The 133,739-nt window shown below is 45.0% G+C and overlaps 4 protein-coding genes and 3 non-coding genes across 15 annotated transcripts; 1 reads left to right on the forward strand and 6 right to left on the reverse strand.

The window, feature by feature from the left end:
* Positions 1-4,744: 4,744 nt before the first annotated feature.
* Positions 4,745-67,792, reverse strand: LOC121568980 (E3 ubiquitin-protein ligase SMURF2). Of its 2 annotated transcripts, XM_041879528.2 has the most exons (21): positions 67,690-67,792; positions 67,362-67,429; positions 35,394-35,432; positions 34,056-34,164; positions 29,385-29,518; positions 27,837-27,902; positions 27,084-27,168; positions 26,386-26,469; positions 25,386-25,600; positions 24,222-24,306; positions 22,897-23,055; positions 22,679-22,732; positions 15,933-16,134; positions 14,273-14,376; positions 13,398-13,512; positions 12,582-12,760; positions 12,138-12,275; positions 11,763-11,883; positions 11,389-11,590; positions 7,523-7,598; positions 4,745-7,330 (listed from the first exon to the last, which is right to left on the reverse strand). In XM_041879528.2, the coding sequence occupies exons 2-21, from the start codon at positions 67,411-67,413 to the stop codon at positions 7,231-7,233; spliced, it is 2,319 nt and encodes a 772-aa protein (XP_041735462.2). In that variant the 5' UTR covers positions 67,414-67,429; positions 67,690-67,792; the 3' UTR covers positions 4,745-7,230. The 2 variants fall into 2 exon arrangements, with proteins under 2 accessions (XP_041735462.2, XP_045077073.1); XM_045221138.1 differs by having other exon boundaries at positions 67,362-67,778.
* A 372-nt stretch (positions 67,793-68,164) lies between these two features.
* On the reverse strand, positions 68,165-71,397 carry LOC121570395 (importin subunit alpha-1-like). The gene is made up of 11 exons (XM_041881854.1): positions 71,327-71,397; positions 70,987-71,110; positions 70,730-70,870; positions 70,501-70,589; positions 70,120-70,385; positions 69,922-70,016; positions 69,451-69,714; positions 69,069-69,302; positions 68,764-68,946; positions 68,486-68,635; positions 68,165-68,381 (listed from the first exon to the last, which is right to left on the reverse strand). Exons 2-11 carry the CDS (start codon positions 71,050-71,052, stop codon positions 68,292-68,294), a joined length of 1,578 nt encoding a protein of 525 aa, XP_041737788.1. The 5' UTR covers positions 71,053-71,110; positions 71,327-71,397; the 3' UTR covers positions 68,165-68,291.
* Positions 71,398-73,134: 1,737 nt separating this feature from the next.
* LOC121568979 (nucleosome-remodeling factor subunit BPTF-like) lies at positions 73,135-97,814 on the reverse strand. 8 transcript variants are annotated; one of them, XM_045221140.1, is made up of 31 exons: positions 97,088-97,814; positions 94,759-95,581; positions 93,574-93,794; positions 91,397-91,591; positions 91,084-91,212; positions 89,258-89,458; positions 88,866-89,014; positions 88,198-88,556; positions 87,914-88,045; positions 87,420-87,549; positions 87,147-87,282; positions 86,676-87,002; positions 84,571-86,461; positions 84,280-84,404; positions 84,034-84,162; positions 83,627-83,777; positions 83,312-83,435; positions 82,754-82,973; positions 82,025-82,195; positions 81,231-81,373; positions 80,928-81,057; positions 78,816-79,057; positions 78,444-78,696; positions 77,510-78,299; positions 77,078-77,303; positions 76,590-76,870; positions 76,292-76,480; positions 76,001-76,193; positions 75,687-75,771; positions 75,345-75,531; positions 73,135-73,956 (listed from the first exon to the last, which is right to left on the reverse strand). In XM_045221140.1, exons 1-31 carry the CDS (start codon positions 97,575-97,577, stop codon positions 73,920-73,922), a joined length of 8,859 nt encoding a protein of 2,952 aa, XP_045077075.1. In that variant the 5' UTR covers positions 97,578-97,814; the 3' UTR covers positions 73,135-73,919. The 8 variants fall into 8 exon arrangements, with proteins under 8 accessions (XP_045077075.1, XP_045077078.1, XP_045077076.1 ...); XM_045221143.1 differs by having other exon boundaries at positions 83,396-83,435; positions 91,084-91,215; XM_045221141.1 differs by having other exon boundaries at positions 80,943-81,057; positions 91,084-91,215.
* Positions 97,815-98,732: 918 nt separating this feature from the next.
* Positions 98,733-98,814, reverse strand: trnas-aga. The gene has a single exon. It is a non-coding gene; the product is annotated as a tRNA-Ser (tRNA).
* Positions 98,815-98,969: 155 nt separating this feature from the next.
* Positions 98,970-99,051, forward strand: trnas-aga. The gene has a single exon. It is a non-coding gene; the product is annotated as a tRNA-Ser (tRNA).
* A 2,543-nt stretch (positions 99,052-101,594) lies between these two features.
* On the reverse strand, positions 101,595-110,969 carry LOC123491201 (growth factor receptor-bound protein 2-like). Its single transcript, XM_045221146.1, has 4 exons — positions 110,848-110,969; positions 104,136-104,258; positions 103,446-103,614; positions 101,595-103,011 (listed from the first exon to the last, which is right to left on the reverse strand). The coding sequence occupies exons 1-4, from the start codon at positions 110,859-110,861 to the stop codon at positions 102,826-102,828; spliced, it is 492 nt and encodes a 163-aa protein (XP_045077081.1). The 5' UTR covers positions 110,862-110,969; the 3' UTR covers positions 101,595-102,825.
* On the reverse strand, positions 103,286-103,360 carry trnaa-agc. The gene has a single exon. It is a non-coding gene; the product is annotated as a tRNA-Ala (tRNA).
* Positions 110,970-133,739: the final 22,770 nt, after the last annotated feature.

Raw genomic sequence — 133,739 nt, forward strand, 5'->3', positions numbered from 1 at the left:
TTCCCGACCATACCAGCAGATGGAGCCATAGCTGTCTGGGTTTGCAGCCATCTCAGGGGGATGTAACGTCCCTCCAGGACACAGCCTCTCGTGACATCACACATCCCCCTCCTCGGGACCGACGTCCTCGTCGGGGTAAAGGCAGCGAAGAAGGCATCACGCCGGGAGAGGGCGTCCGCATTGCCGTGGAGCTTGCCAGACTGCTCTCTCTTCAACTCCTCCAACTCTAGGACCAGGGACTCAGCCTCCTGTTGTCTCTCCTTGAGTTTCTTACTGAACGCATCAGCCTTGGTTTTAGCAGAGTTTAGCTTCTGTTGCGCAGCTTTCAGTTCCTTCTCTCTCTCTGCCTCCGCATTCTTCATCTTGTTCTCCAACACCTTGTACTTCTCCTCTGCCTTCTTCTGGACCTCCTTACTACTGCGCAGGGTCTCCTCACACTCCTCGATGGTCCTGCGCAGCCTCTCCAGCTCCTCCTGTTGCTTAGGGAAGGAGCTCTGTTGGAGTTTAGCCTGGAGGATATCTAACTCTTCTGTCTTCATGTCTAACTGTTGCTTTAACAAACGATACCTCTCAGCGGACCCCTTCAGACCAGACAGTTCTTTGTCCAGATTCTGTAGCTCCGTCTCTGTGTCGGTCTGGGCACCTGCCATCCCTATCCGAGCCCGGGCGGGAGTGAGTAACTCGGAGGATTGAACCGGAGCCTTCCCAGGATGAGTCTTGCCTCTCCGGTTCCGAGGTACTCGGGTTATCCTCTCCTGAGACTCTCTCCAGAGTGGGTAAAAGGCTGGGCAGTCTCGTCCAATTAGGACAGGGACGGGGAGGGAATCAACCACCCCCGCCGTCGTGTGTATGGTTCCCCGTGTGCTGGTCATTGTAAGTTCAGTAATGGGGTATTCTCTGGTGTCCCCATGGACACAGGAAACTGGGAGGACTTTCCCCGGGGTCAGACACGTTGGGCCCACCAAATCCTTACGCACCAGGGTGGCCCGGCTACCAGAATCCAGTAAGGCCTCCACATCATGGTGATTCACAGTTACCGGGCAGGTGGGGGGGTCGATCTGGGCCGCCATCTACGACTCCCAAGAGCGAGGCCAAACGGTGTGTGGGTGCTGAGCTGGAGGACTCCGCAGTGGGCATAGGTTCATCGGCTGGTTTCCCACACTGCCAGGAGATATGTCCCATCTCCCCACACCGGTAACACTGTCGAGTTTCCCCCTCCTGGTGTACTCTTCTTGGACCCGTCTGGTTTCTGGCTCCCCCTGGAGCCGGGATAAGTCCTGACGTGGCTGGGTTCGAGACCTTGGGGTCCTTTGGACGGGTTCTTCCCATTTGTGGTGGGGCCGCACTCCTGGGGGTCTTTTCGGGAAGCATTCAGCATCTCCGCTGTGGCCTGGTACTTTTCCACAGCTTCCACGGTCAGATCAGCCGTGGTCAAGGCCTGTTGACTGATGAACCGTTTTGCATCATAAGGCAGGGCGCGTAGGTAACGATCCACCACAACAGCCTCCACCACCGCCGCTGCTGTATTCCTCTGCGGATCCAGCCATTTCCTTGCGATTCGGACAAGTTCATGCATCTGCGCCCGAGGAGGTTGGTCTGGTTGGAAGGTCCAGCTGTGAAAGCGCTGGGCCATACCAAACTTTGTGAGTCCATATCTGCTGAGGATCTCAGACTTCAGGGCATCATAGTCAGTAACCTGGTCAGGGCCCAGGTCCCCGGACAGCATTCAGCGATTCCCCGGTTAGGAAGGGGGCTAACAGACCAACCCACTGTTGCTTGGGCCAGGCTTCCCTAGTGGCCGTGGCCTCAAATGCATGCAGGTATGCCTCAATGTCATCGGTAGCTCCCATCTTAGATATAAAGTCACTTGCCTTTATTGGGCGGGTATTTTGGACCACCCTCTGTCTCTGCAACTGCAATTCCTCTGCCTTCAGAAGGTTGGCTTTCTTTTGCTCCTCCAAGAGAGCCACGTTTACTTGCATCTGGGCTTGCTGGCCAGCAACAAGGGCTTTCAATATGTCCTCCATTTCAGTCGGCGGGGAGCCTACGGCCAACTTGGAAAACTGGGTGATCAAACCTTCGGTATCCTCCTCTGACATGCACTATTAACGCTTGAGCGTGCCCGTATTCTCCACCACCTGTGATGTCACGAGAGGCTACACAGCTTTCAGCGGGATTGCTCAAGTAGTGCAAGGAGACCAGGTTCAACCAAAACAAGGATTTTATTAAAGGTCTTGGGAAACTAACGAAAGTATAACACAATTCTGTACTCTGGTGGCTCTTTCAGGGTTAACAGTACAGGGATGTCTCTTCCACATCCAAAATCATAACTCTCCCTCGCTCAAATAACTTTTCCCCAGTCTTACTGTATTCCACGTTGCAGCTAGTGGCCAACCCAGCAAAACGTCCTTCCAAATGTCCCACACGTATTTCCACAGGTGCATATATCCCAAAGGTGAGTATTTCCCAAAGGTAAGTATCTCCAAATCCTTATATTCCTCATGGAAGTGGACGTGCAGCACTCTTGTCCTCCAGAGAGCCCCGCTTGGAGACTGTGTCTCTTCCCTTCAACAAACCTTCAGCTCATCAGCTCCTGATTGGTTTCAGCTGCGTGGGAAGATTGGCCATAGAGGGTTGGAGTTCCCGACCATACCAGCAGATGGAGCCATAGCTGTCTGGGTTTGCAGCCATCTCAGGGGGATGTAACGTCCCTCCAGGACACAGCCTCTCGTGACATCACAATATATATATATATATATATACAGCTCTGGAAAAAAGTAAGAGACCACTGCAAAATTATCAGTTTCTCTGGCTTTACTATTTATAGGTATGTGTTTGGGTAAACATATTTTATTTATTTTATTCTATAAACTACTGACAACATTTCTCCCAAATTCCAAATAAAAATATTGTCATTTAGAGCATTTATTTGCAGAAAATGACAACTGGTCAAAATAACAAAAAATATGTAGTGTGTCAGACCTCGAATAATGCAAAGAAAATAAGTTCATGTTCATTTTTAAACAACACAATACTAATGTTTTAACTTAGGAAGAGTTCAGAAATCAGTATTTGGTGGAATAACCCAGATTTTCAATCACAGCTTTCATGCGTCTTGGCATGCTCTCCACCAGTCTTTCACATTGATGTTGGGTGACTTTATGCCACTCCTGGTGCAACAATTCAAGCAGCTCGGCTTTGTTTGATGGCTTGTGACCATCCATCTTCCTCTTGATCACATTCCAGAAGTTTTCAATGGGGTTCAGGTCTGGAGATTGGGCTGGCCATGACAAGGTCTTGATCTGGTGGTCCTCCATCCACACCTTGATTGACCTGGCTGTGTGGCATGGCGCATTGTCCTGCTGGAAATATCAATCCTCAGAGTTGGGGAACAATGTCAGAGCAAAAGGAAGCAAGTTTTCTTCCAGCACAACCTTATATGTGGCTTGATTCATGCGTCCTTCACAAAGACAAATCTGCCCAATTCCAGCCTTGCTGAAGCACCCCCAGATCATCACCGATCCTCCACCAAATTTCACAGTGGGTGCGAGACACTGGCTTGTAGGCCTCTCCAGGTCTCCGTCGAACCATTAGACGACCAGGTGTTGGGCAAAGCTGAAAATTGGACTCATCAGAGAAGATGACCTTACTCCAGTCCTCTACGGTCCAATCCTTATGGTCTTTTGCAAACCTCAGCCTGGCTCTTCTTTGCTTCTCATTGATGAAGGGCTTTTTTCTAGCTTTGCACGACTTCAGCCCTGCCCCTAGGAGCCTGTTTCGAACTCGCCGTGCACTTCACCCCAGCTGCCGTTTGCCATTATTTTTGTAGGTCACTTGATGTCATCCTACAGTTGTTGAGTGACATTTGAATGAGTTGGCGGTCATCCCGGTCAGTAGTCGTTTTCGCCCTCTGCCGGTCTGTAGCTTTGTTGTCCCCAATGTCTGCTGCTTGACTTTGTTCTTACGAACCGCCGTCTTTGATTTTAAGAATGGAAGCAACCTGACGCTCACTGTATCCCTCTGCCAGTAAAGCCAGAATTGAACCCTTCTTTTCCTCACTCAAAACTTTCCTTTTCAACTCTTTTGGCATGGTCAATAGTTATTTTTTGATTAATATTACTTTTGAGGTACTATTAGCACTGTTTTTGCCATCCAGCTGGTCCTATTGCAAGAGGATAGTGATGACCACAGCAGTGGTTTTTATACTTTTCTTCGTTAAATAAGATTTGGTTAAAGGTGATCACCTAATCAGTACCTAATTCAGTAGAATGAGGTGTGCCTGTGTTGGAATTCAACAGACACGGGAATGGAATGGCTGTCATACATGTAGAGATGCTGATTTAACAAACATTTGCAGTGGTCTCTTAATTTTTTCCACAGCTGTGTGTGTGTTATATATATATATATATATATATATTTATTTTCATTCTCCGGACTAACATTTTTCGCTCTGATATTACTTAATTCCTTTCTTATTTTGGGGATTTGTGTGTATTGTTAGGTATACTGCACTGTTGGAGCTAGAAACATAAGCATTTTGCTGCACCTGCGTTAACATCTGCTAAATATGTGTACGCGACCAATACAATTTGATTTGAGGAGTTATATCAGATGCAACCCAAAATACCCAGGCTAAAATACAATTAAAAAAAACTGCATGTGTTTTGTCTTCACAATAACGAAATTCACCCCAAATCATTTGAAAGCCCCCCAAAACCGACAAAAGACAAGGCACAGCCACAGATCTCATTTCATTAGACAAAGGCAAGTTTAATTAGAACCAATTACACACAAAAATAAAACACTCTTACAAAAATTATAGTGTTAAGTACATCTAATTGCATCAGTCAGCTATAAGATATATAGTCCTGCTAGTGGATCATGCAAAAAAATGAAGCAACAAAAAACTGCATCTCAAATTTGACTTATTATTAAAAAGTTCCATTCTTCAGGGAGGCAGCTATGGAGTAATGCAGAGAGATTTTGTGTAAGAAACAGACTGTAGAGGGATCTTTTTGTGCATTTTAAAGTAAATGAATATGTTTACATATAAAATCAAATCAGTCCATAACCTATCTGGTAAATAGATAGAAGTCACCTATTACATAAGGCGACAAATAGTTCTGTATGTGTGCATTTAAAAAAACTTAAGTTAAAAGATAAATTACAGGTTGTGTGATCCACATATATGAACAATATCCTATCACTGTACAAAGCCCCATCTGAGGACACTTCACTTTGCATACACCTCTATAAAAGAAAAAGATGAGCAATTCATTTTCAATGTATGCTAACTTTAAGAACAGTCCATGGTCATGGATTGCTAGACAGGCAGCCTTAAAAAAAAAAAAGAAAACATTCAACAATTTGTTTGAATGAGTAGAAAAGAAATATGTTCTCCCCCAAATCCATACTTGGAGAGCTAGGTTCAGGTGAGTAGAATTAGGGGGTTCATCTCATTCATTCAGATTTAAATTATAGCCAATATGGAGATATAGAAAACCAACAATCACATGTCAATGTCTACTGTTGGGTTACATTTCATATGACAACTGTGGACTTTGGACTTTATAGCCGCTGAACATAATGTACTGTAGAAGACATTCAACCATTACAGAGGAAAAGTTTTGTATCTGACCACGTCAGCTCCCAAATAATACAACAAATAATATGACATCTCCTGAGAATGTGGCTTGAGGTCTGAGTTATGTTTGTTCAATTCATTGCAACTTTTTGTATGTAGTTTGCTATGCGCCCATCTCAGCCCCAGGTATGAGACTGGTTGCTAATATATTTAAAGAAATTAGCAAACTGCTGCTGTATTTAGCACCAGAAGACCATAACCGGAAGGTAGTAGTAGTTATTTGCCAAAATGACAAGAGTAGCACTTACAAAAGATCTCAAACATGTGTAATCTTTACTTAACAAAATGCATCAGGGTAGCAGGGACTCTTAGCCATTCTTTTGTGGGGACAGAGCAGATCACCATGAAGAAACAATCATGAGAAAGGCCTATGGAACTCATCTTACATGCCCCACCACATGAACCTACTGGATGATGTCACTAGAATTTAAATGGTCAGGTTAATATCTAAATAGTTGAAAAGATTCAGTCAAAAGTACTATGGCACTCAGAGGACAGTGTGTATTAAAGACAACCCGCCCTTAAGACCACCTCTCTACTTACTGTGTAGGAAAGAGGCTATGTAAAGATTTCACCCACAGCAATCTAAGTGAACTTCATTCAAGCTTAACTCTGTTTTCACAAATTGTCTATAATGTAAACAGTAACACTGAGTATTTAAAACATGTATTATTTATTTTTATATATAATGGCAAAAGCTTTCTGAAATATAACAGAAATAAATTATATATATATATTATATATAATTTGAGTGTTTCATTTTCATATTATATAAAAATAACACCATTCAAGCTATTTATTTAATTTTCAAACAAGCTTAGATGTCAGACACTGGTTTCTGGGAATGGAGCGCTGGTTGCTAGGTAGCATCTGAAAACTAGAGGCCCCTGCTTTCTTTGGAGAGGGTCGTTGACAGTGGGGCCCTGCATGTCTGTCTCCATAAGGTCAAGTTCTGAACATGTGCTCCAGCCTCAGAGTGAAGATAGATGCCCCACGAAAGGCCTCAGTGGTAGAAGAGGACTCAGTCACCAGGGGGTGCTAAGGAGCCTTCATGCTCCCTTCATTCCCTGCCTCCAAACATACCAAGCACCATTCAGTGTTGTTGGTAACTGTGGGTAACACTGTGCTCCATCAAACCAGTGATACCAGTCTTATTTATGTGGCCATTGTTTTGTTTAGGTGTGGACTTCATGTTCTGCTTGGTAAGATGGTGCTTTGCTACATGGAATACTGTCTATTTTTAGAATGCTAAAACTGAACATATAATTTTTTTTGTTTTTAAAGAGCCAGCCATTTTTGCAGGTTCCACAAGTTAGTAAATAGTCTGAGTTATTAGCAGCTGAAAAGGTTCTTTTTTAAAAGAGGGGTGGGGGATGAGGGGAAACCCCTAAACAGACGAGACCACTCGCTCTGTCTCCTCTGCCTCCCCCCCTCGGCCTGGCCACATGCCCCTATTGTGGGTGAGAGAGTCCTTGGGCCACTGGACCGCAGACGCCCCCCTCCCCTGGGTGAACTGGATGGTGGTGTCTGACCATGGTCGAGTTCCTCCACTCCTTGTTCCTGCCGACCCCTGCATCAGCAGCGTCTCACTCCACAGCAAAGCCACACGTCTCCTCGATTGCAGTGAGCAGCTTGTCATACAGCTTGTCATAGTGCTCGTAGTGAGGAATATCGATCCGGTTGAAGCTGAACAAAGAGAGGGCAAGAGAGACTTGAGCATGAGCCTTTGGTATTAGGAGTTCTCTATGTTCATGGTTAACAGATACATGGGTGGAAACCTAAACCATGATGTTGATATATCAAAGTGCCCTTCCCAGCTTTGACAAAGGCATACATTGTGCCTGGAGGGCAAGCTGCAGGGTCAGAGCAGACACTCACCAGGTGTGGGCTTTGGGCAGGTTGTTGGAGCTGGCATCGATCTGGTGGATGGTGAAGAGTCGTGGGCCTGCAGCACCTGTAACATATCAACATAGTTACTGTGAAGCACAACGGCAGAGCACACTTCACTCACACACAAAAGACAGTACTGTACTGGACAGCTTGCTCAGCACTCAGCGGCGCCAAGTGTGGGCACAAAGAGCACAGGGTTTGTGTATGTTGTTGTTGGCCTGCGTGGACCCTGGTATTTAGACCAGCAGCAGTGATGGTCCTGTTATGTAAGGTGGAAGAGTGGCGTGAAGCGGCATGTCAGACAGGAAGAGCAGTGGATCACAGTGTGTTCCGCACGCCTGGGTGCTCTCTGGGCATCCTGTCTGCCAGACTGGACCCACTAAACCACTGGACTCTGCTCAGCCTGCTCTGCACAGAGGGTTCAGCTCAGGCAACAACAACACACTCTGAGGCCCTGCTCTCACTCAATGCCTGCTGAGCTGACTCGGGGTACAGTAGAGTAGAATACAAACAACGCTCACCCATCTCCCTCTGGCATAAACATTTGTTACGCTGTCATAACAAACGTCATAAGCCGTCATAATCAATATTACATGCCTATAGGGGGTGGACAAGGGCTATCTAGCAAGCAACTCCACCAGTGAAGTGCAGTGAAACACTGAGAACCTAGCTATGTACAGTTGAAGTCGGAAGATTACATACACTTACAGTGGGGAGAACAAGTATTTGATACACTGCCGATTTTGCAGGTTTTCCTACTTACAAAGCATGTAGAGGTCTGTAATTTTTATCATAGGTACACTTCAACTGTGAGAGACGGAATCTACAACAAAAATCCAGAAAATCACATTGTATGATTTTTAAGTAATTCATTTGCATTTTATTGCATGACATAAGTATTTGATCACCTACCAACCAGTATGAATTCCAGTTCTCACAGACCTGTTAGTTTTTCTTTAAGAAGCCCTCCTGTTCTCCACTCATTACCTGTAATAACTGCACCTGTTTGAACTCGTTACCTGTATAAAAGACACCTGTCCACACACTCAATCAAATAGACTCCAACCTCTCCACAATGGCCAAGACCAGAGAGCTGTGTAAGGACATTAGGGATAAAATTGTAGACCTGCACAAGGCTGGGATGGGCTACAGGACAATAGGCAAGCAGCTTGGTGAGAAGGCAACAACTGTTGGCGCAATTATTAGAAAATGGAAGAAGTTCAAGATGACGGTCAATCACCCTCGGTCTGGGGCTCCATGCAAGATCTCACCTCGTGGGGCATCAATGATCATGAGGAAGGTGAGGGATCAGCCCAGAACTACACGGCAGGACCTGGTCAATGACCTGAAGAGAGCTGGGACCACAGTCTCAAAGAAAACCATTAGTAACACACTACGCCGTCATGGATTAAAATCCTGCAGCGCACGCAAGGTCCCCCTGCTCAAGCCAGCGCATGTCCAGGCCCGTCTGAAGTTTGCCAATGACCATCTGGATGATCCAGAGGAGGAATGGGAGAAGGTCATGTGGTCTGATGAGACAAAATAGAGCTTTTTGGTCTAAACTCCACTCGCCGTGTTTGGAGGAAGAAGAAGGATGAGTACAACCCCAAAAACACCATCCCAACCGTGAAGCATGGCAGTGGAAACATCATTCTTTGGGGATGCTTTTCTGCAAAGGGGACAGGACGACTGCACCATATTGAGGGGAGGATGGATGGGGCCATGTATCGCGAGATCTTGGCCAACAACCTCCTTCCCTCAGTAAGACCATTGAAGATGGGTCGTGGCTGGGTCTCCCAGCATGACAATGACCCGAAACTCACAGCCAGGGCAACTAAGGAGTGGCTCCGTAAGAAGCATCTCAAGGTCCTGGAGTGGCCTAGCCAGTCTCCAGACCTGAACCCAAAAGAAAATCTTTGGAGGGAGCTGAAAGTCCGTATTGCCCAGCGACAGCCCCGAAACCTGAAGGATCTGGAGAAGGTCTGTATGGAGGAGTGGGCCAAAATCCCTGCTGCAGTGTGTGCAAACCTGGTCAAGACCTACAGGAAACGTATGATCTCTGTAATTGCAAACAAAGGTTTCTGTACCAAATATTAAGTTCTGCTTTTCTGATGTATCAAATACTTATGTCATGCAATAAAATGCAAATTAATTACTTAAAAATCATACAATGTGATTTTCTGGATTTTTGTTTTAGATTCCGTCTCTCACTGTTGAAGTGTACATATGATAAAAATGACAGACCTCTACATGCTTTGTAAGTAGGAAAACCTGCAAAATCGGCAGTGTATCAAATACTTGTTCTCCCCACTGTAGGTCGGAGTCATTAAAACTTGTTTTTCAACCACTCCACAAATTTCTTGTTTACAAACTATAGTTTGGCAAGTCGGTTAGGACATCTACTTTGTGCATGACACAAGTAATCTTTCCAACAATTGTTTACAGACAGATTATTTCACTGTATCACAATTCCAGTGGGTCAGAAGTTTACATACACTAAGTTGACTCTACCTTTAAACAGCTTGGAAAATTCCAGAAAATGATGTCATGGCTTTAGAAGCTTCTAATAGGCTAATTGACATCATTTGAGTCAATTGGAGGTATACCTGTGGATGTATTTCAAGGCCTACCTTCAAACTCAGTGCCTCTTTACTTGACATCATGGGAAAAAAAAAAAAAAAAAAAAAAAAAAATGGTAGACCTCCACAAGTCTGGTTCATCCTTGGGAGCAATTTCCAAACGCCTGAAGGTACCACGTTCATCTGTACAAACAATAGTACGCAAGTATAAACACCAGGGAACACGCAGCCGTCATACCGCTCAGGCAGGAGACGCGTTCTGTCTCCTAGAGATGAACGTACTTTGGTGCGAAAAGTGCAAATCAATCCCAGAACAACAGCAAAGGACCTTGTGAAGATGCTGGAGGAAACAGGTACAAAAGTATCTATATCCACAGTAAAACGAGGCCTATATCGACATAACCTGAAAGGCCGCTCAGCAAGGAAGAAGCCACTGCTCCAAAACCGCCATAGAAAAGCCAGACTACGGTTTGCAACTGCACATGGGGACAAAGATAGCACTTTTTGGAGAACTGTCCTCTGGTCTGATGAAACAAAAATAGAACTGTTTGGCCATAATGACCATCGTTATGTTTGTAGGAAAAAGGGGGTTGCTTGCAAGCCGAAGAACACCATCCCAACCGTGAAGCACGGGGTGGCAGCATCATGCTGTGGGGGTGCTTTGCTGCAGGAGGGACTGGTGCACTTCACAAAATAGATGGCATCATGAGGAAGGAAAATGATGTGGATATATTGAAGCAACATCTCAAGACATCAAATTGGTCTTCCAAATGGACAATGACCTCAAGCATACTTCCAAAGTTGTGGCAAAATGGCTTAAGGACAACAAAGTCAAGGTATTGGAGTGGCCATCACAAAGCCCTGACCTCAATCCTATAGATCATTTGTGGTCTGAACTGAAAAAGCGTGTGCGAGCAAGGAGGCCTACAAACCTGACTCAGTTACACCAGCACTGTCAGGAGGAATGGGCCAAATTCCCCCAACTTATTGTGGGAAGGTTGTGGAAGGCTACCCGAAACGTTTGACCCAAGTTAAACAATTTAAAGGCAATGCTACCAAATACTAATTGAGTGTATGTAAACTTCTGACCCACTTCACATTCTTAAAATAAAGTGGTGATCCTAACTGACCTAAGACAGGGAATTTTTACTAGGATTAAATGTCAGGAATTGTGAAAAACTGAGTTTAAATGTATTTGGCTAAGGTGTATGTAAACTTCCGACTTCAACTGTAGCTACTGTACATGTCCCAGGAGGGTGAGTGATGTGAGGGTACCTTGGAGGGCTTTGAAGCCTTGCAGAGGGACCCTGGAGGAGCCGGTGACAAACTGCAGCAACCTGGCCCGGCGCTCCTCATCGTACGACTCCACGGCCTTCCAGAACCACTTGACGATGTTGGTGTCGGGGGTGCAGTGCTTCAGCCGCGTGTTGGACTTCCAGTCGTTGATGTCGATCTTACCCAGGCCACACACTATGAGCTGAGGTGGAGAGAGGGAGAGAATGTGAAATGAAAGTCAAAGGGAAACTGTAGGGAGAAAATGGATGTGGAAAATGATGATGTCCACTTGTGGATGGAGAATGTAGCCATTTTCTAAAGAATGGACAGTGAAGCTAAGTACTGCTAGTCTGGGGGATGTGTCTCATTCATACCTCCAGCTCTTTCTCGTCGAAGGCCTTGAGGAGGTGCTGGGAGATGACCTCGTTGAAGCCCTTCTGCAGGGCCAGGAACTGAGCCTCGATGCCTCGCAGGAAACGCCAGTTCACATACAGTCTGGAGGGAGAAAGAGAGTCAGAGATCTATGATTCATACTGGAACATCAAGGCTTTGCCTTCACATCAGCATGGTTCTGAGCCTCTTCACATGTACTGTACTCACTGATCCTAGGTCAGTTAACTGTAGCTGGTCACATGCAGCTAAACTCATCTGATATCCAAACAGTATCTCCTCCCTACTGGGCTTGACTGTCGACTGCTAGCACAACCCTTTTCCTGTGTGGTGAGGAGGGGCAGTGGGGGAGTACTCACCTGACATACTCCTTCTTGGTGTCCTGGGTGACCTGGATGATTTTGCCGTTGGGTTTGAGTTCGTGCTGGATGATCTCCCCGTAGGCATTGTGCTCCACACAGAAGGTGTGGTCCAACACCCCTGTGATGTCATTGTCCCTGAGAGAGACAGAGAGACAGACAGGGGGGTTAGAGAGAGATGGTGCTGGGGGAGGGGGAATGTTAATGTATGTATGGATCAAAGTACAGCTGAAGAGCTCATCATGTGTAGCTACATGATCATGAGTGGTTATTTTAGGGACTTTAAACGTACACCAGTAGATGTTATAGTTCACATACACCAAATTATTACCCTATGAAAAGATAATGAGCTATTACAATCTATCGCAATTAAAAACCATGTTAATCTCTGTGAGCGCATCTTGGTCTGTGTGAGGATGTTTTTCCGATTTCCTTCCTACTCACAGGATCCAGACGAGGCTGTTGTGGAGGTCTGGGTCGACTGACTCCATGTCGTCCAGGGTGATGGGTTTCCCCAGCAGCTGTTTGTAGAAGGGCAGGGTGAAGCCCCCGTCTATGTAGTGGCCGTGGAACACCGCCATGCCCATAATACGACCCACAAAGTGGAAGTAGGACAGGTGCTCCTGGGGAGGTAGACAGAAACACCTTTAGTCCTCTTAAACACTTCATAGTACATCAATTTAACATTGCATCTCCCAGTCTTCTGAGAATTACCAAGATTTAGCAACTCAAGGCAGAATCCTAACTTAAGATGCATGCATGCAACTCAAACATTTTCTTAAGTCATGCATTGATGTCGATGGGAGATTTGCGCAATAAATCAGATTTCCTCACGCATGTCTCAAGTTAGGATTGGGCCTTTGGTAAATAATAAATACCTGTTGTTCTTACAGCTGGGAATTTATTGCAGTACGTAATCCTTACAAAGGTTAAGACTCAAAAGGTGAGCAGCAGCATGCAAACTATTTGCCATTGTAAAATATTTCCCTTATGATGGATTTAACAACAAAATGCTATAGAGGCAGTAAAGAGTCTCAAAACCGCAGATAAAGAGTTGCCTAACTCATCACCAGTATCCAGGAGCTCTAGGATCTAGCATGAGAACAGTTGATAGGTGCAGGACCAAACAAATAGGCAGAGGAGAGCGAGAGAGAGAGAGATTGTGCAAGACTAGAGCAGATGAGCTGTCCGTGTGACCTCGTCTTTCACATCACAGCGGGGCGGGGCGGGCTGGCGGCGGCGTCTGGGTCTCTGACTCACCGGGTTGACGGCCGAGTCGGGGTTAATCTGCAGGGTGTAGATGTCATCGCGGGAATACTGGAACAGGCCGTAGTACGGATTCAGCATCTCATGGGACAGCAGATACAGCCACTCCCTGTACACACAGGAGACACAGAAAGGGACAGATAAAGAGAGAGACAGACGATGAGAACATCCATTGTGAAATCTCTTGGTCCATTCAATATTTTTTCAAGGCAGGGAACATCAATTTCAGAAAGTGAATGCTCCATGACAATTTAAAAAGCAGATGTATAATGCTCAGATTGGGTACTTTAAATCAATATTACCACTTGGGGGACAACCTTGTTTCAGCAGATGTTGGCATTCAAATCAAAATCAAATAAAACGTTATTTGTCACATGCTTCCTAAACAACAGGTGTAGACTTACTTGTGTGTGTGTGTGTGTGTGTGTGTAAAAATGCGTACTTACAGGCCCTTCCAACAATGCACAGAGAAAAATATAGAACAAATAATAACACGAGGAATAAATACACAATGAGTAACGATAACTTAGCTGTATACGCGGGCTACCAGTACTGAGTGGATGTGCAGGGGTACGAGGCAATTGAGGGAGATATGTTCATTTAGGTATAAAGTGACTAGAAAACAGGATAGATAATAAACAGTAACGTATGTGATGAGTCAAAAGAGTTGGTGCAAAGAGGGTCAATGCAGATAGTCCAGGTAGCTATTTGGTTAACTAGTTAGTAGTCTTATGGCTTGGGGTAGAAGCTGTTCAGGGTCCTGTTGGTTCCAGGTGCATTTACTTCTCTAACACACAATAAACATCTTCTTAGTTCCATGATGATGCATATTTGTTATTTTTTCCTCATGCTTTGTTGTGGATTCCTACCTGGCCACTCCTCCGTAGTCCAGCCCCTCCTCCCCTTTAAACTTCACCATCAGTCTCTTCCACAGGTCCTTCGGCCTCATCTTCATCACCTGGCGGTAAGACTCCTGTAATACATACAGAGACACCTTTGTAACGAACGGGACTGGGATGGAGGACTGCACCCCCAAACCTACTGAATACTTCCAGAGACCATCTGGTATATACTGTACCGAGCCAAAGAATAAACATTTGTGTGCTCTGTCATTTAGGACCAGCCTGGCTGGCCCCTGCCTGCCTAGCGATGATGTACACCCTCTCCTCCCCTGCCAAAGTAACCTGAGTGTCCAGTCCAACCTTAATCAAAGCGCATTATCAGGAGGTGGGGGCGATAAGAGGACATTCCCCAACGTGACACATTCCACCAAGAGATCCCGTGAGTCTCTCAATACTGCACCCCCCCTCCCCCTACCCCTCCCCCCACCCCCCCACCAGTGTCCAAGTCTCAGTGGCTCATGGGAAGCGGGGTAGGAATACAGAGTATGAGTCTGGAGAAGCCCGGCCTGTCTGCCTGTCCTAAACATGCAAACCAATGACCAAAGACCTGTGCAATTCCAAATTGCTTCAAGCTGAAGACAAAAAAAACAAAGAGAAGAAGGAACTGTCCTGAAACAATGATGAGAAACACTCCTCATGTTCCTCGCCAGAGGGGGCTTCTGTAGAACATTAGACAGCAGTGTTTTAGTAACAAACTTTCCCCTTGGCACTCAAGAGTCTGGGATCATTACACGCCACTCTGGGTTGGTGCGTTCACCCCACATGCACAGAGCTGCAGACACAGGCCCAAGCTAGTTAAGTGTCAGGGACAGTCTCATTAAACGTGGATTGGGAGGATAATAATAATAAACAGACAGAACAGAAGAGTGGAACAACAACACTGCTTTCTCCCCATAGCTGGTCCACTGTGCCCTCCAGTTACACTGAGGATGTGTCAGCGGTGACGCCAAAGAAATAAGGCCCTCTTATCTTTAATAGAATGTACACACTAAGACAGCTTGACAGTCCACCAGCTGACACTTGCCCACACAGCTGTATTTCTAACAGCTCGGCGTGTCCAGAAAAGCGATTAAGTTATGTCTAGCCTTAAAATCCACCCCCCTCTCCCTTTCGTGTTGAGATCAGCCAACAAAAATGTCTTCCAGATTAACAGACAAGGATGTTCCAGCACATATTTAACGAGGGTCATGTAGTCTGTTGCAGGTGTTGTTGCTCTGAGGAGGCTCCACACCTCCCAAACTAGAAAACCTCCCCCACTGGGAAGTGAGTGCACTTCACAAAAGCCTTATTTCAAACAAGAGGTCTGCTTTGGATATGAACATACTCTCTTCACACATCATAGATAATAGCGTGGTGGATAACGCCGTGACAGAAACATGACGAGCAACGACCTTGAGAGGAGAGGGAAGAAGAGGATGGGAAAATCATTGCCTGAGTTTAGAAAGTGAGGTAAAATATCAGGTATAATAAACTTTTGCAGGTGTAAATGACAGCGAGGAAAATGTCCAGAGTTGATGCTTTCCTTCAGGATCGGGATAGTCAACCTCTTCAGTAATACTAATTAAAGACTCAACAATGCTGGTTGTGTTTAAGAACTGAGGGTATAACACTAATTTGACGGTCTCACCTCAAAGATCTCCTCGCGGGACACCTCCATACGGCAGTGGCCTGCCTGGGGCTGCTGCTGGGACAGCTCCTGGCGGAGGATCTTCAGCTTCTGCACCAGGTCCCTCTTGTACTTGGGCACCGTGAGGCACTCTGCCTCCTCTGGCAGATTACCTGGAGACACCAGTGCCTGCTGCGCCTGGTCCTTCAGCTGGTTCTGACGGCTGGGGATAGAGATAGAGAGAGAGAGAAATCATTGTTGAGACTTGGGGTCGTAACAACACGTACAGGTACACAAAAGTAAACCACCACAAAAAAAAAAGAGAAAACCTAGAAAATACAGCCAGGCAGGAATTCTGTCTCCCTCCTTTTGCTGACTGGAGAACGAGAGGTAAACACACTGAGGTCATCTGGGAAGCACATCAAGTCAAACAAGCTGCCATGTGCCCACAGACATAGGTGGAGGTGGTATTTCTGAACACTCACACAGGAGGGGGCAGAGCCAGAGGGTGGTGTGATGTGTCCGTGGAGCCACATTGTCTGTCTGTTAACAGGACGGAGGTGTGGTGCAGCCAGTGGCCTTTCCTCCACACCCCGCCAAGCTCTCCATACAAACGGCCCTGTCGGACGCTCCTCGTGGGCAGCTCCACTGGGCTGTGGGCTCCTGCCGTGCTGGGCTCTGCCAGCTCACAGGTGTGTGCCATGCCAACCCCCTCCGGCGCTGGCCCCACGGTGGTCTCACAGAGAGAGATGGCATGGCACAGACAGAGAGAAAATAGACAGTTCTACAGGGGAGAAGCAAAATGTGGCCACAGCAAGAGACTTCAGCAAATAGATTCAGTGTCTGCCTCATTCTGCACTGAGCAGTGAGGGTTCAATGAGGGTGTCCATAGACCTCATGTCGTCAGCTTAAATTGTTCAGAAAGGTTCTTTATTTGTTTATTAACAGGAGTGACATTTCAGTGCAAGTTCCTTCATAAGAGGATACGTGTTGCTGACTATAGGAAACCAATAAATGAACAACCAAGGTCTCTAGGGTTCCTAAAAGCTAAGAAGACCACCTCAGTGGGTGGCTGTAACTGTGATAAAACATCAGTGCAGTAGAGCGGTTAACCTCCAAATCAAAAGACAGGCTATGAATATGATCTGCGGTGGTAGTGAACGAGATCCTTTACTCCTGCCCAAACCTCTGGCCTGAGAGTGAACTTCTGAACCACAGCAGGGTTGGTGGAAGGCTCTTCTGCTCAGACACACAGAGAGAATCAAAAGGCCCGTTATGGAGCCAGCGCTGGAGGATTATTTGCATTCTGGCCTTTTGCACTTTAGTGGGGCATAGCGGGCACGCTCACCCCCTGAGCAGGGTTATAAACACCAGACTGTACAGCCAGCCACAAAGGGTTGTGTGTGTGTGCGAGAGAGAGAGTGTGTGTGTGTGTGTGTGTGAGAGAGATGGGCAGAGTGTGTAAAGATGTTCGCATGCTTCCCAGCTGAAACAGTTTGGAAGAGTTTGTGCATATATTATGACGGCATTTTGTGACGTTTTGTGACATGGTTGTTTGGGCACACAAAATGTTTTCTTGAGGCAAGCCGAAGTCAGTCGCCGAAATCTACGCCCCTTCGTCGGTGATTGGTCAACAGTAGGGATTCTTCAGTAAAGTCTTGTCATTTAACCAGAGACGACTCATTTTCATGCACATTTTTTCATTTAGAAATACTGCACCAAACATCTTAGTTAGATGTAAAATTGCGTGACTAAGATCTCCTCAGCAAAAACATCTAAATTAATAACAGATTTCTTGAGTTATCTTAGATTAATTCTGACTATTTTGAGGAAGTGTATACTGGCTACGGCGTCTCAAAATGGACAAACAGTACTATTGCCACTTTTTTCTCATTTTTCAAGCGAAGGTCTTTAAAAGGAGTATGTGAGCACACTCGTTCGGTTCGCCTAGCCGCCAGCTGAACTGACGCATGCTGACGCCTTAAGTGTGTGGATAAGTGTGAGAGGGGGGCAGAGAGTCTGTGACAGGAGAATCATGGAGCAACAACCCATCCTGGACTAAATGGATTTACCTAGGCCCAAAAAGTACAGGATCATATAATATTGGATAGGGCAAAACCACTGAAATCCAGTCATTTCTAACAACTCAGCAAATCTATTTCTGTCTGGGACAGCTACTAAACACCTGCCGTTCACTGTACTATACAAACCAGACAACCTTTTATTAGGTATAATGTGATCAAATATGGCAAATACCCAATCACAGCTCTCAAAAAGATTTGTTTGGAGGATCATACACTGAGCAGAAGTAATTGATAGTCATATAGCAGTCATCCTGATCTTTATATACACACACACCATAATTCATGGTGACAGCTTATTCTAAGGAGTGACTGCTCTAGGCTCCCACTGTCTTTGGCCTCGTCTAGCTGAGCTGGATTGGCCACTTCCTGCTATCCCAGAAAGCCACAGGGCCCCATAGGGCACTCCAGTCCTCCTCCTCAATCCATTTATTTCCTGCAGACTAGACAGAGGGAGGGAGGGAAAGAGGGGAGAGGGTGGAGGCAGGAAGGGATGCCTCCGGACAGCACCCAAACAGAGAGGACAACTCAGACAGGGAGAGGAGAGGCACTGAGCCACAGAGCAGCACTCCCTCCACTTTCACGCATAAATCAAACATTCCTGCCCGTCACACACACACACACACACACTGACTAGTGTGCATTATTTATCTATTTTTCAAACTCCTTTTAAGAGAGTAAGATGGCGTGGTGTGTTACCTTCTGAAGACACTGTAATGATATGCTCAGACAGTAATACAGTTGTAGCTCAGTTGGTAGAGCATGGCGCTTGCAACGCCAGGGTTGTGGGTTCGTTTCCCACGGGGGGCCAGTATGAAAATGTATGCACTCATTAACTGTAAGTCGCTCTGGATAAGAGTGTCTGCTAAATGACTAAAATGTAAATGTAAAAACTCAGTGTAAAGCTAGAGAACGCTAGACCCCTGGGAACTGATCCTCAGTGTTCAGAGGGCAGACCTGAAGCCAGGTCTTAAGGCCAGACAGGGATTTTGTTACCTATTGTCCAGTGACCAGGCTTAGAGTCAGGAGATTGCAACATCACAGGGTGAGTTTAACCAAAAACGTATTGTGGCTCGCTGAGGCAATGTCTTTAGCAAATAAAAGGGGTAATAAACTATAAGCTTGAAGGACACGTACAGTGGGGAAAAAAAGTATTTAGTCAGCCACCAATTGTGCAAGTTCTCCAACTTAAAAAGATGAGAGAGGCCTGTAATTTTCATCATAGGTGCACGTCAACTATGACAGACAAATTGAGGAAAAAAAATCCAGAAAATCACATTGTAAGATTTTTAATGAATTTATTTGCAAATTATGGTGGAAAATAAGTACTTGGTCACCTACAAACAAGCAAGATTTCTGTCTCTCACAGACCTGTAACTTCTTCTTTAAGAGGCTCCTCTGTCCTCCACTCGTTACCTGTATTAATGGCACCTGTTTGAACTTGTTATCAGTATAAAAGACACCTGTCCACAACCTCAAACAGTCACACTCCAAACTCCACTATGGCCAAGACCAAAGAGCTGTCAAAGGACACCAGAAACAAAATTGCAGACCTGCACCAGGCTGGGAAGACTGAATCTGCAATAGGTAAGCAGCTTGGTTTGAAGAAATCAACTGTGGGAGCAATTATTAGGAAATGGAAGACATACAAGACCACTGATAATCTCCCTCGATCTGGGGCTCCACGCAAGATCTCACCCCGTGGGGTCAAAATGATCACAAGAACGGTGAGCAAAAATCCCAGAACCACACGGGGGGACCTAGTGAATGACCTGCAGAGAGCTGGGACCAAAGTAACAAAGCCTACCATCAGTAACACACTACGCCGCCAGGGAGTCAAATCCTGCAGTGCCAGATGTGTCCCCCTGCTTAAGCCAGTACATGTCCAGGCCCGTCTGAAGTTTGCTAGAGTGCATTTGGATGATCCAGAAGAGGATTGGGAGAATGTCAGATGAAACCAAAATATAACTTTTTGGTAAAAACTCAACTCGTCGTGTTTGGAGGACAAAGAATGCTGAGTTGCATCCAAAGAACACCATACCTACTGTGAAGCATGGGGGTGGAAACATCATGCTTTGGGGCTGTTTTTCTGCAAAGGGACCAGGACGACTGATCCGTGTAAATGAAAGAATGAATGGGGCCATGTATCGTGAGATTTTGAGTGAAAACCTCCTTCCATCAGCAAGGGCATTGAAGATGAAACGTGGTTGGGTCTTTCAGCATGACAATGATCCCAAACACACCGCCCGGGCAACGAAGGAGTGGCTTCGTGAAGAAGCATTTCAAGGTCCTGGAGTGGCCTAGCCAGTCTCCAGATCTCAACCCCATAGAAAATCTTTGGAGGGGAGTTGAAAGTCTGTGTTGCCCAGCGACAGCCCCAAAACATCACTGCTCTAGAGGTGATCTGCATGGAGGAATGGGCCAAAATACCAGCAACAGTGTATGAAAACCTTGTGAAGACTTAGAGAAAACGTTTGACCTGTGTCATTGCCAACAAAGGGTATATAACAAAGTATTGAGAAACTTTTTGTTATTGACCAAATTTATTTTCCACCATAATTTGCTAATAAATTCATTAAAAATCCTACAATGTGATTTTCTGGATTTCTTTTCTCATTTTGTCTGTCATAGATGACGTGTACCTATGATGAAAATTACAGGCCTCTCTCATCTTTTTAAGTGGGAGAACTTGCACAATTGGTGGCTGACTAAATACTTTTTTTCCCCACTGTATATATCAAAAATTTTTGTGGGATGACAGCATGAGGGGTGAGAATTTCTGAAATAGTTTGCCTTGATAAAAGGCAGATGTCTTGATGGAAAACCATGCCGGCCTTCTGATATCTTTTCCAGAGTTTTGTCGCTGGTTGGAATGTCACTCCCACCCCTCGTCTCAGCCAGAGTCCAGCTTCTCTGCTCCACACCGGTCAGTGAGGGGACAAAATCAGAGAAGGTATTCTCAGATAGGATGATTTACCTCCCGAGTGGCGCAGTGGTCTAAGGCACTGCATCGCAGTGCTAGCTGTGCCACTAGAGATCCTGGTTCGAATCCAGGCTCTGTCGTAGCCGGCCGCAACCGGGAGACCCATGGGGTGGCGCACAATTGGCCCAGGGTAGGGGAGGGAATGGCCGGCAGGGATGTAGCTCAGTTCGTAGAGCATGGCGTTTGCAATGGGGGGCCAGTATAAAAAAATATAATAATAATGTATGCACTCACTAACTGTAAGTCGCTCTGGATAAGAGCGTCTGCTAAATGACTAAAATGTAAAAGTATAATGATCCAGTCAGACTGGGTCAGGCCCATGAGCCCTCTACTAACCAGCAGACTTAGCACGCTCCAAACCTCTGAGCCACCACCCAATGCGTGTTACATTAGCGCACACCTAGAGATCCCGTCGGCTGCGTTTACACAGACAGCCTAATTCTGATATTTCTTTCATTCATTGGTCTTTTGATCAATCAGATCAGCTCTGAAAAAGATCTGATGTGATTGGTCAAAATACCAATTAGAGGAAAAAATATCAGAATTGGGCTGCCTGTGTAAATGCAGCCTTAGGTTCTCCAAGTCAAAGTCAAGGGTTTCTCCCTTTAAAGCAGAACCCAGGGAAGGTATGTGGCTGGACCCAGGGCCCATCGTACATCATTCTAATGGCCACAGATCCGCTCTTGGCTCTGCTTAAACGCCTCTCATTTCGATACAATTATTCCTCTCAAACAAAGACATCAATAACCTAGAAAACTCTAATTCTCAAGTTTAAAGTGAAATAATAAATCGGACCAGTGTTTTTTTTAAAAGAGGAGAAACACTGTGTACTGCTTTTCACACATCTGGACATTATTGTGCTTAAGACTAGATTCTTGCATTACAAACATACATGGCTTGCCAGCCTGGGTTTTTATAAGGTTTTCAGAGGACCGCAGAAAAAGAAAAAGCACCAAAGTCCCAAACACGTTCTTTGATCTGTCAGAACAGGGGAAAATAACACCAGATCTTTCCATCGATGCATTCCGCCTCTCCCTGCACGGAACAGGAATGAGGTCAGACGGAGGAGGCCCACCGAAGCCTCCCGTACTCTGCTCCACCTTTACACTGCACTGCGGGTAATGCTGCAGCTATCGTTACATGGCCTGTATTTGAACAGCTGCGAGGAGAAATTCTGAAGCGCGCGCACGCACACACTGCCACGACACACACCAAAACACACTATCACACACACAATTCATTGACTCGGGCATCAAATTTATGCTCCATTTCCTGGACGTAAGACGCTCCTCAGCCACAGACACATCAGTCTTGGTTTCCACATTGCTATCTGATGTCGAGCCAAAACCAGCTTTGTGACGGATTGTGTGCTAAAACCCCTGCATGATCAAAACCGCTGCAGGGCGGTGGAATTCAGCCTTGTGCGTGCAGTGTGTGTGTGTCTGGATGGGTGAGGTTGTGTGTGGTAGTGTGTGAGAGAGAGTGTATGCACAGGAGAAAGGCTTCTCTGATAGCTGAACCCCAAAAGGTGTTTAACACACCTTGGCACTGGACTCTGTAAAACATCCTGAGGTGGGGGAGTCAATATGTCTGTGTGTGTATCTGTCTGTGTGCAGTCTGTTCTGTCTCCCCAGAACCAAGTGTTGGAGAAATAGAGGTCGGCCATAGAATAGAGAATAGACAGGGGAAATAGAGGGCCTCACCTGATCTGACTATTCTGAATTTCGATGCCACTACGGGAACCATTGGGGCTTGGGCTGCAGAACACAAAACAAAACAACAGTTAAACAACAGTTACACAGCCACACTGCCAGCCAGTCATACATTACAGTTCTCCCTCAACTACTTCTCATTTAATCTGGGCTGTTATGTAGCTCTGGACCATGTTTAATTTGTGGCACTGGTATAACCCGACACTCACTTGAGGACTAGATGCAGGTTGGCGGAGAGTCGCGGGTCTGTGAACTGCGTGGTGCGGTTGTTGTGGTCCACAAAGTAGACCCGGCCGGTGGCTGTGTTCCTGATCTCCCAGCCCGGGGGCAGTGGGCCCAGCTCCTCACAGTTTACATTACTCAGGTCTCTGGGAACCACAAATACACAACACAGTCAGAGGTGAAGGGCAGAAAAGAAAGACAAAAGAAAGATGAAAAATAATCAAAGAAAGAATGAGACGTAAGACCAATCAAAGTCAAGGTATGAAGCAAACCTCAAGGCTGACGGTAACTGGGAAACAAAGAGGCGTGAGAAAAGGATTCCAAAACGACATCACTTTTATTCCATTTTTCTTCTTCCCGTCTAAATTATTTATTGCTGCCATGCAATCCTTTCAGCTGGACTCCTTTTGCTGTCCGTGGAGAGAAACTTTAAGAAATTACAGCAGACCCACTTCACTGGTAGTGACTTATTGGACTGAGGCCCAGCCAAATGACCAAGCCTCTCAGCACTGGGAGCTTGGCAGCCCAGCATCTGCTGCACACACAACCAGGGTGTGGCGTGACCAATAGGATAGCAGGAAGTGCAAGAAAAACACCATCTATCACACATATTTCAAGGGGGAAAGAGAACAGCAATGTCTAGGTATTTTTCGATCACTGAATTTCTTTCTATTGACTCTATTCCCAGTACACTGACGTGTTGATGTGTGTTCTTCTTTGGGCCTGTGGTAATCGATAAAGACACACATGTCTGAGTGAGTGGAGTCTTTGAGCCATATGTACAGTAGGGCTGAAGGCTGTGTGCTGAGAGCTGAGGGTCTCGAGGCAGAGGTCATACCAGAGGTGTCTGCTGTGAATCCTTTCAGATCCCTGTGATTGACATTTACATGCCATTTAGCAGACGCTTTTATCCAAAGTGGCTTAAAGTCATGAGTGCATTCATTTCATATACGTGTGATCCCGGGAATCGAACCTGAGGATAGCTAGCCAATGTTTGTCCATCCCATGACAGAAACATAGGTGGAGGTAGGTGATGGTTTATATAAAAACACCCTCACCCAAACCTGCATTACAGCATCCCAGATTATCCTGTTTTTGTCATCAGCCTTAAATAATTTGTGTTGGAAATACTTAATGAGTGAACTGGGTATAGTGTACAGAGAGTATGTGTGTATTCAGACAGTGGTGGTGGGTATACCTGGGCACTGTGTGTTCAGACAGTGGTGGTGGGTATACCTGGGTACTGTGTGTTCAGACAGTGGTGGTGGGCATACCTGGGTACTGTGTGTTCAGACAGGGGTGGTGGGTATACCTGGGTACTCGAGGGTCGTGCCATGTGCTGACTCCTGTCTGGGTGTGGAGGAAGTACACCTGGCCCTGCTGCGTGGTCCTCTGCTCTGTAAGGGGGGAACAACAGCATGGGTAATCATACAGGTATTGGAGGTACAGAGCAATGGTTACAGACAAGTGCACACATGTGAGAGATGAGTGAAAGAGTGGTATGAGTGAGAGAGAAATGAGTGAGAGTTGTGAGTGGATGATAAGGAAAACAAGTTAGTTATACATTTCTTCCACGGTGAGGATTTTCATTGGTGCGCCAACGTGCGTGCGTATCTTGATCCGAGCGTGTGTGCATGCGTAAGAGAGATCATACAGACAGAGATAAAAGCAGGAAGTGAGTCAGTTTGGATCCCAGTTGCGCGGCTGATAGGGGGGAGAAGAGGGTTTGTTGTCTGTGTGTCTGTGAGCTCATTCATCACAGCTTCACAGAGATATTTCCATGAGCTGGGAAGCTCTTCTCTGGCATTCCTTTGGACCCACCGCCCTGCCTTTCTAACATGCGTGTACATAACCTCCACCCCTCCCTCTCCCCGCTGAGCCCAATGCATTCGACACGGAGTGACACTTCTTGGCCGACCTTGGCCCGCCACTCGGGCTGCTGACAGCGGTTCAGAGGAGCTGGCCCCAAAAAGAGACAGCACCCTGCTAATCTTGAAGGGCTGGGTTGGGCTGCTGTGATTTACTCCTAAATCCTCAGCAAGACTACACAGTGTCTGAGGATCAAGCGGCCGCCCTTGGGCTGCGTGTGAGGAAGGAGAGAGGAGGGGGAGGAGTGAGCGGCTGCCGCCAGCCTTTGACTGCTCAATTCAATTAGGCCTTTAAAAATGGGGCCTGTCAGGCTCCTTATGCTGCGCTGCAAAGTCATGGTGGCTGCGCTGTTGGGTCTGAATGGGGACACAGATTATCAGGATGATTCAGCCGAGCGTGGGGCCGAAGGGATGCAGTTAACACTGAGGCATTGCAATAATGACACCGGTCTTAAAGCAGAAGGAGACACGTCTGTCATAGAGGTGGTTCATAATATAGGATGCTCCAGTCTATTCTGGCTGTGGGAACCAAAGTGGTCGTTCTATAGTGTGTGTTTGTGTATGTCTGGTGTGTCCATATCGTGTGTTAGAATCCTCTTTCCACTAACCGTATCCCTCAGGCAGGTCTGGGGGCGTGTGGAGGTGTGTCCTGCTCATGTAGTTCCTGTGTCTCTGGGAGCGGACGCGTCTCTCCTGGGCCCGCTGGTCGCTGGACGGGACACACGGGACGGTGGGTGTGGCCCCGTTGGTGCTCAGGATGGGCGTGTTCTCATCCACAATGCAGCTGAGAGGCCGGCCCGGGCTGGAGTACTCCGACGCAGGCCTGGGAGAGACAGGGAACAGGAGGAGAGGAAGGACATCAAACAGGGAGGGTGGGTTATATTATCTCCTTCATGGTAGGTTTGTTGAAATCAGACCAGTGTCTATTGATATTTAAAATGTAACTGTGCTTGTAATAGGAGCGCTTCGATGCTAAGGCTAGACATTGGCTTGCGCCTGTTTTGTTAAGCAACATGAGGTCAGTCTAGAGTAGAGAGAGAGAGAGAGAGAGAGAGAGAGAGAGAGAGAGAGAGAGATAAAACTGTGGAGCAACAACACCGTCTGGAGCATAAGAGTCTTAGGGCCCTGTTCAATAGTCTGCAGTGTATCCTAACACAAATTCAATGCTGTCTAGGCCATGGGTTTGAGGCTGGGTAGTGGGTAAAACTGTGTACTCACTCAGCCTGGACTCAGGGAGAGATATAACATAGTAAATGTAAAATCGGTCTCCCTCCATTTAGTATGATATGTTATGTTTCATATTGGTATGTATTAATTTGTGTATGTCCATCATCCATTTTGAATGATATGTTACGAATTCCACTTCTGTTGTGGCTAACGTTAACTAGGCTAGGGGTTAGGAGTTAAGGTAAGCTAATATGCTAAGTAGTTGCTAATTAACATAAATGCTCAAGTTTAGGTTGCTAGATGTTCGCATCAAAAGCCCACCCATCCTCCCCGACCAACCTCCCTCTAGTTTTTGGGCTTAAGTAACCTTGTGTCTTATGTAACCATACCAATATCATACTAATTTGAGTGTCACAGATTTACATTTACTATGTTACTCACCTGGTAGGCCTCTCCCACTGTGTGGTACGAGTGATGTGGTTCAAGTACTGGATTCGGCCAGACGCAGTCCTCCGCTCCTCCCAGCTGGATGCAGCAGATACAAACAAACACATGTACAAAGCAGTGAGTGGACATTGAGTGCAACCAATTTCAGGTAGTACCTCCTGTTTCAAAACATTGCCCCCCTACTAAACATGATCCAGAGCTTCTTGCTAATTAATAGGACCCAGTCTCCCATCTGCTCACCCAATTCCTCTGGCGCACACCAACCCCAGACTAAACTCCCCAACCCCAGCCAACATCATTGGCTCAGTGCTGAGGTCAGTCGTGCTAAGCTGGTGAAGTGTCTGAACAGCAGAGCCTCTGGTATCTGAACAGCAGAGCCTCTGGTATCTGAACAGCAGAGCCTCTGGTATCTGAACAGCAGAGCCTCTGGTATCTGAACAGCAGAGCCTCTGGTATCTGAACAGCAGAGCCTCTGGTATCTGAACAGCAGAGCCTCTGGCTACTTGGACTGGAGTCTGGGACACCACACCACATGCTGTCTGGAACACTTTTGTTTGTGGGGCAGTGTGGTTATGATAGGCTCTGACTGGCCCTGCTGTGAGGGTATGATGTGGTGGTGTATAGTGTGTGTACTGTCCAGTATGGACAAATGTTAAATGGGGTTGTGGTGTGGTGGTGGGTACGGTATTCACCCGTCTGGCAGGTCATTGTCAAACAGACGGCTGCAGTCCACCACTGGGCCTCCTGTACCTATCCGGTCTCTGGACTGCAGGCTCACTGTGGACACACAGATACACATAGGAGAATGAGAATAGATACACATCTATTCATGTCCTCTCATACCAGAGACTAAAATTTAAGAGGATCAGACGGTCAAATCCTCTTGTGGGTGACAAGATGATCGTGTCTGGAAGTAGAAGTACCAGCCGTCTGCACTCTGACAGCGATCTGGCCAGTCTCGAATCCCAGTTCTGGAGAGGACCCAAGAAGTGAGTGGAGGGCACGTATTGGTGGGTCAGAGGTGAGGTGGCGTGGCAGCGGTGCTGTGACTGTCTGTCACCAGGCCCTGTGGTGCAGATGGCAGTGCGTGCCGTCTGAAGTCTGAGGGAGGCGCTCGTAAAGCCTGGTGTTGGAGGCACGGCACGCTCAGGGTCAGCGCTCAACGCTTTACACACCAACGAATCACTGGGAAAATAAGTCACCCTGCAGGCTCAGGTTACTGGTAGGAGCCTACATGGTGTTGGGAGGGGTTTTGTTCTCTTTCCCGGTTTTCATTCTATGCACAGTGGTGTAGTGAGGTCTTATCAGCATTATAAAAATAAGTGATGTTAGCCTGAGGTTCTAATAATGGAGTGCTAACACTTCAGGTGCATAACAGTGTTATGTGAATGTACGCGAGTGTGTGGTGAATGTCTGTGTGGCCTGCTGGTCACTGCTGTACTCACCCACTATCTGACCCCTCACTGTGTCACTGTCATTGGGGCCCAGCTTGTTCATGTCCAATCTCTGATCTGTGGAGGAGAGAGGGGAAGGAGAGAGGCAGGAGAGGGAAGAGGAGAGAAAGGAAAGGGGGATCGATCACTGTCTGAGAGACATGTAAACTAGCATTGTTGGGAGGGTTTTTCTCCCCGCAGACAAGTCCCTTTGCTCTGTATCGTTTACATCACCACAGTGAATTCCTCTCTCTCCCTCCCCTCCCCCTCCCTTGAAGGCTGGGTATTGGATATGCACTGGAACAGATGGTCTGTGGAGTGGCCATGGGCCGTAAAAAAAATCACTGAGCATCGGTACCGAGCAGCCTGCAGTTCACTACAGAGGTCAAACATTTGACAAATCTCTGCACAAAGCCGGCACTATTCCACCCAGACAGAACATGGACATGAACCCCTGCCAATGTCTGGAAACTCTTTGTCTACGTTCTCAACCCAGGCTGAAAAAAAAAAAAAAAAAAAAAAGGACCAAAAAAATGCCAGGAATACCACGTTGCCTGCAGACATGAGAAATGCCACTATCTGTTCACTGTTGTCTGAGTGTCGTGCAGATCGGCTCAGGATGTGCGTCTAGACTAAACAGGGACCAAAACGTGGCCGGTCAAACTGTTACAAGGTTGGGGCAATGAGCATGCGCACACAAACCCAAAGCCCCCTAAAACGCCTGTGGACAGGACACAGTGCAACAGCTGCAAAAGGCACAAGCGAAAGAATGACAAACATACACTTGAATAAGACCACAACCGAGGGACATAACAAATCTATGCTTACATTTAAATAGCTGTACAATTATGCATGTCTGAGTGAAATGACCGGTTGTCTAGATTTGCAGACAGAGATAAACGGAGGTTAGTCACTGTGGCGCATGCATGCTGCCAGTCTATGGGACAGACGAGGGTGGAGAGAGAGAGAAGGGTGGAGGGGGGAATGAGAGGAAATGCAGAGGCAAACTACTCACAGCTGTGGCACAGGGTTCAGGTTTTCCAGGAAAACAAGTGTCAGGGGCTTCTAGGAAAAGCTGTGGGATTTTGTAATTTTTTCCGTCTACAAGACCGTTGCAGGCCTATCAGCATAGTATACATACAGTTGGAGGGGGAGGCCCTTTGGTAAAGTCATCACTGGGTCCCTGCCTGGCTGGCACGGCTGCGTTGGCTTGGAGCGCCAAGCCTCAATCTCATTTAGCCATTAGCTTCTGACATGACACGTTCACAGTGATTGTGGGCTGATGCGGATTGTCTTTTCCTGTTCTGGTGCTGCAGACTGTGACCCCTCTCACACCCTGGCCTGTGCCCTGTCAGGAGTAGGGAGAGAGTGTGGGCACTGAGCTCAATGTGTCACTGTGACAGGAGCAGGGGATTATTAGCCTGTGACGCCGCTAGCCTGTGACGCCGCTAGCTTGTGACGCCGTTTGTGGGACAGACAATGGGTCACTACACAGACATTACCTCACAGCATTAAATACACACGCACATACACACACTAATCCAATCAGGTAGTCCTTACAGCCGGTGTCTTTGAGGCGGTTGATGGCGTTGGACAGAAGGCGTACACAGCCCAGGAAGCCAGCCCCCTGCTTCTTATGGATCTTCTTGTGGTTCCACACGCTGATGGTGATGGAGTCAGACTTGCCAATATAGCTGAGGAGAGAAGAGAGAGACCAGTCACTTCCAATGTACTGTAGATCTTACTAAAGCCCGTGTTAATGCACTGCTCCAACAGGCCAGTCTTTGCCTGGATGTCCCTGCTGGGGAGGCACACATCCGCTCGGGGGCTGCCTGTCACCGCAGGCTGCATCCCCACAAGGACACAGTCAGGAGGTGTCTGAGAGGGATTTTCCGCCCGGCGTCTGTGAATGTGCGACTCCCGACCCTGAGTGTCTGGGTACGAGACAGACAGATCCTGTGAGTCATAAATCATCCAAAGGCAGCCCTTCGACCCAAAATCACCCGGAGAGAGGGAGAATGAAAGAAACAGGGAGGAGAGGCTGAAAGAGAGATAGAAAGAGGGATAGTGTAAGTGAGGAAAAGAAGGAGAGAGTGAACAGTTGAACCATGACATTACTCCCTGACTGCCTCTACGATCACTCTTAGGTACTGTGTGTCAGGCGAGGCCTGGGTATTAAACTCACACTACGTGAACCTGTCGTGGCACATCTGTTCGGCCCAGTTCCCTTCCTCAGTGTAAAACTAATCATCCATACAGTTAGCAGACTGCATCCCACTATAATTATCATGCTGCTTACCGAAACTAAAGGCATGTGAAACAATGGGGCTGTGAGTAAGACGTCTGGACATTTTGAGTGGAAGCCAAATGCCTGTCTGGGGTGCTATCTGAGAGCATTAGAATGCAGGACAGATTTGTAGGGGGGAATTATTACAGCCAACACAGATCTGGATATGATTATTGTATCAAATAATAAGGGCGGTAGACTAGACATTGGATTAAGCTTTTCAAAACAAGATACAGTATGTTTACATACACTATACACATGCCAAACTCTCAGATAATATGATTACTTGTAATAAGATAAGAGTTTCTCCTCTTAGGCCATCTCTATGTTATGTCTCTGGTTGGTTGAGGTACAGTATATGGCATATTGCATGGCAGTTGGTGCTAGGCAGGCCAGGCTGCATCCAACCACGTTGTGCCAGAAATAAATGAGTTAGCTCTTGGCCTGAGAGGTGGCGGTGTGTGTTAAATCACACTTCTTCAGCAGGCAGGACAGCACCAGCTGGGCCCTGGGGACACTACTGCCACCTGTTCCCCCCAGTCCCCATAGCAGAAGAGATGCGACAGGGAGGGACAAGGGCCTGGGCCAGGCTATGGGAACAGAACATTGTGCACTTGTCTTTTCATCCCAATACTTGTATCTATGAAGGTATAGGAGATGCATTAACATCTCATCATTATATACCAGTGACGTGCACAATACGGAAGTGGTCCGATGAAGCTAAGCTACAGGACTGTTTTGCTAGCACAGACTGGAATATGCTACGCGATTCATCCAATAAAATTGAGGAGGTTAACACATCATTAATAAGGGCAACATCCGCACTGAGCTAAAGGCTAGAGTGCTGGTTTCAAGGGGCGGGACAGTATTCCGGACGCTTATAAGAAATCCCGCTACAACCTCCGATGGGCCATCAAACAGTCAAAACATGAATACAGGACTAAGACCCACTCCTATTCGCACACCGCCCCAACAGATCCACAGATGACGCAATATCTTATTGCACTCCATACTGCCATCTCACACCTGGATAAGAGGAACACCTACGTGAGAATACAGTTCATTGACTACAGCTCAGCATTCAACACCATAGTGCCCTCTAAGCTTTTCACTAAGCTCAGGACCCTGGGACACCTCCCTCTGCAACTGGATCCTGGACTTCCTGACAGGCCTCCCCAGGTGGTGAGGGTAGGCAACAACACATCCGCCACGCTGACCTTCAACACGGGGGCCCTTCAGGGGTGCGTGCTTAGTCCCCTCCTATACTCCCTGTTCGCCCATGACTGCATGGCCGTGCATGACTCCAACACCATCATTAAATTTGCTGACGACATGACGGGGGTTGGCCTGATCACCGATGACGATGAGACAGCCTATAGGGAGGAGGTCCGAGACCTGGCAGTGTGGTGCCAGAACAACAACCTCTCCCTCAACGTCAGCAAGACAAAGGAGCTGATCGTGGACTACAGGAAACGGAGGGCCCAAACACACCCCCATTCACAGGGCTGTAGTGGAGCGGTGGAATTATCATGGTCCACACACACCAACACATTCGTGAAGGCACGACAACGCCTCTTCCCCCTCAGGAGGCTGAAAAGATTTGTCATGGGCCCTCAGATCCTCAGAAAGTTTGACAGCTGCACTATTGAGCTGCACCACCGCTTGGTATTGCAACTGCTTGGCGCTATAGAAGGTAGTGCGAACGGCCCAGTACATCACTGGGGCCGAGCTCCCTGCCATCCAGGACCTGGTATAGAGGTCCTGGACGCCAGGGAACTCGGCCCCAGTGATGTACTGGGCCGTTCGCACTACCCTCTGTAGCACATTGGGGTCGGATGCCAAACAGTTGCCAGTCGTGGGAAGGCCCTAAAAATTGTCAAAGTCTCCAGTCACCTAAGTCATAGACTTCCTGCTACCACACGGCAAGCGGTACCAAGTCTGGAAGCAACATGACCCTGAACAGCTTCTACCCCCAAGCCATAAGACTGCTAACTAGTTAGTTAAATAGTTAACCAATAGCTACCTGGACAATCTGCATTGACCCTTTTTGCACTCTTTTGACTCATCAAATACGCTGCTGCTACGGTTTATTATCTATCCTGTTGCCTAGTCACTTTATACCCATCTATATGTACATATCTACCTCAAATTGCCTTGTACCCTTGCACATGGACTCGGTACTGGTACCCCGTCTATATAGCCAAGTTATCGTTACTCATTGTGGATTTATTCCTCATGTTATTCTTTTTCTTTTTCCCCCTCTGCATTATTGGAAAGGGCCCGTAAGCATTTCACTGTTAGTCTACATGTGACAAATAACATTTGATTTGACATATTCATTAACATTTTATACTTCTTAGTATAAATGTAGTTTGTAGCGTGCTGACAAATAAACTGATAGATTTGTCCCCTGGTTTGTCCCTAAAAGGGCCACAGAGCCGTATTACAGTCCAGTCTGTCTGCTCCACATACTTCTACTGGGATGGATTAGGAGTGGAGGAGAGGCAGTTTGCCAGCGAGACACAGTCTGCTATCCTTGGCATGCAGGCCACTTCCTGTAACAATGCTGGCTGGGGTCAGTGGTCACGGGCCAGTCTGTTGGTCTGACCACACCACTGAGGAGGCCCTGACGTGTCAATGTTGCCATGAGCACATACACTTCCTTACGCTGTGCACATACAACCAATGGAAAAAAGCGTCAGTGCCAACTAAGCAAAGGCTTTTATGCAGTTGGCTCTGCTGAGCGTGAGCACCAGGTGTTTCAGACACCATTTGAATAGGTGTGAGTGTGCTCAGCTGCCCTCAGTCAATTAGACTAGCATGGTGTAGTAGGCCTTATCCCTGACACACAGAGGGAGGGCACCTAAAGGTTTAACATAGTCATTAAGAGGAAGGAACACAGGCAGGTTAAAGGTTTGTAAAAAATCTGGAGAGAGGTGTGTGCGTGCGTTTGGCTCCGCCTGGGGAGCACACAGGTCGATATTCTCCCATCCATCACTGTGTCCAGCCCTCTCTCTCCTCCACAGTGGGAATGACTGACTGACTGAGGGCTGTGTTTCCCTCCTGTCACACGGGACATGAACAGCTAATTAAACAGCCATGTTGGGAGAGGGTCTGGTATCCTGAGCAACCAAACAAAAGGAGACATGTGCTTCCTCTTTATGTTAGCTACGTGTGATGGCTGGATAAACACTGGGCAAATACTGGAAACTTTCACTCTCCCTGCCTTTCACTCCCCCCCTCTCTTTTTCCAGGTTGCTTTCACAAGACAAGCAGTCTTTGGGAAAAGCGACATGGGTGCAACAAGACATGCACATATTTCTGTCCAAAAGGTAAAAGGCTTCTGAGATTAGTTTCCCTCCCCATGGTTCTATTTAAATGTTTTTATTTTTCACGTTAGCTACCCCAGTGGAGTTGTCATCGCTGGCCTACAGATAAGTGAGAGGGCAGACATAAACACAGCTTACTGTAGGGGCATTCAGATCCTGCAGAATCAATATCTGACACATCCCTGATGTCCACTTGGCACATTGGAGTTGGGTGAGGTTGAAGGAATGCATAGATCACAGGAGGTTGGTGGCACCTTGATTGGGGAGGACGGGCTCGTGGTAATGGCTGGAGCCGAATGGGTGGAATGGTATCAAATACATGGTTTGCAGGTGTGTGATGCCATTCCATTCGCGCCGTTTCAGCCATTATTATGAGCTGTCCTCCCCTCAGCAGCCTCCACTGGTGTAGATATAGCATAGAGGGCACTGGTGAAGGTTATAGAGAGGGTCCGCAGTTCAGCAGAATGCTGGTTCATTACTAAATCAGCAGGTTAAGGTAAGGTTTCTGTTAGATACACAGTTTCACATCTAGTCACAGCTGCTTCTATATGGATGCTGTGTCAAGCACAAGCTCTGCGCTATCCATTATGCGGGTTAAGTGATGAGGGGACTCACAGGTCGTAGTGCTGGTTCCACTTGGGGTCGAGGGTGTTCTTCACGGTGTCTGTGGAGTGACATTGTCCTGAGCCGTCCACCACCACTTTGGCAAATGGATCAGGGAGGCCTGCAGGGGAACAAACACACACACACACACACACACACACACACACACTGCCTCAGCACACTGGCCTGGCCAAGGACAGGCTGTACTAGGAGAAAATTTTACAGGCATCACTCTATCATTATTCGATGATTTCATTATGCAGATGGAAGTGAGACTACACTGTTTCTGAATGCGGGAAAAGAGGGCATCTGAAGAAAACTACTTTTGATGAATAACATTCTCTAACAGTCTAGGAATGGCTGATGTGTGAATCTGATAGTGTGACTGAACCTGACCCGAGTGACAGATATCTAGAGATACGGGTGGAAATGACACTGACACTAATAGACAGACCTGAGGGACATGTTGGATGACATTCACCTGCACACTGCCTGGATGTGGTGGACGCACAAGCTCACGGACACACACACGTATGCCATGCAGGCCCACACAAACAAAACAAAAATGCACTTAGAAATATATATATATCTCTCTCCATATACATAAATACAGTATCCCACAGAGACAAGCCTACCTTGCTGCCACACACACTCCCAGAGTTCTCTCCACCCAGGCCCTGACTGAGTGAGTGTTTACTCAGTCCCTGAGTGCTGGAATGGGAGGAATGGGCACCAGAGAAACCACCTGAGTGAGGGACCTTAACACACTCACTCTCCATGACAGCCTGACCCAAACACACCCAAACACTGGGGCCACTATGGACACCTAGCACACACTGAAATGCTGTGCTGTTTCACTCTGAAATGGACTAGCTTTAAATGACGGTATAAACGTTTTATTGAGATCCCATACTTATTGATATTTCAGACCTGTGTGACTCAATGCATGAAATGTGAATGCAGAAATAAAGGCAATAAAATAGGCCTAGTTTTATTACAAATACTTGGCTAATATTGATAAGCTACATCATGGTGATGTGGTGAGCTCATCTTGCTCTCCACAAACATATCAGTAGTAACATTACAGGCTGCTAACCCTTTCCTCTTTGCTGGTGTAGTGTAGTGGCTGGTTGAATGTGTTAGCATGGCGTTCTGCTGGTAGAGAACTCTAGCAGCTGGCAGCAGGCCCTCTTTTATCAGCACAAACTGACCCACTTTTCACATTTCTCATGGGGGATACATATCTCACACTGCAGACGTCAAAGCCCCCAAGCCCCCCGACTATGAATCTATAAAGCCATTTAAAATGGAGTCGAGGATCAGAAACACAGCTTTCATTGGGTTACTTACGAAAGAAATCTTTCTTCACCAGGTTTTTGGCGCAGAGGACTGAAACAGAAGAGGAGAATGCGGTGTTATTTTTAATCGTTGCAGATAGACACATATTACACACTGACAGGCTGTTGTGATTGTGGGGTTACATCACTGCCAAGGGAGAGGTTTGTGCAGGGCTGAAGTTATACACTGCTACTCTGGGAACTGAATCGAAAAGCGCTCCATCTTGGATATAGATAGCCTTGGCTACATTACATAAGCAACAGCAGCAGGAGCATTTATTTTATAATGTGTAATGTAAGACAAGTAATTTCACTTTCAGGTGATAGAGAAAACACATGAACATATATCTTTAGCCAGACTGAATTGTGCCAGACCCTACATCTCTAAATTTGAGTGTGTGTACTGATCATAAGCTGACAACCAGGTGATGACTCAATGACATGAGGAGCTCTCCTGTTCCCCTCCAGAAAATAGACCCACATCAACATGCTTTATAGCTACAGTAGTTGAGCAACTCAACCAAGAAAGTAACTTGACGATAGTGCATATGGGCACTTGTTGGCGACATGCTGAATCATAGGGCATTCGCACATTAATTCAATATGAACTATTAAAAGGGAGGGGCATACTCTTCCCCACAGCAGCCAGCCTGCAGCAGCAGAGCAGTAGATTGGGCAGTTCCCCTGTGAGAGCCATGGAGGGGCTGCTGAGGCAATGAGGCAGAGCCACTTAAACACCCTCCACTGGGTCTGGATGAAGAGGCTCAACGGCCACCTGGGTGTCTGGAGCCACCACCACACACTCAGTCACTTACTCAGCCCCGGCCCCAGCCCCTCTGGTCCACTTCAGTACAGACACAGGTAATAATGGCCTGGATTTCTATTGTATTTCAATTACCTTTAAGTATTTGGTCTATGTATTTTTTGGCCATCCTGGTCACATCCCACTGATCAGAATCCACCCACTATGCTCACTACCAGCGCCATTCAATACCACCCACATAGGCGCCAACTGTGGTGCGACAGCCATCCATAGTTGCCATGTGAGTCGATTTCACATCTTTGAGAGATTAAATCTGTCTCGTGTCTGGCGGGCCCCTTGTGTGTCCTCTCGCTACAGAGACCCGCTCACATGCAGGTGAGTGTCCAGACTTTACTTTGCTAACACAAATAAACAAAGGCAGGCCCATAGGGGCAGACAGCATTGAATCTACAGCCACCGCTATTCATCTGACACCCCCACCCCCCCCACCCACAGCTAAACACAGGGAGAACCACAGTGCTTACACTGCATGTGAAACATAACCTGACTCCTAAATCAATTTAGGTCGGAGCTGAAACAACGTATGACAGGGAACAGAACACCATTTAAGAGTGCCATGGACTGAATTAAAACACACACATCACAGACAGCAGTGTGAAACAAACATCTACACATGGTGTTTACTGATATACTCAGCACACACAAAGGGTTTCTGGGTTTAAATGAGAATTACTCCATTAAGATAGAGAGAGGAGGGAGAAAAATAGGTCTTAACCGAATCTAAACCCTCTTGGGGGATGGGGAGGGAGAACATGCTCGACAGACGAGGAAGAATTTCTTTCAGCAAACATCCCTGGGAATTTGTTCCGTTCCAGTGAAACCCACCTCATTACTCAAACATCTGGTATGCATCTCTCTCAGTCTCAGTCTGTCTCACACACACACTGTATGCCAGTCATCGCACACACCACAGGCCCCTGAAAGGGTCCACAACACCTCGCTCTGCACACCAGCTCTAGCTCCAGTGATCTAATTAATTATTTACAGGCAGAGAGGTGAGAGAGAGAGAGAGGTGAGAGAGAGAGAGTCGGGCGTGAGGAGCTGAAGAGTTGTAAGAATCAGGTGACAGCTCTCTGTGTTATCACTATTCAGGTCTCCCTTGCTTCTTCTACAACCAACTATGGGCAGAACAACATATGCTGGGTCCTGAAAACTAGCTTCATAGTGTTTCTCCAAAATAGATGATTAAATCAAAAGAACTGGACTCAGAAAGCTGGTAATTTTCTGTATTTTCACAGCTGCAGCGGAGCAAAGCTACAGGAGATGGACATGAAAAGTGAAAACGTTACAGGGAGTCCCAGTGAGAAAGGGCAATGGTGAGTCTCATATAGCCAAATGTAAACTGGGAGAGAGGAAGAGGGAAGAGAGAGGAGGCCGGTGACACAATAGGCCTGTCTGACTGTGGTAGAGAAATGACACATCACACACCAGAACTTGCAGTAATGTCCCTCTGATCGGGACATGAAAACCAACGGGCCTTCTGTAAGCATACATTAAACCTAGCCATCAATACAGCAGGAAAACAACACTACACTTATACACGTAAAATATAGAACAGGCTGAATTACAGCCGAGCACAGCGGACCCAAGACAAAACCAATGAAATTACAGAGACAACCAGACAATGGCAGCAGAGAAGCCAATGATGAGATTGACCGCAGAGCATGAATGGAGCACAGGGCAGCAATCATCATCCAATGGAAGCCAACCATCAGAACATGAGAGGAGTTCTCATTACTATGGCCCTATAAAATCTGCCATGCGGAGAATGGGGATGGAATCACAGTATCCAGACATTAAAACGGAATTCAACCATATAAAATTGTTTTATTGAACTTAGTAGGGAATCAACTAAATGTATAGAAAATTAATTTGTGCAAGTTTATCATAAGACATGAACAGAATGCATCAGTGATTTGTATTTCCTGCAACTTTCTGAAGAGTTAACGAGAATTCCCCATCTGTGTATGCGCAGTGAGTGCGTCTACCACTTTGTGTAGCCGCTAGCGATGATGCTAATGAAAAGTCTTCTGGTAGATGGAAAGGCTTTCCCAAAAACCTTCTCATTTAAATGTTCACTACAAAGTAACCTACGCTTAAATGGCAGAATGATATGATTATTTGCATCAATCCAGTGGGTATTTGTTTAGCAAACTCTACCATCACGTGCACTACAAAAACCACTAAATAACAGCCTCTTGCTAGGTGCACACTGGAATTAAAAAGGTAACTACAACCCAAAATCTACATTTCTAAAAAATGTCAGACCTCAAGTGGTCTCCTGATGTGGTTTAAGCATTGATGTGGCTTAGAACATCCAATTTAGTTGTTTTTCTATAAAAGAAAAGTGTGATTTTGAGAGCGAAAACATGGAGGAAAACAGAAACCTTGAAAAACTGAGAATACGGAATCAGGCAAAAAAATTAAAAACAGATTTTCTTGGACCCTACATTACATACAGACAAGAGTACACTCAGACACCATGGGCCAACTGCCTCTCCTTCAGTCAATATATAGCCTAACCACCAATATATGTGTTGGGATAGGTAGGTCAATGTTATGCAGGTATTGGGCAGATAGTCTGACTGATCACGTAGTAAACTAGCGAGTGAAGACCGGCTGTAAACTCTAATGCTGTACACATAATTCCATGTGTCCGGCCCTGACTGTCTGATGGGTTTCCCTGGAGAAGGGCAGCTAAATTAAGTTACCATGGCTGAACATGGCAGGCTCCAGATCATGCGAGTGCTGGTTGACCCCAGGAAAGGGAACGCCGTGGTCGGATCGGGCTCTATACCAGCGGCTCAGCAGGCTTCCACCTTGGACGGATGGACAGACAGACTGCAGTAGGAGCCTGAAGATGGACCTGCTAGACGGTACAGGGCGTCCCGGTCCTCTCTTCAGGGGTGTCACCTCTCATGGGACGGAGGGCTGAATCCCTCGGCTCAGCTTTATACTTTTACAGGGAGAGGATTCAGTGAGTTATTGAATCTTACATGAACACAAGGGGTTATGGGACCCTTGGTTTGTACCTCACTGTCACTCCTTGTGGCCTCATTTTGGTTAGTTAGTGATTTCTCAAGGGCTCTTTCCCATGGTAGCAGAGCACTTGCCTCTCGTGTATAAATCTGAATGTCAAACAGCGACGCTCTTAAATGTTTCCCTGATGATGGTTGTTTAATACTTCTCATGGTGTTACATACACTTCATGACCAAAAATATGTGGACACCTGTTCATCGAACATCTCATTCCAAAATCATGGGCATTAATATGGAGTTGTTCCCCCCTTTACTGCTATAACAGCCTCCACTCTTCTGGGAAGGCTTTCCACTAGTTGTTGGAACATTGCTGCGGGGACTTGCTTCCATTCAGCCACAAGAGCATTAGTGAGGTCGGACACTAATGTTGGGCGATTAGGTCTGGCTCGCAGTCGGCGTTCCAATTAATCCAAAAGGTGTTCGATGGGGTTGAGGTCAGGGCTCTGTGCAGGCCAGTCAAGTTCTTCCACACCGATCTCGACAAACAATTTCTGTATGGACCTCGCTTTGGTGCACAGGGGCATTGTCATGCTGAAACAGGAAAGGGCCTTCCCAAACTGTTGCCACAAAGTTGGAAGCACAGAATCGTCTAGAATGTCATTGTATGCTGTAGCGTTAAGATTTCCCTTCACTGGAACTAATGGGCCTAGCACGCACCATGAAAAACAGCCCCAGACCATTATTCCTCCTCCACCAAATTTTTACAGATGGCAGGTAGCGTTCTCCTGGCATTCGCCAAACCCAGATTAGTTCGTCGGATTCCCAGATGGTGAAGTGTGATTCATCACTCCAGAGAACGCGTTTCCACTGCTCCAGAGTCCAATGGCGGTGAGCTTTACGCCACTCCAGCCGACGCTTGGCATTGCGCATGGTGATCTTAGGCTTGTGTGCGGCTGCTCGGCCATGGAAACCCATTTCATGAAGCTTCCGACGAACAGTTATCGTTGCTTCCAGAGGCAGTTTGGAACTCGGTAGTGAGTGTTGCAACTGAGGACAGACAATTTTTACGCGCTCCGCGCTTCATCACTTGGCAGTCCCGTTCTGTGAGCCTGTGTGGCCTACCACTTCGCGGCTGAGCCGTTGCTGCTCCTAGACATTTCCAATTCACAATAACAGCACTTACAGTTTAACGGGGCAGCTCTAGCAGGGCAGAAATTTGATGAACTGAAAGTTAGTGAGCTCTTCAGTAAGGGCCATTCTACTTCCCATGTTTGTCTATGGAGATTGCATGGCTGTGTGCTTGATTTTATACACCTGTCAGCAATGGGTGTGGCTGAAACAGCAGAATCCAATAATTTGAAGGGTGGCCACATACTTTTGGTGATATAGTGTATTTACAAGCAGTTTCTAAATAGAAAAGAACAGATGGAGGATCTGAATGTAGAGCAAGGAAGAGAACTGTGGGAGGACAGTCAGAGAACCATCCTGGAGAAAGAGAATGGTTGCACATCCCATCTCACCAACAACACAGAATATTGCATTAAACGGTCCATAAGCCACTGAAGAAACATAGCATACACCATATAGCTGACAGAAATATATTAGCCATATGATCCAACCCATGGCCTCCATTTAATCTACTTTGTCACGATAGCTTTGTTTAATTACATTACGTTAAGTGATTGTCCCCATTTTCCTGCCAGCACACAGAATTCTTTAAATGTATGGGTTTATAGGAAGTGTGTCCTGATGACAGGAGCCTTCCCTAAGAAAAAGGAAACCGGCGAGCTTGCACCTACAGGGCGGCATCGTAAATCTGTTTTTATTGGTCACGCCGGGCGCACTCTCATACTGACAAATACATAGCTCTCCATCTTGGCACATGGACATGGAGACACACACACATATACAGTACCTTCGGAAAGTATTCAGACCCCTTGACCTTTTCCACATTTTGTTACATTACAGCCTTATTCTAAAATTGATTAAATAAATAAAAATCCTCAGCAATCCTTCTACAACTTGATTGGAGTCCACCTGTGGTAAATTCAATTGATTGGACATGATTTGGAAAGGAACACACCTGTCTATATAAAGGTCCCACAGTTGACAGTGCACGTCAGAGCAAAAACCAAGCCATGAGGTCAAAGGAATTGTCCGTAGAGCTTCGAGACAGGATTGTGTCGAGGCACAGATGTGGGGAAGGGTACCAAAACATTTCTGCAGCATTGAAGGTCCCCAAGAACAGAGTGGCCTCCATCACTTTTAAATGGAAGAAGTTTGGAACCACCAAGACTCTTCCTAGAGCTGGCCACCCGGCCAAACTGAGCAATCGGGGGAGAAGGGCCTTGGTCAGGGAGGTGACCAAGAACCCGATGGTCGCTCTGACAGAGCTCCAGAGTTTCTCTGTGGAGATGGGAGAACCTTCCAGAAGGACAACCATCTCTGCAGCACTACACCAAATCAGGCCTTTATGGTAGAGTGGCCAGACGGAAGCCACTCCTCAGTAAAAAAGGCACATGACAGCCCGCTTGGAGTTTGCCAAAAGGCACCTAAACTCTCAGACCATGAGAAACAAGATTCTCTGGTCTGATGAAACCAAGATTCAACTCATTGGCCTGAATGCCAAGCGTCACGTCTGGAGGAAACCTGGCACCATCCCTACGGTGAAGCACGGTGGTGGCAGCATCATGCTGTGGGGATGTTTTTCAGCCGCTTTCAGAGTTGCAAAGAAAAAGCCATATCTCAGACGGGCCAATAAAAATAAAATATTAAGATGGGCAGTCTGAGATATGGCTTTTTCTTTGAAACTCTGCCTAGAAGGTCAGCACCCCAGAGTCGCCGCTTCACTGTTGAAGTTGAGACTGGTGTTTTGCGGGTACTATTTAATGAAGCTGCCAGTTGAGGACCTGTGAGGTCCTTCATTTCTCAGAACAAGAACAGACTGACGAGTTTTAGAAGAAAGAAAGTTATTTGTTTCTGGCTATTTTGAACCTGTAATCGAACCCACAATTGCTGATGCTCCAGATACTCAACTAGTCTCAAGAAGGCCAGTTTTATTGCTTTTTTAAATCAGCACAACAGTTTTCAGCTGTGCTAACATAATTGCAAAAGGGTTTTCTAATGATCAATTAGCCTTTTAAAATGATAAACTTGGATTAGCAAACACAACATGCCATTGGAACACAGGACTGATGGTTGCTGATAATGGGGCTCTGTACGCCTACATAGATATTCCATAATAAAAAATAAAATAAAAATCAGCCATTTACAACATTAACAATGTCTACAATGTATTTCTGATCAATTTGATGTTATTTTAATGGACAAAGAAATTGGTTTTCTTCAGAAAACAAGGACATTTCTAAGTGACCCCAAACTTTTGAATCGTAGTATGTATGTATGTATGTATGTATGTATGTATGTATGTATGTATGTATGTACAGTAAAGATTTATACACATTTGCCTTTAGAGTTTAATTAGAGTTGTGTTTGGGATCATTGTCATGCTGAAAGACCCAGCCACGCTTTCATCTTCAATGCCCTTGCTGATGGAAGGAGGGTTTCACTCAAAATCTCACGATACATGGCCCCATTCATTCTTTCCTTTACACGGATCAGTCGTCCTGGTCCCTTTGCAGAAAAACAGCCCCAAAGCATGATGTTTCCAACCCCATGCTTCACAGTAGGTATGGTGTTCTTTTGGATGCAACTCAGCATTCTTTGTCCTCCAAACATGCGAGTTGAGTTTTTACCAAAAAGTTATATTTTGGTTTCATCTGACAGATATGACATTCTCCCAATCCTCTTCTGGATCATCCAAATGCACTTCAGACGGGCCTGGACATGTACTGGCTTACGAAGGGGGGACACGTCTCGCATTGCAGGATTTGAGTCCCTGGCGGCGTAGTGTGTTACTGATGGTTGGCTTTGTTACTTTGGTCCCAGCTCTCTGCAGGTCATTCACTAGGTCCCCCCGTGTAGTTCTGGGGATTTTTGCTCACCGTTCTTGTGATCATTTGACCCCAAGGGTGAGATCTTGCGTGGAGCCCCAGATCGAGGGAGATTATCAGTGGTCTTGTATGTCTTCCATTTCCTAATAATTGCTCCCACAGTTGATTTCTTCAAACCAAGCTGCTTACCTATTGCAGATTCAGTCTTCCCAGCCTGGTGCAGGTCTACAATTTAGTTTCTGGTGTCCTTTGACAGCTCTTTGGTCTTGGCCATTGTGAAATTTGGAGTGTGACTGTTTGATGTTGTGGACAGGTGTCTTTTATACTGATAACAAGTTCAAACAGGTGCCATTAAATACAGGTAACGAGTGGAGGACAGAGGAGCCTCTTAAAGAAGAAGTTACAGGTCTGTGAGAGCCAGAAATCTTGCTTGTTTGTAGGTGACCAAATACTTATTTTCCACCATAATTTGCAAATAAATTCATTAAAAATCCTACAATGGGATTTTCTGGATTTTTTTTTCTCAATTTGTCTGTCATAGTTGACGTGTACCTATGATGAAAATTACAGGCCTCTCTCATCTTTTTAAGTGGGAGAACTTGCACAATTGGTGGCTGACTAAATACTTTTTTTCCCCACTGTATGTATGTATGTATGTATGTATGTATGTATGTATGTATATAGCTCTGGCAAAAATTAAGAGACGACTGCACATTTTTCTTAAATCAGCATCTCTACATGTATGACAGCCATTCCATTCTAGTGTCTGTTGAATTCCAACACAGGCACACCTCATTCTACTGAATTAGGTACTGATTAGGTGATCACATGAACCAAATCTTATTTAACGAGGAAAAGTATAAAATCCACTGTTGTGGTCATCACTATCCTCTTGCAATAGGACCAGCTGGATGGCAAAAACAGTGCTAATAGTACCTCAAAAGTAATATTAATCAAAAAATAACTATTGACCATGCCAAAAGAGTTGAAAAGGAAAGGTTTTGAGTGAGGAAAAGAAGGGTTCAATTCTGGCTTTACTGGCAGAGGGATACAGTGAGCGTCAGGTTGCTTCCATCCTTAAAATTTCAAAGACGGCGGTTCATAAGAACAAGGTCAAGCAGCAGACAATGGGGACAACAAAGCTACAGACCAGCAGAGGGCGAAAACGACTCTCTACTGACCGGGATGACCGCCAACTAATTAGAATGTCACTCAACAACCGTAGGATGACATCAAGTGACCTACAAAAAGAATGGCAAACGGCAGCTGGGGTGAAGTGCATGGCGAGGACTGTTCGAAACTGGCTCCTCCTCTTTTCATGTGACAACACTGAAGAAATGACACTTTGCTACAATGTAAAGTAGTGAGTGTACAGCTTGTATAACAGTGTAAATTTGCTGTCCCCTCAATAACACAACCATTAATGTCTAAACCGCTGGCAACAAAAGTGAGTACACCCCTAAGTGAAAATGTCCAAATTGGGCCAAATTAGCCATTTTCCCTCCCCGGTGTCATGTGACTCGTTAGTGTTACAAGGTCTCAGGTGTGAATGGGGAGGTGGTGTGTTAAATTTGGTGTCATCGCTCTCACACTCCCTCATACTGGTCACTGGAAGTTCAACATGGCACCTCATGGCAAAGAACTCTCTGAGGATCTGAAAAAAAGAATTGTTGCTTTACATAAAGATGGGCTATAAGAAGATTGCCAAGACCCTGAAACTGAGCTGCAGCACGGTGCCAAGACCATACAACGGTTTAACAGGACAGGTTCCACTCAGAACAGGCCTCGCCATGGTCGACCAAAGAAGTTGAGTGCACGTGCTCAGCGTCATATCCAGAGGTTGTCTTTGGGAAATAGACGTATGAGTGCTGCCAGCATTGCTGCAGAGGTTGAAGGGGTGGGGGGGTCAGCTTGTCAGTGCTTAGACCATACGCCGCAGACTGCATCAAATTGGTGTGCATGGCTGTCGTCCCAGAAGGAAGCCTCTTCTAAAGATGATGCACAAGAAAGCCCGCAAACAGTTTGCTGAAGACAAGCAGACTAAGGACATGGATTACTGGAACCATGTCCTGTGGTCTGATGAGACCAAGATAAACTTATTTGGTTCAGATGGTGTCAAGCATGTGTGGCGGCAACCAGGTGAGGAATACAAAGACAAGTGTATCTTGCCTACAGTCAAGAATGGTGGTGGGAGCGTCATGGTCTGGGGCTCCATGAGTGCTGCCGGCACTGGGGAGCTACAGTTCATTGAGGGAACCATGAATGCCAACATGTACTATGACATACTGAAGCAGAGCATGATCCCCTTTTTTTCGGCGACTGGGCCACAGGGCAGTATTCCAACATGATAACGACCCCAAACACACCTCCAAGACGACCACTGCCTTGCTAAAGAAGCTGAGGGTAAAGGTGATGGACTGGCCAAGCATGTGGGGCATCCTCAAACGGAAGGTGGAGGAGTGCAAGGTCTCTAACATCCACCAGCTCCGTGATGTTGTCATGGAGGAGTGGAAGAGGACTCCAGTGGCAACCTGTGAAGCTCTGGTGAACTCCATGCCCAAGAGGGTTAAGGCAGTGCTGGAAAATGATGTTGGCCACACAAAATATTGACACTTTGGGCCCAATTTGGACATTTTCACTTAGGGGTGTACTCACTTTTGTTGCCAGCGGTTTAGACATTAATGGCTGTGTGTTGTGTTATTTTGAGGGGACAGCAAATGTACACTGTTATACAAGCTGTACACTCACTACTTTACATTGTAGCAAAGTGTCATTTCTTCAGGTGTTGTCACATGAAAAGATATACTGTAATATTTACAAAAATGTGAGGGGTGTACTCACTTTTGTGAGATACTGTGTGTGTGTGTGTGTGTGGTGTGTGTGGGTGTGTGTGTGTATATATATATATATATATATATATATATACACATACATACACTACATACATACATACATACATACATACACACCCCCACCCTCAGTACCAGTCAAAAGTTTGGACACACCTACTCATTCAAGGGGTTTTCTTCATTTTTACTATTTTTTACAGTGTAGAACAATAGTGAAGACATCAAAACTATGAAATAACACATATGGAATCATTTAGTAACCAAAGAACAAATCAAAATATATTCTATATTTGAGATTCTTCAAAAAGTAGCCACACTTTGCCTTGATGACAGCTTTGCACACTCTTGGCATTCTCTCTACCAGCTTCACCTGGAATGCTTTTCCAACAGTTCCCACATATGCTGAGCACTTGTTGGCTGCTTTTCCTTCACTCTGCGGTCCAACTCATCCCAAACCATCTCAATTGGGTTGAGGTCGGGGGATTGTGGAGGCCAGGTCATCTGATGCAGCACTCCATCACTCTCCTTCTTGGAAAAATAGCCCTTACACAGCCTGGAGGTGTGTTGGGTCATTGTACTGTTGAAAAACAAATAATAGTCCCACTAAGCCCAAACCAGATGGGATGGCGTATCGCTGCAGAATGCTGTGGTAGCCATGCTGGTTAAGTGTGCCTTGAATTCTAAATAAAATCACAGACAGTGTCACCAGCAAAGCACCCCCACACCATCACACCACCTACGCCATTCTTTACAGTGGGAAATACACATGGAGATAATCCGTTCACTCACACCGCGTCTCATAAAGCCACGGCGGTTGGAACCAAAAAGGACAAATTTCCACCAGTCTAATGTCCATTGCTCGTGTTTCTTAGCCCAAGCCAGTCTCTTCTTCTTATTGGTGTCCTTTAGTAGTGGTTTCTTTGCAGCAATTCGACCATGAAGGCCTGATTCACACAGTCTCCTCTGAACAGTTGATGTTGAGATGTGTCTGTGACTTGAACTCTGTGAAGCATTTATTTGGGCTGCAATTTCTGAGGCTGGTAACTCTAATGAACTTATCCTCTGCAGCAGAGGTAACTCTGGGTCTTCCTTTCCTGTGGCGGTCCTCATGAGAGCCAGTTTCATCATAACGCTTGATGGTTTTTGCGACTGCACTTGAAGAAACTTTCAAAGTTCTTGAAATTTTCCAGATTGACTGACCTTCAGGTCTTAAAGTAAGGATGGACTGTCGTTTCTCTTTGCTTATTTGAGCTGTTCTTGCCATAATATGGACTTGCTCTTTTACCAAATAGGGCCATCTTCTGTATACCCCCCCTACCTTGTCACAACACAACTGATTGGCTCAAACGCATTAAGAAGGAAAGAAATTCCACAAATGAACTTTTAAGAAGGCACACCTGTTAACTGAAACGCATTCCAGGTGACTACCTCATGAAGCTGGTTGAGAGAATGCCAAGAGTGTGCAAAGCTGTCAACAAGGCAAAGGGTGGCTATTGAGTATCCCGAGTGGCGCAGTGGTCTAAGGCACTGCATCGCAGTGCTAGCTGTGCCACTAGAGATCCTGGTTCGAATCCAGGCTCTGTCGTAGCCGGCCGCGACCGGGAGACCCATGGGGCGGCGCACAATTGGCCCAGTGTCGTCCAGGGTAGGGGAGGGAATGGCCAGCAGGGATGTAGCTCAGTTGGTAGAGCATGGCGTTTGCAACGCCAGGGTTGTGGGTTCGATTCCCATGGGGGGCCAGTATGAAAAAATGATGTATGCACTCACTAATTGTAAGTCGCTCTGGATAAGAGCGTCTGCTAAATGACTAAAATGTAATATTTGAAGAATCTCAAAGATATTTTGATTTGTTTAACATTTTTTGGTTACTACATGATGTGTTATTTCATAGTTTTTATGTCTTCACAAGTAATTGTACAACGTAAAAAAAAAAATTAAGAGAGAGAGAGAGAAAATATCATGGGCACTTGCACACACAGTCACAAAAAGCCATACATTTTCCCAGGATTGGGAGTGTAAAAAACATTATTTCCGTTAGTTTAGTTACAATCACATAATTTATTTCCCATGTCCACTTTTAACAAAATGCTGTTCTCAGGGAGTTGCAATTTGTTTGCACAACCAAGTGATGTACTTGCCAAAGTGAATAAGGGCGAGGGGAGAGCTGGAGAGCCTAATGGTACAATACAATTTGAGTGACAATTCTAACCAATTCCACCTTATTATCCATGTTGAAGGGTTTTGTCTAGATGGGATAAAGCTTTTGTCCGATTTTCCGTAGCAGGTTAGGAGAATTAACGTAGCAGGTTAGGAGAAATAGATTAAGGTTAGGAAAACGTTTCTACTTTTGACATTCATTTGGCAAAAGCAGTTTCCCTTCTAGCCATGACCATGTGGAAGGGAAAATAATCATTTCTTTAACCGTCAGAAACCCACCCATGAAACCACTGTGGTGCAAACTAATTTTCCAAACATTTCTCACCCTGTCTGCCCCCACTAAAGGACTTACACACTCCGGAAAAACATCACGTAACCATTTGCATCTCGGCTCATCTTAAGTCGTCAGTCGCCATAGCGACGGCGGTATCAAGTCAAGGCTTGGAGAAGGGTCTCTCTGTGTGTGTCTGTGTTTCTCATTCTGGTCGCGCTGCCGGCTGCTCAAAGACCCAAGGACTGCAGTGTGACTGACAGGGAGGAAGGACAGCACAATTGAGCTGTTCACAACGGGAGAGGAGTAGGCTAATGAGTGTTGACATTTAAAACTATGTAATGGAGAAGAATACAGCACACAAACAAACAGACACTATAATAGAGGCGGCCTCAGAGGCATTCCTAATTGTTGTATATCAGTGGAATGAGATGAGTGTGAATTTGACAGGGTGGACAGAGTACACTTGTAGTGTACAGTTATTCAATGGTGTCAGCCTTGTACCAGGCACTGCGTTGCAACATCAGTCAGCTAAGGTATCTGTGGGGGTGACAAAGTGAGTAATGACGAGTGTAGATGCTGTATATCACAGCTTGAATGCTAATGATAACCACGCCGCGTGCCCTTCCCTCTATCACCAGGCTGTCCACACAGCCTTCATAGGGAACCGGGATCACATGCAACTCTGATAAATGACAAAAGCCTTTTAGGCTAACACGTTCTACATTTACTACACGTTCTTATCTAAATGGCCCACAACCAAACAGCTGGAGAGGAATTTGAAGCTGCAGCTGGACACACATTCAGAAACCCACCCACACACACTTCCCTCTTATGACCCATAAAGCCTCATCTCTTAATATCCTGTTAAAGATATGGTACCACTTAATGTCCTCCTACAAGCCCTGAGTCATTGGCACCGACAGGAACAAACACGTGGAACACATCTAATGACTAAACTGGAACATAACCCGGCATTCCAGCATGTGTATCCTCTCTATGTCTGACAGTCAGTCAGTAGGTGGGTTATTAGTCACATCATAGGTTTCCATATCACAGCCCAAACTAGGTAGCTTCCCCGAAGGGGGGAGGATCAGCAAACACCACAACCTCCTGGCCTTCTCGGTCAAAAATCAATGAACAGATAGGCTAGAGGCAGGCAGAGACCTTGGATAAAGTTAAAGTTCCACCTGTGGAGAGAGGGAAGTGGGTGAATCTCTCCCAGGGCTGGACACAAAGAGACCCACTGTCCGGGGACTCAATGCACCCCGCCACTCAGGCCACCTGGGGAGGGAGAAGTCACATGACACACTGAATGAGAAAACAATCACTGGCCAAAACAAAATGGAGGCACTTCAGCTGGATCCCGCACATCTCCCTCTCTCTCAAACACACACTCAAACTCTACCACTCAAATTATAACCGAATGGGATGGAACATGGGAAATGGATGCTGTGGGGAAAAAAGGGGGTTGACAGTGCTGCCCTGGTGTACAGCTCTGTGGTTAACCATCACACTGGAGTGCCTGTGGAGGAAGAGGAGGAAGTGGGGGTGTGGGAAAAGAGAACTGCCCTGTAAAAACCCACCATTACCAGCCTGTCCAAAGTCAAAACCAGGTCTGGAATTTAAAAGAAAAAGAGGGACGTGTCAAAATCAACCTCTTTTAGTGTGAAATCATAATTGTGACCCAAAACAATAGTGCTGCTGCCGCTAACCCGTGCACCACCCTTCCCCTCCCCCTAGTCCAGTGCCCTGACCCAATCCCACCAGACAGTCTGACATCTCCCTGGAACGCTCTCCCCCCCTCTCCCCTGCCTGCCTGTCTCTAGCCCTGTTTTGACTCCAGGACTGAGCGCTCTCATTCGCAGCATTGTTCTTCTGTAAACAAAAGGCTTCCTTTTCCCCTCAACCACTCCTCCCTTCACTACGCCTTCAAATAAAAAAGAGAAGAAAGATGGAAGGAAGGAAGGAGAGAGTTTGGAACGACAAGTGTTGGAGGTGGACCAGATCCTAATCTGTAATCTCTAATCTCCAATCCGCTTCCTCCTGCAGCCTGATCAATCTCCTGGTTTCCAGCCAGCCCATTAGGCGCTGGTGGGTTCTCAACTCCGGGCCTGTCTCTCATTCCAAGAGAATGTGAGAGCCTTATCTGGGCTTGGGCTTCAGCACGGACGCCATTGCCTCGCCACAGAGGAACAGTGACAGGACAACATGACTCACACACACACATAAAAAGGGTTAAATGGGAATCGAGACAGTTACAATAAAGTCTTCATGGACATTCTCTAGGCTAGTTGTAGACTTTAAATGAGGGTAGGCTGTTTATATGGCCTGTGTGTCATGGGTTGTCTGCCTGGGCTGGCTGTGCTAACATGAGTGTGCCACACGCTTCAGACAGCCCTGCTTAGTGGGACAGTCCAGTAGGGTTGCCGCTGGGCAGGACTCTCGTCTCTATGTGTGCACTCAGCCCTGCTCCGGACAAAAGTGGGTTGCTTTTTAAAGACCTTGCCACACCACTTAACTGTAGACCTGAATGTAGCCTAGTTGTGCAGGGTGGGGGTTAGTGGGGGAGTGCAGAGTACAAGTGTGGAAATGTGGTTGGGGCAATTGAAATAGAAAATATAAATATCCATCTTAGGCAATTTTTACATTTGAGAAAATCCACGTATGTAAATATGCTAATCTGATAAGACTTCTGCTGGGCAAATAAATGCTGATATTAAGAGTCTAGGTAGGAGCTAAGTGATCAGGGAAGAGGCTACCAGGAAAATCTCCCAATGCCTGTAAACAGAGCTCGAACTTCCAAGGCTTTAAAATTAGATGTGGGGGAAAAAACACCACCAAGACCTCATCATCTAACACGTCACTTCAGACAATAAGGAAAACAGAGAGCAGGCTTTTAAGAAAATATACTTATTTTCACTAGGCTCAAAATCATAGGAGCTTTCAAAGACATGCTTCATCTCTCACACTAGAAGTGGAGAAGAAGTCTTGTCAACACAGGGCTCTACAGTGCAATCATTTTACTCGCATATGCGCCTAAATATTTTGCTGTGCGACCTGGATGTTTTTTTTTACCAGTGTGCCTAGAAAAATTAAGGATTCTAGCTTTAATACCTCAAATACGTCTTCGCCCTACAGGACTCCCAATCACAGCCGGTTGTGATACAGCCTGGAATCGAACCAGGGGGTCTGTAGTGACGCCTCAAGCACTGAGATGCAGTGCCTTAGACCGCTGGGCCACTCGGGAGCCCTAATGAGGGAAGCGCTATAGAGACAAGAGTCGGAAAAGCAACCTTTCACTGCTAAACCTGTCTGACCATGCAAACAAATGCACAGAGGAAAGGGCTGACGACATTCTTAGTGTGAGAACATTTCATCCATCTTACATCACCCTTTCCTCCATGAGGCCTTGTGTAATTGCATAAGGAGTCCACACCAACTATTTTGAGAACCAAAAAGAGGGAACTCATCCACATACGTTTTTTGGCTGTATTTTTGGTACCCCTGCGTAAGTAGGCCTACATGTGTTTTTTCCACTGTGTGATACAATGTGCCTGAGAGGAAGACATCCAGTCGAGTAAAGTCTTCCACAGCACTGATGCTTAGTGAGTCAAAACAGTGAGCACTCAGCTTCTGCCAGGTTGCACCACTGTTGGCTGGGACTGGCAGTTTAGAGTGGCTGCATGGCTCTGTAAAGCTCTTTGGCTCCTCTGCACTTTCTGATGTAGACTAATGGAGGAGAGGCTGGGGTAGAGCTACAGAGGAGAGAGGGATATTACTAACCTGTTTAACAGACATGGAGGTCCGCCACAGCCTGGAGCAGAGAAATACTGCTGCTCCCCAAACTCTGTTTGAGAGGAGGGTTAGTTACATCATGAGCAAGCCACGTTTTAGGCCATGCCAACCATCACACTGCCTCGAGTAGACTGATTCTTCTTTTCATTGGAACAGCAATGCAATACTCCCATGTGGCCCAGTGGTCTAAGGCACTGCATCTCAGTGCTTGAGGCGTCACTACAGACCCCCTGGTTCGATTCCAGGCTGTATCACAACCGGCCGTGATTGGGAGTCCCATAGGGCGGCGCACAATTGGCCCAGCGTCGTCCGGGTTTGGCCGGTGTAGGCCATCATTGTAAATAAGAATTTGTTCTTAACTGACTTGCCTAGTTAAATAAAAAGGTACAAATAAAATAAAAATACAATGAATGTGCTCCATCCCTTAACCTTGAAAGCCTATAGGTAAAGACAAAAAAAATAGGGTAACCTAGGCCCTATGCATCTCCAATGATTTGGGGATAATTACATGTTTTCAAAGTAAAAGAGACAATGTAGTCCACACACACACACACACACACAACATGTGTATCTGTTTATATGCATTCTTGGGGGAACCAGTCATCTTTTATTGTCAACACTAGGTACAGTGAGATCCAAAAGTATTGGGATAGTGACACATTTGTTGTTTTGACTCTGTACTCCAGCACTCGATTTGAAATGATACAATGTCAGCTTTAATTTGGAGGGTGAACTGTTTAGAAATGACAGCACTTTTTGTACACAGCCCCCCCATTTTAGGGGACCAAAAGTATTCACTTTTGTGTATTAAAGTGGTACAAAGTTTAGTATTTGGTCCCATATTCATAGCACGCAATGACTACATAAAGCTTGGGCTTGGGACTCTACACATTTGTTGGATGCATTTGCGGTTTGTTTTGGTTGCGTTTCAGATTATTTTGTGCCCAATAGAAATGAACGCTAAATAATGTAGTGTGTCATTTTGGAGTCACTTCTATTGTAAAGAAGAATATAATGTTTCTTAACACTTCTACATTAATGTGGATGCTACCATGATTATGGATAATCCTGAACCTATTGTGAATAATGATGAGTGAGAAAGTTAGACGCACAAATATCATACCCCCAAGTCAAGCTTTTTTGGGGGTATGATATTTGTGCGTCTAATTTCCTCACTCATCATTATTCACGATTCATTCAGGATTATCCATAATCACGGTAGCATCCACATTAATGTAGAAGTCACAAGCATGATGTAGTCATTGAGTGCTATGAATATGGGATCAACACTTACGTTTTTACTACTTCAATACACATACAGTGGGGGAAAAAAGTATTTAGTCAGCCACCAATTGTGCAAGTTCTCCCACTTAAAAAGATGAGAGGGGCCTGTAATTTATCATGTGTAGCTCACTGTATCGAGCTCCATGATTAAAAACCATGAGCGAATGGCATAATGTGCAGGTGTCTACCATAAACAGCTTTTACTGGGTGTTTTGAAGAGTGTTAAACGTGTCTATGCACCATTGTGTCATGTCTGTCCCAGCTTTAGCAATTGAGGGACGTGGGCAGAGTCGTGCCATGCTGCTATAATGAGATCATTCCAAGTCTAGGCAGCTCTGATTTGTGTGGAGGTAGATGGGGTTAATAAGGTGGCACGGTCAAAACATTGAGCTCTCTTTTCTTGCCCTCGCTTAGAGAAGGGTTATGGCCACTTATGTGACAGCCACGTTTAAAAGGTCCTTGAACCTTTTGGGGCGTAAGATGTAGCCTAGTGCATTACACTTTAGTCACCTGTGACCCTTCCCTTGATGAGTTATATCAAGGCTGTAATTACACATCCCATCTGAATGATAATGCACATTGAAACCTTGACCTCATACTCTAGACTTGACTGGCTGGAGTGTCTGTGGCCTCTGCTCCAGCTAAACCACAATGAATCATCAGGCCATTGTAGCGATTGTTTTACTGGAGCGGTCCTAGATGGGGAAGGTACTTTCATAATGACTTTCCACCTAGCAAGCCACAACTCATCAAGCAGACAGTTACACAATAACTGGGTCAATCTCGCAACAAGGCACTGAGCAAAAGAGACCAAAACCTGACACTGAGAATCCTTCTTTCTACAAGGATAAGGTTACATATACCTCATTCTGGAGAGTCCCAATGACTCAAGGACTATGGAATGAGTTGAAGGCTGTGCAATAATGTTGAGAGTAGTCCCTGTAATAACAGCGTTAACTGGGTCCTCTCAACGAGACCGTGTATGGCAGCCATTTTAAAAGAAGGATACCTGGCCGTCCTTAATCCAGTCAAACAGCAAAACAATACTTGCTGAATTAAGTGTAATTCTATTTTAAAAAGGAGAAGGGGCATAATGTTTGGTGACTTTCTAACTAGCCTACTACCGGACATGACAGTTCAGAAATAGACATTTTAAAATAGTCATCCTCTTTGCTCATGTGCAAAAATCATTTACAGGAAGCCTTGGCATAATTGTTCAACTTAGTGGAAATGCCATTTGAATTGTGATCTGGTGTGAATATAAACATATCTTGTGATCTATCTCCTCAGAGGACAGAGGGCTCAACGGCAGGCTGGGCACAGACAGATGCTTTGTGTTAGCTGTGAGCGCCTTGCGGTTTTCACTCCAAGCCTCCCATAACACTGGTGACTTAGAGACCCCCATCTGCTCAAGGTTAGAGAGGTAAGGGTTAATCGCATCAATCCAGGTTTACAGCAGAGCCTAGGAACCTTCTAGGTACCTCACCACCTTTTCCTGGAAACAAGTCTGGATATCTAGCGAGTTAATAAGACTTTGTACAAACACGACTGGCTCACCTGAGCATACCATTACCTCCCCAAACCACAGAAAAAGAAAACAAGAATCACAGACAACTAAAACTGATCACAAAATCAACTTAGTAAAAACTGTTAAAGAGTACAGTACCAAGGATCCCCAGCAAAGTGGAAACCTGTACACAGTGGGGAGAACAAGTATTTGATAACCTGCAAAATTGGCAGTGTTTCCTACTTACAAAGCATGTAGAGGTCTGTCATTTTTATCATAGGTACACTTCAACTGTGAGAGACGGAATCTAAAACAAAAATCCAGAAAATCACATTGTATGATTTTTAAGTAATTAATTTGCATTTTATTGCATGACATAAGTATTTGATACATCAGAAAAGCAGAACTTAATATTTGGTACAGAAACCTTTGTTTGCAATTACAGAGATCATACGTTTCCTGTACGTCTTGACCAGGTTTGCACACACTGCAGCAGGGATTTTGGCCCACTCCTCCATACCTTCTCCAGATCCTTCAGGTTTCGGGGCTGTCGCAATACGGCAATACGGACTTTCAGCTCCCTCCAAAGATTTTCTATTGGGTTCAGGTCTGGAGACTGGCTAGGCCACTCCAGGACCTTGAGATGCTTCTTACACAGCCAGGGCAACTAAGGAGTGGCTCCGTGTTTCGGGCCGTTGTCATGCTGGAAGACCCAGCCACGACCCATCTTCAATGCTCTTACTGAGGGAAGGAGGTTGTTGGCCAAGATCTCGCGATACATGGCCCCATCCATCCTCCCCTCAATACGGTGGAGTCGTCCTGTCCCCTTTGCAGAAAAGCATCCCCAAAGAATGATGTTTCCACCTCCATACTTCACGGTTGGGATGGTGTTCTTGGGGTTGTACTCATCCTTCTTCTTCCTCCAAACACAGCGAGTGGAGTTGAGACAAAAATAGAGCTTTTTGGTCTAATCAGACCACATGACCTTCTCCCATTCCTCCTCTGGATCATCCAGATGGTCATTGGCAAACTTCAGACGGGCCTGGACATGCGCTGGCTTGAGCAGGGGGACCTTGCGTGCGCTGCAGGATTTTAATCCATGACGGCGTAGTGTGTTACTAATGGTTTTCTTTGAGACTGTGGTCCCAGCTCTCTTCAGGTCATTGACCAGGTCCTGCCGTGTAGTTCTGGGCTGATCCCTCACTTTCCTCATGATCATTGATGCCCCACGAGGTGAGATCTTGCATGGAGCCCTAGACTGAGGGTGATTGACTGTCATCTTCAACTTCTTCCATTTTCTAATAATTGCGCCAACAGTTGTTGCCTTCTCACCAAGCTGCTTGCCTATTGTCCTGTAGCCCATCCCAGCCTTGTGCAGGTCTACAATTTTATCCCTGATGTCCTTACACAGCTCTCTGGTCTTGGCCATTGTGGAGAGGTTGGAGTCTGTTTGATTGAGTGTGTGGACAGGTGTCTTTTATACAGGTAACGAGTTCAAACAGGTGCAGTTAATACAGGTAATGAGTGGAGAACAGGAGGGCTTCTTAAAGAAAAACAGGTCTGTGAGAGACAGAATTCTTACTGGTTGTCAGGTGATCAAATACTTATGTCATGCAATAAAATGCAAATTAATTACTTAAAAATCATACAATGTGATTTTCTGGATTTTTGTTTTAGATTCCGTCTCTCACAGTTGAAGTGTACCTATGATAAAAATTACAGACCTCTACATGCTTTGTAAGTAGGAAAACCTGCAAAATCGGCAGTGTATCAAATACTTGTTCTCCCCACTGTACATAGCCTAAGTGATGGAGAATAATGGGGTCATGTGTACCTTTGCTCCTGTGTTAGAGGGAGGAAGGTCTGGTCTGGCGAGGTAAACAACAGAGATGAGTGTCTGCCTTAGGGCACTTGGCCATGCAACAGGCCCCTCTGCCCTGTTCTCAAGAACAGAACCTGTTACACTGTGTGGATTCATAGACATGCCTGAAGTCAGGGGTTTTTTCTGGCTCAAAAAGTGTCTTAGGTGGTGGGCGGGGCCGGGGGCGTGGCAGGGTGCGCGGTCAGCTCAGCAATAAAACAAATACAAATTAGGAGGCCCCCATCTTGCCTGTGTAGAGAAGCTTTTAGCATTTAAGCCAATTTCCTGCAATTGAAAAAAAAAAAACATCCATGCAGCTGATATATATTTTTGCTGTTTTAATGCTAATTTCCTGCAAATCTATGCATTTTGCCATGGCTAGTGCTGTGCTCTTTTACTCAAACATAATAAAATATATACCGCTAAATTCATTGCTTTTGGAATTTTCTATTCTCCCTGACTGTTTACCTTTTTTTGTTGTTGTGATTGTTAGTTCTCAAAGATGAAATTATGAAAAAATATATAGGTCCATTATCTTTTCTACATACTTTATATCTGGTTTTAGTCATTCAAGTTTATACTGAAAGCGGCTTTCCATCCTGAAAATTAACCCCAACAAAACACACACACACACACACACACACACAGTTGAAGTCGGAAGTCAACATACACCTTAGCCAAATACATTTAAACTCAGTTTCACAATTCCTGACATTTAATCCTAGTAAAAATTCCCTATCTTAGGTCAGTTAGGATCACCACTTTATTTTAAGAATGTGAAATGTCAGAATAATAGTAGAGAGAATGATTTATTTCAGCTTTTATTTCTTTCATCACATTCCCAGTGGGTCAGAAGTTTACATGCTACATTTTACATTTTAGTCATTTAGCAGACGCTCTTATCCAGAGCGACTTACAGTTGCATACATTATTTAATTTTTCATACTGGCCCCCCCCCCCGTGGGAATCGAACCCACAACCCTGGCGTTGCAAACACCATGCTCTACCAACTGAGCTACATCCCTGCCGGCCATTCCCTCCCCTACCCTGGACGACGCTGGGCCAATTGTGCGCCGCCCCATTGCTACCAAATACTAATTGAGTGCATTGCCTTTAAATTGTTTAATTTGGGTGAAATGTTTCGAGTAGCCTTCCACAAGCTTTCCACAATAAGTTGGGTGAATTTTGGCCCATTCCTCCTGACAGAGCTGGTGTAACTGAGTCAGGTTTGTAGGCCTCCTTGCTCGCACACGACTTTTCAGTTCTGCCCACAAATGTTCTATAGGATTGAGGTCAGGGCTTTGTGATGGCCACTCCAATACCTTGACTTTGTTGTCCTTAAGCCATTTTGCCACAACTTTGGAAGTATGCTTGGGGTCATTGTCCATTTAGAAGACCCATTTGCGACCAAGCTTTAACTTCCTGACTGATGTCTTGAGATGTTGCTTCAATATATCCACATAATTTTCCTTCCTCATGATGCCATCTATTTTGTGAAGTGCACCAGTCCCTCCTGCAGCAAAGCACCCCCACAGCATGATGCTGCCACCCCCGTGCTTCAGCAACCCCCTCTTCGGCTCGCAAGCAACCCCCTTTTTCCTACAAACATAACGTTGGTCATTATGGCCAAACAGTTATATTTTTGTTTCATCAGACCAGTGGACATTTCTCCAAAAAGTACGATCTTTGTCCCCATGTGCAGTTGCAAACCGTAGTCTGGCTTTTTTATGGCGGTTTTGGAGCAGTGGCTTCTTCCTTGCTGAGTGGCCTTTCAGGTTGTCGATATAGGACTCGTTTTACTGTGGATATAGATACTTTTGTACCTGTTTCCTCCAGCATCTTCACAAGGTCATTTGCTGTTGTTCTGGGATTGATTTGCACTTTTCACACCAAAGTACGTTCATCTCTAGGAGACAGAACGCGTCTCCATCCTGAGCGGTATGACGGCAGCGTGGTCCCATGGTGTTTATACTTGCGTACTATTGTTTGTACAGATGAACGTGGTACCTTCAGGCGTTTGGCAATTGCTCCAAAGGATGAACCAGACTTGTGGAGGTCTACAATTCTTTTTCTGAGGTGTTGGCTGATTTCTTTAGATTTTCCCATGATGTCAAGCAAAAAGGCACTGAGTTTGAAGGTAGGCCTTGTAATACATCCACAGGTACACCTCCAATTGACTCAAATTATTTCAATTAGCCTATCAGAAGCTTCTAAAGCCATGACATCATTTTCTGGAATTTTCCAAGCTGTTTAAAGGCACAGTCAACTTAGTGTATGTAAACTTCTGACCCACTGGAATTGTGATACAGTGAATTATAAGTGAAATAATCTGTCTGTAAACAATTGTTGGAAAAATTACTTGTGTCACACACAAAGATGTCCTAACTGACTTGCCAAAACTATAGTTTGTTAACAAGAAATTTGTGGAGTGGTTGCAAAACGAGTTTTAATGACTCCAACCTAAGTGTATGTAAACTTCCAACTTCAACTGTACGTACAGTCACTGTGGGGACGACGTCGTCAATGCACTTATTGATGAAGCCAGTGACTGATGTGGTGTACTCCTCAATGCCATCGGAAGAATCTCGGAACATATTCCAGTCTGTGCTAGCAAAACAGTCCTGTAGCTTAGCATCTGCTTCAACATTTTTATTGACCGAGTCACTGGTGCTTCCTGCTTTAGTTTTTGCTTGTAAGCTGGAATCAGGAGGATAGAATTATGGTCAGATTTGCCAAATGGAGGGCGAGAGAGAGCTTTGTACGCGTCTCTGTGTGTGGAGTAAAGGTGGTCTAGAGTTTTTTTCCCCTCTGGTTGCACATTTAACATGCTAGTAGAAATTAGGTAAAACGGATTTAAGTTTCCCTGCATTAAAGTCCCTGGCCACTAGGTGCGCCGCCTCTGGATGAGCGTTTTCCTGTTTGCTTATGGCCGAATACAGCTCAGAGTGCGGTCTTAGTGCCAGCATCGGTTTGTGGCGGTAAATAGACAGCTACAAAGAATATATATGAAAACTCTCTTGGTAAATAGTGTGGTCTACAGCTTATCATGAGATACTCTACCTCAGGCGAGCAAAACCTTGAGCTGTTTACAAATATACATAAGACCGCCACCCCTTGTCTTACCAGAGGCTGCTGTTTTATCCTGCAAATACAGTGTATAACCCGCCAGCTGTATGTTATTCATGTTGTCGTTCAGCCACGACTCGGTGAAACATAAGATATTACAGTTTTTAATGTCCCGTTGGTAGGATATAAGTGCTTTTAGTTTGTCCACTTTATTATCCAGCGATTGTACGTTGGCCAATAGTACCGATGGCAAAGGCAGATTATCCACTCGTTGCCGGCTCCTTATCAGGCACCCCGATCTCCTTCTGTGATATCTCTGTCTCTTTCGCTGCGAATGACGGGAATGAGGGCCCTGTCGGGTGTCTGGAGCAAATCCCTCTCGTCCGACTCAAAGGAAAATGATTAGTCCAGTTCAAGGTGAGTAATCGCTGTTCTGATGTCCAGAAGCTCTTTTCGGTCATAAGAGATGGTAGCAGCAACATTATGTACAAAATAAGTTACAAACAATGCGAAAAAACAAAATAGCATGGTTGGTTAAGAGTCCATAAAACGGCAGCCATCCCCTCCGGCGCCAATAGACTGATAACTACGGATGACCCTGTAAAACAACACATTTCACTGCACCTATCCAGTGTGTGACAATACAACATATATTTTTTGTAGACTTAGTCATTGCACTAACTCTAGTTCACATCAGCTCGCTAAACTACCTCGAACTTCCTTCATATTGCACGCAGAGACATAGAAAATGTATTAATTTCCAGATTCTCGCATCATATAGCCCCGTGTAGCTCCGTTGGTAGAGCATGGAGTTTGCAGCGCCAGGGTTGTGGGTTCGTTTCCCACGGGGGGGCCAGTATGAAAATGTATGCACTCACTAACTGTAAGTCGCTCTGGATAAGAGCGTCTTCTAAATGACTCAAATTTAATCCCTTTAAGACAATAGATATTAGGACTAGCCTACATTTGTCAAGGGAGTGAGACCGAACACAACCCATTTCTAAGTACCCAATACTTTTTCTGTACTATGTAACTGAAAAATAACAAGGGCATCTAAAGTGAATCATAGTGAAAGAAATACCCCAAAGTGACATTTCTCACTTCAAAGGCAGCGTTAGGGAAATGAGCGTGAGCAGAGGGAGGAAAATAACAGAGTTCAGGCAGCAGTGAAATGAGAGGAGCCTGCAGACAAGCAACAGATTAATTCTCACTAGAGCTTCCCCTCACTGCTAATCCAATTCTGACCCATTAACCGGCTCTGCCAGGTTAACACATCAGGCCTTTGAAGGCGCCCTTTCAACCACCCAGGAGGATTACCCTTCAAGTCGGAAAGACTTACACTGTCCGCACGGCATGCAAACAGCGTCTTCCTTGGGAAGCTGACAGAGGGGCTTCTTCAGAGAAGCGGTGTGAAATGCAGATATGTCAGTGTGTAAATAGGAAACTGAGGTGGAGAATGATGAAAATGGACAACCCCGAGGCAGAGCAGGTGCGGGGAGTGTTTCCTCTGTCAGACATGCAGACAGTAAGGTGGAGGGGAGCTTGTAAATAATGGCAGCTGCTGCCTGGAGAGCACTAATCATCAGAGGGGCTGGCTGCAGATGTTCTGTCGACTAATGCTCACGCTCAGCATCTGCTTATCATTGGATGCCCTCTGGGTTCACAAAGAACATAGGCTACAGAGGCAAGACAGAGCGAAGTATAGACAGACGGGTTGGTTGACAATGTCACAATGATGCACTCACATCTAAGAGGCAAAAGACTGTGTGTTATGATTCTGAACAGTCAGATAGCTACAGCAATGACAAGAAGCTGCCATGTGGAGAATCATGTGGCTGTTTCAGCTAGTTGTATCTTGTTCTTGATTCCATGTCTTGTTTTGACTTATGTCACGCCTATGCTAATATGGCTACAATTCGCTAGCTAGCTAATCAACAACTAACAATGCATTTGAGTGACACCAGTGCTTATTGGGCAAATGTATTGATGTTTTCAATAAACATTGATACGAAATATGGTTTAAATGTTGTCAATAATGCTTTCATTGTAAGCAAACCCCATCTGTGCAGGCATCGATTTTGTTGGTAAACAACCCACCTGTCTATAGAAAGGGGAATGTGAGGTGATCTGTGCTTTTAGTTTCTAAATGAGACAAGGAAACTATAATCCATTAACCCGACTTGAACGGAATGTATTGAGTCAGTGAGATAAGCGCACAAACACCAACCTAAGCTAGCATTAAGCTCAATAAAGAACTCTGAATTTGATAATAAAGCTCTGTTTGATGGGCCATCCTCAGCCTAGCTGGGAGCACCACTCTCCTCAGGTCACACCACTCTCCTCAGGTCACACCACTCTCCTCAGGTCACACCACCAACTGATTGCTCAAACACATTGAACTGTAGAGAGGACAAGCCTCAGCAAAACATGAGGACCAACCGACAGTCCTGCTGAGTAATAGGACTGCAATTCTTCACTTTATTATTACTATGAACCTCAAAAGGAGTTTCTCTAGTCTGCTCCCCACCTGTCAGGGGTGACATTTGGACAAGTGTTTGTCTGTAAAGAGCTTCCTCTCAGATGCTGCCCACTCCCCCTCTACATCTGGCCTCGGCTCCGTTGCTGGCAGCGGTTTGGGAGTTTGACCGCAGAAGCCTTTGTCCTCCTTGAAGAGCAGCTGAACCAACAGGAAAGCCAACCCCAGTCAATTAATTTATGAAACATTTTCAATTATTGGAGAGCCCTCAGCGGGGGAAGGAAAACATTTACAAATGACGTGCAATAATTGCTATTGTTTTGTTTTCCTTCTCTTTAAGCAAAATGTGGAACTGTTTGCTCAAATGCAGTTCTGTAATAGAGTAGCAAAGTCAACAGTTCCCCACATGTACCTAATCATTGTGTATTTACGAGGTATCCTTTCTGAACACCCAGATGACCAAAATCACTTCCATACAGGCACTCTGTAAAATGGCCTGAGCCACATGACTCTGCACACATTAAGAACTCTCTTGATCATTAAGTCCCGTGCCTCTGTAGCACCATCTGTGCCCAGTTGCAAGTTTCCCCCCACTACCTAACATGTTAACCCAATCGGTAGACTAAGGACTACAGAAATGGATCCTTTAATCAGATTTGTACAGTGAGAGAATGTTTAGTCTCTCAACCTATTGTCACAAGGGGAAAAATTAGGCTGTTTTGATTTAAATGAGACAAGTGCATTCATTTAACAGCCCATTTTACAAGATCCCAGAGAGGTAGCTAGCAACAATATTTACAATAATCGACTAAAAAAGGAATGTAGATACTTCAATAGGTAAACCTGACAAAGCTGCAGCTTTGTTCAATGCTGTCCTCAATAGTAGCTGGTTCCCCGTCAAAAGAAAGATCCAAAACCACACGACAGCTTTCTCTCTAGCTGAGGGTGGGAGTGCAACGCGCTTAGGACTGGGAGGGGAGCAGTTTACAGTCGGAAAGAACAGGACTGAGTGACTCACAGAAAGAAAGGAAGAGGGGGGATGCTTTTGTGGAGAATGCTAGATAATCCCACAGAGTTAGTTCTTCTCTGTACAGGGCAAAACCCAGAAGAGTAATATGCATGCTAAACAAATCTAAATGAAACATTAGCAAATAGAGTTCAATCAACTATCAACAGGTCAGCCAATAACACTAAGAACAGATGGCCTTGAAATAAAATAAACTATTGTTATGAAAGGCGTTTCATTTTATTGATGCTATGGAGATCTCTTAATCAATGACTGTGCTGTCCAAATCTGTTGGTGGGTGAGGTGGATTCAGCTCTCAGCTACAAACAGCTGGGGATCAGAGGCCTCTGTGTTAAAATGGAGGGTTCACTTCTCCCTTCCACAGCTTCTTTGTTCAAATTACTTTATGGGAGACACATAAGTTAGCATGTGCTGTGTACTGACAAATGTATGGCTGTTTGGAATGGATACCATTTGGTCATGAACCATGTTTGAGTAATACAATTTAGGGCAGATCAGATAATGTGCTCTGCAATGAGCCATATTTTAACGCTGTAATTTACTACTTACCGGATCATGTATTGTGCCATTAACCATGTTTGTGTGATATAATTTAAGAGTGATCAGCTGTAGATCATAATGGAAACCTGTCCTGTGTATTCAAGGGGCAATTCTCACCCCAAGTGTTAGTTTTAGCGGCTGGTTTGCCATATTTTTCCAGTTTAAAAGCTGGCAACCGTCTGCAACATCTGGTTCAAATGGATGGGGGTATGTCAGCAAGGAGAAGCTCAGAGGAACACAAACAGCTACAAGACTGCTCGCATGTAACAAGTCATCATTCAGGGCTTACCCAATAACAAACTCATCAACAGCAATGTGTCAAAGTCAACTACATCTAACAACAAGCTGCTATTATCAATTCACAACTCATGCTCAGACCTTCATCACTTACCAATAGGTGAGTTTGTATAAGTAAACACATTAGCGTTTCACAAATCATGGCATCTTATCATGCCCAAATATAGTAATAATGATTTAATTTATACAATATTTTCTCTCTCTCAATAGCCGCCCCAATTGGGTGGTTGGTCACTACCTTCACTGCATTAAGCACTGAGAACTTGTCTGGATGCAGAACAAGTAAGAGAGGGACGGTGAAAATCGACTAGAGGAGAGAGGGCATTTGCCTGCCGACTCACCCTGAATTGAATTCCGCTGCTCTATCGATCGCTACATTCATTCAGTCTGAAACTGCAATCCTAGAAGTTGTTTGTGAGACTTCAAAATGAGGGGTGTTCTACAAAACAAATTAATCAGCGATTGGATAGTCTAACAAGTCTTACCAATCAGAGTACCAAAGTTGATAACGTCATCATGTAGGCCGGCTCTGGCACAACCCATCGGTTTCTGGGACCAATCAGAATGGTGAAAATGTGTTCGCATTCTAGAAATCGTCAGGGAGGGAGGCAAATCCAGACTCATCGCGGAGAAGAAAAGTCAGTTGGCTGGAGCGATGTGGATGGGTAGTAGGGCTGGGAATCGCCAGGGAACTTACAATACTTTGTTGCCGATACGATACGTATTGCAATTCGATACTGTGATTATTGCGATTCGATGTTCCAAACATATTTCTCACCATATGTCTGCTGCAGAGGGACAAGAGGGAGTCATGAGGAAACAAGTTTTGATCAGTCATGGAAATAAAAGTGCCGAAAACAAATTGGCTCCCTATTTTAAAAAAAAGATGGAGAACAAGTCATGAAGGAAAAATATTGGAGTTTTGGTACAGCCAACTAGCTCAAAAATAAAATCCCGATATCTAACTATCGATCCCTCCACCCCCCCATCACTAATGGGTAGTCAGGCAAAGAGGACATACCACTCCCTAAACAAAGTCCTTCCCCGCCCAGAGCGAGTCTGGCTGTGGAGGAGCATATGGATAACACTGCACAATATTACATAGCCTAATCCTAAAAGAAACCTTCCCAGGGGAGATGACGGCGGAAGGGGGAAAACACTTCAGTTCAACTGACAGACATGTGGAAGACAGGTAAATATGAAACAGAGTAGTTAAGTGAGCAAATACACATTTTGTGTAAAGTCATAAATCTCTATTGTCTTCCAGCAGGGATGACGTTTGATCTGGAGCCCTGTACTGTGTAATTCTCCCTGAACCAGGAAAATAGGTCCATGTGATCGTACTCTCCTCATTTTCCACAGTGAATTCACATTCTTACTATTTCTCCAAGACACCACTGCAGTCAATCTGAAAGTGGAATGACAGACTAATTCACAGGGGGCAATTTACAACATAAAGCTCAAGTAAAAATAAAAAAAAGTGACAAAACGGTGTTGCACTTGACCACCATGTAGTTCGGACAAACAAAACAGACACCAAAATCAGTCCTAAATTCAGGATATTATGTTGGTAACATTTCAATGGGGCTATCTAGTTCGAACCTGGTTACCCCACCAGTAGTAATTTTTGCAGAAAAGTTACCTCACATTTGGACAAATTCACAGGTTGTCAGAACTCTCAATGTGCTTTACTTTCAATACTTAAAGCTGTGTTTACAAAGCAGCCCAACTCTGATCTTTTCCACTAATTGGTATTTTGAGAAATCAGATCTGTTGCCAATAATTGGGCAAAAGATCAGAATTGGGCTTCCCGTGTAAACGCAACCTCTGTAGCACAGGTGATTTAAAGCAACTGTGGAATACACCATTGAGAGTAATCTCTTTTCAACATCAGGCAGATCTCTCACTTCAGTCCAGAGACCCCTGCTACCCTCCTCTCCATTTATTTCTATCAGAAACAGCAGTAGCTTAAATATTTAACTTGGCTCTTCCTGGTGAATGGAAAGGCTTGGAATTTGCCTCAGCCCTGATCCTAGAGGTACATCAAACATAGCTGCTGTCATCCCCCTCTCCCAGTCAAAACAATGTCCTCTCATGTAAACGTTTTACTGTTTGTGTTGAAATGGTACAAACCAAATAAGAGCGACCCAGAGAGAGACAGCGTTGCCTCACAGCCACAGTATTCTGGGGGGGATTGATCCCCACTTTGCAGTATGCGAACTGTCTGGGACATATGCTGCGTTTACACTGACAACCCAATTCTCATATTTTCCCACAAATTTTTCCTCCACCAATACTTGTGCAAAAGATCAGAATTGGGCTGTCTGTGTAAACGCAGACATCGTCTCTCAATCTAGCCGCCATCTAATCCTTCAATTTTACAGATTGTGTAGTAGCTGTGTCAACGATGGCATTGTTTAATTAGCTAGATTAATAGCACAACACAAGGAATACAGTAATGTATGTGGGACAGAATAACACACTTACGGCAATTAATGAGAACGTTAGTTACCCACATTAACATTATATACATAGTTTAAAAATGAAACCGGAAAATCTATCCTATCCCACATAGTTCTTATACACAAAAATTGTGGATGTAATTCTGAATCTCTTGGTAGTCTTTTGCGCGCACACAAACACACACGCAACCCCAAATATTTCTTAAGAACTAGTTTAAGCTAACTAGTAACGTTACTATTTAGTTAGCTAGCCAGCTACCTACTAACAGTAATCCCAGGCTGAATGCTTTTGCCTGTGCTAACGACGTTAGATGGGTAATGTAATCTAATGTTAGCTAACTATCTAGTTTAACACGCGTTACAAATCACATTTCTGAAACGTTACCAAGTTATCTAGCTCCTGTGTAGTTTCTTTGTTTCGTTTTAGTTTAATTTGCCAGTTATATAACGTGCCCTACTCAAAACATTAAAGTGCGCCCAAACTTTTAAACACCACAGCAAGCACCCTTTCGAACACACACTTTTGTCCTACAAACTAACGTTAGCTGGGCTAGCAACACACAATAAACATAACTAGCTAGGTCGCGCTAGTAGCCACATTTGTGGAGGAACAACATGTTGGGTCTCTTACCTGTTAAACGCAGCTTAACCGGACCATTTCGCCGAACTCCTTGGTTAGACATCTCCTCTTGCTTCCAGCTTGACAAAAATATTTTATATAATAAATATTTATCAACCAGTTTCAGACCGAATTAACAATAATGGAGTCAAGGCATTGTTGCCCGGATGTGGACAGCACTGCTGCCATTATGATCACACAATCACTGTCCCGTACACCTACAAAAACAATAATTACTAGCTAGGATGCCTCCGAGTGCATTTGATTGAACAAATACTCTGTCAAATCGGGTTTCTGTCCTAACTATTTTATAAAGGAAGCAAGCGACCCGAGTTCATACTTCACATCTTCAGAACGCTTCAGCTTCGGACCGCTTGGAATTCAGTCCTCCTCTCAACCAGACGAGCTGAACTGTTGAGCTTGTGCGACCTTCAGTGCAGAGATCCCACTTTAAGGAGGCTAGTAAGTAGCTGACCAATGACGACATAGGGATGGAAACATCTGCCTGCACCGCTTACCTTAACTGAAATGACAAAATGCTAATGATTGAGAAGTCAGCTTTAAAAAAAAAAAAAAATTCTAGAGATTTTATTCAGACAAAAGTTACATTTCAGATTGCTAGGGTCAGTGTAATGCTAAAAATAATGTGAAATTTAGCTCTGACAGTCCATATACTGCCAAAAACAAAGTGTGTATATCTTTACATACAGTTCTGTTTGAGAAACAAGAGGGTGAAAGCTATAAAGATGAATATTAAATTGTAATTCAATTTGCCATTCCACCCAAACCTCACAAGAAATTACAGCAGTTAGAACTTATTTTAAGAATTTTATTTACAGACATTTATAAACGTATGTACATTTCAGATAGAATAGAGGTCCATTACACAAACTGAGAACAAACAGTGGCAGTATACAGTAGAGATGAAAGGAGAAGTGCTATTTAGAAGTTGAAAGTGCTTTGGTTTTCACTGATCTGGAATGCATAGCCATCGGTTGTCGATTCCGGAGCAACACATTGGTCTTCTTCTTCCTACAAAACAGAACGTGTCAGAAAAATTGAGGCAAAGGAAACAAATACCATCTATAATAGGATGACAGATGTCTACTTAGTCACCATTGCACAATGATGCTCACCTCGCCAGAGAAATATTTCTCGATCAGGTTGAGGGAGGCCTTGTAGACCAGCTCATTCTCATGGGACTGCAGAGCTTCAATCTTGTCTAGTCCACCGCATTCCTCGATCATCATGCACAGCTTGTCTGTTTCACCAATCTTATCTCCAGCCTTATGGACAAAAAAATAATATATATATATATTTTTTAATCACCCGAATCTTGCAGTTGTAGTGTACAAATGCCCATGTCTATACCAGTAATAAGATTAAGTAATTATTGGTGAGAAGGTCCCCTTACCAGGAAAATGTTGGTGACGGCATCCAAGATGACAAGGATGGTTTTGCTGTCCTTTGTTGAGAGCAGATTCAACAGAGGCTCCAGCACATTGGCTTGAACAAGGTACACAACCTGTTCAACTGTGCCCCCGCTGGTAAAATTGGTTATGGCCCAAACTGCCTCTTTCTGAGTCTTGTAGTCACCCTGTATGGAAAAGCAGATGAGAGGAATACATTGAAGAAAACATCCCATCATTCCTAATTATGAGAAATTAATTAATACAAATCCTATCATAAGATATTACTATGGATAACAAACCTACATACCTTGCGAAGGATGTCTACCATGAGAGGGACCAGGCCAGCGTTGATGACATCCTGGATCTGAGAGTCTCTCCCTGCAGTGATGTTGGACAGGGTCCAGGAGGCTTCCTTCTGGATGTTACTCTTGTGATGGCGCAGCAGGCCAGGGAACATGGAGAGGGCCCCAGCATTCAGCACGGCCTGAGTCTGCTCATCCGTGCCAGTCACCATGTTGCCAATGGCACGCAGAGAAGGAATCTGAAGGGGACAGGTCAAAGACAGTGGTCACTTGGGTGAAAAAAGGCATAGTACCATAAAGACGTTGAGATTCATAAATATATGGGTGACTACATCATTGTACATGACAGCCCACCACCCCTGCAGGATAAATAGACAGTGCTCATACCACAACGGAGAGCTCCCCAGAGCCAAGAAGCTGCACCAGGCGGGAGATCAGGCCAGTCTGCACCACCACCTCAATGCGATCGTTGGGCCCGTCGGTCAGATAGGACAATGCCCAGCAGGTGTCTGCCAGCACCTCCTTATCGTCATGGTGCAACAGACGCCCCAGAGTGGGCAGGATCTGCTGCACGGCTGCCAGAGGGGGAGATGGGTTCTTGTTGCGGCACAGGTTTGACAACGTCCATGTGATGTTCCTCAGGTAGCCAGACTGCAGCAAAAAATAAAGGTTTTACTGAGGTGTTCATTCATTGAGTTACAGCCCCACCTAGTGGCCAGTGAGGCAAGTAATGTGGGGGCAAGGAGTTAGAAAAAAACAAGACAAATACTTTGTTTTGTAGCATTATGACATGAAAGTCAAGTGATTGTCCATTGCTTATGAATGGTTGCCAAGGGTCACTGCATTAAGAATACTTACAGAGAACAAAGAGAGCTCAGGGACAGCGAGCAGACTGAGCAGGGGGGCCACAGCTCCATGCTTGATGACCTGATCTCTGTAGACCGACCCATCACCTAACAGACGAAATCAAGGATGTAAGGTTAGGGGTGGTAGATCACTTTTGTAGTTAAGCTCTATACACTGAAGAGATGCGGTAACAAAAGAGGAATGCCATACCTGCAATGTTACCCAAAGCCCAGACAGCCTGCTCGCTGATGTGGGGGTGGGGAGATATGACAAGGCTGATGAAGGCTGGAATGGCTCCGCCCTCCACAACAGCACTGGTCTGGTCAGATGTTCCAGATGCAATGTTTGTTAGAGCCCAGGCAGCCTCAAACTGGATAGGGGGTGACTCCAAACCCAAGAAAGCAACCAATTTAGGAATCAGCCCAGCACTGATGATGTGGTCAATGGGAGGATGTCTCTCACGGGATAGCAGTTTCCTGTAATGAGAACAATTGAAAAAGGAACAAGTCATGATCATGGTAGCCCCTCCCCTCAAAAAAGCACCACAATAAATACAGCATTTCCCAGACAGTTTTACAGAGATCACTTTACCTAGCAGCTTGTGTGGCGTTGAGCTGAGCATCAAGGTTGTTACTGTCCACACCAGTGAGAATCTCCTCCACGGACCACTGTCGAGTAGCCTGTAAATTAATACAACACATAAATAAAACCAGGGATTGTAAAACTGAAAGAGTTACACCATTTTTTTAAAAAAATATGCAGGTTGTAGCCATTGTAATTATTGTGCATTGTATAAAACAGACAGGCCTAACAAACTCACCTGACAGTTTAGGCTTTTCTCTTGAAGTGGGGAAGTCGCATCGTCGGGCAAAGTGCTGACATTTCTTCGTTTGAAAATCTGATCGTCCTTCTTTGCCTTGCGAAGTTCGACGTTCACTTCAACCCTCCTGCGTCTAAGCTCCTGCAAAGTGATCATTGAACCATCATTGATTGTGCCTAGCCAGATTCATTTAGCTAGCAAGCCATTACCAAATATTTGAAATGAAACATTGAAAATGTGCCATACATGTCACTTACATTTGCATCTTTTCCCTTATTCTTGAACTTGTCCAGACGGACACCGTTCTCGTTGCCAGCAGACATTTTTGGGCAAATTGATAAATTTTCGAGGTAGTTTGATAAAGAAATATTTTTTGAGCACCTAAACGAAATGGAAAAATTAGCTTAATTAAAGTTAGCTAAAATCCAGGTACACGTTTTTGGCTTTTCTATAAAGTTATATCGGTCACAAGTGACCAGGAAGAATAGCTAGCAAATCATATCAACAAAGTCAATAAAAAAGTAAAGCAGTAATATGTAGACGTACATCGAATATTAGCCAATCATTACAAAATATGAGCAGTTGACAAGCACTTACCGGGACCTTGTTCAAAAATTCTAGCTAATGCATAGAAATGTTGTACAGACCTTTAAACTCCTGTCATAAAGCTCCCTGATTGGTCAGTTCGATTAAAAGCATCACCCTATTGGACTGTTTTGAAAAATCACAGGGCGCTCAGGAAGTGTTGTCAGAAGACACCTATCGCGAGATTTCAGGACTACCATGCCCATGTAATACAATTTGTATCATATAAATATCAAATCAGAATGTATTTTCTCCAACCAAGTTCATGTTGGAACAGTTGCTTTTGTGTTATTAAATACAACTGTTTAAAATGTGTTTTCTGCTCAGGATGTGTGTGGAAACAATATCTAAATCTGATGCAATTCAAGGAGTGGCTTCAAAAGCCTAGTGGCTTCAAAAGTCTGGACAAACATTACACCGACTATCGTGTATCATGACCAATTATCAACATCAACCTCTGAATACAGTATTTACATGTGCTTCCGTATATATGCTTACAATGGACATTCATTCAGACATTAATGCCTGGAACCGGGGATAGAGGGTCACTGGAGTCCCATCTGGTCATACCAGTGCTATTAAAGGAAATTAAAATTATATAGATGCAGCTAGTTGATGAGATCATGTAAGGTCTTACCCATAACTGCCAATTAAATAACAATGTACAGTGCATTCGGGAAGTATTCAGACCCCTTTACTTTTTCCACATTTTGTTACCTTACAGCCTTATTCTAAAATGGATTTTTTTTTTTTATCCTCAGGGAGGTGACCAAGAACCCGATGATCACTCTGACAGAGCTCCAGAGTTCATCTGTGGAGATGGGAGAACTTTCCAGCAGGACAACCATCTCTGCAGCACTCTACCAATCAGGCCTTTATGGTAGAGTGGCCAGACGGAAGCCACTCCTCAGTAAAAGGCACGACAGCCCGCTTGGAGTTTGCCAAAAGGCACCTAAAGGACTCTCAGACCATGAGAAACAAGATTCTCTGGTCTGATGAAACCAAGATTCAACTCTCTGGCCTGAATGCCAAGCGTCACATCTGGAGGAAACCTGGCACCATCCCTCTGGTGAAGCATGGTGGTGGCAGCATCATGCTGTGGGGATGTTTTTCAGCGGCAGGAACTGGTAGACTAGTCAGGATCGAGGGAAAGATGAATGGAGCAAAGTACAGAGAGATCCTTGATGAAACCCTGCTCCAGAGTGCTTAGGACCTCAGACTGGGGCGAAGGTCCACCTTCCAACAGGACAGCTACTCTAAGCACACAGACAAGCTAATGCAGGAGTGGCTTCGGGACAAGTCTCTGAATGTTCTTGAGTTGCCCAGCCAGAGCCCGGACTTGAACCCAGATCGAACAGCTCTGGAGAGACCTGAAAATAGCTGTGCAGCGACGTTCCCCATCCAACCTGACAGAGCTTGAGAGGATCTGCAGAGAAGAATGGGAGGAACTCCCCAAATACAAGTGTGCCAAGCTTGTAGCGTCATACCAAAGAAGACTTGAGGCTGTATTCGCTGCCAAAGCTGCTTCAACAAATTACTGAGTAAAGGGTTTGAATACTTAAGTAAATGTGATATTTCCGTTTATTTTTCTACATTTGCTAAAATTTCTAAAAACCTGTTTTTTGCTTTGTCATTATGGGGTATTGTGTGTCGATTGATGAGGGAAAGAAACCTATTTAATCAATTTTAGAATAAGGCTGTAACGTAGCAAAATGTGGAAAAAGTCAAGGGGTCTGAATACTTTTAGAATTTACTGTAAATGCTGTAGGGAAAAATATTAACAAAATGTATTTCACAAAAGCATATGCCGACACTTTCAGTAGTGGAAGAGAGCCAGGTCTTCTCCATTTATTATGGTTCATATACATCAATATCTCTTCAGCTGTAATACAAAAAAAGTTTTACAAACAGGGCAAAAACATATTGTGTTTTATCCTTTGCAGTGTGTCATTACTGCTGGGCAATTAATACCAAATATTCCTTTCAGCATAGCTTGACAAACTCAAACTGTTGGTGTCCAGAAAGCTAGTAGGTCCAAACTCAAGCAAGTCCTTCCCAATGAGACACATCTTTCACACCACCTCTAATAAAGTGATTGCAAGGGGAGAAACACACAGAAGTGTCACTGTGCAATCTGATAGGCTGAGTGCAACTCAGCTCAACATTTCTCAATGTTCAAACAGGCATCATAGATGTTTTTTTTAAATGGTCATGGCCATGGAAGCGTATGATGTTTTCTTAATTTCTTCAACTAGCTAGAGGGGTAATAAAGAATGAAATCAAATCAAGAAAGAACAAGGAAAGTATCTTCTTTGAGGTAACCTTCTTCAGAAATGCCTTTATTCAAACCCTCCACTTTAACCCCTTGTCAAATGTCCATGTGGCAGAGGTGGGCAGGCAGCAGCTCCACCTGACAGTTCTGTGGGAGCAGCGCTGCTGGTCTTACAGGGAGAGTCTTCCTTTGGGGGCTGCGTAGAATGGGGCCAGAAGGAGGGAGAGGGGTGGACGTCCCAAAGCACAGGAGTCAGGTCCCAACATGGATTTATTGTTCAGAATTTAACCCAATTCTCGCTGAGTGCATAAAAAAAAATATATGTGGTATATTCTAAGAGGTCGAAGTTTGTAGTTTGTTGTTATGAGACCTATAGAATGTGGAAAAGGGGAACAGTTGAGAACCTTTAACATTTTTAATGAATAGTTTAAACATACTGATATGAACAAAAACAAACAACAAAACAGTGATACAAAAAATGGATGCCATGGGGTCAGGAAGGAGATTGCGCAGCCATGTTGGTGTAAATCATTGGGAATGCCTTAGTCAATGAAATGGTGCGTCAGATCTACATCCTGAGGTACCGTTATGCAGTAAGGCATTGCGTCCAATATAGTTAAGCCGTGACATTTTATTGATTATTTTAAGTGTATATAAATTCCTCTGACCATAGGCTCTCTTTGTTTTAACCATAAAATAATCCTTCACAAAAGGATTAAAAAAACATACAATATTTATCTTATTTATCTCCCTCTCCAACAGAACTTCATCAGTTGAATAACTAACTACAAAAAAAATGAATTTCTGAGTGAAGCTTATTTACACATTTCTAAGTAAAAGCTTCCCTGACACTGATGTTATCTTGCTGATAATTGATACGATTTTAAATGGTGAAATGACCAAAATAATAGAGAAAAAGAATATCCCTTGAAAACTTGATTTGTAAGTGTCAACATGGCTGCCATTTTGTGATTGTCACTGAAGGCATCTTTGGAATTTGGCTTCTATACTTGCAAATGTACTTTTAAGCATGGTTTGTTTCACTGATAGAACGCTTGTGTGTGTGTGTGTGTGTGTGTGTGTATTTATTTATTTAATCTTAAATAATCACACAGAATTTCTGCTGTTTATGAAACAGCATGTTCCATGATTCACTACTAGAGACCCCTGCATCCAGCTCAGACTCCAGCTATAACGTCAGACTTATGACATCACAATCTGCAAGAAAGAGAGAATGAGTGGCATAAATCAAATGCATGCGGAACAGGTGAAACAGACACAAATGCAAGGTGATGCATGACACAGAGCAAACATGAATGAAGCACAATTGAGAACTATTGCAGGGAGGATGTCTGAGCTGAAGTCAGCTATGTAGGCTTTGGTAAGACTCTGCATCCCTCTACCAAGCAGCCCACAGACCACAGGAAGGTCTATAGGGAAGGCTACAGCCAAAGTCAGGCTACTACAGCACAAACTGACATGCCCAGAGAGTGCATGAGGCTAACTACTGTAGCATGATACGGATGCATGGTTTAATGAAAAAGAAAAGATTACATGGAAAACAGGGTGTTCTTGGGAAATTCTCGTAGGCAGATTCAATCAAAGTCACATGGAGTGTCCGAAACGGATCATGAACATTATATGACTGACAAGCCATTACCCATGCAGAGGAGCATGATGGAGGGAGTCTTTTCTAACAGCAGACTTAATGACAGGGCCTCTGAAGAGCTTTGGGAGTCATGAGAGCTCTAAACTTACCTGCTAGCTTTGAAACCTTTGAGCTTCTGTACAAAGAATGCCTCCAGAACTTCGGCACACTGAAAGAAGGGTGAGTCATTGGGGTTGTAGTAGCGGCAGTTGTCAAAGACTTTGGTCATATCTGCCACAAACTCGGTGAGCTTGTTGTAATACCGTTTCTGTAATCTGTCTTCCATTGTGGAGAGGTCTGGGGATGAAACATAGAGAAGGGTGATCAAAGGTAAATGTGTTGGTAAATTACTATATTTTCTAAACACATTCAAGATTACAATGTTTTTTCTACCAAACAGAAATAATAGCGACAGTCAATGACATTCCAGTGATTTAGAGATGTGATCTTACCCATCGGTTCCTTTATAACACCATAATAATCAGGAGCATCGTTGGGATCTACTGGTTCAAGGAACGGCCACGCCATTTTGTGAGCCTGTTAACAGAAAAATAGATGTTTCACTAGATTTACAACAGTGAGGTATACTGAAGTCTGTTGGGAATGTAGCGCCCCAGACCAGAACACTGGTCCTGCAATGCAATGTTGTTTCATTTAATCATTTCATTTACTCAAGACAGGGTATATCATGTGACTCCCAACTCTGGCCATCTCCATATCATCATCAGTAAAGACACTGAACAGAGGAGACCTCAGGATTTCATACCTGTAAGGAGCGCAGGATTCTTCTTAACCCCTCGTAGTCCTTGTCTGTTAGCGGTGTGAGGACCGTCATGGCGTCCTCCGTGGACTGACACTGCGGGCACACGTACTCGTCTATGTGGTTGGCCTCGCTCTGCAGGATGCCCACACAGCGCCCGTGGTACCAGTTCTGGCAACGGTCGCAGCCAATGTAAAACCTGGGAGAAAAGACATGGGAAGTACAGGTCAGGGATATTTGGACCTATAACATTCAGTCCACCCAAGCTGTAACCTTATTCGTATTGTGTTATCATACTGTGTTTGGTCGTATGGCGTCCGGCAGATGCAGTACAGCTCCTCCGTGGTGCCCTCTGAGTCCTGTGAGTCCTGGCCCTGCTTGCAGCCATTACAGACGTAGTCGTCCATCTTCTTGGCCTCCTTCTCCGTGATGCCCACACACGCACCGTGGAACCAGTTGGAGCACAGGTCGCACCCAATGTAGAACCTGAAACCATGTGGACTTGTTAAGTTTGTCATCTTTGACATACATGCTACAGTTCAATTACATGTTCAGTGTTTCTATGGGAACATGATATGGTGCATCTGTCTCTTACTTGGCCTCGTCATAGGGCGTTTTACAGACACAGTACAGCTTGACTTCCTTCTTGTGATCCTTTGAGGTAGTGGATATCATCTTCTTCTTCTTGGGCTTGGCGGAGGACGAGTCCCTCTCGTCGTCCCTCTTGCGTTTGTGGGCGGAGGAGGGCGAGGCTATGGTAGGGGAGAGGGAGGAGGCTACCTGGGCTGCAGCTGCAGCAGCGGCTGCCTGAGAGGCTGCAGCTTGGGCCTTCTCCTTCTCCTTCCTCAGCCTGCTGATGTCCCTCCTCAGCTCCTCCTGAGAGAGAGAAGGACAGAGGGGAAAGGAAGGACAGAGAGGGAGAGAATGGTTGACATTTGGTATTATCACAATGTAAGGAATTCCTGGCCAGTGGCCACAATATTTCTCAATACATCCAATATCACACTTCTACACCCTAATGGAGCACTACAATAAAGTGGCCTATGATGTGTGTTAGAGAGCAGAGGTGGCTATGGCACTGACCTGAACCTCCAGCTGCAGCTCCTTGTCCAGTAGAGCCCTCTTCTTCAGGATCTCAGCCTTGAGCTGCTCTTTGTGCTTGAAGAGCAGTGCCGAGAGCTTGGTGGCATTCTGCTTGCTGCGTTTCTGCTCCACAGACTCCTCCTTCTTCCTCTTCTTAGCCGCCTGCTTCTCGTCCTTGTCGATCTTGTCCAGGATGAACTTCATCACCTGGTTGCAGACGATCATTCTGCTCAGCAGGGGATAGAGGAAGGGAGGGCTTGTCAGACTCATCATGGAATCAGACGAAATACAACTAATACAAAATAGTTGGCGATTGTTGGTTGGATTAATTATAGTAAGGTTTTGGAACTGACAAATGGATATTTTTCTTTACTGTAATTCATATGAGTGTCGTTATGTAAGGGTCATGTCTGTGAACAATGAGAGCCATACCTCTGGTTCTCCTCCCGCTCTGCTGGAGTCATGGTCTTCCTCTGTTTCAGATTTTCTATCACAGCATTCTGGTTCATCACCACCTGTTTCTGGATGATGTCGCTGGGGCTGGAGGCCTGCAGGCTCTGCTCCCTCTTGGCCTCCTGCTGCTTCTTCTTCTGCTGCTGCTGCTCTCTGAGCTGCTGGATCCTCTGCAGTTGCTCCTGCACGCTGGCCGTCTGGATGGTTACCACGTTCTGGATCTGGTGGGCCTGCACCTGGCCCCCTGCCTGCTGGATCTGGATCGGCAGCTGCAGCTTGATCTGCTGGGGCACCGCCCCACCCTGCTGGGCCTGGACCTGGAGCTGGGCCGCCACGTGGGTCTGGATGGTACCCAGCACCTGGACCTGCTGCTGCAGCCCCGGCACCGTGATCAGCTGGGGTTGGTGGTGGAGCTGCAGCTGCTGCTGTGGCCTGATCTGAGCCGGAGCCTGGGGCTGGAGTTGAGCATGGGCCTGGATGGGCCTCACTGTGGCCTGGGTGACGGAGGGGGAGACAGAGACAGCCTTTATATGGACCTGTTGTGGAGAGGTTGGGATCTGGGCTTTCTGCTGGATGGGTAAAGCAGTGGGGGACTGGAGGGGGATGTGGATTTGAGTCTGAGGGGGTTGAGTCTGATGTGTGGACACTGGAGGGGGGGCAGGAGCGAGGGCAGGGGGCTGGACTGGAGCGATAGCCTGTTGAGGAGGCTGGACTGGTGGTGCCGGTGCTTGAGAGGTGGCGGGAGTCTGAACCTGAGGCTGAGACAGTGCTGCAAGGTAGGAGAGAAAGAGAGTGGCACAGTATTAACACATCCACATAACCACAAACCAGAGACCAATCCAAATGAACATTAGAATTCACAACTCTGCAAATACTCGTGTACGATGCTTGTTGAAGTGGCCTAGCCTCATACCTGGCACTGAGGGTGTGGTTGTGGTGGCTGTGACAGGGGTGACAGCAGCGCTGGCCGTGGTGGCGGGGGTGGGGGCAGGGGCTGATGCCCCCGGGGTGAAGAGGAAGCGCTGCACCTGGCCGTTGGGCATGGCAGCCTGCATGAGCTGCTGCCCAGGGCCTGGGATGACCGTCACCCCCTGGGGAATGACCTGCAGCTGGCCTGTGGTCTGGCCCTGTCCCTGGATCACTACTGTGAGACCCTGGTTCCCTCCCTGGAACACACAGACAGACACACACACAGTCAGATATAGAAACACACAGAGAATCCATCCAACAGGAGTGTGAGAGTATGTGTATAAGTAGATGTAAAAGAGAGCAGGTGGCTCCTCACCTGTGCCCCCTGCGTTAGCTGGGTGAGCTGGGCCAGGGTGAGTTTGACCTGGCCCTGCTGTGGTCGGCCGCCTTGGGGGGTGGATGGTGATGGGGACTGCCCGGGGGCAGGGGTGACAGGATGGGGGGACGGGGCAGCCCCCAGCACCCTCTGGCCTGCGCTGTTCTGCACAGGGCTGGCACTGGAAACTGCTGTGGAGACAGGCTGGCCCCGGATGATCTGAGTCACCACCTGCTGCTGGCCTAGAGGACAGACAGTGAGATGGTGAGGCAAACAGAAAAACGGACACACAAGTAGCCTTAAATAAGAAAAGTGCCTGGGACAGTCCCAAGACAAATCAGTTGACTTATCATGAATGAACTGACTGGAGGTCATACATAAAATTAACATTGGCGGACTACCAATATGGTTCTAAATATACACTGCTCAAACAAATAAAGGGAACACTAAAATAACACATCCTAGATCTGAATGAATGAAATAATCTTATTAAATACTTTTTTCTTTACATAGTTGAATGTGCTGACAACAAAATCACACAAAAATGATCAATGGAAATCAAATGTATCAACCCATGGAGGTCTGGATTTGGAGTCACCCTCAAAATTAAAGTGGAAAACCACACTACAGGCTGATCCAACTTTGATGTAATGTCCTTAAAACAAGTCAGAATGAGGCTCAGTAGTGTGTGTGGCCTCCACATGCCTGTATGACCTCCCTACAACGCCTGGGCATGCTCCTGATGAGGTGGCGGATGGTCTCCTGAGGGATCTCCTCCCAGACCTGGACTAAAGCATCCGCCAACTCCTGGACAGTCTGTGGTGCAACGTGGCGTTGGTGGATGGAGCGAGACATGATGTCCCAGATGTGCTCAATTGGATTCAGGTCTGGGGAACGGGTGGGCCAGTCCATAGCATCAATGCCTTCCTCTTGCAGGAACTGCTGACACACTCCAGCCACATGAGGTCTAGCATTGTCTTGCATTAGGAGGAACCCAGGGCCAACCGCACCAGCATATGGTCTCACAAGGGGTCTGAGGATCTCATCTCGGTACCTAATGGCAGTCAGGCTACCTCTGGCGAGCACATGGAGGGCTGTGCGGCCCCCCAAAGAAATGCCACCCCACACCATGACTGACCCACCGCCAAACCGGTCATGCTGGAGGATGTTGCAGGCAGCAGAATGTTCTCCACGGCGTCTCCAGACTCTGTCACGTGCTCAGTGTGAACCTACTTTCATCGGTGAAGAGCACAGGGCGCCAGTGGCGAATTTGCCAATCTTGGTGTTCTCTGGCAAATGCCAAATGTCCTGCACGGTGTTGGGCTATAAGCACAACCCCCACCTGTGGACGTCGGGCCCTCATACCACCCTCATGGAGTCTGTTTCTGACCGTTTGAGCAGACACATGCACATTTGTGGCCTGCTGGAGGTCATTTTGCAGGGCTCTGGCAGTGCTCCTCCTGCTCCTCCTTGCACAAAGGCGGAGGTAGCAGTCCTGCTGCTGGGTTGTTGCCCTCCTACGGCCTCCTCCACGTCTCCTGATGTACTGGCCTGTCTCCTGGTAGCGCCTCCATGCTCTGGACACTACGCTGACAGACACAGCAAACCTTCTTGCCACAGCTCGCATTGATGTGCCATCCTGGATGAGCTGCACTACCTGAGCCACTTGTGTGGGTTGTAGACTCCGTCTCATGCTACCACTAGAGTGAAAGCACCGCCAGCATTCAAAAGTGACCAAAACATCAGCCAGGAAGCATAGGAACTGAAAAGTGGTCTGTGGTCACCACCTGCAAAACCAGTCCTTTATTGGGGGTGTCTTGCTAATTGCCTATAATTTCCACCTGTTGTCTATTCCATTTGCACAACAGCATGAGAAATGTATTGTCAATCAGTGTTGCTTCCTAAGTGGATAGTTTGATTTCACAGAAGTGTGATTGACTTGGAGTTACATTGTGTTGTTTAAGTGTTCCCTTTATTTTTTTGAGCAGTGTAGTATCCATCCTAATAAAATGAATACGTATAAACATATCAACACAAAGTAATGTTGCATGCTGAGGAGTGAGCAGAGCCATGCAGCCACAGGTTGGGAGGCGGTAGAGGAGAGAGACCTACTGGCTGGTAGAATACCTTGTTGCATCATCAAGGGGGTTCTGATGATGGTTTTGCCCATGGTGGTGCCCTGCTGTAGAGGCGATCGGATCACCGTCATGCCCGGACGGATCTGGGCTCCAGTAGTGATGACCTGAGCCAAAGAAACAAAACACAAATAAATGATTCTGTACACATGATTATGCTCATTTAACTACATTCCAATTAAGATTATAACAAAGAAAGAGCGAGGGGAGCATAAGAGGGAAAAAGACAGAGCAAGAATATGTGTGAGAGAGATAGATCTGTTTGATGTCTATTCTCTACCGGCTGAGTAGTGGTTGAGGTGGAGGTGTTGGGTCTGATGTTGATGGTGGCGTTGCGGTTCTGGAATGAGGAGTAGGTCCGCTGGTTGCCTGGGGTGCTGGATGGAATAATGCCCAGGACATTCTGCTGGACTTGCACCATACCTGTGGTGGACAGGGACTGTGTTAAGCAGCATGCATTTACTAGAAGTAGATCAACAGTAGGGTGTTGAACCTCAATAATGAGATTTACAACACGTCAAACGCCCTTGTTAAAAGCTCATGGAACTAAGAATTCAGTTTGCCAAAGAAATACTTGGTTGAATCACATCTCCAAATGTACTGTCAAGTCACAGCAATCAGTGGGAGAAATTTCATCTGCCCCTCTTGCAGATGACCTGGACAGATTGTATTGATCAAGCAGAACAGGTCCTTTGTGTTGAGACTGTCTGGGACTCAGTCCAACCAAGGTACCTGAAGGAAGCTTCCATGGGATCAATAATCTGACAGACAGAACAGCCATTACTGTGTCTATTACTGAGGGAGACAGACAGGGCATCCCAGGGGAACTCCTTCCTGGAGTGTTCTTGTATAAATCATTGGCATTTTCTACGTATTAGAGCAGCCAGCACACTCAAATCAAAAGCAACACTTCAAAGCTCCTCAAAGGTTTAGTTTCCACTGGGGTGAGATGGTTCATGGTTTTGCTGAGTGGGGGCAGGCTAGCTGAGTGGGCGTAGGCCTGCTGAGTGGGGGTAGGCCTGGTCAATGCGATCGTGCTGGCTAAAACCGTACAGATGGCAAGGTCTTCCATACCTCCTTGTGTGGTTGGCATGTTGACCGTGACAATCTTGCTGTTGGCCGGGATGGGTAGCTTGGCGGTGATGACCTGGCCAGCCATGGTCACCGGGCTGCCAGAGATCTGGAACGTTTGTCCAGAGGTGGTGACAATGCTGTTGGCCACGGTGGCCCCTGAGCCAGTGGAGGCTGCAAGACACACCCCACCTGCAGTCACACACCGTGTGCAAGTGCAACCACAACAGCCAGGGTGTACAGCAGTGGTGTCCACTAAGGGGTCCTTTCCCCCCAGCTTTGATTCAAACAAAGCCGTTGCATATGCTTTTGGACTGATTAACTGATTATGTGCCTGAAACTCCACTTTCTTCTAGGAGTCAAAAGTTATTCCAAAGGTTTTTATAATTCCCTTTCCCAGCCCCACACTTTTCGTATACAGAAAGTGGACACCACTGGCCATTAAGGCAATTCAACATACCGTAAATATCTATCAAAATAGGTCAAATGAAAAAACAAGAATCCAAACACTAAAATTATCTATGTTGTTGTAACGATTTTCAACATCTACAAGTGAACCTCAATGGCCACCATTAAAAAGCGAATGGGGAACGAAAACGCCTTATGACCAAAAACACGGAAAAAAATATATATAAAAAAATCACTATCAATTTAAAACACACCCCCACAGTAGCCACTGCCATGATTGAGGATGATGATTTTGGATGAGCAGCTAGTAGTCGCCAGACTCACCTGGACTACCCTGGCCCTGCTTGACCCAGGAAGCAAACGACTGATGGAAGTTCTTGTTCTGCTGGAATGTGACAGGTGTTCCCAGCTTGGTGGCCAGGACCAGTTTAGTCCCTGAAGTGACCTGGCTGGTCAGGGATGTCGGAGTGCCAGAGGCTGAGGTTGTAGGGGTGCTGGTGGGGGTGGAGGTGGTGGCACCAGGCTTCTGTTGCTCCAACCGTTTCTACAACGCAAAGGTAGAGATGCTAAATCTATGCTAAACCATATAGAAACACCAAACTCATTGGAAAGTGGAGACAGGCGTAAAGGAGTGTGAGTACATAGTGAACATGTCTCATCTGAATAATACATAACATCACTTCCAATACACATTTGTAATTGCACATGGTTTAAAAGGACAATTATTCTGATCAAAACCAACCCAAACAGAGGCCCTTGAAATGTCCCAGCTCCCCGTGTTTAGTGTTTGTGCACCCCCAGGTTTGGGCTGAGGGGGGGGTGGATTGTAGGGAGTCTAGGTGTCACCATTGTGCAAGGTGGAAACTTGTCTGATCTTCCCACCTGCTGAGCAGCCAATCTCTGGTGCTTTAGCTGAGCCTCCAATTGGGCCTTGGCCTCCTCTGCTGTCTTCAGCGTTCTACTAACCTTAGCCTGGTCTGCAGCCTGGGCCTTCTCCCTCTCAACCCTGTGCCCACAAGAGGACAAGCCAGTTAGTCATACTACATCCAATGACAAGACAACACAACAGACCTGGGCAGGGTTACAACAAGACATCTTGAGGGAAGTAAAGGTTCAAAGGTCACATAATATCAAGCAGTACAGCAGCTTATTCTCTCCAGCCCCAGCCACAAGGCTAAGGACAGTCCGCCTGCTCACCTTTCTGAAAAGGCTCTGATCTCCCAGATCTCCAGCTCCTCCTCGGCCACCCACGTCTCTAAGACGATGGGCCCAGTCTGCTTGGCCGGCTCAGGCTTCTTTGGCCTCAGAGCGCTGGAGCGCAGGCCTTTCCTCTGGGGCGTGGGAGTTTCTACTCAGGAAGAGAGAGAGAGGATGAGAGAAAGAATGAGGTAAAGGGAAAAACTAGTATTGACTTCTGTCAATTAATGTCATCTTTTATATTGTGGGATAAACAGTGAACTTTCTCAATCTTCATATTTTCACTGACATTTGCCTACTCAGGTACTTGAGAGAGAACACTAGAAGAGGTGAGAAACAAGCTGAGCAAGGCAATCCAAAGCAAAGATTCATGAGACCACTGTAGGATTGCGGTTTCATCCTTTTACCTTTGGGAGCTTCGGTAACGCCAATGGGGCAGATGATCTTCCTGATGCAGTATTCCGACCGGATGCCGTGCGGCCCCACATCTCGCCGCTTGATGATCTCCGTTGTGGTGATCGCAGTTTCTGACGATTCTGGGGAGAGCAGAAAGGAAATATGTCAGTTTGAAATGGTGCCTCATCTTCAAATTTAGAGACAGGAAGGGGGAGGGCAGAGAGAGGGAGAGGAGGGTAGCATTGCTGTGCACTCACCTGTGCGGGTGGTTCCTACAGCAGGGGAGGGCTTGACGGCCATGTCATCCCACCTCAGGCAGGCCCAGAGCAGCCGTAGCATCAGACTGACCCCCGCCAGAGACTTTACAGTCTGGAGACGGTATCTGAATGGGAGACCCAAGTCAGTGAGTGTTACCGAAACAACCTTAAACCAAAGACAAATGTACATGGTTCCCTGTTCTCAATGGTTTCAGCCCTATTATTGTTGGCTTTCTGTGGCCCAGTGCACGAATGGCAGCCTAATAACTAAGGGTCAACTACTTGACTAACCTCCACGTGATTCCAAAGGTGGGTCTGGGGGAGGGATAGGGCCAGATGTCCAGGGCTGGCTTGGCGTTGTAGTTGAAGATGGGCACCTCTCTGATGCCCCCTCTCCTCGCCAGCTTCTTCAGGTCATCATTAGGCAGTACAAAGATGCTCTTCTTGCTACTCTTAGTGACAAACTTGCGGTAGGAGGGGAGGGCCGTGCCAGAGCGGGTCTTCTTGGAGCGGGAGAACTTGAGCAGCCGGACACAATCTCTGGTGGAGTACTCCTTACTGACCGTCATGGAGGTGACCAAAGAGCCTGAGGGGCCAGATGTGGCATCTGTCAACATTGCCGTGACAACAGTCTTGGTCTCCTCGGAGAAGGCGGCCCCGAGGGTCGGGGAGCTGACCCTGGTGACGGTGGTCTTGGTCATGGTGGTGAGGGTGGACACAGCACTGCTCTCTGCAGCAGGCATCACTGCAGGCTTACTGCTGCTGGAGACCTCAGCTATCTGCACCGTGCGAGACTCTGTCGACACGGTGGTAGTAGTGGTTGTGGTGACGGTCTTCAGCGCCCCACTACTGCTACTCTCTGTGGTGTTGTCACTCAAGCTGGACTCCTCTGCAGTGGGGATAGGAAACGGGGTGATCTTATTGGATGCCGTCTGCCCAATCTCCATTGGCTCAGACTTGGTGCTGTTGCTTACCTTGGGAACACCAGTGGACAGCCCTAACAGTGACGAGGTGACAGAGTCTGCCACCCTTTCGCCATTATTCTCCAGTCTGGCAACCTTCTGAGGAGGCAGGTAGTCAGGCTCGGACACCACAACCTTCCTCTCTACGTCCGCCAAAGCTGGGCTGGTGGCTAACACAGTGCTGTTGACCTTTAACCCGTCCTGAGAGAGAGTACCGTTCATAATGGACTTTACAGGCTCCTTCACTGGCAGCGTTTTGATGTCACCCTCTAACGTCTGGAGCATGGCCTTGGTGTCCACTTTGTTGGCCAGGTCTAAGTGCATCTTTGAGTCTACAGGAGCCTTGGTGTCAACAGCGTCTTTCCCGTTCACCTGCACTTGATGTGGTTTGCTTTGGTCTACCTCCATGCTTTCTGTCTCCCTCTGTCCATTGCCTTGCTCTGTCTCCTCGTAACCATGCTTCTTACCGTTTTCTCCTGCTATCGTCACCTCTGCTTTGGCCGCACCTAAAGCCGGTTCTAGGGATGTCGAATTGACTTTGTTGAGTTCTATGGTTTTCTGGAAGCCTCCATTCAGCTCTGTTTGCGATAACGCATCCCCACCATTGCCCTGAACGCTGCTCTCATGGTTGGCCAACCCTATGGTGTTGAGGTTGGGGCCTGTGGCTCCTGCTGCCTGGGGCTTACAGGTGGAGCCTAATCTGACGTCCAGGTTATCTGTCTCTCCTGAGGGTTGGGATTTCACTGGCTGCTCCTGGTCAAAGTCAAGCCTTTTAACGATTGAGTCTTTAACTACAGAGTCTGCTTGCCCCTCAGCTTTCAGACTAGTGCACGGTGTCACTGCTAACTTGTCCTGCTCCTTGTCTGCTGTAGAAGCTTCAGTCTTGACGGTGGTGGGAGTCCCTGTATGAACTTTCTCTTTGTAGATTGTGTGTTTGGCCAGGGCTGACTGCTGTTTGAGCCGCTCCAGCCTCTGCTTCTCCTCCAGGGTGAACTGCTTCACTCTGCGTTCCAGCAGCCCGTCGAGCTTGGACGTCTTCACCTTCTTCTTGTAGGCCGTACGGAGCTGGAAGCCCTCGCTGACATTCACCACATCCCAGTTGAAGGGGCGAACAGGTGGCTTGGCCTCAGAGTCCTCCTGCTTAGGTTCTTCTCCATCCCTGGGCTCCACCTTCACAGCAGGGTCAGTCGGTGACGAGGGGCCTTTGCTGTCCACTATACCTAAAAGAGAGAGAGAGAACTCAATGAATGATATTAGCCAGAAAATGCTAACTGTGAGCCCTGACAGACAGCTGCTAAGTATGGGATGAATGTAGAACACAGTCAATCATAGCAAGCGTCGGGAAAATAACAAATGCCATCTATTACAATTTCTTATTCAGATAAACAGCAGGGGACCCTCTTTGTTTATTGATGAAAAGTAATATCATTGTACCTTTTTCCTCACTGAGACAGGTGTCTGGTGGACTGGGGTCAACATCCATCTTGTCCTCAGTCTCCTCCTCCACCTGATCAAAAATGTTTTCCTCCACCTTCTCTGTGATATTGTTATCTTCCTTCTCCTCCTCCTCTTTCAGAGTCTGCCCCTCTCCTGGTGAAGTGCTCCCAGATGACTCCATGGTGGAGGTTTGCTCCTTGTCTTTTTCTTCAGTAATTGGAGCAGACTCTTCTTTTCCCTGGGTTTCCGAGCTTGTTGGTGCTTTGGGCAACCGTTTCCATTTGTTTAGGCTGGACGTTGCATTTTCTTTGCCAGTTTTAGCTGCTGTAGAGAGATGAAAATGAAATCACATGAAGCACCTAATTTATACTGAGGCATTCTGGAGCCACATTTTCTGCTTGAGTGCCCTTGATCATCATCAGTGAGATGAGACAACAGGGATAATACGTGTACAGAAGAAACACTTACCTTCGAGTGCTTTGCGGTAGTTGACGTTGGTGTTCCCTGGTAGCCTGGGAACAAAGCGATGGACGTGAGTCTTACTGACCCAGCTCCAGCCCCCGTACCCCGTTACTCTGTACTCCTCCCCCTTCTGCTTCCACACCTTACACACAGAGAGAAAGAACCAGTTAGATGAAGACTACGCGATCGCATTCAAAAGAAGAGATGATTATGTTGTCAGCCATCATGCAGTCATAAAAGCCCAAACAGGACATGAGAGAAAAGTGAACCCAGATTTACCTGGTGTTTGATGGGGATGGTGTACTTCACCCAGGTGGCCTGCTGCATAGTCTCCTCATCCTCCAGTTTTTTCTCTCTCTTTTTCACCTTCTCTTTCTCCTCCCGCTCCATGGAGGTCATGCGATGGAGCCTGAGGGGAGAGGGAAGGGGGAGAGTGAAAAAAAGACATTAAAACAGCAAGGTGACTCTGGCTTGTTTAGCCAGCGCTCTATTCTTTTCAACAATGAACCTCTTCTCACTCATGGGAAAAGCGTTAGCTACTCTGCATACACTGCCCACACCACTACAGACCTCTGCACTGAAGAGAGGTGAACAAAATGCTTCATAATCAGCAGAGCAGTGAAGCAATATAATTAATTCAGTTTAGCATTGTAAACTTAGACTGCAGAGAGCAGTTAGATCGAGGTGCTATGACTATATTTGAAATCCTTTTTTCATCAAAACTCAATTCAGCAATGAATTAAGTCCTTTGAGTCACAACCCATGTCTCTTACCTGGTGTGTCCAAGTGCATCTTTCCAGACAGGCAGCATGACCACTGGTTTGATAGCACACTCCATGATGGCCAGCGCCAAGGCAAACTCCCGAGCCTTACTGCACATCTGCACCGCTTTAATCCAGTTTGTCCTGTAAAATCACAAACCTACAACCTCACTATATGGCAAAACAGGATTTCCTTACATTACCTTATCAGCCAATAATATTCAAGTTCTCCATTGTGTGAATCAGTTCAAAACCCCACTTTCCTATGCCAGAGTAAGTAGTCTGCTGGAGCGTACCTGTGCGAGGCCCAGTTGGGGTGCAGGAAGGGGGCGGGGACATTGGTCTCCAGCTGGATGATTGTGAGCCGCAGGGTGGAGATGGTCAGCACCTTGGAGCCGTGGATGGAGCCGTTCCACTTGAAATCCCCGGCGGGGGTCAGGCTGAACTTATGGGAGAGGTGGCGGCGCTTGTCGTGGTCCTCGCGATGCTGGTGCTTGTTGAGGCCCAGTGTGTTGGTGCTGAACTGGTTGTGGTAGACGCGGAACTTGCCCTCCTGGCCCAGCTTGAAGAAGTTGTTCAGGTTGCCCTTCACCGTCAATTCTTTCCTCACAGTATCCAGGCGAGCCACTTCACTCTCAGAGCTGGGAGGAGATGTCTGATGGAGAGACCCACAGGGGGATATATACTGAGCTGAATAGAGACACAGCTGAGAAGAGAGGAATTGTTTCCTAGGGATTCTGTAATTGGGAGACTACCGGTAGTTCAATAAATTGTGTAACATTATGTAATAAAGAAGTGAGTCGATGTGGAACAGAGGACTGGATTTCAGTCTAGATGATTGAAAATATAACAGGACAATCCATTTAATCCTGCTAAAGCTGCCTTCTAATGTGAGAGACTAGCCTGTGGGTGAAATCCCACAAAGAGGACAGAAGGTTAACACAGTGTCTGGTTGGTGTCTCACCTCCTTGCTGTCACTGGGTGTAGGGCTGCCATCTCCCTGGGTCTTCTGCTGGCTCAGCTTGCTGTCCGGGTTACGCAGACGAGTCACTATGCGATTGTTAGTCCGTCCTGACGCTGACCCCTCACCATTCACACTCTCCTTGCCTTCACCTGTGAGCAACAGAACACATCATTAAGATCAGGGATGATTAATTAAAAGAGAGAAGTCAATCATGAATAAAGGATTCATGAGTAATTGGGCCAAATACCAGCACAGCGTGTTCAATGATACAAACAGTATCTCTAATGTCACTTGGTAGTCAAGGCCCTTGAAAGTTGAATGAGTCAGGGCATTCATCAGTAACAGAGTGCCTCCAGAGGCCTGAGTGCATGGATAGTATGGCGACGGTATACCCGTGTCATCCTGGCTGGTGATGGAGGACTGAGAGGACCTGTCAGCGAGGTTTGGCTGTTCAGGCCTCCTGAGGACCCCAGGCGCTGAGACGTGGCTGCTGTTGCTGTTCTCGTCACCAGGGTGTGGTGGTGGTGGAGTAGGCTGGCACTGGGCAGAGGGGTCCTCCTCTCCATGGGACTCTGAGTCTACAGGCTTATCATCTGGGGAGGAGGAGAGGATTGAACAGTGAGAAGCTGCGCAGCACAAACCCCTTAGGCTCCCTTTGTCTGAAAACATGCGTCAACACCAGCACCAGCTGTCTATACTGAGAAAGTATTGCAAATGATGACGGCAATGCAGAGCAAACACGGACGAAAAAATAAATAAATAAGTAAAACCTGTAATCCACAACAAATGTACAAACAGAATGCGTTTGGCTTGATGCCTTCCCCGCCTCACCTGTTCCTTAATGATAATGCACAATTAGCATAACACCAGGGAAATGCTTAATCTGCGAGTCTGAGCAAGAATTTGCATTTCAGCAGTCCAGGCAGACAGATAAGGCTAAATCCCCTCCAGCCAGGAAAGAACACAGTGCAACACAACACAAACAGTGCAACACGCGGCTGCAGAACCAAATTAAGAAAGATATTGTGTTTCTGAGCTGTGGGTTAAAATGGCCCTGCTGTATATACTGCGCTGAGGTAGCAGGTGGAAGGTTCAGGAAGGCAGCCAGCCTTTTGTTTCCGCTAAAGGAACGGAGGCCAATTTCCCTGATGAATTGGAGTGAGAATAAGAGGTTGGTTGTGACAGACTTAGCATGGTGGGCGTTGCCTGCCAGGGATGCTGCTGGCTGCAGCTGAAACGCCATTATCTGAGAACAAGTTTTCAGTGTGTGGACCGGCTAACACAATGAATGCATTGAGAAAATAGAACATGCAAGCAATTGACAAGGTGACTAGAATAACAACTGGCTACACTTAGAGCCTCCTGAGCACTGTTCAGCCTTGCATGCTGAACACTACACAAGACAATGGAACACAACATGGATGGATAGCAAGAGCACAAGTTCCCGCAAAAAGGCCCAATGCACCAGAGATCCTGATCATATGAAGATGGAAAACCACAGAAATAAGGGGATTCAATAATGGGCTATTTAAATGTTACATAAGCAGAAGTGAAAAGCAGAGTGCTTTGAGGAGTAAGAAAAGACTTATGACAAAATATGTTTATTCCTGAAGGATAATTATTTCAGTAAGTGAGCAACACCGGTCAGTTTAATGAGTGATAGTGAAGTGAGCAGTACTGTGGGAGAGTAGAGCCCCCTCTGTTACACTCATTACTCTGGACGGGGGGACTAAGTGAAAGCTGCCCAACAGAGAATCCATTCACTCTGTTAGTCATCCATGTATTGAATTAGTAGACAACCAGACAGGCATACTGTGTAACCGTGGTGCAGTCATTCAAGATACTCTCTTCCTCAAAGGAAGCTATGACTTAGCCTTAATGGTCCAATAGCACTCTTTAGTACACTTTCTACCAAACAGAGCCAATAATCAAATCAACAAATGGTCACATTGAGGTGCAGCCAACTAGCATGAATATCATCATCTAGCCAAGAAGCAGCAGCAAAAAGCCTGTAGCAGTGACTCCACAGCAATGCATCCTGTGACAGCAATCACATCACATTATGCACAACTACAGTATGGAGGATGCTTTGAGACAGCCAGAGCATGAGACCGATGATGATGGATGCACACATGCATAGCCACAGCGAGGTGTGACAAGGAGGACGAGAGGCTGGGAGGAGAGATGCGGATTGCTGGGCTCTTTCTCCATCATGTACCTGGCCTCTCCTGCTCAGGCTCCATGGAGGCGTCCCCACTCTCAGAGGGGGCCGAGCAGGACACCTCAGCAGGCTTAGGGGGCTCAGGTTGGACGGTGGTGTTCTCTTCTCCAGTAGGTGGAGCTGCAGCTGCTGTGAAACATACAAGACTCACTCTGGATCTTTAACACACAACTGCCTCATCAGATCAACACTTTTGAAATAGATTTTTTTAAAGACGTAGCCATCTTCAAAAGGCTACATAAAAGACGCATCCAGAAAAGGACTTCATAAGCAATAAACAACTCACATAGAAGAGCTACTCCAGTCTTACCTTGTGAGCTTGCTTCAGACTCAGGGTCTTGGAGCTCTCTGTTGTCTGGCCGTGGAGAGCAGTGTGTGGGGGTCTCTTCCTCTGTCTTGGTGGTGTCTATAGCGGGGTTGTTGTCACCTGCTACCTGACTGGCTTTCTCTTCCTGCTCCACTGCCCGCTGCTCCTGCCTGGCCTGCACACGCTCCAGGATCTCATCTACACAAACAACAACACAGCTGATAAACATATGGCCAACACCCACACAGCATGCTAGGTCTGTTTGACCGGAGACTACATTTCAACCTTACGTGTAAATCAGTAGGTCTACATGTTGTTCATTACATTGTTATGCATGTCCGTATGTATAAGCTCACAACCAGCCAGTAATGTTGTTGTTTTTTCAGGCATTAAAACAAGGGGATGTGTCAAGTAGCTAATTCACAACCAGAAAAACGATGCTACACAATAAGAAATGGAATGGAGTTGTTTGGCTAACACTAGCCCTAGCCTGTTTAATGATGTTGTTCTATTACAGGATGGCATTACAAATATAATGGAGTTAAACCATAATTGCTTTCCACACTCCCCTTGATTATATTGCTCTCCTACGCATTTTGAAACAATATAAAACCAACTGATAAAATTGCAATTGGAAAGTAACATAGGCCTATGTATAATGGCTGTAACAGTGTCAAGATCATCCTGTCACTAGGTTTACCCCTTCCAGCCTGGTTCTCATAGAAGCCGTCTCTCACCTTCAGAGAACAACCACACAAACATCTTACAGATTGCTAATACACCTTCTAGCACTACTTGAGACTGTGTGAAAAATGAGTGGAAACGGATTGTGACAGGTAATAATAACCAAGTCACAACACGTATGATCACCAGCACAGTTAAATACCAATATAGTTAGCCATTGACAGCTAAAACCAAGAACAACTCATTAGAACTCCTGACTTGCTGTCTCTACTATTGTTCCCTGAAACGCAACAGCGGGTCAACGCTCCGGAGATGACATTAATGAAGCTGCTGTCTGAGCACTAAAAGCAAGAGAGTGGAGAATCAATAATGTGTTCTATGATGATATAGTATAAAATCTCTCCCCATAAAAGGCAGACAGAGAGATTCCAATCTTAATTCAGGGAAATAGATCTAACAAAAAAAAGATGTGGACAGCCAGCAGAAAGCATTATGTCTCTGAAAGTGTCCTGGGTCACAGGAGAAGATGAAAAATGAAATCAATCTCCATTCCCCACCCGCCAATGGTTCATAACTGAGGTTGTCATAGGGAGAGAAACAGGTGTCACCAGCTCCAGTGAACAGAGGGAGGATGAAGCAGTGCACCAGAGCAATGGGCTTCTCAAGAGGATAACATACCAGCAAGGCCTATTCATCACCACAGATGGTACAGATGGAACTAGACAGGAGAGAAAAGACTCTGCATTGGCTTTAAAGAAAATCTTGTCTTTGGAATATCTGTCACAAAGCCCTCATTGTCTAACAATTGAGGAGACTGATCCCAAAACAGTTCAACTAGAACCAAGCAAGCTTGGTTTGTGTAAACTCTGAGATCTAGTAGTCAGGAAATGCACATAGAAAGGAAGGCTCTATAACAAACCAGGAGGAGTAGAGTAGCCACACAGAGAAACAGACACAGTGCTTTAAAAAACGCTGTTTGCATGGTAAGTAAAAAGGCTGAGAAAGAGAGGGGAATAGCAAAATCTATGATGTTTGATGCTTTATTATTGTCACATACACTGGATAGGTGCAGAGAAATGTGTTGTTTTACAGGGTCAGCCATAGTAGTACAGCACCCCTGGAGAATGTTAGGGTTAAGTGCCTTGCTCAAGAGCACAGACAGATTTTTCACATTGTCAAATTGGGTATTCGAACCAGCAACCTTTCGGTTACTGGCCCAGCGCTCTAACCGCTAGGCTACCTGCGGCCCTCTGACAGTTCTAATACTTCAACCGTCCTAATCATACTTCAGCATGAGGGAGAATGTACTCTCCTCTCCAGAGATTTATTGGAATGCAATTCCACAGGAGCTACACGCTGGCTATACAACATGTAGCCTAGGGGTCGTCGTTGACATTTCTATATTGACAACGCATAGAAGCCACGGACCAGCTAAAAATGCTTCAGCGTGACAGACAGTGATTCAGAGCATCCAGCAGGTGGCTGTCTAGCCTTACCGTTGGCTGCCGTGAGGAAGGCCTTGTTGTTGCCGCGGGCCTTGTTGGTGAGGTCCTCAGTGATGTCCATGTGAGTGTGCACCTCCTCTCTCATCTCCTCAAGGACGGCACACAGGTCGTTCTCCCAGTACTCCTTGTCCAGACACTCTATCAGCTCTCCCAGCTGGACCTTTGTGCTGTAGTACCAGATCTTCTTCTTCTCATGCTCCCCGTCCTCCTCACTGGAATAACAGGTCAACAACCATTTTTAGAGCTTTGCCAAATAAGATGGAATATATAATTGACAATTAGTTTGTTGATAAAAACAGGTTCAAGGACCTTAATGAATAGATCATGAGATGGCATCATTGGATGGCATATAATGCTGCATGAGGCATCGTTAACCTGGACACAAAGATATCTTAACCTTAAAAATAACATTTATACTGAATGCAAATTGGCAATAAGCTTCAATTCCATTCAAAAGCATGTTGTTTTTCAGCCCACTTATTTCTTTTTTGTTTGCCTCTTGCAAGAGGAGAGACCAATTACAAGCAATTGTGAAGACATGTTCAAATGGAGGAGAGGCAACGTGATGAGAAAGCTGATACTCCAGCAGCAGTTCAGTTAACTCTCAGGGGGGCTATGGCATCACAGCACAGGAGTTTCACCCTCACTAAGGGCATAGTTAACGATCACAGCACCCTCACTGCGCTGGCTGATAAATCCCACTGCATGATGGGAAATGCTCTCTTCAGATTGAGTCATCGTTGAAATCAGCTACATTTTTCATACCCAGTAAATGTTTAATCCAGGCTGCTTCTACATGAATGTGGGGGATTACCAGCAACATCCAGCTACTAAAATTCAAGTTAAAAAATATATGTTCAGCTTTCTCAGGCAATCTGTGTGTACATAGTGTTCAGCAACAAAAGGTGTATTATTCTATCTACAGGACATGACTGATGTTATACCAAGCAATTCAGCACTGGAAAAAGACAGCAGGGATGTTGTAATGTAGTAATTCTGAAGGCAATTGATTAACTTGTTTTCAAGAACCTCAAGGACATATCGCCACTCTCTGACTACATCACAAAACACGATGTATCGCTCAGATGAGATCAATCAGTATGGTATGGAGATGGTGCATAATATTGTTGAAGTCACTACTAAGGGAAGTGGGGTGGGGGAGCAGTAATTACTTACACAATTATCCTTCGGTTTAGGAACCAGTATTGCCTCCGTTGGCGGTCGTAGCCGATGGGCTCCTGGCGGATGTAGGGTTTGCTCTTTTGCATCTCTGTCACACAGTCTGTGACCCCGGGCACCTTGTGTGCCACACAGATCTCACACTGCCATTCGTCCTCTGGCACCTCTACCAGCGGCGGCTTCACACACTCCAGGTGGTAGACCGCAGAGCAGGTCTCACAGCACAGCAGGTCCCCCAACCTGTGGCACACCCTGCAGTGGTCATCATACTGCACCACCCCCTCTGACATTAACTCCTCGCGGGCAATGTTGGTGGTGAGGAACTGATCCACCAAGAACTGCAGCACCTTGATCTTACTGTCCAGCGGGCCGTAGGGGTAGTCCTCCACCTCCTGGTAGGGCAGGACATGGTGGTACTCCTGGTCGCTCTCGCAGTAGGCACGCACCACCTCGGGCCACGTCATGCCGTCAATGAAGTAGAGGGTGGAGTTGACGCTGTCCTTGAGGTCGGCAGGACCGAACGTGGTGTTGGAGGTGTCCTCCTCACGCAGAATGGCCTTCAGCAGGGCTGTGTGGGTCTCTGCCATCAGCGTGCACTGCTCCTGGCCTACCAGCGCAGCACAGAAGTCCTCGAAGCGGAAGGGAGAGAGCCGCAGCACCGTGCTGAAGTTGCGCAGCACCTCGTAGATGGAGGACACATTGAGCAGTTCCTCGCTGGGCACCATGAGGTCCTCAGAGGTTCTGGGCAGCTCCAGAGGAGGGATCTCCTTTTCCTCAAAGATGGGCGAGCGAGGGCAGTGCACCCGCGTCCTCTTCCGCCCTGCCAGACAGAGAGAGAGAGGTGAGTGCCATAATCCATGTGATTTAAAGACTAACTAAAACTGAAATTGCATTCTGTAACTCATACATAAAACCCAAACACAGCAGAATTACATTGGCTCAAGGGCTTAAATCATAGATCAACTTGTTTCTGTGTATTTTCGTTAAAGACAGAATTTACAAGTGAACAAATGTTGAAATCTAACACAATGGACATTCCCTTCAATGTAAAAAAATTACTTCTTAAATGGGTCTAATCCAAACACTGTGATAATGTTTTGCAACAGCAACATAATCATTACTTTTCTGCTATTGTACAGATATATTTTGTATCTTTCTTACATAGTTTTGACAGTGTCTTTCAAACTATACTTTCAACAAATAATAATTAACTTTAATCTAATCAAAATAGTTGCTTCTATCTATTGTGTGTGAGAAAATGTGCATCAAAAGTGTGTTGAAACAAAAATAACTTCTGCATTCAATTTCCAAAGTTTACAACAGCTTATGGATATGAAATATTACGGATATTAATATAACATTGAAATTAATAATTCCATTATGTATTTTGGGGAATGTAAAACATTATTGTGCTGCGTCACTGAAACTTCCTCCACACAGTTACAACTGGTGAAATTGAGGGCGCTTATTTTCAAAACAATGGGCCACATGGTACCCTGTCCTGTCATTAGCTCGAGCTGATGTGGATTACTAGCAAACTAGCTGGGTCCTCCTGGACAAGTGCACGAGCCCATGACATTGCTAACTTGCTAGCTTGAAGAACTCATCTGCAAAAATAAACCTATGCTAGGTATGAGAAGCTAATAATAAGTTAGAGTAGGTTAAAGAAAAACAACACGTTAATTAAGTGTCTCATTCATTTAGACACATTTACCAAAATATTTGGCTAGCTAGCCAGACGTGGTAAGTAGCTATTCCCCTGCAAGGAAATTATGCATCATCAGGCGTTGTTTTATAATAAGAAACAATCCAGTTATTAGTGTATGTTATAGTAATATATTGTTGTTGGTCATTTTAGTTGTTTTCTAAATGATAAATCTGTCTTTACAGCTGTTTAGCAGGTTCAGGCATTAGCTTGTTAGCCTAGCTTGCTAACGTTAGACCTTAGGTATAACAGACCTTATCTACCTAGCTATTGCAATAGCCAAGTCAGATTCAAAACTAGCAAACACAATTATACTAACATCTCGCACAATACTGTTAGTTAAAGATGTGTGAATGTTTCAGAACTCAAAAATGTGCAATTCGGCTCTCGTGCACTGCCTAGATGGCTAAATGCAAAGCTTTCATTCCATCATCACCAATTTTGATCTCAAGCAAGGCCTGCTTTTATACACAGTCAGTGCATTCTCCATTTTGAACAATACAGCTTCCTGCACTATAAGAAATAATGCCAATAAAAATACGCCCAGACAAATTATATTTAGTTACAATGTCATTGTTTTCTAACATTCTCTAAGCAGCTTGATCAATATTGCGGTTTTACCCGGAGTGCTGCCATGAGTGCTCTGACTCCGAAAGCTGCTCTCAGTACAGTAGCTGGCATCATCATCCTCCTCGAGTATTTCCTCAAGCGGGTCTGACTCCTCGTTGAGGGCCTCTTCTTCCTCGTCCGTTATCGTTTCTTCCTCTATCAACTCGTCCTCCTCAGATCTCAAACTCACAGCATCATCATCTTCATCACTTTCATGATCATCATAAACCACAGATCTAGCGATTGACCGTCTGCCCCTAGTACCTCTGCCACCACCACCCCCCCTGCCTCTTCCCCTACCGCGAGATACCGTGGATGATCCCACTTTTCTCCTGCCCCTCGATGAAGAGTTATTTCCCCTCTTGGGACTCTCAAAATCGACCTCGGTACTACCTCTCCCCTTTGCCCTCAACTCCCTCCTGGGTCTCAAGCCACGCTCCGGCTCGGATGAAGGCTCCTGCATCAGCAGGGTTTTGGGCGGCCTGCCTCTTTTTCCCCTCATTATATATAAAATCTATTATTTTCTATTTCAATTTCTGAGTTTATTTAGCCTTCACAGAACCCAGAAAAACGGGTACCTCCAGAAAGCTTGACTTGCGTAGATTCCAAAGAAGTAGTCCCGTAAAGCCCCGGCCTCGGTTTACGTGAGAAAGCTCAAAACGAATGGCGTGCGTCCCGCTTCTGATCGGTCGCAGCCGCCATTTTTCTTCCTCTCTCTCCGACTACTGAAAACAGACCGAAGGCCCAGTGCTGATGTCACGTGGTGACTGTTCTTCCAGTACAGTAGACCTGAACAGGCAAAGTGAATTGTATTTACATTGAGTCCTTGCACTCTGAACTGAAGTTTGCAATTATTGCTGAATTGCACAAAAGAAAAATACCGAAATTATGTTTTCTCAAGTAGGCTACAAAAGTGTATTATGAATATCTATAAATGGGAAAATGATATGATACCTAGCTTGTTTCTAGGCCTATCTTGCTTTTCTATTTTTTAAAACCAATAATTGTTTCTCTTTTCTACATTTTCTCAAGTTATAATGTTCAATTATTATTTTTGCCAATTCAAGCATACCCCTTTCTTTTTCATGTTCATTCATACCCCTTCATGATTTTACTCCTAGAATCGTAGAGGTAACGTTTAAAAAAATTATTCTGCCAAGGGTATGCATTGGTAAATACAAAAGGTCTGATAATACATTTTTTAAATGATTAATTTGAGAGGGGTGATGGTCAATCTTATCTTCCACCACCATCACTGAAATCACATCATCAGAATCTATATCGGTCCGTGCTATACGGGATCATTGGACCGCCACTACACCATTGAAGTTGGTTAGGGAAGGACTATGGTTAAGGTTAGGATAATTCATCCTTTGTGATTAAGGTTAGGGTTTAGGATAGGGATGTCCCAAAGATCCCGGATAGCACTGACCAATCTGTATATCTCATACTGTATATCGCAAGATGGCTTGTTGGTGTTGCAATGCATCCAATCATAGACTTATCTTCAGTATAACATTACTATTTGTGATAAGCTTATCGTAGTAACCAATGATGTATATAAACACATTGATCGTAACGTTACTGTAGGTGTTACAATGTATCCAAACGTGGACATTCCTCATTGTCACGTTAACTGCTGATGTTAAAAAAATGCCGTTGTCGGCAGGATTCGAACCTGCGCGGGAAGATCCCAATGGATTTCTAGTCCATCGCCTTAACCACTCGGCCACGACAACTTCATACTAGAGCCAATGAAAAATTACAATCAAGTAAATGACATTACGATACATATAATTAAGGGGATATTACATTACATTAGAACACTTTTGATGAGAACTTCTTACGTGTGATCATATAAATTATAGTAATCTTTAGATGAATTTGTTATAAGGTTGTCGTGGCCGAGTGGTTAAGGCGATGGACTAGAAATCCATTGGGATCTTCCCGCGCAGGTTCGAATCCTGCCGACAACGTGTCTCTTTTTTTGTAGATTGTTGCTTAAATCAGATCTCATATAAAGCCCAGTACTCTGTCCAGTCTTGTGGTCTAGTCATAATTTAGTTCAATTACAGTTCGTTCTTACAGGAAAAGGCAGCATACAGTTCGTTCTTACAGGAAAAGGGAGCATTTACTAATTCATCTCGAATTATTCTCGGAAAGGACATGTAAGGACGCAAAAACGATATCCTATTATGGTAGTGAAGCACTTTTACAAAATGTATTTGTAACGTTATTTTTTTAAAGAAGCTTTGAAAACTTTGCAATATGCATACTCTTATATCTAATAAATTGAAAACGGGGAAAATATTAACATTATTATAGCGCTGTGCAGTGGTCGAACCGAATGGTTGCATGAGGAAAACAATTATTTTCAGATGTCGATAGATGCCAGGAGGTGGCGATAATGCACCATGCATACCAGAATACAAGTTTGTCTCAGCAGGAAGGGATTGCATACTGTCATGCAAGGATGATCATCTTTACCAGACCTTTTAGTTGCTTTAGTCTGTATTTGATTTATTGTAGTGGATACACCAGATCAGTTTTCATATTGGCAACTATGTGTACATTACCCATTAAAAGCATTGTACAACGAACACCATGTTTTGTCATGCTTGATCTGACAGTCTGGATTGTAGTGAGACATTTTGACAGTGTGATGGCAGTAGTGTAAAGAACACCATTGAGATATCTCAGTCTGATAAGTAACAGGATGGTTGGAGTACAAAGAATCCAATGCTTGCATTTCACAGACTATTTGCATGAGGTTCAGTAAGCAGGTGAACATTTAAGGTCAGTTGTGTCTTCATTCCTATTTGAATATGATGACAGCATAAAGAACAGTAGCGGGAAGATCTGGAAAGTTTGGCCTTCGAAATACTGTTGTTTACCCTGAGCATCCAATCACTGTCCCTTTGCCTGCCAAACCCCTACATTGAAGATGCTCCAGCTCTGTCAAAAACACAGGCCCCACACGTATTTCCACAAAGTAAATAGGCCCCAGGAAGTATGTGACATGGGAAGTGCACTGGGTGTCAATGTTTCTAGATGTCTGACAGAGAATACAAATATGTATTTCTCTGCACACACACACCTCCGAATGGATAAACTCATGCACACACACATAGTACAAACAAGCACCAAGCTAAGCAGAGAGATAAACTGCACGTTGCATCTTAGCAAACAATTAATAATTTATGTTAACACTTAATCATGCAATAACACACCGTGAATTGCATCAAGATCTATAAAAAACATGACACATTTCCATCTTTTCAAAGCCAGCAAGGCCTTTAATGGAAAATTTGACAATTTATAATTTAATGGATCCTCAAATTGTGGGAGATCGAGACCCTGAGAGACGGTCTGACTAATTTTTGGAGAAGACGGCTTTGGTAAATGCCAATGAAGTTCCCTGGATATCTGGGACAACGTAATCAAATATGGCTGTTATATATTCATGCTGTTTACTTACATAATGTCTCTAGACTTCAGACCTGATGAGACTTCTTACAGTACATGACATCCTCTCAGACTACAATTAATTCCATGACAGGACTGAGAATGGAGAGCACTTAATGTTCCCAGTCCGCTGGTTTGTTAAGTGTCCCTCAGTGGAAAAGCAATTGCCTGTGACACAATGTGGTCAGAAAGTGGCCAGATTGGTTGGAAGTGTTTAAGGGCTAAAAATAACAGAACACAAAAGCAAACAGTCCACCAGACCGAGGGTAATGCAATGTGTACATTTTCACTGGGCAGCAAACCACTACGTACCAAGGACCCAAGGCTGTGCTTAAAGATGCCAAGTCATCAGCTTCCTCTTCAAATGAAGCTTGTTCATGGCACCCAGAGGGACATGAACTTGGCATTGTATGCAGGGGAGCCTGATGTGTCAATATAGGTATTTATTTGCGATTCCTGTCTGATTCATGGCCTAACACTGCATGTCCCTGTCCCTACATATTGTCAGATGCAAAGCCAGGTAATGGCAATTAATTTCTATACATTTTTAGACAGATGAATTTAGCCATCAAAAGGTTTGTTGAATCACAACAAAAAAACAGTCTGCAACAATCTATGGACCACACACCACATGGTTTCTCTTTTTTTAATAACTGCATTTTTATTAATTGAAAATAAAAATTAAAAATGCAAATTAAAAACGAGGCAAAATAACAACAGTATCATTAGGTAAGAGAAGGCAAGAGACACTTAAATAAGAAGAGTTCCATGTTGGGAAGGGCACAGGGAGGGAGAGCGATGTGGGGTTGATGGGACAGGTTGGATTATGTACATGGTTTCTCACTGCAGGATTGACGGGCCCCACAAAGGAAAGGGGCTCAAAGCAGCAGGTCGGAGACACTGAAACACCAGAGAGAAAGGCACTATCCAGAGAGAACAAAGAAACTAAACACACACAGAAAACAAACACACCAGAAATCAAATACTTAACATAAAAAGTGCTTGACACGCCACAGACAGAAAAACATTGGTAAAGCTGATCTCTACCTTTAGCATAAAAGACACTCAAATTTCTCAAACTGTTTATCACGCCATCATGTGATTATCCAACTCACCTTGTTATGCGAGTCTAACAAGGAGGGAGCTGTTCATGTATGCGTGTTTGAATATGTATGTACTATATGCATATTTTTCATACATCTCTATATAATTTTATATTGACACCATTACAAATTCAGCACTTCTCGGAAATCCCTTGCAGTTGTGTAGTTCAGTTCTCCGACCTTGCTTCCCTCATGTCAATGTCTATGGACTCAGCTACATTCACTGCCAAAGAGTAAAATGGCTGCAATAAATACATTGGCTTCAAAAGGTGGCTGGCCTTTTACAGGGCTCAACAGCTCATGCAGCATACATAGCTGTACTCGCTGGTCGGCGTTAGCTTCCTGACAGGATTGGTTTTGTTAAAAAGAACAGACTATTCTCTCGTTTATCAGACAAGGAAATAATTTCACGTTTTAAATATCATCATGCCATTTTATCATCTGAGAGCCCTCAAATAATCCAGGAAAAATTATACTGACAATTCAGCACATCCCAGAGCTACTAGGTCTTATCCAGACTAACATTTTTTTTTTTAAACATAATTTACAAATGGAAAAAACAATACAATTTGTGATGACTGGTATAACACATACAAATATATATAATATATATTCTTAAAAATGGATTCTCTCTATACTGTAGGTGATTTATTTATGTAGCCCAGGGCTGATGTACAATGCTCACGTGCCAATGATCCTGGACTTGGTAACTTGTTGCAGATAGCATCCATTTTTTTCTTATTTTTCAATCATTTAAAAAAATATTTGTACATGTATTTTTATTCAAAACAGCGTTAGGATTTATTGGTATTTCATTTAGGTGATTAAAACATGCGGCAAAAAGGAAAAGAAACTGCAGAATGTAAAGAAGTAGAGGAGAGGACAGAAGCAGCTGTGGGAGTCTAGGGATCGAATCATTCTCATTATCTTCACTTTCGGTGCACTATGCTTAGTTTCTCTGTATTCTTTCCTCAATGACAGTTCAGTTCTGACTGAAGCGTTCACTATGAAGGCGAACTTTCTCAGTGTTAAAAGTTGGCTTTGCTCAGCTGCCACCGACAAGGTGATGCCTTCGACAGAACTACTCCTCAATTTTTTCATTCCATGTTGCATTCTCCCTCTCTGCTCCTGATGTCTTCTTGATGGGTTGAGGGGGGGTATGGGGTGGTTGTTGATGTTTGTTTACATGTTCCGGTTGACAGGTGTGACGTAGTTGCGGGGGAACATGCCCGTCTGCCCGTGGCATCCTCCCTTCCACCAGTTAGGGTCAGAGTTGTCCAGGACCTGGATGAAGTCTCCGCGTCGGAAGCCCAGCTCGCCATCCTCCTGGGGGTCAAAGTCAAAGAGCGCCTGTACATATGTGGGATGCTGTGGGCAGGGAGAGAGAAAGAGAGCAAAACAAATCCATGAGTCCTAGACATGTTAACAAAGTCTGACAAAAGGACAAAGCCTCGGTTTTTCCCTGACTGTGTTTTCTGAATCAACCGTGACTCGTTGGTGAACTGAGCCAATGCCATGTCCAAAGGTTAGGCCGGCAGGATGAGGAATTGAGTCAGCAACTCTGGGGCCAATCTGTCTCCCTCAAAGCTATTATTTTACATTTACATTTTAGTCATTTAGCAGACGCTCATACATTTTCATACTGGCCTCCCGTGGGAAACGAACCCACAACCCTGGCGTTGCTAGCGCCATGCTCTACCAACTGAGCTACAGGGGATTTTACACTAATAACCTAGTTTGTCTCCTACAAAGCCACACTGGTAAACAGCCTGAAAAGAAGGTTAAGGGGGATGTGGTCTCACCTGGGGGACCTGCTCAATGTCGCGCAGGAAGATCTGCTGGTTGCGGGATACAGAGGTGGAGCGGTGGTAGTCCACCAGCTCGTTGAGCGAGTTGAACTTCACCACCCACAGGAAGTACTTTCCTGCCCCATCACGCAGGACTTTGAAGTGCTGGACGTCATTTCCAAACCTGAGGAGACGGGGGACAGAGGATGAGAACCATGGGTAGCTGGCCAGCAGCAGACAGTCAACAGACACAGAACTGCTAAAACAGGACAGAGAAAAGAAGAGATCCCAACAGCCAAAGGAAATACATGTGGACATGTTCTCTTAGCAACACGTTAGGAAGACAGACTGTCTCTATAACAGTGTGAACACAGGTCATGAACCCATGGATAGTTTGCGTCAATGTTGTGCAAGCTGGAAAGAAAGCGCTGAAATCCTGCTGTAAAATGACTGTCAGTGAGCTGGAGTTAATGTTAATAGACACATGGGGTAACCCCTTATCCACCAGGGGGCAGCACTGAAGACTGGGTAAAAAAGAAAGTGCTAGTGCAGTAGTTGTATTTAAACACAGGAAGAGAAAGAAGAGAAACATAGCAGATGTTTGTGTCTTTGCTATCCATTACATTGTACGGTGCAGAGCAGTCCCTCGCCCCAACATATGTAGAGCAGGGCTTATAAACCTTTTGTATGTGTGTGTTCACTTACTTGACAGAGAGGGAGAAGTCCCCTGGCGCGCTCTCACTCTCTCGGATGAGGAAGGCCCCGTCGTGCCTCTGTTTGTTCAACATCTCCTCTGCCTTGGCCCGGGGGATCTTCCCAAAGAACCACCTGGAGGGAGGGACAGCACCACACACAGGGTCAGGGGAGAGAACAGAGTCGGACCAGCATAAACCAAACAGATAGACATCTGCTCCCTCACGATCAGGGACGACACATGGTCATCTCTCATTGTTTACTTTCCTAAGAAATTATACTATATTTCAGATTAAGCCTCTGCCCCAGTCAACCGATTAATACTGCAGGTAGGAGAACCAGAACCGTGGGCGTTGTGTACAGTGGAGGCACAGGGGTAGAGGAGTGGGGATAGCGTGCTGTGCTGTGGGGTTGGAGCAGAGGCTCTCTCATTCCCAGCTCCCTGTAAGGTCTGTGACAGCAGCCCTGGTTGGGCCAAAGGCAGCTGTAGCAGCAGGGGGCTGAGAGAGAGTGAGCGAGAGAAAGAGCTCTCTCCGGTTAATTATTAACCAGAGCAGCCAGAGAAATGACATCTTAGCACCTTTGCATGAAAGTGAAAATCAATAATAAAATGACCAAGACCTAATCCTCTTTGCATTTGTGCCCTCGATCGGCCGGCCCCATCCAACTCTGATAAAGGTGCCGGCAGAGCAATTAATGCAAGTACGGAAAGAGCAGCCAGGCCATGTAGAGCCAGACTGGTTGCGTCTCTCACACACACAATGCACCTACCTGCTACACACAGTACAGTACAGATATAAATACCACTATGGAAGAGCAATCTAAAGCTATTTTGACTCAATTTAGCAGGCTCCCAAACATGTTATTACTTACACCACTTCTACTATAAGGATGATCCAAAAGGTCCATATTTCATGGTCTGGTCTGTGAATACATACCGGTAGATGAAATGCAGAAGCACATTAACATCTATTTTTCTAAACCCAGCATACCGTTACCAGGCCTAGCGTCGTTACCAGGCCTAGCGTCGTTACCAGGCCTAGCGTCGTTACCAGGCCTAGCGTCGTTACCAGGCCTAGCGTCGTTACCAGGCCTAGCGTCGTTACCAGGCCTAGCGTCGTTACCAGGCCTAGCGTCGGCTGAAGATACTGTACTGCATGTGGGTAGTTGCCGTATGGCCAAAACAAAAGTGAACAAATTATTTATTAAAACATTTAAGTAAAAAAACATAGTTGCAAAAAAGTATGTCTAAACAATTCAAAATGTGGCCACATTTGATTTTAAATGTGTATCCAATTTAATGAAACATTTCATGCATTAGTGCCTTGAATTTGTCCTCTGGTGTGACATCATAATTAATGCTAATATAAAGGTTTAATGATTCCCAAATAGACAAAATGATTTTTACTAATTATTAGTTACTTCTGTTTTTAAATCAGTAATCATACCCTGTTGAAAAACACATTTACTTGTATAATGATGATAACCAAGTGTCTCCCTATTACATTTTGAGTAAGATTCAGTCATTTGACAAAAACCTAGATAAAAAGCAATTACTTGACTTGTGTACTATGATAATGTTACCTGCTTCAACAATTATTTTACACTTTGTTCAAGACAACCCCTTTTAAAAATAAATTTTTTATTGGTGTAACCCCATAGTACATTATGTCCCACTGATGGACAATACACAACAGGCAGTCAAATTTTACGGTTAAAACGTAATTAATGACACTTTGAAGTTTCTGACCGCTCTACAATGCAACTTCTAAACATCAGTAGCGGATCCTCATTAAAGGATTTAAAATGTACTTATTCCAATTACAGGGCCTCGAAAGAGTCCTGTACTGTTATCTTTCATCACTAGCTCCCCGAGTCGGGAGTGGGTAATTGGCGCGCCTGCTGCCTTCCTTGGATGTGGTAGCCCTTTCTTAGGCTCCCTCCCCGGAATTTAACCCTGATTCCCCGTTACCCACGATCACCATGGTATATACAGAAAGTACCATCGAAAGTTTATAGGGCAGACATTCAAATTAGATGTCAGCGCCACGAATGGCACGCCACCGGTCGAGGTTATAGAGTCACAAAGAGCCTTAGAGTACGCGCATTGGTTTTGGGTCTGATAAATGCATGCATCCCCGAAGGTCAGCACTAGTTGGCATGCATTAGCTCTAGAATTGCCACAGTTATCCAAGTAACGTCGGAGCAATCAAAGGAACTGACTTAAATGAGCCATTCGCAGTTTCCACTGTACCGGCCGGTGTGTACTAAGCCTTGCATGGCTTAATCTTTGAGACAGGAATATGCTACTGGCAGGATCACTCCGGTAGGCCCCCACAAAATTGAGGTGTACCTGGCTGTGCAGCAAGGTGCAGGGGCACAGTTCTCCAGTGATGGAGGAGACCCAAACGCACCCAGTGGGAGGCCCCTCTCCTACTATCAGCCGAAGCCGTGGGAGCCGAGGCACCGCTTGAGAGGTGTTCTGTTGGAGGGTTTTTGGAGTATATCCCAAAATGGGGTTTGAGAAAACACAACGTGTCTCTGACACTGGTGGGTAATATATTGGAGGCAGGGTGAACAGTATCCAAAAGAGGCCCTGCTTATGCGGGCCTTCCCAGGGGTGGATCATGTGATGCCAATCGGTCAGGAGGAATTGGTGGGATAGACAAAGACAGATCAACGGAATAGATGGTCTTATGCAGAGAGTGATAACCAATAATGGGACTACCACAGCCAGTCCCCAATATCACTAGGGGCCATGTTAAAGAACCAGGCCTTCCCCAGGCGGCAGAGACAGACCCAGAGGCCACCGAAGCAATGGTCACCTGCAGGGATTGAGAACCAGGCGTGGAGAATGAATATGTAAATATTGCACTCAGAACCACTTAAAATGATCTAAATTGCAAAAGGATACTGTACAAATAGGCTAAGTGTACCACCAAAATCTATATTGAACAAAAATATAAAACGCAACATGTAAAGTGTTGGTCCTACGTTACCTGAGCTGAAATAAAAGATCCCAGAAATATTCCATACGCACAAAAAGCATATTTCTCTCAGATTTTGTGCACAAATTAGTTTATATCCCTGTTAGTGAGCATTTCTACTTTGCCAAGATAATCCATCCACCTGACAGGTGTCGCATATCAAGAAGCTGATTAAACAGCATTATCATCACACAGGTGCACCTTGTGCTGGGGGCAATAAAAGGCCACTCTAAAATGTGCAGTTTTGTCACGCAACACAATGCCACAGATGTTTCAAGTTTTGAGGGAGCTTGCATTTGGCATGCTGACTGCAGGAATGTCCAACAGGGCTGTTGCCAGATAATGTAATGTTAATTTCTCTACCATAAGCCGCCTCCAAAGTCATTTTAGAGAATTTGTCAGTACGGGGGTGGGGGCTGTTAGCCTAAATAACTTATTTAAATTGACTGATTTCCTTCTATGAACTGTAACTCAGTAAAATCTTTGAAATTGTTACATGTTGAGTTGATATTTTTGTTCAGTATGAGTTTAGACATTTCTAACATATACTGCTCACATTTTAGTAAGAAAAGTGGATATAAAATGAAAGATCTCTCTCATATGAAGTTTAATGACTTTACTTACATGTTTTAATAAGACAAAAATATTTGATAAAATATGTGAAAAGTCCGGACTGGGCTTAAATGGGTACCGAGTGTACCCTTTAAGCCCATTGGTGTTCCAAATAAGCCCACCTCTTAAATAATCCATTTTAATTGGATTATATTAATCTCCCCCAAAGTTATAAAAATAAACTGATCATTACTATTCATCATGAAAGTAGCACTCATAACAGGGGGATGTCCTATCCACAGAGATCAATGTGGACTTAGGCTTTGTTCTTGCCGACCAGTACACACCCCATTCAACTAATCAACTAATCATAGACTTCAATCAAGACATGATTAGTTGAATCATGTGTGTTATTGCTTGGTTAGAACACAAACCTGAACCCACACCTCTGTGGATAAAAGCCATGCAACAAAGACCATAACACACACTGATTCACATTTGATGTACTGAAATACGAAATTTCAGTACAAGATACAATCCTATATATCCCACCTAGCGCAGCAACACTGCCTGGCAGCGGAGCTGTGCGCACTGAGTGAAGCGCTGATAGATAGCTACATTTTTGGAGCCACTGCACACAGACATTAAGTCGGTCTAATTTACTTGAAAGTCTACAAAGTGAGACTTTGTCTCGTCTTTCTTGGCTATTATATATATATTTTTCAATGTTAGTTTGAGTCTGCTGCTTCAACTGATAGCAAACAGGCAACCTAATCAAATCCCAAATCTCTCACAGACACGTGACAGGACTTGAGTAGACCCGTTCCCACGGTAACCTACCGCCCTTTTAAAGGGCAACTGAACATTTTGTCTTATCTAATACTTTGGTTAAAAGACTCAGTTCACAAACATTTTATGAAATTGAGCAATATACCACATTACTTCTTACTAATACATTTGTTTTAGAAACATTACAAAGCATGGTTCATGCCTTATTTTGTGTTTTTTATATAATTATGGCGAAAAAAATATTTTATCTGATGGCTGGTACATTTTTTTCATCTACCTGCCACTGTGGCTGGTGGGACAAAAAGTAGGCCCTGATGGCAATGGCAGAAAAGTGCCAAAAATATTTCTGATATAGCTTACAAGCTGTTCAGACCATGTGCTCCAGTAATGTCTTCTGTACTTCCTCATTGCAAGAGAACCCTCCCCAGCACAATGGTGCCCAAATGCTGGCTCGTTGATTAATCATAGAATTGGGTCACACATTACATTACATTGCATTTTCATGGTCACCATGTGGACATTGCATTTGGGGACAACATGTAATCAATCAGAACTATTTGGAAATATAATGGACGGACTTGGGGACTACTGTTTTTTGAAATACACTGCTGTGTCATAAGTACAAGAGTAGGTGAAGGGAATTGTATTCATGTTTTCATTCATTAACAGACACCAGTCACACCATTGGACAATTACCACGTTTGGTTCAAAATGGTAATAAAATAAATGATATACTGCATGACATTATTAATGATCCAAGCTAAGAAAGAAAGATTTCAGTCATAGGATGTCACAATTTGAACCAATTAAATTAATATGCGTTTGCCACTATGGATAAAAAAAAGGTCAGTCACGTCAACTACCCATGTACTGTACCCAAAATAAGGCAGGCTGGTTGTTCTAGTCCCGTGTAGCTCAGTTGGTAGAGCATGGCGTTTGCAACGCCAGGGTTGTGGTTAGTTTCCCAAGGGGGCCAGTATGAAAATTAAATAAATAAAAAAACATTGTATGCACTCACTAACTGTAAGTCGCTCTGGATAAGAGCGTCTGCTAAAATGACTAAAATGTAAAAAAAATTGTGTGTGTGTGTGTGTGTGTGAGAGAGAGTCTGCTGCTGCCACTCCATCACAGCCAGTCTATAAAGTGACAAAAGGGCAAACTCCTGCCCCACTACAACTGCCATGTGATCAGATCACTACTGTCCCTTACACTTAGGCTACACCAAACTATATGGGGGCAGGACTAACAGCTGACCCACAGTCAGTCAGTGCAAGAGGAGAGTGTAGCTACTGACATTGGATTGATTTAGGTTAAATAGCATTTCTCTTTCAGGTGTTCAAAGCACTTAAATAGGCAATCAATTGAGAACACCACAGACTGTCTTGTATTCATTACACAGTATCTATTCACTCTTTTTTTATGATGATGGCATTAGCTGTGATGTCACAGCACGGTGTATTACTTGACAAGGGCAACTAAGACCTGTACACAGCATCACAGCCCAGCCCTGCTAAATGGCACGCTTTGATGTGGCTATGAGTAGCAGCCCGGACAATTAAAACCAAGCCTCTGATGAGGCAGTGGTGCTGAGGGGTAAATTCACCTCACAGAGACGGGTGACTCCACTCAGACTTCCATTAAACAGACAGACTGAGGACAGGGACCAGACCAGAGATAACTGTTGTTTCTGCTGGCGTCTCTTCCTCATGATCACAGCCAATTATTTTACTCACAACTCACACTCTGCCCACACCAGCTGACCTGAGCTCTGCGTTCTCTCTGCTCATTAACACATGGACTATGGATCAGCCATTTCTCACTATCCAAGTCCTGGCACCAGTTGCTAACGGCTTATACCTGCACTATATAGGCCAGAGTAGGGGTGGGAGGGGGTGGGGCAATCCACTGTACACAGACAGACAAAGCCTAGTCATGGCGTAGCTTTCTTTGGACAGAGACAGCCAGACCCAGCCCCCTCCATACTCCAAAATCCCATCTGATAAAATCCCAGTGATTATGAAATAAGGGTCAATATTCAATTAAGTCTAAGAGGCCCTGAGCGCACTAATACAGAGAGAGCTAATCTAGCACTGTGTGCTCCAGAGGTAATATCCTCTAAGAATCCTCACACAGTGCTTCAATGAACACACAGGGAGAAGATTCTACTGCGGTGGCACTGGCCACTTCAGCACAGTACTAGGAGTTGACGGGCCTGTTCTGCTGAATTCAGACAGTTGTTTCATAGTGCCAAATCAATGTGATACACTGAAGCTGTGGCCCAGCGTGACATGGCAGTCATGATGAGTCCTGTTTGCCTATATCACAGCAACAATAAGCTGGAGAGATGAGTCCTCCTGAGTCATATTAGGAGTCTGGGTCAGGTGGTTCATACTTACGGATGTGCTTTCATCTCTATATAGTTCTTGGGGATGAAGCCGTCTTTCCCGTTCAATTCTGCTTTGTACCAGTTCTGGTCACACTCTTCATTTAATACCTAGAGAAGGGGAATAGAGAGAGGTTAACAATATATCATATCTAGTAAACAGAGTCCTTCTCTGGTCACTGAGAAGGGGGGCTGAAAGAGTTTTGTATCCACTAATGGTGCACAGCCATAAACTACAGATTGAGATATTTTTTTCAGTTGTGAGTACACTCATTTACCAAGCGAGCACGCCTCCATGAAGTCAGTCCAGCTGTGGAGCACTCTTGTCTGAGGGACATACAGTGGTTTGCAGGTATGGGGGGCACTGGTGCATGAGTGTGTCTAAGTTTGCTTGTGTATGGCTATATTGCTGAGAGACATGCACCTGTACACTGGTGCAGTTAGTCATGTAAAGCCTCTGGCTTGTGTACCCATAGTCAGATGAAAGAAACTGTCTTCAATTCTCCCCGGGGTTCTGACTCACAGTAGTGTATTGACACGTCCCACTCAAACAGAAAGACATTCCCACCTCCATCTGGCCTGATCGAACGCGCCAATATCAGACCTTCTGGCTTCAGTACACCCTTTCCATTTGAGAAGAAATAGGAGTCATACTAGATATAGTGTAGAATACACTGGTATTTCAATGTGATATGCTGACCACAGGCTTCAGTGTTGGGACACAACTCATGGCCTCTGCTATGTGTTCAAGGGAGGAACTAGGCCTAAACATTTTTGACAGCAAAAAAGTGTTGGAGGAAATGGTGTGTGCAACATCCTTCCTTTGTAGACAGACAGACAGAGAGACAGAGAGAGCGAGAGAGCGAGAGAGAGGTGGGTGTGCCACCACAGTCACACAAGAGGGATCTTAAAGCCTGCAACATGTAACTTTTTGGCCATCATGACCAAATTCACATAGCAATTTGTGTAATAGATCTGTCATTCTCATTGAAAGCAATTCTAAGACGCAGTAGATGTTCTACAGTGGGAAAAAAAAGTATTTAGTCAGCCACCAATTGTGCAAGTTCTCCCACTTAAAAAGATGAGAGAGGCCTGTACTTTTCATCATAGGTACACGTCAACTATGACAGACAAATTTAGATTTTTTCTCTCCAGAAAATCACATTGTAGGATTTTTTATTAATTTATTTGCAAATTATGGTGGAAAATAAGTACTCCTTTTGTCTGTCATAGTTGACGTGTACCTATGATGAAAATTACAGGCCTCTCCCTCTTTTTAAGTGGGAGAACTTGCACAAGGTGGCTGACTAAATACTTTTTTCCCCACTGTGTGTGCTACTTCTATGCGTAGAAGTATTTTCGTTTTTTGCGGCTTTTACTTTTCGGTTTTGTAGACCGGCTTTTGGTTATGAAAATATATTTCACAGCGGTTTAGATGGTACAATGATTATCTACACTATACTTGCTTGTTTTGTCACATAAACTGAAATTAGGCAAACTATAAAATTTTAGCAACCAGGAAAAGCTGGGAGCAATTTCTGCATAGTGCATCCATCTTTAAACCTAACTTGAGGGGCCTCCCGAGTGGTGCAGTGGTCTAAGGCACTGCATCGCAGTGCAAGCTTATGCCACTAGAGATCCTGGTTCGAGTCCAGGCTCTGTCGCAGCCGGCGCGACCGGGAGACCCATGGGGCGACGCACAATTGGCCCAGTGTCGTTCAGGGTAGGTGAGGGTTTGGCCGGCAGGGATGTTCGTGTTCCATCGCGCACTAGCAACTCCTGTGGCGGGCCGGGCGCAGTGCACGCTGACTCGGTCGCCAGGTGTACGGTGTTTCCTCCGAAGCACTTTGGAGCGGCTGGCTTCCAGGTTAAGCGGGCACCGTGTCAAGAAGCAGTGCGGCTCGGTTGGGTTTCGGAGGACGCATGACTCTCGACGCCGCCTCCCGTGTCCGTACGGGAGTTGCAGCGATGGGACAAGACTGTAAATACCAATTGGATACCACGAAAAAAGGGGGTAAAATACCAACCAAAAAGAATCACCTGAAATACCCAAGGGGCGGTTGCATTGCGTGCTGAATCCAACTTGATTTACATAGATGGCTGATGGGGTAGGGCAGTGATGATAAACTGAGTAACTCAACTAAAGCACCTGAATCCTGAGCAGATTGTGGTTTAGTGTTCAGTGTCTGCGGGTTCACATAACTTGGTCACACAGACCACATCAGAGTGTGTGAATTGGCCTGGAGGACCTGTGAGAATCGGGGCTACAGATAGACTACAGCCTTCAGTCACTCAGCACCTCAACCACATCCAGCAACAAGATGGCTTCTTAAGCCCCCCTCAAACACAATACAGGCTCTGATCCATAGACATACAGTCATTTACACAGTAGGCGTGTAGTTACCCTAGAGGGGAAGGCAGACTGGTACAGTGCAGTTTAGTTGGAAGGCTGTGTTGTATTGTGAGTAGTGCAGCAATACGTTGGGCTTTGACCATCTATGCATTACACAGCGGTTGGGAAACATCTCCATAATGCATACACAACAACAGAAATGCAGCTAGACATGTGGTCTTTCTATCAGGTATCATTTTACATTGTTCACAAAAGAAAAGCTGCAGCTAGGGTAGAGAGGAAGGACCTACTCATATCACAACATCTAAACATAATCTACAGACATGCTTGAACTGCCAGTGTATTTTAATCCCCGCCCTATCCAGTAAGAAATCATCCAACGCTGAGTCAAGTTTTTCGGAAGAGCTCAGTCTCATTCTACTTCGGTGTGTAGTGTTGATCTGAAGCCCACGCAAGTAACCAGTCCCCCGGTGGTAAAAAACACTATGGCTTAGTCGAAAGAGGCAAGCAGGAGAACAACACATGAAACAGGGGTCATGTAAGATTATGTGAATGCATCCCAGGCCATCAGTGTCATTAGTACAGTGTCAATGGCAAGATTGACATTAGGCCTATCCACTCTCCTACTTCTCAAAGCCCCAATGATGGGGTCTGTTAATTCCCCCAGCTGTTCACTGGCCTCAGTGCTCTCTGACCCTCTCTGATCTATCTGCTCCAGCGAGCCTGCAGCACGCCAGCTGTCACTGTGGAACCAAAGCCACTACGGCACAAGAGACAAAATTACAGAGGCGGGAAGGAGGGAGGAGTCCATGCCTGTGGCACTATGATAATGTGAGTATGTGAATAGGTGTGAGGAGCACAGGGGGGAGACGGGCACAGTGATGGGAGAGTATGCCTGTGGCAGTGTGTTTCTCTCTCTCTCGGTGTGTGTGTGTGTGTGTGCGTTTCTCGCTCTGTGTGTGTGTGTGTGGTCTTACAATTGGTAGGGCAGTGACTGATTGCACATGTGTAGACGTGGCGGACATGCAGTCGAACTCTGAACTCCAGGTGATCCCACTTTCTCTACATCTTATTACAAACACGCACACACTCCACCTTAGTCTCATAACCAACACAGTTAGCACCTTAGCTAGGTACCTCAAACATAAAAGCTCACAGACACTCCCTCATGCTCTCTTGCCGATATTAACACAGGCCTGAAATGTTGTGATTTTAGGGGTAAGGCCATTTGCCCAATCTGCCAGGGCACCAAGGCCATTAACCAGAATAGCCAATTAAATTGATTTGAAAACTGAAAAAAAGCTATTCTCTTAAGAAAAGTGTATGTAAATGTAAATAAATAATTACCCTACATGTCAAAGTGTAGGTAATAGCCTATGCGTATATACAGCTGTGGAAAAAATTAAGAGACCACTGCACATTTTTCTTAAATCAGCATCTCTACATGTATGACAGCCATTCCAGTCCAGTGTCTGTTGAATTCCAACACAGGCACACCTCATTCTACTGAATTAGGTACTGATTAGGTGATCACATGAACCAAATCTTATTTAACGAAGAAAAGTATAAAAACCACTGCAGTGGTCATCACTATCCTCTTGCAATAGGACCAGCTGGATGGCAAAAACAGTGCTAATAGTACCTCAAAAGTAATATTAATCAAAAAATAACTATTGACCATGCCAAAAGAGTTGAAAAGGAAAGTTTTGAGTGAGGAAAAGAAGGGTTCAATTCTGGCTTTACTGGCAGAGGGATACAGAGCGTCAGGTTGCTTCCATCCTTAAAATTTCAAAGACGGCGGTTCACTAAGAACAAGGTCAAGCAGCAGACATTGGGGACAACAAAGCTACAGACCGGCAGAGGGCGAAACGACTCTACTGGCCGGGATGACCGCCAACTCATTCAAATGTCACTCAACAACCGGTAGGATGACATCAAGTGACCTACAAAAAGAATGGCAAACGGCAGCTGGGGTGAAGTGCACGGCGAGACGGTTTGAAACAGGCTCCTAGGGGCAGGGCTGAAGTCGTGCAAAGCTAGAAAAAAGCCCTTAATGAGAAGCAAAGAAGAGCCAGGCTGAGGTTTGCAAAACACCATAAGGATTGGACAGTAGAGGAATGGAGTAAGGTCATCTTCTTTGATGAGTCCAATTTTCAGCTTTGCCCAACACCTGGTCGTCTAATGGTTAGACAGAGACCTGGAGAGGCCTACAAGCCACAGTGTCTCGCACCCACTGTGAAATTTGGTGGAGGATCGGTGATGATCTGTGGGTGCTTCAGCAAGGCTGGAATCGGGCAGATTTGTCTTTGTGAAGGACGCATGAATCAAGCCACGTACAAGGTTGTCCTGGAAGAAAACTTGCTTCCTTTTGCTCTGACATTGTTCCCCAACTCTGAGGATTGGTTTTTCCAGCAGGACAATGCGCCATGCCACACAGCCAGTTCAATCAAGGTGTGGATGGAGGACCACCAGATCAAGACCCTGTCATGGCCAGTTTTGACCAGTTGTCATTTTCTGCAAATAAATGCTCTGAATGACAATATTTTTATTTGGAATTTGGGAAGAATGTTGTCATTAGTTTATAGAATAAAACAAAAATGTTATTTCTACCCAAACACATACCTATAAATAGTAAAACCAGAGAAACTGATAATTTTGCAGTGGTCTCTTACTTTTTTCCAGAGCTGTATTAGGCTAAACACCAGTAATGTTTGACAAATATAATATAGGATCATTATTCATATCTAAAGGCTTGATACTGTTGACATACACTATATATACACAAAAGTATGTGGACACCTCTTCAAATTAGTGGATTTGCCTATTACAGCCACAACTGTTGCTGACAGGTGTATAAAATCGAGCACACAGCCATGCAATCTCCATAGACAAACATTGGCCTTACCGAAGAGTTCAGTGACTTTCAATGTGGCACCGTCATAGGATGCCACCTTTCCAACAATCAGTACGTCAACATTCTGCCCTGCTAGAGCTGCCCGGTCAACTGTAAGTGTTGTTATTGTGGCATGGAAACTTCTAGGAGCGACAACGGCTCAGCCGCAAAGTGGTAGGCCACACAAGCTCACGATCGGAACCGCCAAGTGCTGAAGCACGTAAAGATTGTCTGTCCTCAGTTGTAACATTCACTACCGAGTTCCAAACTGCCTCTGGAAGCAAAGTCAGCACAAGAACTGTTCGTCGGGAGCTTCATGAAATGGGTTTCCATGGCAGAGCAGCCACAGACAAGCCTAAGATCACCATGCTCAATGACAAGTGTCGGCTGGAGTGGTGTAAAGGTTGGACTCTGGAGCAGTGGAAACATCGGTCTCTGGAGTGATGAATCACACTTCACCATCTGGCAGTCCGACGGACAAATCTGCGTTAGCGGATGCCAGGAGAACGCTACCTGCCCCAATGCATAGTGCGAACTGTAAAGTTTGGTGGAGGAGGAATAATGGTCTGAGGCTGTTTTTCATGGTTTGGGCTAGGCCCCTTACTTCCAGTGAAGGGAAATCTTAACGCTACAGGATACAATTACATTCTAGACGATTCTGTGCTTCCAACTTTGTGGCAACAGTTTGGGGAAGGCCCTTTCTTGTTTCCAGCATGACAATGCCCCAGTGCACAAAACGAGGTCCATACAGAAATGGTTTGTCGAGATCTGTGTGGAAGAATTTGACGGGCCTGCACAGAGCCCTGACCTCAACCCCATCGAACACCTTTAGGATGAACTGGAACGCCAACTGCGAGCCAGGCCCTAATCGCCCAACATCAGTGCCCGACCTCACTAATACTCTTGTGGCTGAATGGAAGCAAGTCCCAGCAGCAATGTTCCAACATCTAGAGGAAAGCCTTCCCAGAAGAGTGGAGGCTGTTATAGCAGCAAAGGGGGGACCAACTCTATATTAATGCCCATGATTTTGTAATAGATGTTCATGTAGTGTACTTGAGGCACTGTTCGTTCAGATAGGAGAGAAAATGACAGTGCCTGTTGCGCACCGCAACATCACCAACCTTGCAATCTGAGCGGAGGCAGTCAACATTTTGAAACTATTTAACCATAAACGTAAACGTTTAAACCCTTGACGTTTTTCATTTTATGAGGCATGTCTGACCATAGGAATGTTAAGGGATTCTTTTATAAACACTTCCTCATATGCCATTGAAACCAGTATTTATCTCAGGTTCAACTTTATTTCGCTGTCCAGCAGGCAAATACACAATCCTAGTCATATTAACAACCCATGCTTGTTGTTGCGTCTTTAGATCTTCCCTCTTTCTACATTTCTGAAGGCTATTTTCATCTCTGTAATATGAAACCGCTCGCATTTGCGTCTTCCCACTAATTGCATTTTTGAACATTCGCACTTATAGCCTACTGCCGTGTGGGCATTGCTGCGCTTATAATGTGAAGAAATAGCCTCATAGTTTAGCAACATTTTAAGCTAAACGTTCTGATCTGTTGCATCAGCCTCATTGCTTTTAAAAGGTTTTTTGATGTACAGTGGTTGTATTAATTTAGGATCTATCATCCCACAACTGTCCCAAAGTCTGTTTGGAATATTTATTTCTCTCATAGAAGGACAAGCTGACCAATAAAATAGGTAAACTTTTGTACTATGGGGGATAGTAGATTGACATAGGCTAGTGCTTTTGCTGTTCGTTACTCATCTTGTTGGCTATCGAAACGTAAAAATCGGGACAGTTCTAACATCTTCAATATGCGCCTCGAAATCAATAAGGGACGCACGGCGTTGCAACCACAATGTATATTTTTTACTGCTCTAGGGATATAATTATTGTTTGGATAACCTTATTTACTATATATATTTTTTCACTCTTTTATGCAATGCGCACTGCAGAGAACACCGGAAGAAGAATTATCACAGTGAATTATTGTAATGTTTGTTTATGTGTCAATTAATCCCATAAGGGATGGGTTGCCAACTGACAATTTGACACAAAAAATCATTTCATTCATTGTAGCCTACTTCGGAGCTTTGAAACCTGTGAGAAGGACCAGATCACGTGTCGGGCATTGGCTAATAAGAATTTAGATATCTGAGAGAGCTATGTGAGTAAGAGGTGCTTCGGAGCACAGTGATTGGCAGCCGGGAGAAGGGAATTATAATTATATTCCTTCAGCCTTACGCTGGGCATCATTCACAAGTGATAATATATAATTCACAAGTGATAGGCTAATATTGTCACCCATCAGACTATTCTTGATTTAATCTTGTCTTTACATATACTAAATAATATGTGTGAAATTTGTTTGGATTTAGAATGGACCATTATCACGCACCTGTCTCGAAACAGGGGCAGGGGAAAAAAATTACATGTCATCTATGCACCTAAATAGCGAATGGAGGACGCTTTTCCTGTGGTTCATTTCATGCCAGCCAGGTAAGCTATACTCCTGTTGTAAAGATAAGCAATGTGCTTAATATTAGGAAAGTTGAGAAATAAATATAGTAAGCCTAGCATATAGAACGCTGATGGGATCCTCCTCTTTTTAATAGAGGCCATCACTCTGTTTTCTCACGCAATTGCATAGCCTATAGAAATTGCATAGCCTATAGAAATGTTGCGCAACATGAGCTCATGGGCTCTCATGAAGTGTTTGATTAAATTATCAATTACATTTGCATCGATGTCAGAGTGATTAGAGGGACAAGAGTGCTGAGTACCAGGCAGTTAGCAAGTTTGGTAGGCTACTAATGACCATCAGCAGCAGAGCTTGGAGAAGCTCTAATTACCGCGACTAAACAGTCACGTGGAATTTACATTTAAGTCATTTAGCAGACGTCTATCCAGAGCGACTTAAAGTTAGTGAGTGCATACATTATTTTTTTATTTTCATACTGGCCCCGTGGGAATTTGACTGCATTCATGACTCCTACATCTCCTTGTCTGTTCCATCATCCCACTCCAACTCTGGCTCCAAAACATGAACACTCTGCTGCTACTGACTGGAATAAAACTCCAACAGGACTTAAAAACTCAACCAATTAATCTCCATCCCCAGTTTCATTAACAGGTTACATGAGCTGGTTATCCACCCTGGGCCTGCTTTTAGAGTCAATAGCTACTAGTTGTGTCCCCTGTGTTTTACTGATGTGTTGTAAAGATGTACACTGCTCAAAAAAATAAAGGGAACACTTAAACAACACATCCTAGATCTGAATGAATTAAATAATCTTATTAAATACTTTTTTCTTTACATAGTTGAATGTGCTGACAACACAATCACACAAAAATTATCAATGGAAATCAAATGTATCAACCCATGGGAGGTCTGGATTTGGAGTCACCCTCAAAATTAAAGTGGAAAACCACACTACAGGCTGATCCAACTTTGATGTAATGTCCTTAAAACAAGTCAAAATGATGCTCAGTAGTGTGTGTGGCCTCCACGTGCCTGTATAACCTCCCTACAACGCCTGGGCATGCTCCTGATGAGGTGGCGGATGGTCTCCTTAGGGATCTCCTCCCAGACCTGGACTAAAGCATCCGCCAACTCCTGGACAGTCTGTGGTGCAACGTGGCGTTGGTGGATGGAGCGAGACATGATGTCCCAGATGTGCTCAATTGGATTCAGGTCTGTGGAATGGGCGAGCCAGTCCATAGTATTAATGCCTTCTTCTTGCAGGAACTGCTGACACACTCCAGCCACATGAGGTCTAGAATTGTCTTGCACTAGGAGGAACCCAGGGCCAACCGCACTTTCAGCATATGGTCTCACAAGGGGTCTGAGGATCTCATCCTCGGTACCTAATGGCAGTCAGTGTGGCTACCTCTGGCGAGCACATGGAGGGCTGTGCGGCCCCAAAGAAATGCCACCCCACACCATGACTGACCCACCGCCAAACCGGTCATGCTGGAGGATGTTGCAGGCAGCAGAACGTTCTCCACGGCGTCTCAGACTCTGTCACGTGCTCAGTGTGAACCTACTTTCATCGGTGAAGAGCACAGGGCGCCAGTGGCGAATTTGCCAATCTTGGTGTTCTCTGGCAAATGCCAAATGTCCTGCACGGGTTGGGCTGTAAGCACAACCCCCCACCTGTGGATGTCGGGCCCTCATACCACCCCCTCATGGAGTCTGTTTCTGACCGTTTGAGCAGACACATGCACATTTGTGGCCTGCTGGAGGTCATTTTGCAGGGCTCTGGCAGTGCTCCTCCTGCTCCTCCTTGCACAAAGGCGGAGGTATCAGTCCTGCTGCTGGGTTGTTGCCCTCCTACGGCCTCCTCCACGTCTCCTGATGTACTGGCGTCTCCTGGAGCGCCTCCATGCTCTGGACACTATGCTGACAGACACAGCATACCTTCTTGCCACAGCTCTCATTGATGTGCCATCCTGGATGGAGCTGCACTACCTGAGCCACTTGTGTGGGTTGTAGACTCCGTCTCATGCTACCACTAGAGTGAAAGCACCGCCAGCATTCAAATGTGACCAAAACATCAACCAGGAAGCATAGGAACTGAGAAGTGGTCTGTGGTCACCACCTGAAGAACCACTTCTTTATTGGGGGGTGTCTTGCTAATTGCCTATAATTTCCACCTGTTGTCTATTCCATTTGCACAACAGCATGTGACATTATTGTCAATCAGTAGTTGCTTCCTAAGTGGACAGTTTGATTTCACAGAAGTGTGATTGACTTGGAGTTACATTGTGTTGTTTTAAGTGTTCCCTTTATTTTTTTGAGCAGTGTATTTTTATTTTTCTGTTTTTGCGTGGAACAAAAGAAAAAGAAAAAAAGAGGTCTGCTTTGTCTGCATGTTGTCACTTGTCTGCTTTGCTGCACGAGTTATCGCCCCATCTTGGTCAGGTCATTATTGTAAAAGAGAATGTGTTCAATGATTTACTTGGTTAAATAAAATAAATAAAACTAAACAGGGCTGCTTCCTTGCTGGAATATTCCTGGGAAAGGCTAAGCATAAATGTCAGCTCAAGGTGCAGTCATAAATCAAATTTAATTCAGGTTTCCATGAATAATTTAACCAAAAACAAAAGATAATATGCAAACTTTGTACATTCACCAGAACAAAGCAAGACAAAATAACTTATTGCACCAATATTTGCCCTGTTCACAATGAAAAGCATGTGACGTCTGTTTACTACCAACATACCTATATGTGTTTAAAGGTTGACTCATGACCAAGAAGAAAAGTTATTTTGTCGTGGCAAACAATTTGCCAACTCTCTCTTTTATCACATTATGGTGTTATCTACCAGTTGCAGAGGTTTGCTCAGCCTGCATAAAGAGATTACACTTCTCCCTGGGGCTTGAAGAGGACTGTTTACCTTGCTTGGCTTAGTCTGCTTAACCAGTTTGTTACTGTAGCTCTTAATGGCTATGAAGGACAATTCTCTCACATCAAATTCAACTCGAGGTCTAGTGCGAACGGTCTAATGACACTTTTAAAAAAGAAAAGAAAAAAAAACTGCTGAAAGAGCTGTGACGATGAGAAAATATTAAAACATTTGCTTTGTAGGCAGTTTCTTTCAGAGAAGGCCACCACAGCATTGTGACTGTGCGTTGTTCTGTCTTTCTGTGCTCCATGGCAGGCCTGCATTATGCTAATGCACTTCTGTGGGCGCTCTGCATTCCCTCCCTCTGAAGAGATTTTTTGTTTTTTAATCTGACTGAGGCACAATAGCTTCAGGAGTTTCTATTAGCGAGGCTAAGGTCCAGGGGATAATCTCCTCCACAGCTGCCACTGAGCATACCGGCTTCCCCTCACACACACAGCGCTTCTCAGACCCCCGCTAAAACCCTGGTGGCCAGCCTGAGACGCATAGTGATGAACTCTATGCACCCCTTGGTCTGACTGACTACATTTACATTAACATTTTAGTCATTTAGCAGACGCTCTTATCCAGAGCAACTTACAGTTAGTGAATACATTTTTTTATTTATTTATACTGGCCCCCGTGGGAATCGAACCCACAACCCTGGCGTTGCAAACGCTCATGCTCTATCAACTGAGCTACATCCCTGCCGGCCATTCCCTCCCCTACCCTGGACAACGCTGGGCCAATTGTGCGCCGCCCATGAGTCTCCCCGGTCGCGGCCGGTGCGAGGCAGAGCCTGGATTCGAACCAGGATCTCTAGTGGCACAGTTAGCACTGCGATGTAGTGCCTTAGACCACTGCGCCACTCAGACTACCAAACCAGACTTCAACGACAACCCAACGCAGATGAGAGAGTAGCTAACATAAACATGTGGGGCGGGTCGTTGTCTGACGTTAGCATAGCTTGACAGACCCGGGTGGTTACTTGGTGTAGCCTAACATGAGAGGAGGAGGAGAGGTGACTGACAGCCACGTGTCTGTACTTCGCGGACACAATCCAGAGACGATTGCTATGAATCAAGACTGCGGATTATCCCGGAGTGTGAATTAATCTGAGGCCAGTAGATAAAGCTTCTTCAAACTACAGGCCTCCCAAGCCTGTTGTTTCTGATAATGGACTTGGGCCTTCTGTCGTGCATTTACAATTAAAACACGAATGGAGATAAAAACCCACATGTTCATCCATCCAGCGATTAAGCAACGGCTGCTTCACATGCAACCATTGTTTAGCTGTTTGAGAGACGGGAACAGAAAAACTAGGGTTATCTTTATCAGTTTATCCTCAACACACATGGACAATTAAATCGTATCAATGAGGATCATGACGGATAAAACAACGAACAAGGCCTCTGTTCATCATCTGACAATGCTGCCTGTGTGTAGTGTATGAGCTCACGAGAGACAGCAACTGTTTTCAAAATCTGTGTCAGTAATGTGACAAAGCAAATAGTTTGGCGTACATGGAATGCACCCATTGGAAGGCCTGGTATGTTGACACGTTGGCGGCTGTGCTAGTGAGTCCAACATACTGGGGGAAGGTCAAGAGCACACTGACCCTCCTTCCCCACAGCAGGGGAGCAGACACTCTCTGAGGATGAGTGCTGATATGCACCAGAAAGAGAAGCTTACCCTGCCGCTAATGAAGCACTCCAACACTCCTGTAATTAACACAATGCTAAGGGCCATTACCACATGTGAAGCCGCCCCGCTACCCCACAGGTGCATTCCCTAGTCAGCTCAAACTGAACTGAGGTGACCTGGACCAATATATTACATCATGAAATCACTAGGGCTTTTTAAGTACCACTTCATGAACCAGGGCACTAGGGAAGTAAAACGGGAGAAAAAGGAAAATATGAAAGGGTCTCAAACAGGACTTCTAGTGGAGCAGAGTTGAGTTAATCCAAATTTCAATTCTTGTCTGTTGGATTAGAATTTCTTCATGTCTAGAATTGAAAAGGACTGTAAATCTGGCACTGTTTACAGCCATCTGTATTTGAAGGCCAGCTGGAATTAGGGCTCAGCTCTGGTCAATGCCAGCTCACCAGCTGCTCAGTAGTAGAATGGTCTATCCATTATTACAATGGCGGTTGGGTCTGTCTACTCTACACCATAATCTAAAGATTGTGCAATATCACGCCTGAAACAGATAAGCAAGAGGCATTATGGCTACCAATTTTTTATTTTATTTTTTTATTTCACCTTTATTTAACCAGGTAAACCAGTTGAGAAACAAGTTCTCATTTTACAACTGCGACCTGGCCAAGATAAAGCAAAGCAGTGCGATAAAAACAACAACACAGAGTTACATATGGGGTAAAACAAAACAAAGTCAAAAATACAACAGAAATACATATAATATACAGTGGGCAAATTTAGCAAGTATGGAGGTAAGGCAATAAAATAGGCTATAGTGAAAATAATTACAATTAGTATTAACACTGAATGATAGATGTGCAAGAGATGATGTGCAAATAGAGATACTGGGGTACAAATGAGCAAAAATAAATAAAGGGAAGGATTGAAAGAGGGGTGGACAGGTGCAGTGATCGGTAAGGTGCTCTGACAACTGATGCTTAAAGTTAGTGAGGGAGATAAGTGTCTCCAGCTTCAGAGATTTTTGCGAATTTGTTCCAGTCATTGGCGCAGAGAACTGAAGGAATTGGCCAAAGGAGTGTGTGCTTTGGGGATGACCAGTGAGATATACCCGCTGGAGCGCAGACTACGGGTGGGTGTTGCTATGGTGACCAATGAGCTAAGATAAGGTGGGGATTTGCCTAGCAGTGATTTATAGATGGCCTGGAGCCAGTGGGTTTGGCGACGAATATGTAGTGAGGACCAGCCAACAAGAGCGTACAGGTCACAGTGGTGGGTATTATCATCAAAGCAATGGAGTGGTTAGAACACAGACAACCCCATTACTGGTCGATGCTTGACAAACTCTAAACACTGAGATTAGCCTAGTACTGAGATTCAGCCATAGCTCCACACTACTTCTGTTTAAGAAGAATGGGCCCAACAGAATGTGCTACAGTGAAGCCAGTCAGGGTGGGAGTGAGAGCAGCAGTCTGCTCACACCCCTGCCCAATCCCTATCCCTGAGGAGGTTTTCTGAGGAATGGGGACAACCAGGGATGGGAAGGACCAAAACAAGCAGCAAACCATAGAGGTTGATACTACAGTTTAAACACTAATCACTCTGTCTCGCTCCTCTCTTCACGGTAGAGCAGGAAGGGTGAAAATGCATAAACAGGGGAGGAGGAGACAGAGGCGGTACAGAGGAGTCCTAATTACGCTGACTCAATGCCTCCTGTAGCTCAGTTGGTAGAGCATGGCGCTTGCAACGCCAGGGTTGTGGGTTCGATTCCCACGGGGGGCCAGTATGAAAAATGTCTGCACTCACAACTGTAAGTCGCTCTGGATAATAGCCGTCTGCCCTAAATGACTAAAATGTCAAATGTGCGCTACGAAGCCTGCTCCTCTCAGGAGGACAGGCATGATGGACCAGTTCAGAGGAATCCACACTCCTTGTGATCAGCTCAGGAAAAGTCTCTCCGGTAAATAGAAAAAGGAGGGCATCTCTATTTTATGGCAGCAGGCAGCTCCACAATTGGCGTGTATGAAGTCCAATTTAGTAGTAGCCTATATTCCCTGTACAGTTTGTTCCCATGTAAACAAAACAAGCAGAGAAAACAGAGAGGAGAACTTTGTGTGACAAAAATAAAAACAAAACAGGCTACAGAATAAGAAGATGCTACAAGTCTTTATGTTGGCTAGAACCATCCTTCATAAAGAACCATTAGATGTGGTTTATCTGCAGCACGGAGGAGGAGGTGGAGTGTCAGATGGTGTGTGTGTGTGTAAGAGATAGAGAGGTCTAACAGGGTGTTTATGTCCAGTAGCTGTGATCAAATCTGTCGATGTGCCCTTGAGCAAGGCACTTAACCCTAATTGCTCCTGTAAGTCGCTCTGGATAAGAGCGTCTGCTAAATGACTGTAATGTAATGTAATGTAATGATCAAGGAGCATTGGGCCGCCCTAATCCCTGCTTTAGAAGGGTGCTTTAACGAGCTTCACAGGCTGCCCACACTGGATTACAGCATTAGAGAGTACGCGCTGCAGCCGCCTCCCTCCCACTCCTCACTAGCAAACCACCCCTCTCTGTGTCTCTCTCCTGAGCCCAGCTGAGACAAAGGCTAGCAGCAGCAGCCTGGGTCTGGTTGTCTCCAGACTGGGGACTTCGCATGTAATGGCACTCATGGTGATGAGCTCTGGGCAGGCCGCTACTGGGGCAGGGGGTTAGACTGATCTCATACCCGCTCAACTCAATTTCAGCACAGTGGAGAGGAGAGGGTATGGGTGAAAGGATGAGATGAGAGATAATAATGAGAGAAAGAGACAGAGTGGGAGGTTGAGGGAGAGAGACTCAGCTTGTGCCCACCCTGCAATGCAGAAGCCCCTGGGGCTCCATCCAACCCACAGGTGTCTGCCTGCCTCCAATGCCCACACCCATAAACCCAGGCGCTCTCAGGGAGTCCTGTGACATTATCTGGTCAGCTATTTATCAGTGACTCACACGCACATGCACTCATCCAGCCATCAGGCCCAGTGATGCCTTACTAAAGCAATGGCCTGCTCTGATCACAATTCCCCCATGAGAGCCATAGCATTTACTGCTCCAACGAGCGCAGAGTCAGCAGACACTGTGGATGATGGAGAGACTAGGAGACAGGGAGCAGAGAGCCACTGTGTTGACATGAAGAGCCCTATCTTGTCCTCTGGTTCCTGGGCCAGCGTGGGTGGGCGCCAGGGTGAATCAGTGTCAAGCAAGTGGGCCCGCTGCCGCTTGCTTCTCCCAGAGAACATAGAGAAGCCATAATAGGATCCCAAACAGTCAAGGCTCCATTTCAGTCCATTAGCACGTTAAGGCAATATTTGCCATATCCATGCCTGTCCTTCTGAGGGCAGTGACAACAGGGTACAGGTGGTGTCATGGAGAGAAAGCTTCCACTGCGTTAAGGGACACCGTGTTCACTGTTCAATCACTTCCTCCTCTTAACTCTGTCTCCTAAACATGACTCACAGCCGTGATACACTGCCACAAGTCAGTCAGGTGCAGCGCTAGAACTCCACATTACTGATGGGTGAAGGCTGCCATAGCTTGTGTCACAGCACGTGTTCCAAGACAACTTCTAGAAAAGTTCCCCTGCTACTTAATAGGGTCACATTAGCGCTGTTCAGACAACAGAAGGGGAGGGGGGAGACATTGCAGCATATTTAAGCCCCACTCTCATGGGATGCCACACTTAATTAGAGAAACCCCATGACTCTCCACTACCTACACTTACAGCTACTGAAACACACAAGTGGCTGGTCCCTTAACACGGCAGGGGAACTTGGAAGGTTTCTGGCTGGGGAGAATGGCGAAGCAGAGCCCTCAGCTGAACGAAAAACCTACACACAGCACTTTGGTGGGGATTCTAACAAACATTTTCCACTCCTGCTGACTTAAACAGCCCGATAATTTAACTGTAGGGTTCTGGGAATATAATTACTGCGATCTGATCTGGTTTGAGTCAACTTGTCTGCTCAGAGGATTCCTGATGTATTAATCAGGCTCACGGTCAGAACTTGGGCTGGAGTGAGAAGAATGACAGCAGGCACAGCTCTTCTCCTATCTCTATGTGTTAAATCTAACGGGAGATGGGATCGAGTAGCTAAACAGAGCGCTAATAAGTGACAGGGGAGAGATTAATCAGAGGCCTAGAAGAAGTGTTGAAGTAATTGGCAAAAGCGTATCACTCCCCCTTAGAGTAAAAGCCTGGATAGTGATATGGAGAGCCAAAAAAACTCAGCTGAGAAAAAAATAACAAACTGCAATTAAAAAGAGATGGAAAAGAGGGGTTGTGTAAATGAAATGATGTAACATGGGATCATGAAGTAGATTAAATATACTGAACAAAATAAAATGCAACAATTTCAAAGATTTTACAAGTTAATATAAGGAAATCAGTCAATTAAAATAAATTAATGAGGGCACTAATCTATGGATTTACATGACTGGGAATAAAGATATGCATCTGTTGGTCAGAAATGTACCTTTAAAAAGTTAAGGGCATGGATCAGAAAACCATTCAGTATCTGGTCCGATATCCATTTGCCTCGTGCAGCGCTACATCTCCTTCCATAGAGTTGATCAGGCTGTTGATTGTGGCCTGTGGATATGTTGTCCCACTCCTTCAATGGCTTTGTAAAGTTGGCCATGCATTATCATGCTGAGACATGAGGTGATGGTGGCGGAAGAATGGCAACGAACAAGGGCCTCAGGATCTCATCACGGTATCTCGTGTGCATTCAAATTGTGTTAGTTGTCTGTAGCTTATGCCTGCCCATACCATAACCCCACCAGCCACCATAGGGGGCACTCTGTTCAACGCTGACATCAGTAAACCGCTCGCTACGCGACGCCATGTGCAAGGTACAGCGAAACTGGGATTCATCTCGCAAAGAGCACACTTCTCCAGAGTGCCCAGTGGCTATTGAAAGTGAGAATTTGCCCACTGTAGTCGGGTTACGACGCCGAGCTGCAGTCAGGTCAAGACCCCTGGTGAGGACAAATAGGATGCAGATGAGCTTCCGCTAAGACTTTGACACTTTGTGCAGAAATTCTTTGGTTGTGCAAACCCACAGTTTCAGCTGTCCGGGTGGCTGGTCTCAGACAGATCTCTGCAGGTGAAGCACAGCCGAATGTGGAGGTCTGGGCCATGGCGGGTTAAAGGGTCTGTGGTTGTGAGGCTGGTTGGACATACTGCCAAATTCTCTAAAACGACGTTGGAGGAGGCTAAAAAAATTAATTCTGGCAACAGCTCTGGTGGACATCCGGCAGTAGCATCCCAATTGCAGCCCTCAGAACTCAGAGGAGGAGGTGGTGACAAAACTGGGAAAGAGAAATGCTCGACTAACAGGATGTAAGCAAATGTGTGTACAAAATTTGAGAGATACGTTTGCTTGGAAAATGTAGGATTTTATTTAGCATGAAGGGAAACACTCTTACATGTTGGTGTATTTTTTAGTATAGTAATCAGCTACTTTGGTGATGAGTAAGAGACTCCACAGGCTGGTGTAGCCTTACATGCCGTTTGTACTTTGTAATCAGTGCAGCACTCTGTGAGGATCGACTGTGCAGATGGAGACAGGAAGCTGGGGGTGGAAGAGGGTCAAACAGGAAGTGAGAGCTAAGCTGTGGTGAGGGTGCACTGCGCACACTGCATGTACAGTGCACAAGCTCAATCTGCTATTCAAGGTTAGCACTCGTGAAGTAGGAGGGACTGTTACTTTATGTGGCAAATAAAACAGACATTGATCAGTTAAAGGGAAAGATAAGGGGATATGATAGAGCTGAAGACGATAAACTGAAAATATCGAAACGACATAAATACAGGATGATATTTAGCTAATAGAGAAAGTGAAGTTTGAAATTAAAATGTTTTATATGGGTATGGGAAATTGATGGAACATAAATAGTAGTAGTAGTTTAAAAGGATTATTTTTTTTTAAAAGGTGAAATTAAATGTTATTCAACTTCAATTTATCATTATGATGAATTCAGTGAATTTATATGATAGGATTTTTGTATATAGTCTAAGTGCATAGACTCAATTAAGGCCATCCTTTACATTCACAGTGCCACAATGGGAGACTGTTTGCTCACAAGCCTCCAGTTCAAGCAGAACAGGAGTAGAGACGGGAAGATGGAGGCAGAGGGGCGGCCTTAGATCACATGCCTCTGAGGGCAGGGTTAAAATCGTTAGGTGTAAATTTAGCCAGCCAGTTAAGGTTAATCTTTATTTATTTATTTAAGAAGGAAATGAGTGAGTGCACGCCGCCGGAAGGTACCAGAAACGGGTGGTTAATATTGCTGCTTTGATGGGAGGAAAGGGAGCACCGCATGATTGGAGAAAAAGACAGAGTGTTGATAACTGAGATTGGATACAAAGCAATAAGAAGGAAACATTAGCACATTCCGAGTGGGGGCTTAGGGCCTGAAGATAGGATGTAATATTTCAGAAATTGTTGTGTAAAATGGTACAGAGAAATGTGTGGAGCACAGGGGCCTTTTTTAGTAAACCGAAAAAAATAAAAATACCCAAATGTGTTGGCCAGTTTATAAAAACTGAACTTGATTCGCACAAGCAGACTTTGGACCATGAATCAGGTGAAGATGTATTGCAAGAGTGGAAGTGAAATGGGATGAACACTTATTCAAGTAAAAAAGTTAACAAGATGAAGCTTATTGTAGAAGTGAGAAGAGCGAAAATCAGTGTTTTTTATTTTTGTAATCTAAAAATAATTTGACATGGACTCTATTTCCTGTTTTATTTTCAAAACCATTGCAGAATAAATTTACCTTTTCTGGCATGATGGTTCATATTCTGAATACAACAAAAATGATATCATTTAATTGAGCCTATGGGAATATAGATATGTATTTGCCTAAGTTGTTGTGATTAAATTTTTTATTATAGCTAGAGACGAATTAACAGGTGAACAACAAGACAGCTGGATGAATATGTATGCTAACTATTGTGTGTAGTTATGTAATTGTTTTGAGTAGCCTAGAGTTCAGAATTCATGGGCAGTCCAGCATTTTTAGGTTGGGGGAAAAGTCATTGCAAAAGAATTTGAATTAAACGTGCTGATATCCACAACAATTTGGATGATTCTCTTTTCAGAAACTGTAGTACAGTCCTTTTCTAAATACAGCATAAATGATGCAACAATTTTTTATACAATACAGTAAATAGATCGTACTTATGTAAAATATTTGATAGTATGGGTATGGGTGCGATTTGGTGCGATAGGAGCGCGATAACAGAAGCCTATTTAATTTAGATATACAAAAGCAGGAATATAGAAATAATCAATATAAAGAAAATATTTAACAACAAGTTTTGATAGAAGTGGGCTGTACCCTACATTTAAATTGATTCCAAAATCCAACTAATCTTGCAAAATATTGTGGCATGTTGCTTGAAAAAGTCAATGTGCAAAAAATATGGAACATTCTGCCTACACCTACAGAAATATGATCAAATATCAATTGTTTTTTTTTTTATAAACTGACATGACCTAATTCGAAAAAGGGCCAAATTATACAGCAAACAAAGTAAGGTTATTGTCACCATAAAAGGTGAATGGAGGGCATTTTTGGGGCAGAGTTTTATTGCCTGCTCACGATGCAGTCTGGTTTATAAGGAAACATGAGTATGTATGGTTGTGCCAAGTTATAAATTCAATGTTTTTGTACACGCGCAGACTTTTCAGAAATGGGCATACAGAAATGTTGTGTGGAAATTTTTACGCTAAATGTTTATAAAATGAGGCTGTGTAATACAGATACAATAAGTTGATACAAGTCTCAAACATAAACATAGGAGGGATGGGATGATTTGAGATGGTGGAGTAAAAGTACAGTAAGCACGTTGCCTAAAAACATTGAAAGTATTTTAAAATAGGTGCATTTATTTCACAAAAATGATATATGGATAACTGACTGGAGTATGGATCAGGGGCTGGAGTAGCCTTAGCTTCCAAGTGGTGCTAGAAGAGCACAGTAATGATATTGGCTACCCCTGCACATATGGCATGAATTCCCCCAGGACTTGAGATGCTATAGGAAAAATAGGAGATAAAAAGGAGATTTAAGTACTGCTTCTACATTATTGGATTGCGCATTATAAATGGGAATTGGTTTCAAATAGAGTGAGTTTTGCTGTAAAAATAGATCTGAAAAGCACTGGCTGTATTTATGCTTCTCAAAGGAGAACCAGCTCTATGGCAGGTGAGAATAGGGGGTTAAGTTCATTGTCAGAGGGCCCATCATTTTATTCTAATCCATAATGGCATGAGATATACTAGGGCCTCCTTTTCAACTGAGATGTGAAAGAAACGTAAAGAAATCATAGTGAATCAGTTATTTTAAAACCCCAAATTCTCAAGAGAGAAATTTTAGAAACCACCAAAAAAATGAGTTCTTCCCCTTTTTAAAATAGACTTGAAATCACAAACACTGTGAAACTAAGCGATCAGCACAATGTGAGGAAAAACATTACAGATATGTTTCATATCAGCTACGCATACATTTTAGGTGGTAAAACTATTTAGTAATACGTAAAGAACCCCTGACATTATCATTGAGCAGAAATATTCTGGTCTAATAGCTTTAAAATGTATGTTTAATAAAAAAGAAGGTAGGAGTTACAGCTTTGTCGTGTATGCCATTATTTGATAAGCAGAAAAACAGAAAAAAAGCAAAGATGTCTACAAGAGGTAATTTGCTTTAATTACAGTTAGCCTAATATGGATAGTATAAGTCAGCGGCCAAGATAACTCATAGGGAGAAAAAAACTCTAGTAGGTAAAGGGAAAGAAAAAAAAGCCTTGTTGTAGGAACATTTCAGCTGTTAAAGTTGGATAATCGATTGTCGATTAGTCTGAGCCTGTAGCAAATGAGAGGTATATGTTTTTGTGCATGACTCAGGGCTGTAAATGAGAGAGGGATCCTGGCTGGTCAATCAGCTGTGTATGTCAGAGAGGTAGAGGCCATTGAACAGCGCAACTCCGAATGCTCAACACAATGTGAAACCAACAGGACCAAACTGAAAGTACCACGTGGTAGGATCAAAGGAGGAGGACACAAACGAAAAATGCGGACACTCCTGACCTGGCAAAACCGATATTTCTAATTTTAAATTGGTTGCTAAAATTAGGCTAATGGGTAAGTGGAGGTAGAAAGGGAGGATGTTTTTGCAGATAAAGTTATACAGCAAACACATATGAAGGGGAGTATACATTGAAAGAGTAACATCAGAGAGAACACAAATAGGCTAAATACATTCACACACAAAAATGCACAGACTAGTTTCCAAACTTTACCCTACAAATGGGGTAAAAAAGATTTTTTTGTAGCCCTGCGTGGAAATAGAACCAGTAAGTCTTCGGGCAATGGAAAGAACTCCAAGAGCGCTACGCAATTAGGCACAATGGCCTTCAGAAGCCATGTAAAAATTATAACCAGCACTATTCCAAGAAATAGAAATAGCATGGGCTTTAGGCACCTTAATTATTCAACAAGACATTGCATCTCTGAAGTGAGAGAAACCAGTAACACAAACTATTAATCCAAAGTAAGCTGCCGTATCTACACACAAAACCCATTGACTGAATACTGAGGGAAAGAGGGATGATTTACTGAGTCATTTTAAATCTGGATTATAGAATGATTTATATTTATGAAAAAGACATTGTATGTTTATAAAACACAACAGTTACACAGCAGCAGCCTGAGGCGACACGGTTAAAAGCAGAAACTCTCATCCATCAATGGTCGTGAAAGTTAGATAACTAGTTATGTAAAGGGGGGCTTCTTAAAAGCAGGCAGAAATGAGGGTGGAAATAAATTGGGGCGTGGCACCAGCTAGTCGCTAAACATCTTTCAACCGTTTGGATTAAGAAACTTGTTTCAAACATTAAGAGTGGCCTTCAGTTGGATATCCCGTATTGACATACAGTTTATCAATCACATAGCTAAACCCCTTCTTGCCATCAGCTGCACCACCATACTGGCAGGCATTGACATCACAGCACAGCTTCTGGTTTGTGAGGGTTAACTCACAATCAGTTTTGAGGAAGGAGACTCCTCTACAGTTCCATCAGCCACCCAGAGACCAACAGTGACACAAGAGAGAGGTGACACAGACAGCACATTGTGTGAAACACAAGGGCTCAACAGATGCCCGGTGGTGGAGGGGGGTAGAAAATAGAATACAACCACTTACATCTCTCCATGCTGGTGCACTTATATGATTTTGGGGGTTTTGAATAAACAAAGCCTCAACACAGGCCATTCTCTCGTGAGATAGACCGCTTGTCTCTAAAGCATAGATGCTTGTTGCTTTTCAGCACTCAGCAGGCAGTACTGGAGATAGATGCTGAGAGAAGGGTAAATCTTGACACTCAATCTTGGATGGCTTTTTGAATGCAATGGGTTTTTGAATGTAATAATTTCTGCATGCAAACTAAACTGGCTTTTAATAATTCAGCACAGACAGAAGAAACAGATACTGGGCTTTAAAGAGGTGAAAGTTATACAAAGTATCATGATGAATAACTGAATAGATTCAATTTGGTATGTAGG

The sequence above is a fragment of the Coregonus clupeaformis genome, chromosome 7, assembly GCF_020615455.1.
Source record: "Coregonus clupeaformis isolate EN_2021a chromosome 7, ASM2061545v1, whole genome shotgun sequence".
Taxonomy (NCBI): Eukaryota; Metazoa; Chordata; class Actinopteri; order Salmoniformes; family Salmonidae; genus Coregonus; species Coregonus clupeaformis.

Coding starts and splice junctions, on each gene's coding strand:
- LOC121568980 (XM_041879528.2), bottom strand. CDS start 67,413: ATGTCTAACCAAGGAGTTCGGCGAAATGGTCCGGTTAAGCTGCGTTTA. Junction 27,903..29,384: donor CCGCCTCAAAGACACCGGCT/GTAAGGACTACC, acceptor TCTCCTCCACAG/ATCAGAGATTGGACATGAAC. Junction 7,599..11,388: donor AGGCTTCAAAGCCCTCCAAG/GTACCCTCACAT, acceptor GATATGTTACAG/GTGCTGCAGGCCCACGACTC.
- LOC121570395 (XM_041881854.1), bottom strand. CDS start 71,052: ATGTCTGCTGGCAACGAGAACGGTGTCCGTCTGGACAAGTTCAAGAAT. Junction 70,871..70,986: donor ATAAGGGAAAAGATGCAAAT/GTAAGTGACATG, acceptor ATCACTTTGCAG/GAGCTTAGACGCAGGAGGGT. Junction 69,715..69,921: donor CTGAGCTCTCTTTGTTCTCT/GTAAGTATTCTT, acceptor TTTTTGCTGCAG/TCTGGCTACCTGAGGAACAT.
- LOC121568979 (XM_045221139.1), bottom strand. CDS start 97,577: ATGAGGGGAAAAAGAGGCAGGCCGCCCAAAACCCTGCTGATGCAGGAG. Junction 93,795..94,758: donor CTAAACCGAAGGATAATTGT/GTAAGTAATTAC, acceptor CTGTTATTCCAG/TGAGGAGGACGGGGAGCATG. Junction 87,003..87,146: donor CTACCGCAAAGCACTCGAAG/GTAAGTGTTTCT, acceptor ATCTCTCTACAG/CAGCTAAAACTGGCAAAGAA.
- LOC123491201 (XM_045221146.1), bottom strand. Junction 103,615..104,135: donor GACTTCTCCCTCTCTGTCAA/GTAAGTGAACAC, acceptor CCGTCTCCTCAG/GTTTGGAAATGACGTCCAGC. Junction 103,012..103,445: donor ACATTGAGCAGGTCCCCCAG/GTGAGACCACAT, acceptor CCCTGCCCACAG/CATCCCACATATGTACAGGC.